The sequence below is a fragment of the Schistocerca nitens genome, chromosome 9 (genome assembly GCF_023898315.1).
Source record: "Schistocerca nitens isolate TAMUIC-IGC-003100 chromosome 9, iqSchNite1.1, whole genome shotgun sequence".
In the NCBI taxonomy this organism is placed as follows: domain Eukaryota; kingdom Metazoa; phylum Arthropoda; class Insecta; order Orthoptera; family Acrididae; genus Schistocerca; species Schistocerca nitens.
This window is the reverse complement of record NC_064622.1, coordinates 80,299,796-80,443,974: the sequence shown is the minus strand read 5'-3', so window position 1 is coordinate 80,443,974 and position 144,179 is coordinate 80,299,796. Positions and strand designations below refer to the sequence as shown.

Here is a 144,179-nt window from a genome sequence, read left to right as displayed (position 1 = left end):
TACGTGTATGCAAAACAACACGTAATAACACTGCATAGTATGGTAAATTTTAGAACCAGAAAATCTGCTGAACTAATAATTTCACTTTCTGTACTAATATGAACAAGCCATAAATACACAACAATATAGTATAATGTTTACTACAAACTTCGTACAGTCTATTGATCTGATTGAAGTCGGGCATAGATTACCCTAGAAATAGCACTTTCGAAACACACATACAATGTCAATTTTGAAAAAGGTAAAACACTAATAACTTTTGGTTTTATCTCGACTTTAACTTTGCTGGTCAAATCAGTTCAGTACATTTCAGAATTTACATGAATAGAAAAGAAAAGGGGGGGGGGGGAAGACCCTGAAACTGTTATGATCACTGTACTGAAATTTTTGATTATCGAAATCGTTAAGCACTCAAGATTTCCAATATATGAGTTACTACTCTTTTTGTCTTATTTCTTGCTCATTTAACTACCATTATTTTTGTCTCAAATTAATTAGCCTTCATTACTAAACCAATTTCAACATTATCTTCCAACTTCGTCAGATCTATATTATTTACCTATATATTCATTAACAACAAAGTTCTTTAAACATCATTCTAACATAGATAGGTCTGCAGGTAAGTATTATTAACATAAACTTTAAATCTTCATTTCGGGACACTCGGATTGCACAACATGTGGAAAGGACCCTGTCTAGGTTATTGATAAGGATAATTAAATGATAGGACAGTTCTGATAAAAGTTAAGTTGTTATTGAACAGTCAGGAACAAAAGTAACACTGGTCCACACGAATACAGTACTAAAAGTTTCAACCTGTTCGTGTCGATGCGGCGGTTGGCGGGCGGCGAGATGGCGAGGCGCAAAGCATACATACAATCACAGCTATGGTTCTTGATGTATCGGCACCTTACTTCTTCATAGCGTCGCAATATTTTTCCATTTAGTGTCTATGGAATTTTGCCATGCTGTATAGGCGTCGGAAACGGCACATCCGAGGCTCAACGAAATCACGATTTCCAGGAGAGCCTCCTCGATCCAGAACGTGTTTCTCAGACCGATGCCCGACTCCGACTACTACTACTGCTGAGCCCGTTATGCCGTGCAGTGCCCGTGTGCATTTTCCCGCGCTCGCCTGCCATCCACTTTTTACCGCTCCCCTACAGACAGGGTATTCACCAAAGGTTTTGCATTCTACATATCCTAATACATTGCCTACGTATGGACCAGGCGCACAATTACAACTTTAACATCTTACAACAGTTTCAACATTTCTTACATTTCCATTTTGTTATAATATTGCTTGCAATTTGACATAAACATTTATATTCACATCGAAATTTGTTTACAGTTTCTTTAACATAATAACATGAAAAGAAAAAAGAAATGAAATCAGAACATCGCTTACACTAATTTATCGAAAATCAGAAGAAAAAATTATTATATGTACAGTTGTTGTTGTTACTCATGCCCCTGTTTCCAGTAAATTTCACTAAGTGCAAATTTGATGGGAACACTAATTTTTATATTTATACAGTGGTTCTGAATCTTTGTGTGAATGTCCCAAAAAAATTTATACCACAAACTTCCTTTCACTCACATTATATAGGTCTACACTTTTTAACATATCAAGAACATTTACTTATCATTTACTTAAGTGCCTTTGGCACAGTCCAACCTCTTATCACAACATTATTTAAATAGCAAATTACTCATTTTTACTAAATTTCTCAAAGAAATAATTTCAAATTCTGGAACACAAACATTTAACTACAAAAGCAAATGCAAATATCTATATACACTATAAGACAATTTGTTGCTACTTACATTGAATGGCAGTCCATTTCCTTACTTACTAAAAAAACACACAATAATATTTAGAAAAATCACTACATATATTTGCTGCCTATTATTCAGATGTGGGCAGTCCATTTCGCATCATTTTACCACATCACCTGTACCACACTTACAATTCTCCATTGACTATTTATCTGCCCTCATTGGTGTATGGCAGTCCCTTATATTATGACTCATATACTGCCTACTTTGGTTTTTGACAGTCCCATCTTTTATCTGGCTTATAGCATTTGCTATTTCTTTTCAGTCCTTTTCTCCATACATCTTTACATTTACAGTACATTTAGTAATCTGAAACTCACATAAGTACATTAGCACACTGACATTGATATACATATATTTACAAAGATTAGTTACATTTGGAATAAATTAGTTTCAGCATAAGATACAGCAAATTTACTGCAAATTGCTCTCTGAGTGTACTTAGGTTACTCACTCCTAGGAACATTCAGTTTCAGGTCCACAACATTTCTTACACCTAAAGGTCTTTTGGACTTTGGATAGATCAGGTAGTAAGCATTATCGTGTGGAATGTTCTGTATTATATACGGTCCATTATAAATATATTTAAATTTGGAAATTTCATGGTTCAGGTCACTAGACTTTTCGTGGGTTTTTAAAAGAACATAATCCCCAATTTTAAATTTTGAAACTTGCAGATTTTTATCATATCTTTTAGATCTACATTCAGCTTTTTGCTTTGCCCTTTTTCTGACTAATTCTTTCTTTTGACTCAACCCCAAGCTTATACAAGGTGGAAACTCTAGTTTTTCTTCAATTAAACTTTTACTTCTGCTGCCTAACAAAATTTCTTCCGGTGGGAATCCAGTAGATTCATGATGTAAGGTGTTCATGACATTCTCAAAATCCGATATAAATCTACCCCAGACGCTAAATCATGCCCCTTCCTGTTTTTTCCACAACGCACCTTTGTCGACTGTGACATCGTCCCAAGATACGTTCCTGACCTGTGAACCATTTATATCTGGTGGCTTTTTCGGTTTCTGGAGTTCAAAGTCTTTGCTTACTTGAACTCTTTGCAAAATGAACACTGAGTCATCAGGTGGCTCTTTTTTTCTGTGTTCAGTCTCAATATCTGGGTTTTGTTTTGAAACTTCATCATCGGTAGGTACAATATCGCAATTAGCTGTATTCCCATTATTTTCACTAGTACCGAAATACTCGTCATATGAACTATCGTCCGAATCCGACCATTCTGGATCGCTTTCAGGTTCTAACATAAAAGATTTTCTGAGACAGGCACTAAGTTCTTCCTCTGCATTTTCATCAGGCTTTGATTTTAATTCAATATCCTCTTTTGGCGAAACGGCCCCATTCTCCACTTTACTCACATCCACCGTTACTTCATATTTAGTGTAATCCTCGTGGACTTCAATTACTTTAAGGTAATTATCTGCCCCTTCTCCACGGTGCCTTTCGGTAGCAGCTTGTACTGTTAACGGATCATTAACAGAAGTTACTTTCCTTGTCAATGTTTAGGATTTCATCCTCCAATTCCTTCCTATCTTCGTCCTATCGGCAGCACGCGTACTCTGCGCGGCGCTATTTACTCTCTCCTCTTCAAATTCGGGCCACGTCACCTTATCGACGTCCCTACTATCTTCTTTTCCACTAATTAACCTCCTTGCCTCATACTCCTTCTTAAAATCCTCCCACTCACATTGCTTTAGGCCCTTGTACAGATCGTCGATCTGCACACGCCAATCAGTTACTTCTGCTAATTCATTCTCGCCATTTACTTCATTGCTAACCCTGCTAACCGCACCTCTCTGTGTATCCAAAGTTTCATCTACACTCCTGGAAATTGAAATAAGAACACCGTGAATTCATTGTCCCAGGAAGGGGAAACTTTATTGACACATTCCTGGGCTCAGATACATCACATGATCACACTGACAGAACCACAGGCACTTAGACACAGGCAACAGAGCATGCACAATGTCGGCATTAGTACAGTTTATATCAACCTTTCGCAGCAATGCAGGCTGCTATTCTCCCATGGAGACGATCGTAGAGATGCTGGATGTAGTCCTGTGGAACGGCTTGCCATGCCATTTCCACCTGGCGCCTCAGTTGGACCAGCGTTCGTGCTGGACGTGCAGACCGCGTGAGACGACGCTTCATCCAGTCCCAAACATGCTCAATGGGGGACAGATCCGGAGATCTTGCTGGCCAGGGTAGTTGACTTACACCTTCTAGAGCACGTTGGGTGGCACGGGATACATGCGGACGTGCATTGTCCTGTTGGAACAGCAAGTTCCCTTGCCGGTCTAGGAATGGTAGAACGATGGGTTCGATGACGGTTTGGATGTACCGTGCACTATTCAGTGTCCCCTCGACGATCACCAGTGGTGTACGGCCAGTGTAGGAGATCGCTCCCCACAGCATGATGCCGGGTGTTGGCCCTGTGTGCCTCGGTCGTATGCAGTCCTGATTGTGGCGCTCACCTGCACGGCGCCAAACACGCATACGACCATCATTGGCACCAAGGCAGAAGCGACTCTCATCGCTGAAGACGACACGTCTCCATTCGTCCCTCCATTCACGCCTGTCGCGACACCACTGGAGGCGGGCTGCACGATGTTGAGCGGAAGACGACCTAACGGTGTGCGGGACCGTAGCCCAGCTTCATGGAGACGGTTGCGAAAGGTCCTCGCCGATACCCCAGGAGCAACAGTGTCCCTAATTTGCAGGGAAGTGGCGGTGCGGTCCCCTACGGCACTGCGTAGGATCCTACGGTCTTGGCGTGCATCCGTGCGTCGCTGCGGTCCGGTCCCAGGTCGACGGGCACGTGCACCTTCCGCCGACCACTGGCGACAACATCGATGTACTGTGGAGACCTCACGCCCCACGTGTTGAGCCATTCGGCGGTACGTCCACCCGGCCTCCCGCATGCCCACTATACGCCCTCGCTCAAAGTCCGTCAACTGCACATACGGTTCACGTCCACGCTGTCGCGGCATGCTACCAGTGTTAAAGACTGCGATGGAGCTCCGTATGCCACGGCAAACTGGCTGACACTGACGGCGGCGGTGCACAAATGCTGCGCAGCTAGCGCCATTCGACGGCCAACACTGCGGTTCCTGGTGTGTCCGCTGTGCCGTGCGTGTGATCATTGCTTGTACAGCCCTCTCGCAGTGTCCGGAGCAAGTATGGTGGGTCTGACACACCGGTGTCAATGTGTTCTTTTTTTCCATTTCCAGGAGTGTATTATTTCCTTCGCCACGGAATTACCACTCGTAATGTATTCACCAGTTCTTACGGCAATGTTCGTACCTAATGCTGCCGTATTGCTAGCGGCTTCTCTCGGAACAGCTGCTCCGCTAGGCTGGGCCGTTGCCCTCTGATGCTCCACTCGCCTGTTAACCAGTATCGCTCTGTGCGACGAAGATGACTCATTCGCGCTCGCACCTGACGCTTGTTTTGCAACGACACGTTGCGTCGTTCCACGCCTGTCTCTAACCTGTCTGATAACTTTACTGTCAGTTCGGTAACATTTCTTAAATTGGGGCCGGTGTACACCGTCCGCTTCCGTTTGGCCCGCAACGTTCGCGGAAATCAGTTTCCCGCGTCGTTATTATTTTGCGCGGTGTACCCTCTACCGCGACCTGAATAACTCCCTCTTCCTCTTCCTCTGCCTCTACCTCTCTGTATCATATTGACGCGAAACCCACCGCCGTCATTTCTCTCGTCATTATTACGATTATTTCTATTACCAAAATTCTGATGATTGGCACGACTTTCGCGCCAATGGTCTTCGTCTTCGACCCTTTCGAGAAACGCTTGGAAGCTGCGATGATTGCTTCCCACGTATCTCTTCGAATCTTCTGGAAGCTTTTTATATAGCTCCCATATGATTTCCCTCTTAAATGCGTCAACTTCCGGTACCAATATTCGCAGAAATCTTTCAAAGAATTCCTGCCCCTGTTATCATGAAGCTTGGCCATGATAAACTCGCGCCATAAATGATCCTGCTTTTGTTCGGACCAATATTCTTCCGTAAACTTTTGCTTAAATTCTTCGAACGTCATTCGTTCGGTATTCAAATTAATTCCCCAGCGCTTAGCATCACCTGCTAAGGCGCTAATTACTACGTTTATCTTTTCATGATCAGACAAGTGTTCAGGAAATATCCTCTCGAATTTTTTGATGAAATCTAACGGATGCCATCCGTTATGTTTCTTGGCGGGATCGAAGCGTTCCTCACCTTCTAACAGCTTCCTAAGTGGTGTGCCACTACAGACAACACCAGGTCTATCTTTAATTTTACTCTCAAGATCGAAAATTTTGCCTTGAATTTTCGAAGTATTTTGTTCACATTTTTGTACACATCCGGTAACTTTCTCACCTAAATCTCTTTCAGTCTCTGAAACTGCCTTTTTCAATTGTGAGATTCCGTGTTGACATTCGTTTACGATCTCAGTTTTAAGACCGAAAACTTTTTCGTCTACTTCTGTTTCAACCAGAGGCTCTACTTTCTCTTGGATTTTGAGGATTTCAACATCAAATCTACTGTTAATGTTGTCAATTTCCCCCTGCATAGTATCCATATTCTTGTTAACTGTGTATTATATGTACAGTTGTTGTTGTTACAAAGGCTCTTCTTTTAAAGCGCCAACAAGTAAATTTGCAATGTAATAGCCACAAGTGTCTGTAGTTCCGTCAACTGAAATCCTGATAACGCTGACCTTCAGTTCATTGCGTATTTCTTCCAGAAAATCTAGGTAAACTGTCGGTATGTTGTTTTTACGCAAAGTTGATTCATGTGGTATATTTTGATTTAAGCAATATTTGCGCAGGACGGCTTTGAGGACAGGGTTTGTAAGTTTGTGAAGCGAAATATTGCTTCCAATGAATGGTTCACAAAAATCCATGTTAATCTGACTTTTTTTGTTACCTTTGGACAAATCCCTGCTACTGCAACTTGCTGTCGTCAGAAGTTGTTACCGTAGTCCTTTCTTCTGCATTCCTGCGATATGAAGACCAGTATTGACATGTTTGTCTATCTGAAACTTTTTTTGCACGAAACTTTTTTCCTCGCAAACTCGACTTATAAAACAATTCCGGCATGTGTAAATCTTCCAGGTCGTAAACACACTCAGCTGTGTACAAGTAAACAGAATGCTAAACTGAAAGAATGGACGCTAGTAAAAGGTTGCGTAGTTTCATTTAATTGTTGCCGACGAGTACGGTATGGCAGCGGAGGGGATTAACCGGGGGAGCGCGCGCAGGAGCATTGACTCTTGGCTGCGTGTTCCTGTTCCTCTTCTGTAATAATTTGGCTAGGCAGCGGTCTCTCGCTTGGCGACTGCACGCAGTTCTAGGTTACGGTCAATCTGTGAGACATCAAAACTAGATCGATCTAGACACCGCCCACCTAAATTTCTAAAATACTTTAAACATAGAGCGAAAGTATGCATCGTCACTAGTTTTTAGTTAAAGTATGCAAAGGAGGATATAAGATGAACATCAACAAAAGCAAAACGAGGATAATGGAATGCAGTCAAATTAAATCGGGTGATGCTGAGGGGATTAGATTAGGAAATGAGACACTTAAAGTAGTAAAGGAGTTTTGCTATTTAGGGAGTAAAATAACTGATGATGGTCGAAGTAGAGAGGATATAAAATGTAGACTGGGAGTGGCAAGGAAATCGTTTCTGAAGAAGAGAAATTTGTCAACATCGAGTATAGATTTAAGGGTCAGGAAGTCGTTTCTGAAAGTATTTGTATGGAGTGTAGCCATGTATGGAAGTGAAACATGGACGATAACCTGTTTGGACAAGAAGAGAATAGAAGCTTTCGAAATGTGGTGCTACAGAAGAATGCTGAAGATAAGGTGGGTAGATCACGTAACTAATGAGGAGGTATTGAATAGGATTGGGGAGAAGAGAAGTTTGTGGCACAACTTGACTAGAAGAAGGGATCGGTTGGTAGGACATGTTTTGAGGCATCAAGGGATCACAAATTTAGCATTGGAGGGCAGCGTGGAGGGTAAAAATCGTAGAGGGAGACGAAGAGATGAATACACTAAGCAGATTCAGAAGGATGTAGGTTGCAGTAGGTACTGGGAGATGAAGAAGCTTGCACAGGATAGAGTAGCATGGAGAGCTGCATCAAACCAGTCTCAGGACTGAAGACCACAGCAACATGCAATAACCGGTGAAAAGGAGCCAAATATGCAAACGCATATGCAACATGGAAATGCATATAATCTGGTCTCTAGTCATAATACACGAGCATAAAGCATGTACCAAATTCTACAATAGACTGACGTCACAGGTCCGGACATACAGTTTCATGTGACTGTTCAACGACCCTTATTGAAAACGGGAATGACCTGTGGTTTTTTCCAATCGCAAAGAATACTTCGCTAATGCAATTACTTACAGTAAAATGCTCATAGTACATGAGCAGGTTCCTTCGGATTCGCTTTGTGCAATCGTATTGGTATACCACAGGGTCCAATGGCTTTTCGTCTATTGAATGACTTCAGTTGATTTTCTATACTACGGTCACACGTTTCAAAATGTGTCATTGCCGTTCATGCAACGAATTGAATCACGGCCACAGCACAATCTTCGTCAGTGTAACTTATGGCATGACTGCGACATCTCGCACTGCAAAAAATGGTTCAAATGGCTCTGAGCACTATGGGACTCAACTGCTGAGGTCATAAGTCCCCTAGAACTTAGAACTACTTAAACCTAACTAACCTAAGGACAACACACACATCCATGCCCGAGGCAGGATTCGAACCAGCGACCGTAGCGGTCGCGCGGTTCCAGACTGTAGCGCCAGAACCGCTCGGCCACCAGCGGCCGGCTCTCGCACTGCATTTTTGTTTCAGCCCCGTCACTAGTACTCAATAATTAACTGTATGCACTTGGTACATTTCGTTGGGAGCGACGAGTTTTCAGTTTGTCGCCAGAAGAGGGAGGTCTGCCCTGCAGATCCACGAGGATGGTAGACTACTTCGAAAGTCTTCTACCAACCTTGTGGAACTGCGGATCAGGCACACTGTCTTCTGGCGAGAAAGTGAAAACTCGCCCAACGAAATGTACCAGGTTCATACAGTTAATTAGTGTGTACTAGTGACGGATCTGAAAAAAACGCAATATGATATGTCACAGTCATGCCATAGGTTTTACTGATGAGGGAAAGATCGTCTCCTTGGTGGCAGCCAGGTTTAGATGAAATGGTCTCGTTTCTCAAAATGCTTATTGTGGGCAGTTCCTGGCATAGTGCCACAGGTCACCGCAGTTGTGGAAAGAACTTGGATGTTAAAATACTATTCGCGCCAGCTATCAACTGGCGATGATAGACACTCTCTCACTGTATTTCAAGAAAGTAAGTTCCGTTCAGACAGTAGAGGAATCAAGTTTCTGAGCAGTCCGCATTTAACTCATTCAGTTACGTATATCGAATGCTCAGTTATCTACATTAAATATTTGTCTCATTTATCATGCTGTTGCAAATTGTCATGTTGTGAAAGTATTATTCATTTTTGCTTTCTGCAGTCTTCCAGTTACATGTGTGTCTCATAGCCTAATATCCAATCTATTTTAGTTTGCTACAGTTTTCAGAACGTTGCTCTATATTACTTACTGGCAGTTATCCACTTTATTGCATTAAATATACAGGGTGTTTCAAAATGACCATACCGCTTTTAAGGTGTTGTACCATTTATTACGTTCAACTTAGAGTTGTGAATAATACACACAATGAAAGAGCAACTCAAACAGTTTTGTTTGTATACCTGTGAGTAATGGAAAGAATATAGAACGACAAAGAGTGAGTGAAAAAGGTGTTGAACGAGTGCGAGTCTTTCACTCTCAGCCCCAAGAAATATCCCCGCGGACAGTTTATGGGCCTTTCTTTTTCGGCGAATCAACTGTAACTGATCTTTCTTATCTTGATGTGCTACAGCTACGGCCTGCGTCTCAGTGGGTAGAAGCTGAACAACCCACGTTTATTTTGGAGCAAGATGGTGCGCCGCCTCACTGGCATAACTCAGTACGCGACTGGTTAAACGACGTTGTATCCGACCGGTGGATTGGGGGCAAGGGGCCGGTTGACACAGAATTTTATGCATGACATTCACGTTCACACACGATCTGACGCGATCATGCGTATGTGCCTCCTATACCAGCTGATGTATCCGACTTTAGAAACTGTCTTATTGCATCAGGTACTCCTGACACATTGATCAAGGTTTCGGGACAACTCGCCTACCGACTCGATGTGTGATCGGTGTTCACACTGAACAATTGCAAGAAAAACTGTTTGTGTTTGTCTTTCATTTGGTGTATTATTTATAACTGTAAGGTGAACGTAATATGTGCTACGAAGCCTTAAAACCCGCACTTTTATTTTGAAACACCCTGTATAACTTGTGTTTTCAGTCTGGCTTACATTTTGAGATCCCTGATGTTCCATAATTTCCCTATTGTTAGAGGACCCTTAAATAACAGACATAATCAGCTGCATTTCTATTCATTCCTATTACATTTACTTCATTGAGTAAAGTTTACTAGCACGCAGTGGCGTGGCACATTCTTAAAGATAAAAAGTGCAGAATTGGTAATGAGTGTCAAACATCACTTGTTTTTACAGCACATATAGCTGGTGCACAAGGTAATGAGCTTTATTCTGGGCTCTTCCAGTTCTGTTAATTGTGTCACTCTTAATGTTACTTGCCCCTTGCGTCCTGCGTAGGAATATTTTCCGTAGTTTGCACCTAATTTCTGCAGGCTCTAAATCAGCTAATCACACTTCCTCTTTACTACGAAACGGCGGGTGATTTTCACAGCGACCTCTGTCCAGGATACTTTCCTTTGGTTTTCTCTGCGACCCGCAGAACGTCAGAGTGAAACCCATCTCCGATTGCAGAGGTTCATTTCTTTTTCCATGCGCAGGACTAATCGCGGAACAAAGTGAACTACTACAGTTCACGAAACTGGAACTTCCATGGCCATCTTTTGGGAGAATATTTTATCTTTGTAAGGCAATAAGATAGCATATTAATTTCTCTTGTTTGTGAAGTTGTGTGCAGGTGGCTCAGAACATGATGCTCCTAGCAAAAACATAAGAAGACGTGTGTGTCAGAGCACTCAGATCTTTTTTGTTTTTAATTTTTTTTATTTACCTCTCACCGCCTATGCATGTATCGGTAATGTTGTTGAACAACGGTCAGTAAGAAATATCGTTGAGACCTTCAATGCATGTTTATTGCTTCAGCGACATCGGATTACGACAAAAAGGGTAACAAGGTATTATGTATCGTTTCTCTTCATATTTTCTGTTGACGGCGTCTCATCCCGTTCGAGGCGTGTCGGCGTACGGCCTGTTTATCGTTTCGTTGAGGTGGCTAATTTTCTTTTTGTGGAGACGTTAGTTTCTCCACTTCTACTGAGTTTTGAAGGCTGAGACAGACTTTACTGATGTATCGGATTTATGTATATGGCACGTGGAATATATGTAGATTTTTATGTTTTGAGTGGTCAAAGGATGCACTGGACCTATGCTTTCAAATATACGACCTAGCACCAGAGGTGAATAAATGCTGTCGGGCAATGATGAGATGTAAAGATTTATTTTTGTCAGAAGCCAGTTTTATGTAAAAAGGGCATTGAGTGATATTGTTCTCATGTGTGTTAGGGACTATTGTTTCCCTCTGTGCCACTTGTGAATGGTTACTAGTTTTGATGGCTAGAATGTGTTTCAAGATAATGTTCACCACCCTTTATATTGTGTGTCTAGCGCACGTCTTACCAATATCTGTCGCTTTGTCTTACAAATGGGAGGGCACTGGAAAATTTATGTTTAATATTTTTGGGGGTAAATTTTTTAGTTTGATTTAGATTTGAAAGACTAAAGTTGAAAGGCCATGTCCTTTGATTTCTGTGGGAATCGTGTTTTTGAATTTCAATTACCTGTCATTTAAGTCAATGGCACTATGGGATTAAACGTTAAATTTTTCTAAATTTGACACTTTTACACAGATTAACATTCCTTAAAAAGTCGTACATGGCAAGAATATACATCTTAGGAGTCCCATATGGTGATATAACACAGCCACATGTGAACATTACATCTCCGACAAGAGAAAACACAAGCGCTTATGATTTAAAAAATTCTGTTGTTACTGAGCACACGATCAGATGAAGAAATATATGTTCCATTTGTTGTAATATGCACACAAGGGCCATTCTTCATTTTGCTGTAACATTGTTTGCAGACATGGGTTAATTTAAAAAGAACAAAACCACAAGCAGAATGTAGTTGAATGTGATTGATTGTCTTGTGAACTGAAAATGTGGCAAAAGCCACGATAATAAGAGGAGAAACTCGTGCTCAGATCTGCTATGGTAAGGGATCTTTGAATACAATGTATGGACCATATAAAGATCCATGGGATGGTATTTTGAAAAATAATTTCCGTTTTTTGTCTTTTGCCACAACGTCAGCATGGTATTTTTTTTTCGTATCCAAACACATTTAATTTTACATAACAGTTTGTTACTTATTATTCACTCACGGGAATGTAAAGCCTTTTTGCTATTAGATGAACTACTCTGTTCAAACTATATTTTTGTCAAAAATTAAACTGTATGTAGGTGTCAGTCTTTTTCAGATTTATGTGAATGCATTTTGCTGTAAAGTCATTACATCGCAATAAATGAGGACAAAAATATTTATGCAGACTGCTACACTCTCAAAAATGAGAAATCGTGGTTTTAACCTTAATTTTATCTTGTATTTTCAAAGAAAATTTGTATTTAAATGTTTTAAAATGTTATAATACTCATGGCAGCATCAATTTGACGAAGGTGGACACTGATATACTCGACTTACATATTATATTTAGATTCTTATACAGTCAATCATAAAAAATTCAAAAGTTTTTGAGTCCTTAACGAAGCGTCTTTGAAATCCAGCTTGCACAGTGAGTCCAGGCTGAGAAGTTAATCAGTTTCAACTACAGTCTATACATGGGACCAAAATTATACAGTGAACATGCAGTTTTGTTGTACACCATTTTGACTAAGTGCAAACGCCGAGTTACTGTAATTACCCTCATATTTTTCTAATTTTCATTCTTAGTTGTGGAAGTCATGCAGGCAACCAGATGTCTTGATAGACCAAATATCCTTGTTGGAAAACTGGTAGGGGTCCATATCTTTACTACTGCTTGGTTATAAGGGTCAGTTTGTTTCAGGAGTGCCTAAACCAAGTGGTAAACCAACGTCGCAATATGAGATACGGATTTTATTCCTTTTTGAAGAGGGACAAAGGGTGAAGCGACATGACTATCACATATCACATAGCACTTTTATCTCACCACTGTCGCGATTACGCGATAATTAACTGTGTGAGCTTGGTACATTTTGCTGGGATTGAAAAGTATCTCACCAGAAGGGAGTGGGTCTGGAAAGCTAGGCAGCCCTGTAAGATAAGCAGAATGCTTTTCACACTGTCTCAATAGTAGGGAAAGAGTGACTCCAGGGCGACAGCCAGTTTTAGCTGAAATGGTCCTGTTTTCCGAAATGCTTATTGAGGGCAGTTACCAGCACTAATCCACCTGCCAAAGGCACTGTGCGGCAGGTTGCCACAGTTTTCTCCTGTGGGTGGTCTAGGGTGAGATATACCCTTCTGTCGATACTTCAAAGAAGAGGCTGCCTACTGATGTTTCCCTGGTGTGAGAAAAATCGTTGGTGGCATCCAGAATTACGAACTGTCTAATCAGAAATAATGTCCCCTCCTCCAGACGCAGTGCGGTCGGTGCTGACCAAAGGAGAAAGACTGTTGGAAAGAAGTACCAACCTCATTAACTGTAATGATGCTTCTGGCAAGGTTTGAGTGGGAAATATCTGCTGTTATCTCTTGTTTTTACATAGAAAAGGGAACATATTCGTTCATCAGATTGACAACAGCAGTCAGCCTCCATTCCAAGTGGAGCTTGGAACTTGCTGGGATTCTGGGAACATCTTAGTTTTTAAAATGAAAATTACTTACCAGTTTACTACCGGCATCGACAGCCGCCTTTTAGTGGTGTTTGAAGAGGGTAAGCTGCGCTCAGGCAGTTACGTAATCCACTTGCTGAGCAGCTTAGATTTATCTCATTTCATTACGCATCTCGAATACTTAATTATCTGTACCAAATATCAGTCTCATGTCTCTTGCTTTTCCGAGCTGTCTAGATGTGCGAGTTTTATTCATTTTTGCTTCCTGTAGTGTTCTAACTAAACACGAGACCCAAAGGGTTTAGAGACCTTTTGTTTCAGTTTCCTACAATTTTCAGAATAAAGGTCTGTATTCAGAATGGTCCAAATGGCTCTGAGCACTATGGGACTTAATTTCTGAGGTCATCAGTCCCATAGAACTTAGAACTACTTGAACCTAAGTAACCTAAGGACATCACACACATCCATGCCCGAGACAGGATCCGAACCTGCGACCGCAGCGGTCGCTCGGTTCCAGACTGTAGCGCCTAGAACCTCTCGGCCACCCCGGCCGGCATAGGTCTGTATTATTCGTTGTCAATTGTTCACTTGATAAGATTGAATAAACTCTAGTATTCTCAGGCTGGTCTACTTTTGAAACCCCTAATATCCGAAAACTTCTCTGTGTTTAGGCAACCCTTAAATATAAAAACGATCAGAGCATTTCTAGAATGTTTACTTCACTGTGAAGAGACTACGTTAACTTCAGTGGACGGGCACTATGTAAGAGATGCAGAAGTGACTTACAAGGCACTTGTCTGACCGACTCTTGAGGTTGGTTAGGTTAGTGGTGTTTAACGTCCCGTCGACAATGAGGTCATTAGAGACGGAGCGCAAGCTCGGGTTAGGGAAGGATGGGGAAGGAAATCGGCCGTGCCCTTTCAAAGGAACCATCCCGGCATTTGCCTGAAACGATTTAGGGAAATCACGGAAAACCTAAATCAGGATGGCCGGAGACGGGATTGAACCGTCGTCCTCCCGAATGCGAGTCCAGTGTGCTAACCACTGCGCCACCTCGCTCGGCGACTCTTGAGTACCGTTCTACAGTCTGGGACTCTTACTAAGTGGGATTGACAGGGAAAAGCGACAAGTTCCAACGAAGATCAGTTTGTTTCGTCACGGGATCACTTAGTTGGGCCGGCCGGAGTGGCCGAGCGGTTCTAGGCGGTTCAGTCTGGAACCGCGCGACCGCTACGGTCGCAGGTTCGAATCCTGCCTTGGGAATGGATGTGTGTGATGTCCTTAGGTTAGTTAGGTTTAAGTAGTTCTAAGTTCTAGGGGACTGATGACCTCAGATGTTAAGTCCCATCGTGCTCAGAGCCATTTGAACCATTTTCACTTAGTTGGTGCGAGAGTGTTACAGAGATGCTCGACAAACTCCAGTGGCAGCTGCTACTAGAGACGTGTTGTGCGTCGCGGAGAGTTTTCCTAGTGAGGCAGAGTCGGATAACATATTAATTCCACGTACATCTACTGAACTGAGTACTAGGAGAAAATCGAGAGTGCTAAAAACGAGGCTTATCGACAATCATTATTCCAACACACTATTAGCGAGTAGAACAGGGTAGGGGGGATCTGTCAGTGGTACCAGAAGTACACTACGCTACACTCCGCCATGTGTGGCTTGCGGAGTACTGATGCAGATTTAGGAAACGAGTGTCAAACGTACACAGGTTTTTACAGTAGGAGTAGTTGGTGCACAACCGATTGAGCCTTATTTCCACCTCTTCCAAGACGGTTAATTGTGTCATCATTCGCGTTATTGCGTCCTGCGTCCGGTGTGGGAACATTCTGCATACTTTGCATCTAATTTCCGCAATTATTAAATCAGCTACGAGGTTTGATAAAGAAGTAAACGAGAATTTTTTACTTTTGCAGGTTTAATTCATCCGATTCTCAAACTTTTTGATTATCTTGTTGGTATACATGTTCCTGAAGTGAGTTTGCGTTTTCAGTTGTTTGGAATAATTAGTTACTGTTGAAAGTGAAAGTCGAAAAGGTATGTCCTAGAGAAAGCGAATTTTTATTTTCGAAAAGGATGGACTGAAGAATTTGCATGACATTTGCTTGATAAATGTAATAGACTACAGCTTCACATTCTAAATGTTGACTGCGGATTTGGCGAACCTACTGTGTGTAACACAAGAGTTCATGAGTGGTATAAACGTTTCAAAGACGGTCAAGAAGACGCCTTGGACGCCCAAGCACATCAATTACTGACGACAATGTGGAAGAAGTAAAGAAAATTGATCTGGGAAATGGTAGAATCACCATAAGAGAGATTGCTGAAGATGTCGGCTTATTCTTCGGCTCATCAAAGCAATTTTTGCCGATGTTTTGGGCAAAGTTTGTTCCGAAACTGTTGAATTTCGACCAAAAACGACGTCTTCCAGACGTCACTGAGGAATTGCTGCATGAAGTCGACAACGACTCAGAACTTCTAAAGATGGTTATAATAGGTGACAATAATGGGTATACGAGTATGACGTCGAAACCAAGGCCCGATTGCCCCAAACAAATTGCCTAAAAAGCCAAGTTCTAGAAAATTTCGACAAGTTCGATCACATATTAAGGTTCTTCTCACTGTTTTCTTTTAGATTTGCACCCCTTATCACAACAAGTCGTTTTCTCTCCTGTTCCACTTGCAGATAAAGCGAGGGAAAACAACTATCTGTATGCCCCCGAATGAGCCCTAATTTCTAGCATCTTATCTTCGTGGTCCCTACGCGAAATGTATGTTAGTGGCAGTCTACATCTACATCTACACTCTTACTCTGCTCTTCACAATAAAGTGCTTGGCAGAGGGTTCAGTGAACCACCATAAAGCTGTCTCTCTACCGTCCCACCTTTACTCTTACTCTGCTCTTCACAATAAAGTGCTTGGCAGAGCGTTCAATGGACCACCATCAAGCTGTCTCTCTACCGTTCCACCCTCCAATGACGGGCAGGAAAAACGAGTACTTAAATTTGTCTGTGCCAGCCCTTATTTCTCTTATTTTATCGTGATGATCATTTCTCCCATTGTAGGTGGGTGCCAACAGAATGTTTTCGCAATCGGAGGAGAAAACTGGTGATTGAAACTTCATGAGAAGAGACTGTCGCAACGAAAAACGCCTTTGTTTTAATGATTTCCACTCCACATATCATGTCTCTGACACTATCTCCCCTATTTCACGATAATACAAAACGAGCCACCCATCTTTGTACTTTTTCGATGTCACCCGTCAGTCCCATCTGATACGGATCCCACACCGCACAGCAATACTCTAGAATAGAACGGACATGCGTGGAGTAAGCAGTGTCTTTAGTAGACCTGTAGCACCTTCAAAGTGTTCTGCCATTGAATCGCAGTATTTGGTTTGCTCTACCCACAACATTATCTATCTGATCGTTCCAATTTAGGTTATTTGTAATTGTAATCACTAAGTATTTAGTTGAAATTACAACCCTCACATTTGTGTGACTTATCGCGTAATCGAGATTTAGTGGATTTCTTTTAGTATTCATGTGAATAGCTTCACACTTTTCTTTACTCAGGGTCAATTGCCACTTTTCGCACCATACAGATATCTTATTTAAATCATTTTGCAGTTCGTTTTGGTCATCTGATGACTTTACAAGGCGGTAAATGACAGCATCATCTGCAAACAGTCTAAGACGGCTGATAAGATTGACTCCCGTATCGTTAATATAGATCAGGAACAATAGAGGGTCTATAACACTTCCCTGGGTAACGCCGGATATTACTTCCCTTTTACTCGATTACTTTCCATCTATTACTACGAACTGTGACCTTTCTGACAGGAAATCACGAATCCAGTCGCACAACTGACGCGATATTCGATAGGCACGCAGTTTGGTTAGAAGACGTTTGTGAGGAACGGTGTCGAAAGCGTTCTGGAAATCTAAAAATATGGAATCAATTTGACATCCCTGTCGATAATACTCATTACTTCATCGGTATGAAGAGCTAGCTGTGTGTCGCAAGAACGATATTTTCTGAATCCGTGCTGACTATGTGTCAATAAATCGTTTTCTTCGAAGTACTTCACAATGTTCGAAAACAGTATATGTTCCAAAACCCTACTGCAAATCGAAGTTAGTGATATGGGCCTGTAATTCAACGGATTACTCCTAGTTCCCTTTTTGGGTATTGATGCGACTTGAGCAAGTTTCCAGTCCTTAGGTACAGATATTTCTGTGAGCGAGCGCTTGTATATAATTGCTAAATATGGAGCTATTGTATCAGCATACTCTGAGAGGAACCTGACAGGTATACAATCTGGACCAGAAGCCTTGCCTTTCTTAAGTGATTTAAGCTGCTTTGCGTCACCGAGGATATCTACTTCTATGTTTCTCATCTTGGCAGTGGTTATTAAAAGCATCTCGCATTGAAATACGCTCTATATATTGGACTTCTGCAAAACTTTGCCAGTCTTAGGGATTTTACGTTCTTTTAAATTTACATGCTTTTTTTGTTGCTTCTGCAACAGCGATCTGACCCGTTTTGTGTACCATAGGGGATACGTACCATCACTTATTAATTTATGTGGTATATATCACTCTATTGTTGTCGATACTGTCTCTTTGAAATCATTTCACAACTTTTCTACGCTTACATGATCAGATCGGAAGGAGTGTAGAGCGTTAAGAGCATTTTTATCGCTTGTTTAAATAGATATACTTGGTGTTTCTATTTGATGGTTGTAGATGTTACGGCATTCTGCCTGGCAGCAACTGCCTTGTGGTCGCTAAACCCTGTATTCGTCACGATACTCATTATTTGTGAAGGATTATTTGTTACTAAGAGGTCAAGTATGCTTTCGCAATCATTTACTCTTCGAGTGGGCTCATGAACTAATTGTTCAAAATAATTTTATGAGAATCAATTCAGTATGATTTCGGAGTTTTGCTATTTGGGGAGCAAAATAACTGATGATGGTCGAAGTAGAGAGGATTTAAAATGGAGACTGGCAATGGCAAGGAAAGCGTTTCTGAAGAAGAGAAAATTGTTAACATCGAGTATAGATTTAAGGGTCAGGAAGTCGTTTCTGAAAGTATTTGTATAGAGTGTAGCCATGTATGGAAGTGAAATGTGGACGATAAATATTTTAGAAAAGAAGAGAATAGAAGCTTTCAAAATGTGGTCCTACAGAAGAATGCTGAAGATTAGATGGGTAGATCACATAATTAATGAGGAGGTATTGAATAGAATTGGGGAGAAGAGGAGCTTGTGGCACAACTTGACTAGAAGAAGGGATCGGTTGGTAGGAAATGTTCTGAGACATCGAGGGATCACCAATATAGTATTGGAGGGCAGCGTGGAAGGTAAAAATCGTAGAGGGAGACCAAGAGCTGAATACACTAAGCAGATTCAGAAGGATGTAGGTTGCAGTAGGTACTGGGAGACGAAGAAGCTTGCACAGGATAGTAGTAGACCACAACAACAACAACAACAACATGATTTCGGATGACATTGTATGCCTGCCGCCGGCTTTAAACGTATAATTTTTCCAGTATATCGAGGATAGATTGAAGTCACCACCGACTATAAAGGTATGAGAAGGATACCTATTTGAAATGAGACTCAGGTTTTCTTTGAACTGTTCAGCAACTATATCCTCTTAGCCAGGGGTCGGTAAAACGATCCAATTCACAGTTGGTCCGATTTTCAAGTACACTCCTGGAAATTGAAATAAGAACACCGTGAATTCATTGTCCCAGGAAGGGGAAACTTTATTGACACATTCCTGGGGTCAGATACATCACATGATCACACTGACAGAACCACAGGCACATAGACACAGGCAACAGAGCATGCACAATGTCGGCACTAGTACAGTGTATATCCACCTTTCGCAGCAATGCAGGCTGCTATTCTCCCATGGACATGATCGTAGAGATGCTGGATGTAGTCCTGTGGAACGGCTTGCCATGCCATTTCCACCTGGCGCCTCAGTTGGACCAGCGTTCGTGCTGGACGTGCAGACAGCGTGAGACGACGCTTCATCGAGTCCCAAACATGCTCAATGAGGGACAGATACGGACATCTTGCTGGCCAAGGTAGTTGACTTACACCTTCTAGAGCACGTTGGGTGGCACGGGATACATGCGGACGTGCATTGTCCTGTTGGAACAGCAAGTTCCCTTGCCGGTCTAGGAATGGTAGAACGATGGGTTCGATGACGGTTTGGATGTACCGTGCACTATTCAGTGTCCCCTCGACGATCACCAGTGGTGTACGGCCAGTGTAGGAGATCGCTCCCCACACCATGATGCCGGGTGTTGGCCCTGTGTGCCTCGGTCGTATGCAGTCCTGATTGTGGCGCTCACCTGCACGGCGCCAAACACGCATACGACCATCATTGGCACCAAGGCAGAAGCGACTCTCATCGCTGTAGACGACACGTCTCCATTCGTCCCTCCATTCACGCCTGTCGCGACACCACTGGAGGCGGGCTGCACGATGTTGGGGCGTGAGCGGAAGACGGCCTAACGGTGTGCGGGACCGTAGCCCAGCTTCATGGAGACGGTTGCGAATGGTCCTCGCCGATACCCCAGGAGCAACAGTGTCCCTAATTTGCTGGGAAGTGGCGGTGCGGTCCCCTACGGCACTGCGTAGGATCCTACGGTCTTGGCGTGCATCCGTGCGTCGCTGCGGTCCGGTCCCAGGTCGACGGGCACGTGCACCTTCCGCCGACCACTGGCGACAACATCGATGTACTGTGGAGACCTCACGCCCCACGTGTTGAGCAATTCGGCGGTACGTCCACCCGGCCTCCCGCATGCCCACTATACGCCCTCGCCCAAAGTCCGTCAACTGCACATACGGTTCACGTCCACGCTGTCGCGGCATGCTACCAGTGTTAAAGACTGCGATGGAGCTCCGTATGCCACGGCAAACTGGCTGACACTGACGGCGGCGGTGCACAAATGCTGCGCAGCTAGCGCCATTCGACGGCCAACACCGCGGTTCCTGGTGTGTCCGCTGTGCCGTGCGTGTGATCATTGCTTGTACAGCCCTCTCGCAGTGTCCGGAGCAAATATGGTGGGTCTGACACACCGGTGTCAATGTGTTCTTTTTTCCATTTCCAGGAGTGTATAACCTGTACCCATACCATTTCGCAGGAACTATCTATTTCAATTTCACAACAAGGCAAACTACATGTGACAGCAATAAATACTCCACCACCAACTGTATTTAATCTATCCTTTCTGAACACGGTTAGATCATTTGAAAAATTTCGGTTGAACTTATTTCCGGCTTCAGCCAGCTTTCTGCACCTATAACTGTTTGAGCTTCAGTGCTTTTGGTTAGGGCTTGGAGCTCTAGTTCTTTCCCAACACAGCTACGCCAATTTACAACTACAAATACCGATCGTTTCTACAACTAACGTACTGTGTTTTACCTGTCCCCTTTTAGACTGACTCCTTTTCTGTCGTTCCCTGGGACCCTCTAACCTAAAAAACCGCCCAGTCCTTTCCACACAGCCCCTGTTACCCGTGTAGCCGCTTCCTGCGTGTAGTGGACTGCTGACCTATTAAGCGGAACACGGAAACCCACCGCCCGATGACGCAAGTCAAGGAATCTGCAGCCTACACAACCATTTCCGCTAGCCACCCGAAACCAGAGAGGATGGTTCTGCAGTCAGCTTCAAATCCGTCCTCTAAACTTTCTCAGTAGTGTTCTTCGAAACGAATCTCTTTATCCCTCCAGGGATTCCCTCTTGAGATCTCGAAGCATATCCGTGACACTTGCTTGCTGTTGGAACTTACCTGTAACAAACCTAGCAGCCCGGCTCTGAATTGCTTCGTCTTGGTGCGCAACCGAAAGACTCAAGAACAGATGGCACTAGCGTCCTGTTTGCGGTCTGCTTTCAGATAAACCACACTTTTCCAATAAACCGAAATCAACCATTCTCCTTACCGACCGCAATATCCACATGCTCGATCCATTTCATATCGCTTCGCAGCGTTATGCACAGATATTTAAACGACGTGACTGTGCCAAGCAGGACACTAATAAAGCTGTATCCGAATATTGCGGTTTGTTTTTCCTACTCATCCGCTTTAACTACGTTTTTCTACATTAAGAGACGTCTGCCGTTCCTCCCATCAGCAACAAATTTTGTCTATGTCATCTTGTATCAAGCTACAGTCACTTATCTTCGACATCTTCCTGTACACCGCGGCAACATCAGTGAACAACCGCACGCTGCTGCCCACCACTTCTACCAGGTCATTTCCGTATATAGAAAATAGCAACGGTCGTGTCTAACTGCCATGGGGCACTCCTGATGTGACCCCTGTCTCTGATGAACGCTCGCCGTCGAAGACGACATACTGGGTTCTATTACTTCCGTTACAATGGGATAGTGCTTCATGAGTACCTGCGTTATGGTCATACGGTCAATAACCCTACAAGGAAGTTATGAGCAATTTGCGTGAAACAATCGGAAGAACCCGACCAGAATTGTGGCAAAATCGCTCGTGGAATTTGCATCATCATAATGCTTCCTCTCACACCTCAACACTTGTTCGTGATTTTTTGGCAAGGAACAAATCCGTTATGTTGCCTCACCCTCCGTATTCGCTGGACATGGCCTCCTGCGACTTCTTTCTTCTTCCGAGGCTGCAGAGAACCATGAAAGAACGTAATTTTGTCAACACTGATGATATAAAAGCAGGATCGTTGAAGGAGCTGAATACCATGAACAAAAGTGATTTCCAGCAGTGATTCCAAGATTGGAAAAAGCACTGGCTCAAGTGCGTTATATTTGAGTGGGATTACTTTGACGGGGACAAAGTTCATGTTGATGAATAAATAAATATTATTTAAGAAAAATAAAAACTTCCGTTACCTTTTGATCACACCTCGTACTTACACGTGCTCTTTATTACTAAGTGGTGGATAATTTTCAGACTGTGTTCCAAAAGGTGTTTAATATTTCGTCATCTGTATTTCATCCTCCGCTTCTACATTATTATGGTCCCTATCTGTCGATTCCTTACTCTAACATTGGTTTCGTTCACTTTTAGTATGAGAGACTTCGGCTAGCTATAAAAACTGCAGTGAAGTTCTCTCTGATTTCGTGGCAGCTCTGTCACACTGCTATCGAAACACGCTGGATCTTTCCTGTCCCTCAAAATTTTGCTTAGAACATACATATCATGACACCTTGAAAGCCATACGTCAAGGCAGTCAGGTATAGGCAGTATTTCTTCACTTTCGAAAAGCATTTGACTCAGTACGTCTTGTCTTGTTATCGAGGGTTATCGAGAGGATTTCTCGGTATGGAGGACCTTTGGTGTTCTTTCTGTACATTAATGACCTTTCAGAATATATTAACTGTAGCCTCAGACTTTTCGCGGATGCCTCGGTTACTTACTGTACACTGAAGTACAGTCTGAAAAAGATGCACAAACATTGTCAGATCTTGATAAACACGACTGTTCTTCTTATTACAGAAGTTTGTTCGCCCAGATCGCATTGTAACACACAATGATTAAGTGTTTCAGCGAAATTAAATCGCCATCTTCACATGATTTGTGCATTGTTTACACAGCTATTCTCTTACCATATGAGGAGAGATGGTATTATGGAATATCGTCTCTGTGTGTTCAGTTAATTTGGCCCCGTAAAAATTATTTAGATACAAATGATCGGAAAGTGGCGATTTAATTTCACTGTAACCAGTAATAGTTTTGCATTTTTATGCGATCAAGACGATTAAGTTTCTGCATTAAGAACAACCGTATTTAGATACGCAGGCTGCGTCCAATACAGTTGACAATGTCAGTTAATCATCGTAAGATACTGATAAGATTTCAGAGTGGTACAAAGGTTGGCAACTATGTTCAGAAATGTAAAATGTGATACTTTAAACTTAGTATTCTATGATCAGAATGTCAGTGAGTCATAATTGGAATCAATCACCCCATTCAAATGGCTGCGTTTAATAGTTTTGAATATGGCTAGATCGTAGGTAATTCTGGTTCAGTGGTAGAGTATTAGCAAAATTCAATAGTCTACATATGAGGTAGCTTAGAAACCACTCGTGCTTTGCATAGTACAATATTACTCAAGAGTTTGGGACCTGTAGCTACTAGCGCTGACAGACGATATTCAACATGTACGAAGGAGAGTAGCAAAAATAGTCAAAGGTTTGTTTTATCCACGAGAGAGCATCTCAGATTCACATATGAATGAAGATAGACACAAACTATTTCGTGAAAACCTGCTTACAGAGTGTAAAGCACCTAATTTAAGCAATGAAGAATGGGATATAGTACAACATCCTACGTACCGCTGCCGCAGGAATGTCAAAGAAAAGATTATACGAATTATAATACACAGAGGCGTTTCGGCAATCATTCTTCCCACGCTCCATACTTAAATGTAGCGGCAGGAAGCCCTAATAACTGATCGAGCGAAGTAGCTCAGTTGTTAGCACACTGGACTCGCATTCATGAGGATGACGGCTGAAACACGCATCAGGCCGTCCAGATTTAGGTTTTTCCGTGATATCCCTAGATGGGTCCTTTGGAAAAACGGGGCCCATTTTCTTTCCCATCCTTCCCTAATGAGAGCTTGTGCTCCGTCTCTAATGGTCTCCATGACGACGGGACGTTAAACACTAACCTCTTCATCCTGCTCTCCCTAATATCTGGTGCAATGACTTATCCTCGCCCATGCATTTTACATTAGTTTGCAGAGTACTTCTGAATCAATGAATGATAAATTATTGACATTGGAAATCCTTTTGTGACGTGGGTAAAGAGTTTGAATTTGAGGAGTATGGTATTCTCATTCCAGGGTTAAGGAATTGTAGCGTATCAGATACAACGCGCTCAGCGTTTTTATTTTCTCTGCAGGAAGGAAACCACACAGCGTCAGATCTATAATCTGCCACACCGCAATGTGCATTTCGAGTTTGGAGCAATCAGACGCGGTATATTTGTCATTCTCTTTTCCTTTTCATATATGTCAGAAGCTGCAAATTTTGTCCTTTTGCGGATGATAAAAGTATGGGAATGAAAATTAGTACCGACCTTCTTAGTGAAACGGCTGCTACAAATCCTACCCTACATCCAACGTCTCCTACATAGAATATTTAGAAATTAGTTTCCCCAGGAGGAATATTTTGAAATTACGTAGTTCCTTAACTTCCTTTCTGATCACTGATATTGAGCCTCATTTTTTACGCCTTATTTTCTGTCTTCTGTCTCTTTCTTCACAATTTCCTCCTGATGTAATCTAAAAGAATTAGTATAATCTGGATTTTGTAACATTTCTTACTATTTTCGCCTTCCGTCGTGAATCGTGATTTTATAGTAGTTTTCTTATAAAATATTAAGTTGTAATTTAATGATTAACCACGAGCTGAAGTTATCTAAAGACTATTCTGAGACAACTATTTATACGTTTACTAGGTACACGATATAATATTTATGTGATCAAGCATCACGTATTAAGCTGTGAGTTATGGAAGACATTAGACTGTGTCATCCTAATAATCTATTACACAAGATCCGATTTTCTGGAGGTTGTAGTTGAGGACGTGCCTGTTAAGAAGCAGCCCACAAAAATTTGGCCTAGAGTGTTCGAGTTACACAGAGACGATACGTCTCCTGCATGGGATGATCTTACGAGTAGAATGGGAGTCTCGCGGGATTCGTTCATTGGCCCAACACTGTTCTTCCTTTGTACGAATTATCTAACATTGTATTTGTATTAAGAGACAAAATGAGAGTCGTTTGCAAATGAAAATAATTTTGCTGTTAAGCCACGAAAATTAGCATTACTCTTCCGTATAGTAATGGTTTAATGCTCCGTGTTAGCTAACACTGTGCAAAAATGCACGCGCGCTAGCTTGAACGAAAAAGCCACTCAGGACAAGATGCGTTTAAGGTAATTAGCTGTGCATCACTGGAATACTTTGTAAGTAATAAAACTCGATGCCTACTACCTACTAGCGTTACGTGATACGAGATGTAGTGCATAACATCGCAGACTGTAGTGCTGTCTGTTGTCCGGTATTGTGAAGCAGAAACCCGTGACTGATCACTGTTTTATACTAAATAGTACTTGAGAAAAACTCGTAATAGTTTCATTAAATAACTACAAGTATTTTTGCTACATCGCTCTTACGAAAACCAAAACACATCACATATTTGCAAACATAGTAAAAATTGAATCTTCACTTTACTTTTCCAGTAATATGAGGTTACTTTTAGTTTGCACAGTTATTACTTAGTTTGTGTTAGGTTGCAGCATGAGTACAATAACGCCCGATGAACTTTAGTTAATTATTACTGCACCTGGTTTTATGAACTGAGTGAATTTAAGTTAACTTACAAGTGCAATTAAATTTCTCTCAAATGAAATAATGTTATGTCTTTCACTTGGACTCACTTGGTAATATCGGTGGAAAGATAGGATCCTATTGATGATTAGTGGAGTGGAAATCAGTACCACTCAAGTCCATTATAGTTTAACTCAAAACACTGTAATATTCAAAATGTTGCATCTCACCCATTGCTGACAAGTCCTATACATAGCTAACTAAACAGCTAAATGGCTCGATCTTTTTTTAGGCGAGTTGCTGATGGTGCGACGTAATGCGTTCGGTTGCAATGGTAGTGGCAACATGCTCTTCCTCCGCAATAGGCAAATTTTAAAAACTTTGGGCACACTAAACTCTTCTTCCAGTCCTTCAGCTACCTATGTTTCTCGCGTGTTTTGTGCTCTGACCAGATATAAACTCGCTCAACTATTTACGACGTCTTGCCATATTTAAAATACCATTTCGACAATACACACTCTGTTACGTCTACACTGCGTCCATACTTCACCACCGATAACTTTCAGCTAATCTGTTCTTTCCGTCTCTTTGTCTGCGCGCATTTGCGTCCAACTATATTATTACCATATCTGAAACACCTTCTTAGGATTTTATACGATACCAATTTCAACGACTTTGGCAGCGTTCCTACCACAAAGTTTCACGATATATTTTTCCAATGGTTTTTCGTAAATACATTCCGGTTTTTTAGGTGCTGAAATCGACAAAATTAACAAAGTGCATACAGAATTAATTAATTAATTGGCAATTCAAAGGCACTGTGTTGTAGTATTATACGATCTTGTAAGGAACCCACACCGCGCATTAGTTCTCCAGAAGACGATGGAAAAGTGCAGTGTAGGCCGTTCCTTTAATGGATTTTTGCATCGTTTAAGTACTCCGCCAACGAAACGCAGTCTTTGATTCGCATTGCCCACAACATTTTCTGTGTGTTGATTCCAATTTAAATTGTTCGTACTTGTAACACCTAGGCATTTCTTTGAGTAGACAACCCTCAAATGAGCAAGTATTCGACTGGAAGAAAAGCTACTGAGTAGAAAATTGAACGAGCAAATGAAAAAAAGACTGGTTCATTTCTATGTTTGAACGTGGTGTAGTATGTAGCAGAAACGTCAATGGTAAGGAAGGAAGATGAAAGAAAGATTCGAGGCGTTTCAGATGTGGTATGTAGGATGATGGCAAAGATATTGTGGACAGAAGGGGTGCAGGACGAAAAGGTATTCAGAAGGAATGATGGGAAAAGACAAACAACTTGGAGATTTTATAAATAAAATGTAATTGGTTAGAAGAGGAGAAGACACTACTTTAGAAGGGGTGGCTAAAGTAAAAAGAAGAAGAGGGAGGAAATGATACCAGTTAACACAACAGGTTAAAGTACAAAAGATATATGAAATGAACGACAGAAGACAAAGACAGATGATACTACCTTGCTAAAGATCAGCATAAAATTTACGAAAAAAAACAAAAGAAAAATCAGTGCTCAAAATACATACATAAACAAACAAAAAAGGCCATGTGGGGCACGAATATCCAGAAAAAGCACACAGGACCTCGTTCATACCATATCATGACTTCTGGAACTACTGATACATTTGATTTATTGACCCAATAGCTAATTGTGCAATTCAGAGGTAATACTGTTATATGATTCTTATCATTACTGTGCTGCAGTGTATTATTACTTGGTACCTACTTCGGTGAAACACATACTTCTTGGTTGCGCTGAGTCCGTACACTACCTCAAGCGATTGGGAGTTCTCAGTAGATGTGTCGTGGTCAGTCTCAACATTCACACCTTATTGCAAGAGGCCTCTTTCAATTTTTGCACCCGATCACCTAGGGATATAGCGCGGCGCGCATTTGTAACACCAATATCGATATTGTCTAGACATATATAACTTCAGTGTCTTTTTTTACTTAATGTGGTATCTTTGTAAATAAATGTTTTATTCGCTAGTTATGTCACTGTAATTAATCTATGGATGTAATTTTAAAAATGTAATTTTAAAAATGTTGTTGTGTAAACAAACTGGAATGTTATAACTTTACTTGTAATACTTGTTCGTACATGTGGAAAGCAGATTTGTAATCATCTGAAACATGGAGGGAAGTTCTTCTGCAACGAAACTGAAATACAGGAACAGGAAAGGTGGATGCGAACGAGCAAGGAAGGGCAGCGAGATTGTATAATGTAGTCTCGGATGCGGAAGCAGTTTGGCATGTTATTCATGGCATACACTGGTTGCCTCTGTACTACGAAAATCCGCCGCCATGAATTTTCAGACCATGATATACGGCTAGAGCCATGAACACCTTTGGTATCTTTCTGATTAGCCACAGAAAATCGTCAAAGCCGCCACCTTCGTCTCCAATTATTGACTGAGTACTGTAAACTTGCAAGGATCAGGCATTTGTTTTCTTATTCAAATAATAATCCCATTTTCTTTAAGCTTTATGTCCAAAACCCACACTTAATCTCTTCATTTACTGATGCAGGCCCCTCTTCTGAAAAATAATTGCTTTCTTTAACTACATTTTGTGGAATATTGAACTTGATAAATTATTCAGTGCGCCCTGTTTCTGAAGTATTCCAAGATGTTTTATTAAAAGGATGGTTAAAGTTCCACCAAAGTACAATTACAAGGAAATGATCTTAACTGTTTTGTTTAAACGTTACTCTAATTGAAATGTCAGTACAGCACTTAAATTATTAGCATAAAACTGGGATTATTCAGAATAGTTACTGGCTTATGGAATTTGTAGGGCCAGCATTAGCATTAACTGCTGTGTGAACTCTCCTTGAGGAAATAAACAATACTCAAAATATAGAACATTTCAATGACAGTATTTTCCAGTAAGTAAACTGATAAAATTATCTCTTGTCCAAGTTAGTATTCCAGAACAATTAGTAATCATTTATGTGTAATGTTCATTAGCTTTCTACTATAATGTACAGATAGTAAGTGTTATTGAGAGCTAGTTGTTGCCAAAACGAATAACATTACTTCCGTGTTCTTCAAGCCAAATTGTTGTCACATTGCTTGCTAAACTGCACTCCTGCTTTGTATCTTACTTGCAAAACAGAATTTCAGTGTTAAGTAAATTAAATACCAATATTTAATTTTATTTGTGAACAGTGCTAGTACTTGGTACCAATCTGCCTAATTAGGCTGGGCACCGTTCCCTTTTACGTAGTTACTGCTACTAATGCAAATTTTATTTGATTCCCCTGTGTTCCGCTATTGCTTTCTTTCAATAGAAATGTTTCGAGAAATGGAAAACAGTCCGATACATTTTCACTACACACGTTCACGATCATTCCAAATCCTTCCACAGGAGTCACATTATGGGTGAATTGCTAATTTAATAGTAAGCGGTCGTGTTACAAAAAATGGTTCAAATGGCTCTGAGCACTATGGGACTCAACTGCTGTGGTTATCAGTCCCCTAGAACTTAGAACTACTTAAACGTAACTAACCTAAGGGCATCACACAACACCCAGCCATCACGAGGCAGAGAAAATCCCTGACCCCGCCGGGAATCGAACCCGGGAACCCGGGTGTGGGAAGCGAGAACGCTACCGCACGACCACGAGATGCGGGCAGGTCGTGTTACAACTGCGGCTCCTCAATACATATGCGATGGTCAATTTCAATATTCGCAAATTGTTGCGCGAGTCCTATTTCAGTCTTTGCAGCCAGTCAGTGAGCGAGATGGCTCATTGGTTACCTACTTGGCTCGCACTATTCACATTCGATTTTCGGTGTTGCTGTAGATCCAGTTCCAGATTGGTTCCTTCGAACAGGCCGTGTTCGATCTTTCCCTTCCTTGTCCAACGAAGCTAGTGTTCTGTCACTATTGAGTTCGATTTACACGAGACTTTACATTCTACACGTTGTTTTCTTTTGGCATTCCTACTGAGAATTGTTCCAATCACGTACGCGACCACGCCGCGTAACGTCCGATAGGCACGTCCCAGGTCCTAGGCGTTTGGAGGGGATCACGTAGCACCGGAGTTAGCTATCGCGAGCGTGACGTTGAAAATTCCAGGCGAGATAGCATTTCCGCATCAGCGGCATCCTGCGAACTCTGTTCTGGCTGTTCCAGAACTTACCAGCCAGGTGCGCCCGCTCGGAAAGCCTGTTTACCACAAGAATACCTTTCCTGTGGAGAGCACATGATGAATATAATCTACTGGACGTCTCTTCAAGTAGAGGAAGATCTGCAGGAACGAATTACACGCACAAAGACATATACACGATGCAGAGCCGTTGTTTTTTTTTTTTTCCGGAGCATGCTACAATTGGCCGCTTTCTTCGGCCCTGTAGGAAAAATTGTAGACATGAACGCATTTTGTGCGGTATTTTTGTCTTCCTCCTCATAAGCTTTCTTGGAAAGATTCGCTGTCCTCACCTGGTGAAAGTCTAAAATTAAACCTAGGATAGTTAAGGTAGCACTAAACCCGAAAGGTTACCCGAGAGTGCTAATGCGCTGCTTCCTGGACTCGGGTAGGCGCGCCGGCCCCGGATCTAATCCGCCCGCCGGATTAACGACGAGCCTGGATGTGGTTTTTAGGCGGTTTTCCACATCCCTCTCGGTGAATACTGGACTGGTCCCCACGTCCCGCCTCAGTTACACGACTCACAGACATTTGACACACATCCGCACTTTTCCATGATTTACACTAGACACAGACAGATGGGGTACTTTGATTTCGTCCCGTGGGGTACGGGGTGGCGGCATTAAGGGCATCCGGCGACCCCCTCCAATTAACATGCCAAATCCGATTTAACCACGCCATCCCCGCGCACAATGCGGGACACAGGCGCAAGCAATAGATACATTGATAGATAGATAGTTACGGTAGCACTAAGTAGGAAGGGCTAATTAAAGGGCGATAAGCGGCAATTTCGGGATAGCTGGATCGGACCGAGAAACAGTTTTTTGTGTAATCAGTGCAGAATACCATTTCCCTTAAAGTTTTTGTAGCCATCTCAGAGGAATATAGCGTAAGGAGATAACAAGGAAGTCTGTTTACTGCATTTTCTGTATGTGGTGCTGCTCTCTCGCTCTCTCTCCCTTTCTCTTCTGTGAGTCAGCTACGAAGTCACAGAGAAGGGTCTGCGGCCGCTATACCAGCAAGTCTGTACACCCCTGCATTAGGGTAACAGAATCAAAGTCGTACATGAGAATCAACATCCACATTGTTGAGATTCCGACAAACTTTCGATCACCTTGGTAACTCGTACTGACGGCGTCTCAGGATTGGATCGTACGATTTGGCACATGTCTCATCTAACATGACGCAGTTTTTCTCATTCCGATGTGTTACTTCAGAATTTGAAGCGCAGTCGTATGAGCTAATCCTGCCTCTAGGGCCAGCTCACGAAATATTTGGTGTACATCATTGATCTGTATACTGAACAGAGGATTATGCGACCCGTAATGTTAAAGCTGTCCCACGAGCGGCTTTCGTATTCTCTGGCTCGATAAGCGCAAACTGATACTCCTACAGAAAAAATAAGCTGAAAATTTAATGTAGGTAAATTTTCACCCTGGATACGCCGGAGGCCACGTTTTTCGATTTAGTCCACAAAAATGTACAAAAGTGACCTTCAAACTCACCTCCAGCCCCACACCCATTTCTCACCAGCCATTATTTATAGTATGTCGTTCGTGGTACCCCCTCCTACCAACGTACAAAAATTTCCGAATCTACAAGTATTCCCGATATTCAGCCTTCTTTGGTCTCTATTGATCGGGCTATTACGCCACCAGAATAGTGGACTATTTCGTTAACGTTAATTTAAACGTACCGTGAATGTCATGAAAGAAAAACAATTTTTGTAAACACCACTCTACAATCAATTACGTTGACATCTCGATTCAAACTTAACCGTTACAAGCACAGTATTTTCGTAGGCCTGACGAATACAGCGACGAAATCTTTTAGTTTATGCTGTTAAAATTCACAACAATTTTAGGTAAAATTTATATAATGGTCAATTTTACAATTTGTAAGTGCTCGACGAATCCGGCAGCGTAATAAGGCCAGTCAATGAAGACTAAAACAAGGTCGAATGTGGGAAATAATTCGTGCAGTCACATATATATGTACAGTGGTATGAGGGAGCGCTATGAACGTTCTTGAATAACCCCAAAACCGTGGCCTCCAGCGCATCAAAGTATAAAATTTAATTACATTAAGTTTCCTACAAAAAGGAAGATTTGTTACTCCAAATTAGGAAAATTTCTTGCACCCCTAAACCCGAACAGCATCCACATTAGTTTCCCTCTTCAGCAAAGACCTTCGGATCACTTAGATAAAACACGTGTTTTCAAATTTTGATTTCGTTGTTCTTCAACACACTACAGTATACATGCTTTACACTTAAAAGTAATATTGTACATAATTCTGAGAATATTCGATGATTATTCTGAGAGGAATTGTGCTTAAGAGCTCTGGCTAGTTGTAATTGGTGTTCGCTAGTTTTGTGTGCAATACTTCTGCAAGTATGTCTTTTAGAATACGTCCCAGCGTCATATTTTAATATGAGCGGCCAAATGTAAAGGCTACCACACATTTTACTTTCCTACTGTCTGCTATTCTTGTTCATCTCTAATTAAAATACTTCTCTGTGAAGAGTACAGAGAAAAAATCGTTTTGATGAAAGCGCAATCTTCTCTGTGTCGTTCGATAACACTTCCTCGAAATCTTTTACTTCAACCTTATACGTACTGTCTTTCCAACCTTCTTCTCTGCCGTGATTACTTTTATTCAGACGAAACTAACTTGCCGCCAAAAGTACTATACATTTGCTATTACGAATATCGGCCGCTACCATACGTTTTCGTATTTTTATTCTGATTTTAATAATGTTATTGTTATTCAGATTATATCTTTAACTTCGGCGTAAGTGTTTCTCCGACTTAGAAGCTTGAGGAAATATATTTTGTATGTGACTGGTATGTAGATCCCCTGCTTCAATGTAAATGATTCCAAAAACTACGTAGCGGTCTCGCTTCCCGCGCCCGGGTTCCCGGGTTCGATTCCCGGCGGGGTCAGGGATTTTCTCTGCCTCGTGATGGCTGGGTGTTGTGTGTTGTCCTTAGGTTAGTTAGGTTTAAGTGGTTCTAAGTTCTAGGGGACTGATGACCATAGATGTTAAGTCCCATAGTGCTCAGAGCCGTTTGAACCATTTTGAACCAAAAACTACCTGAACACAATAAATGAATAATCAGTCTTAATACATCTCTCATACATAATACCAGATTCTTTTTCCTTTCTTAGTGTGATCCTGAAGTACTGCTTTGTTTCCACTGCTCCTTCTCCTCATTCGCCTTGTCATTCTTTCTCACACCCTACCCGTTACATTCTTTTTCTTTTCCTCTTCTCTGCTTCATTCCTTCTCTCGCTCACTATTTCTACCCGTTCTAGTTCCATCCTCTCGTCTCTCTCTTTCTCTCTCTCCCTTTCCTCCCTGCCTCTTCCCATCCTCTCTCCCCTCACACACCGTGGTTTAAAGAGTGATACGGAAGAAAGTGAAGCACACACACCGAATTCAAAAACGAGACAGAGGGAAAAGAGAGAGAAAGGAGGGAAACGGAGACAAGGCAAGCAATCATTAAGACTTTTTAAATAAAAACTGTTTTATCACGTCTAGCAGATATGCACTTGAACTCATAAAATGTTTGCATAGAACGTAAATTTATTTGGCTGCTTAAATGAGAAAATTGGCACAAAGAAGGAAAACACAAAATTTAACGGTTTTGGCGATAAATATAATTCTGTCATCTTTCTGTCAAATTGTTCTACTTACTTCTTATAATATTTTAGACATATACTGCGAGGAAACTTCTTATATGTTGTAAACTGTAAGTAATGTATCTTTTCAGAATTTTTGACAAATAATTGGCAAGGAAAAACTTGTTAATTTCCATAAAGGGTTCGTTAATCTGTTCTTCTAAAACAGTACTTTATTCGCTATGTATCGGAAAGTATATAGCAACTGCAAACTAAATAAGGTTTTCATCTCCTAATGTTACTGCAAAAAGGAGATTAATAGGCAAAAGAAACAGGAAGGGCCTCTTGATGGAATCATGTGGTACATCAAATGCAATCAGTTTCTAGTGCGTAATGATAGCCCAGTAAAAGACTGTTTACCATTACAGTCTTTGTTTCCTGCCAATGACATAAAATTTCATCCAGTCTGCAGCATTCCACCACAATACACAGATTTACTTGAAAGGAGACTGCGATTAATAGTCAAGTGCCTTTGATAAGTCACAGGATATACTAGTAACCCGTAATTTATCGTGTAACTATTTAAGTACATTCTCGCTATACGTGTAAACAGTCTTCTCGATATCACAACCCTTTAGGGATTTAAACCACGGTTTTGAAAATATACGTGGTATTTCAGAAGGAATAGTAAATATTTTAGGACAGTTTAGCAATGATTATCTCGAATTACACATTCCTCATTACATTTGACCATTTTAATTGATTCCAGAGACAGTTGTTAGACTGTAACCCCAAACAAATACACAAAGAGGATATTAAATGAAAGCGAACGAATGAATGTGTTCAAAGTTGATTTTCAGAGATTCTGTTCAAATGGTTCAAATGGCTCTGAGCACTATGGGACTCAACTGCTGTGGTCATAAGTCCCCTAGAACTTAGAACTACTTAAACCTAACTAACCTAAGGACAGCACACAACACCCAGCCATCACGAGGCAGAGAAAATCCCTGACCCCGCCGGGAATCGAACCCGGGAACCCGGGCGTGGGAAGCGAGAACGCTACCGCACGACCACGAGATGCGGGCCCAGAGATTCTGTCTCCGACTTCACTGCAGTCTCGAATTCTTTTGATAACACCAAACATCTATGCAAAAGTGTAGTGTGATACGATAGACGATCATTTGATTGGGCTTGTTGTGTTGCAGCATCGTCTTAAAGGGCCCCTTTACCGAAGACTTTCTCGAAAAGGAGCTTCCAGCATGACGGGGCACCTGCACATACTAGTCGTCAGGCGACGCGTCATGTAGTGCTAACAGTGCAAGGAAGATGGATCGGCAGAAATGGGCACTTTTCGTGGTCAAGAAAATCACCGGACTTTGCCTATATGTATTTTTGCGTGTTGGTGTGGTTGAAAGATAAAGTTCAAACAGAAAAAGTAAACAGAACAAATAAGTTTGTCGTTCGGATTATGAGTAGTACTGCCTTCGTAAGAGAGCGCAGAGACAACTGCAGAAGAGCCACACGTGGTATTGTCAAGAGAATTCAAAATTCAAAATGGTTCAAATGGTTCAAATGGCTCTGAGCACTATGGGACTTAACATCTGATGTCATCGGTCCCCTAGAACTTCGAACTACTTAAACCTAACTAACCTAAGGACATCACACACATCCATGCCCGAGGCTGGATTCGATCCTGCGATCGTAGCAGCAGCGCGGTTCCCGACTGAAGCGCCTAGAACCGCTCGGTCACACCGGCCGGCAGAATTCGAAAGTGCATTGATATCAGAGGTTGCATTTTTGAATATCGACTTCGAATTTAATCATTTTCCTTTGCTTCAGATCTCCTGTAAGTATTTGTTTGGGTTTCACTATAATGACTGTATGCATGTAGTCAATAAAAATTACTCACATTTTGATTGAAGTGTTTTATTAGAATCAGTCCATGCTACCACCTCCTAAAATATTTACTATTCCTCAAGAAGCACCTTGGAATATTTGTAAACAGATGATTAAGAAGCCACTTCTGTTTGATGTTTTCTACAATTTGCGAAAACGGCGGGGAAAGTAATATTGGACAGATGTTATATGGTGTTCGTTCACCTCCTTTTTTATACAGTATTTGACTTCAGCGTATTTCATCGTGTTCGTGTTGTTGTAAAAATAACTTAATATGTTACTAAATGCAGAAAAATCTCGAAGAAGGATGCAAAGTTGTTCTAGCTGCCCAAAAATACTACAATGTCATGTGAACGAGAGAACGAATGGAAGTCTTGTAGAGAGAAAAAAAGCGATGAAACACGTTCCAGCCCCGAAGGGTTGCTAACACTATTATTACGGGAATAATAATTTAAAAATGTGGAATACTCATCTTGACACCTGCAGAGACACCGCAGTACACCAGCAGATACCTGCGCTATCGTCTCCCGATCCTCAAGTGACGGTCTGGAGCAGACTCATTGACCGGTGGTGGGGGCAGCTGCAGGCGGACAACGGGGGCGTATAAAAGGCCCTTCCAGTGGTCCGCCGGGCAGACGACGTCAGCAGACATGGCGACCTCACCGGTGCTGGCATTCGCCCTCCTCCTAGGTGCCGCCATGGCAACCATGGCGTACGCTTCGGATGGTAAGTTGGACTCGAGATGAAGACCAGCAACAGTCGGCCAGAAATACTAAATTTTGACGCTACACTTACTGACAGATCAAGACACAAAAGAGGATTTTTGCCTTTATTATTGCAAACACTTACTTGGAGATGACTGTTGAGCCAAATATGTGTCTCTGTATGTATGTCAGCAATATAGTCCTACTTCAACCACATACCCAAAAGACCCGCAGTGGAGCTGCTAGTGCAAACCCTAATCAAAATTTAGTGAATGCATATAAGAGTTTCTACTGTTGCATTAGCATAAAACCCTTATTGCCAATGGTGAAAATTTTACGTGATAGGGACAGGTTACTTTTCTATTTAGAAATTGGAAAATTTAACGTGTTACGGAGGATTACTTTTCCATTTACCTTTAATGCTGAACGTGTTTATACATGGAAAACGTCAGGAGAATGAATCCAGACAGTCTTCTCCCAACGTAGTAGATGATCGTCGTTTTTTACGTAGCATATGATTGCACTGAATCCAAAGGTAGATGGTAACGTCTGTCAAATAAGACTATAAATTTTTCTACGAAACAATTTTCCATATTCATTGAGTGGTACCGGCCAGGGTGGCCGAGCGGTTCTAGGCGCTACAGTCTGGAGCCGCGCGACCGCTACGGTCGCAGGTTCGAATCCTGCCTCGGGCATGGAGTTGTGTGATGTCCTTGGGTTAGTTAGGTTTAAGTAGTTCTAAGTTCTAGGGGACTGATGACCTTAGAAGTTAAGTCCCACAGTGCTCAGAGCCATAGAGTGGTGCAAACAATCTCCTCAGCAAGGAACTGAATCTTTCAAAAATATAATCACACCACTAGTACAACTATAAACGTCCAGCATTCGTTTTATGAGTGTAAGGGTAAGTAATATCTTTTCTTTGGCTCCTACAATCACTAACTGTGATCAGTGTCGCTTGAAAATGCAATGGCTTCTTAACGTTTCCCGGTATTTAGCGTAACATTGGAACCATTTCTTTGAAATGACATCATCATCCAGCGGTTTTGGTACTTAAATCCCAGCTGTGTTGGAGCCTACATTATGGGAATTGTGTTCTGCCTGCTTAGTTTGCTGCCCTGGTAGCAACACTCATTGACTACGTTTAGTGTGTCGTTTCTCCATCCAAGCGATATTTCCTGTTTGGTTCTCATCAAAACTACAACATCTGGTCTGTTTTAGATATCAACCAGATCACAATTACACCGGAGCCTCCATTCCCTAGTGATCTCAACCTGTACCGGAAAACGGGTCTTCCTCAATACTTTCCAGTCGAAAACAAGAAGGTTATTTAAGGTTTTTTTTTCCGGACACTACACGTTTCGCAACCACATAGCCCATTGTGGTGGATCAGTGTTTTGTAAAGCTGGAGTTTGAAATTCCTCGAGAGGCTGCGTCATTTAAAAAGCTGATTCAGACTGAAATTCGATCACTTTACGGCTTGAGTCGTCACTTTGATTTCTGCCTTACACGATTCGTTCTCTATGAAGATTACTGCCAGATATTTAAAATTATTGACCCTTTTAAAATCGGGTTCCGACTACCAGTGCTAGGAATAGGTCTCGTCTCTTGAATAGATATGAGTCCTGGTCATCATCAGATACTCGGTCTTCGATCCATTCATAAGGAGACCCGTGCTGCTTGCTGCCACCTCTTCACTGTCGCTCATTCGCAATAATTCTCCCTTAGCTCTGGACAACAAATCACTGTGCATAACAGTGAGACGCAGAGTTTGGTTCTTTCCATTTGTTAAACGTTTTGACAAAGAGGCACGTGCATCAATCTACCTCGTGAAGAAAATACAAAATTGGTGCACCTTGTGGGAATTAGGCTGCAACAGGGACTGAAGGCTGACTCTATAGCGAAAACCATTCACGAGACCTATTCAGTTTGAAGATAACATCTGAAGATTACGCAGCACCAACTATAATTTGAAATAGTGATATTAAGTGGGTAATGGTAGGTGGAATGGTCCTTGCGTCAAATCGTAAAAGTAATTAGAAACACCGGCTGAATGTCAATACCCAACAGTCTTCCCGTAGCTAAAATGTTGAGTCAAATTACCTAAAAATTCTACCAATCGGTTAAATCGGTTGAAAAATTATTGAGTAGCCTCTGGACGGGATAAATCTCACCTTTTGTATTTCTAAAACTAGAAAAGTCGTTGATCAGTCCGGAACCGCGCGGATACTACGGTCGCAGGTTCGAATGCTGCCTCGGACATGGATGTGTGCGATGTCCTTAGGTTAGTCAGGTTTAAGTAGTTCTAAGTCTAGGGGACTGATAACCTCAGATGTTAAGTCCCATAGTGCTTGTATCCATTTGAACTATTTTAAACGTCGTTGAAGTATTTACTATTTCCTGTCAAAGAAAATCTCCTAGAGGCACGATATGAGGAAAATGTCCATTTGACAGAGGTCCTGGTGAAAAATATTTTGGTAAGAAGAAATGTTTTGAGTGTTGTTGGTATTATCTTCAAACACTGTGTAAATGGAACTGCACTTTCAAATTACCCTGTGTTTCTTAACTTCTTCTGACCGGTTTTTTAGCGAAAACTACTGTATCTCATTATTTTCCCTTCAATTCTCTAGAAAGAATGATGCGTTGTTTTCCATAACAATACATTTCAGCTTGGAATTGTGAAACTCTTTCAATTTGTGTCTTTAGTACAGGTTAATATGTCTAGAAAAGGAATCAATTATTGCAAGGTAACAACCTAAAAGACATGCTGCGACTCTAAGAACTTTTAATTACATTTGTACACTTCAGTCTGTGTTTGACGGTGTGCGTTGTGATCTTCAATTGTCCTGGTGCCTAGGCTATCGCTCTGCTTTGTTCCGTTTGCTGTTGGAGGGGGCTGGGGGGGGGCGGGGTAGGGAGGGGGTGAGGGCTGCCGCTATTGGTGTTTTGGAATGAAATTCCGATGACCGATGACCTCGATGTTTTTTAGTGTAATTGTAATAACTGTAACCCGCTGTTTTTAAATATTATGGTTGAATGCTGATCTATTTCGATTTAAACCGCTTTCCGACAGTCGTGTTACAGCTGGTTTGGAGTGCTACAGCTATGGCCTTATTGGTACAGACTTTGATATCATTTCTCTTATCTGTAGAATCTAAATAATTTTTGAAGTTTCTAACAAATGTATCTCACAGAACGATTATTCCTGATGTTATAGATGTTACTGTCACTATAGCCGTCTACTGGTGAAACTGTCTTCGTTGAACAGTGCCGAATTGCCTACATCAGTTGGGCACTGGTGTCATTATGGAATATTAAATGACATGATACTTTGCTCTGATTGTAATAGATATGTTTCTCCGCTTTTACTGTGTTACTATCATGCATTCATTTTAACATTTTATCTTTAAGTCCTACATTTCATGCTCTAGATCTGTGATCAAGTTCCGCGCCGAAACGCGTCATGATAAACATAGTTATTTCGGCAATTAATATGTTTCTCATCATTTAGAGAGAGAGCCTGTGGCTGTAAAATGAAATCTGTTTCTATAATGTCGGTACCAACCACCAAACGGGTGCTACATTTTGCTATAAGTATCTTGATGTGTAAAACCTAAGGACTAAATTAACTTTCGTTAGGTGTGTCGCTACCAAATAAAGTAGTTCGATGAAACTTGGAGCATATATAAAAAGAACAGCTGCAGTACAGTACAGAAGGTCACAGAAAGAAACACGCAGTGAGGCAAACAGTAATGTTTCTGCGTGCATAACGTACCTTCATATGGTGAGAGATAGGAACACGTAATACAGCCAGGAACATTATTGAAGGCGATCGTTTGATGGTTCGATTGTTACAATGTGTGGGTGGGGTGCGGGGGGCACAACGTTACCTTGGAACGAGCGGACATTCGACGAATGGACCGGCCTGCTCGTTAATCCGCCTGAAATCCCATCGAGCAAGCGGGCGATGTGTCGAAGCACTCCACATGCACCAAAAGCCACCCAGCAGTTGTCGATCGCTCTGGTGGAGGAATGGAAGGCCCTATCACAGGAATCTTTTACTACCCATTTGCCGCCATGAGAGCACATTTACGGAGCGTGCACTGTCTACCGTGGTGATCAAACTAAGTTCCGCCTTTTCTAATGTCCAGGGGGCCATCGTAAATTGCATTTTTTCAGAGAAATTTTTCTCTCTGAAAAAAAAAATCAATTTTCTTCGTCTGGTTTCGTATTTCTCTCAACTACCTTCTGTACTATACTGCAGCAGTTCTTCCTATGTATGATTCAAACTGCGCCAAGCTATCTACGTCGTGAAACAGCAGTGACACACTATGCGAAAGTTACTTCCGACCTTAAGCTTTGCGTACCAGTGTATTTTACAATTATGTTAATCACTATGTGTTCTGAACCTTAGTACATCGACAGGCAGCCTTTGAGAATATAGTAACTATTCTGAATGGTCGCCGGACGCTTTACTGTAGCCAGAATCGCTTAGCGACATCTATTGCTAAGTAACAAATTGAACATCGTATAGAGTGGCGCTCATGTTGGGCCCGGAATTGACAAGATAAATACTGAATTATCACCATAAGAACGTTTTAGTTATTAGATTGTTCGCTTTTCTGCGACTATTTAAATCGTTGAAATAACTCTTTTACTAGCTCAAACGAAGTAAGACATTGCATTTCACACGCTTCGATCTGCTGCAAAGTTTGTACGTAGTCTGGACACTGACTTCTCGAAAATACGTACATAAACGAACATTGAAACACCTAATTAGCAAACCACTTCAATATTAAGTCAGTTTGTCAGATATTTATTAGTTAGCTACATAATTCATTGATACTTTGAAGATTCCTTTTATCGAAATGATGTGTAACGAATCGATTTACAGGATATGCATATGCGACTAGTGCTGGTGAACATATAATTTTTTAGTTTCCATCATACAAATATACTTAAAAACTAGGTTTTCTTCTGTTTTTGCAGACCAGCAGTTTTTAAATAAAAGTTCGTCCATACAGTCAGGAGAAACAATATTAGGTTACATTTAAAACCAGCCCCGATCCCTGTTAGACATTTCATGATACTAGCCAAGTTATCGAAACTTTTTGTTGCTACACGCTGAACTCCCTCCTGAGACACTGACGGCTGATGGAGTAATTTTAGTCCATTAATCTTGTAGTGCGGTGGGTATGAACATCGCCTGTAATCTCAGATTTTGATGGACTGTTTATGACGAACCTCATTAGCAGCTACATGGATTATGATGATGAGCAGATGCCTGCATTACCACCGAGGGTGAAAACATATATTACAATTCCTGCTCGCTTTCTAGCAGTCAGTACTTTGTAACTGACGAGTTACCCCAGAAAATTATTCTATGATACATTATTAGCGAAAACTCGGTTCAAGAAGCACAAGAAGAGTAGGTATACTGAAAAAAGACCGGAAGCTACGGGAAGATTTCAGTTAGATTACATCATGGTCAGACAGAGATACCGAAATCAGATAGCTCATATAGACAGTAGCTGATATAGACTCAGATCACAATTTAGTAGTGATGAAAAGTAGGCTGAGGCTTAAGAAACTAGTCGGGAAGAATAAATGCGCAAAGAAGTGAGAAGCGGAAGTACAAAGGTATGAAGAGATGCGCTCGAAGAACTCAGCTGCTATGCTAAGAAATACCTCAAGTAGGCAGTTCGGCTGATGAATAATGGACATCTCTAAAACAGCAATCACAGCAATCGAAAAGGACAACATAGGTACAAAGAAGGTAACTGCGAAGAAAACATTGGTACGTATGAAATACTGCAGTTGATAGATGAAAGAAGGAAGCACAAAAATTATCAGGGAAATTTAGGAATTCAGTAATACAAGTCACTTACGAATGAAATAAACAGTGCAGGGAAACTAAGGCGAAATGGCTATGTGGAAATTATGAATAAATCGAAATAGATATGATTGTCGGAAGGACTAACTCAGCATATAAACAAGTCAAAACAACATTCCGTGAAATTAAAAGCAAAGCTGGTAACATTAAGAGTGCAACGAGAATTCCATTGTTAAATGCACAGCAGAGAGGGGATACGTGGAAAGAGTACATTGACGGTCTCTATGAGGGGAAATACTTGTCTGACGACGTGATAGAAGAACAAACAGGAGTCGATATAGAAGAGACAGGGTATCCAGTACTAGAATCTGTATTTAAAAGAGCTTTGGAAGACTTAAGATCAAATAAGACGGAAGGAATGGATTACATTCCATTGGTATTTCTGAAATCTCTGGAGGAAGTGGCACTGGTGTGTAGAATATATGAGTCTTGCTACATACCATCTGGCTATCGGAAAAACATCGTCCGTACAATTCAGAAGACTGCAAGAACTGACAAGTGGAAGAATTATCGCACACTCAGCTTAACAGCTTATGGATCCAAGTTGCTAAGAAGTATAATGAACAGAAGAATGGAGAAGAAAACTGGGGATTTGTCAGATGGCGATCAGTTTGGCTGTACGAAAGGGAAAGGCACCAGAGAGGCACTTCTGACTTTGCGGTTGATAGTAGAGGCAAGAGTTAAGAAAAATCAAGACACTTTCATAGGATTTGTCAACCTGCGAAAGGTGTCCAGTAATGTAAAACGGTGCAAGATGTTCGAAATTGCGAGAAAAATAGGGTTAAGCTCTAGGAGAGACGGGTAATATACAGTACGTACAAGAACCACGAGGGAACAATAATAGTACTCGGATTAAAAGGGTTATAAGAAAGGGGTGCAGTCTTTTCTCCCTATTGTTTAGTCTATACATCGAACAAGCAATGATGGAAATAAAAGAAAGCTTCAAGAATGGAATTAAAACTCAAAGTAAAACAATATCAATGATAAGATTCGCTGATGACATTGCTGTCCTCAGTGGATGTGACGAAGAATTGCAGTATCTGCTGAATGGAATGAACAGTCTAATGGGTACAGAATATGCACTGAGAGCAAATCGAAGAAAGACTTAAGTAATGAGAAGTACCAGAAATGAGAACGGCGACAAACGTATCATCAGGAATGGTGATCACGAAGTAGATGAAGTTAAGGAATTCTGCGACCTAGGTGAAAAGAATAACCAGTGACGGGCGGAGCTAGGAGGACCTAAAAACCAGTCAAGCACTTGCAAAAAGGACATCCTGGCCAAGAGAAGTCTACTAATATCAAACAGAGGTCTTAATCTGAGGAAAAAGCTTCTGTACGTTTGGAGCACAGCGCTGTTGTTGTTGTTGTGGTCTTCAGTCCTGAGACTGGTTTAATGTAACTCTCCATGCTACTCTATCCTGTGCAAGCTTCTTCATCTCCCAGTACCTACTGCAACCTACATCCTTCTGAATCTGCTTAGTGTATTCATCTCTTGGTCTCCCTCTACGATTTTTACCCTCCACGCTGCCCTCCAATGCTAAATTTGTGATCCCTTGATGCCTCAAAACATGTCCTACCAACCGATCCTTTCTTCTAGTCAAGTTGTGCCACAAACTTCTCTTCTCCCCAATCCTATTCAATACCTCCTCATTAGTTACGTGATCTACCCACCTTATCTTCAGCATTCTTCTGTAGCACCACATTTCGAAAGCTTCTATTCTCTTCTTGTCCAAACTGCTTATCGTCCATGTTTCACTTCCATACATGGCTACACTCCATACAAATACTTTCAGAAACGACTTCCTGACACTTAAATCTATACTCGATGTTAACAAATTTCTCTTCTTCAGTAACGCTTTCCTTGCCATTGCCAGTCTACATTTTATATCCTCTCTACTTCGACCATCATCAGTTATTTTACTCCCTAAATAGCAAAACTCCTTTACTACTTTAAGTGTCTCATTTCCTAATCTAATCCCCTCAGCATCACCCGATTTAATTTGACTACATTCCATTATCCTCGTTTTGCTTTTGTTGATGTTCATTTTATATCCTCCTTTCAAGACACTGTCCATTTCGTTCAACTGCTCTTCCAAGTCCTTTGCTGTCTCTGACAGAATTATAATGTCATCGGCGAACCTCAAAGTTTTTACTTCTTCTCCATGAATTTTAATACCTACTCCGAAGTTTTCTTTTGTTTCCTTTACTGCTTGCTCAATATACAGATTGAATAAAATCGGGGAGAGGCTACAACCCTGTCTCACTCCTTTCCCAACCACTGCTTCCCTTTCATGCCCCTCGAATCTTATAACTACCATCTGGTTTCTGTACAAATTGTAAATAGCCTTTCGTTCCCTGTATTTTACCCCTGCCACCTTCAGAATTTGAAAGAGAGTATTCCAGTTAACGTTGTCAAAAGCTTTCTCTAAGTCTACAAATGCTAGAAATGTAGGTTTGCCTTTTCTTAATCTTTCTTCTAAGATAAGTCGTAAGGTTAGTATTGCCTCACGTGTTCCAACATTTCTACGGAATCCAAACTGATCTTCCTCGAGGTGGGCTTCTACCAGTTTTTCATTCGTCTGTAAAGAATTCGCGTTAGTATTTTGCAGCTGTGACTTATTAAACTGATAGTTCGGTAATTTTCACATCTGTCAACACCTGCTTTCTTTGGGATTGGAATTATTATATTCTTCTTGAAGTCTGAGGGTATTTCGCCTGTCTCATACATCTTGCTCACCAGATGGTAGAGTTTTGTCATGACTGGCTCTCCCAAGGCCATCAGTAGTTCTAATGGAATGTTGTCTACTCCCGGGGCCTTGTTTCGACTCAGGTCTTTCAGTGCTCTGTCAAACTCTTCACGCAGTATCTTATCTCCCATTTCATCTTCATCTACATCCTCTTCCATTTCCATAATATTGTCCTCAAGTACATCGCCCTTGTATAAACCCTGTATATACTCCTTCCACCTTTCTGCCTTCCCTACTTTGCTTAGAACTGGGTTGCCATCTGAGCTCTTGATATTCATACAAGTGGTTCTCTTCTCTCCAAAGGTCTCTTTAATTTTCCTGTAGGCAGTATCTATCTTACCCCTAGTGAGACAAGCCTCTACATCCTTACATTTGTCCTCTAGCCATCCCTGCTTAGCCATTTTGCACTTCCTGTCGATCTCATTTTTGAGACGTTTGTATTCCTTTTTGCCTGCTTCATTTACTGCATTTTTATATTTTCTCCTTTCATCAATTAAATTCAATATTTCTTCCGTTACCCAAGGATTTCTATTAGCCCTCGTCTTTTTACCTACTTGATCCTCTGCTGCCTTCACTACTTCATCCCTCAGAGCTACCGATTCTTCTTCTACTGTATTTCTTTCCCCCATTCCTGTCAATTGTTCCCTTATGCTCTCCCTGAATCTCTCTACAACCTCTGGTTCTTTCAGTTTATCCAGGTCCCATCTCCTTAAATTCCCATCTTTTTGCAGTTTCTTCAGTATCAATCTACAGTTCATAACCAATAGATTGTGGTCAGAATCCACATCTGCTCCTGGAAATGTCTTACAATTTAAAACCTGGTTCCTAAATCTCTGTCTTACCATTATATAATCTATCTGATACCTTTTGGTATCTCCAGGATTCTTCCAGGTATACAACCTTCTTTTATGATTCTTGAACCAAGTGTTAGCTATGATTAAGTTATGCTGTGTGGTAAGGTATGCAAAGAGGAGTTTCTCCGCATCGGAGAGGAGAGAAATACTTGTCCATTGATCGTGACCGGGCCAAAAATCTCTCGAAATAGGCGTCAAACTACAGAGAACGAAACTTGTCTGGCTTGAAGGGGGAATCCAGATGGCGCTATGTTTGGCCCGCTAGATGGCGCTGCCATAGGTCAAACGGATATAAACTGCGTCTTGTTTTTAAATAGGAATCCCCATTTTTATTACATATTTGTGTAGTACGTAAAGAAATATGAATGTTTTAGTTGGACCACTTTTTTCGCTTTGTGACAGATGGCGCTGTAATAGACACAGACATATGGCTCACAATTTTAGACGAACAGTTGGTAACAGGTATGTTTTTTTAATTAAAATACAGAACATAGGTACGTCTGAACATTTTATTATGGTGATACATGTACCTTTGTGAACTTATCATTTCTGAGAACGCATGCTGTTACTGCGTGATTACCTGTAAATACCACATTAATGCAATAAATGCTCAAAATGATGTCCGTCAACCTCAATGCATTTGGCAATACGTGTAACGACATTCCTCTCAACAGCGAGTAGTTCGCCTTCCGTAATGTTCGCACATGCATTGACAATGCGCTGACGCATGTCGTCAGGCGCTGTCGGTGGAGGCGTTGTCGGTGGATCACGATAGCAAATATCCTTCAACTTTCCCCACAGAAAGAAATTCGGGGACGTCATATCCGGTGAACGTGAGGGCCATGGTATGGTGCTTCGACGACCAATCCACCTGTCACGAAATATGCTATTCAATACCGCTTCAACCGCACGCGAGCTATATGCCGGACATCCATCATGTTGGAAGTACATCGCCACTCTGTAATGCAGTGAAACATCTTGTAGAAACATCGGTAGAACATTACGTAGGAAATCAGCATACATTGCACCATTTAGATTGCCAACGATAAAATTGGGGCCAATTATCCTTCCTCCCATAATGCCGCACAATGCATTAACCCGCCATGGTCGCTGATGTTCCACTTGTCGCAGCCTTCGTGGATTTTCCGTTGCCCAATAGTGCATATAATGCCGGTTTACGTTACCGCTGTTGGTGAATGACGCTTCGTCGCTAAATAGAACGCGTGCAAAAAAGTGTCATCGTCCCGTAATTTCTCTTGTGCCCAGTAGCAGAACTGTACACGACGTTCAAAGTCGTGGCCATGGAATTCCTGGTGCATGGAAATATGGTACGGGTGCAATCGATGTTGATGTAGCATTCTCAACACCGACGTTTTTGAGATTCCATTTCTCGCTCAATTTGTTCTGCTACTGCTGTGCGGATTAGCCGCGACAGCAGCTAAAACACCTACATGGGCATCATCATTTGTTGGAGGTCGCTTTTGACGTTTCACATGTGGTTGAACATTTCCTGTTTCCTTAAATAACGTAAGTATCCGACGAACGGTCCGGACACTTGGATGATGTCGTCCAGGACACCGAGCAGCATTCACAGCACACGCCCTTTGGGCATTTTGATCACAATAGCCATACATCAACACGATATCGACCTTTTCCGCAATTGGTAAACGGTCCATTTTAACACGGGTAATGTATCACGAAGCAAATACAGTCCACACTGGCGGAATGTTACGTGATACCATGTACTTATACGTTTGTGGCAATTACAGCGTCATCTGTCACAAAGTGAAAAACGTGGTCCAACTAAAAAATTCATATTTCGTACGTTCTACAGGAATATGTAATAAAAAATGTGGGTTCCTATTTTTAAAAAAAAGCAGTTGAAATCCGTTTGACCTATGGCAGCACCATCTAGCGGGCCAACCATAGCGTCATCTGGTTTCCCCCTTCAAGCTAGACGAGTTTCGTTCTTTGTATGTTTTTCGTTTACGCTTATTTCGTGAGATATTTGGCCAGGTCACTATCAATGGACCACCCTGTGTATAGAAAACACTGACAAGACGAAGGGAGCTGTAGAGGGTGTAAAATGTAGAGGAAGACAGAGATTGAAATACATCCAGCAAATGCTTGAGGACACAGGTAGCAGGTTGCAGTGGTACTCTGAGATGAAGAGGTTTTCACAGTAGAGGAAATCGTAGCGGGGCACATCAAATCAGTCAGAAGACTGATGACTCAAAAAAAGAAAAAGTCATAATGGATTGGAAATGTGGAAACTATGCCTGAAGCTTGATTCATTTGTTTCCCACACTATCAATTATACGAAGAGCATAAGTAGCTGAACTTAATTGTTTGAGCAACTCATTAATATGCTTCTTCCAGTTCAAATTTTCACAAGTATGTACACCCAAAAATTTTGCGACTGTGCCGTGTTTACTGACTCCTATTCATGCGCTGCAGTAGTTGTTAGTCTGACTGTGCCTCTTGTATAGATCTGAATACAATATTTTCTCAAAATTAAAGGGGAGCTCATTTATTTATTTATTTCCGCACTAGTATCGTCTGCAAAAAGTGCCATTCTGCTTTATGAATCTTAACTGGGAAGCCATTCACATGTATGAAGAATAGGGATGGTCCAAAAAGTGAGCCTCGTGGGAATCCCTTCGTTATTTCTCAGCAGCTAGTAACATATTTTTCCTTTCAACATTCTTTGAAATATTCAAAAAAGCCTTTTTGTTTTCTGTTTGTTAAAAGTGATTCAAACCAGTTATGTGTAAAGCCATCAGTTCCATAGAACGCAAGTTTTTCTAAGAGAGTAACATGATCTAACCAATCAGACTGCTTGGAAAGAGGACATAAAATACCAACTAGAAATATATCATTATTTTTAATGCATGTAATATTTGTTGACTTGACGTATCGATACCATTCTCAGTCGAGCAATATTTCTGGAATCCAAACTGTGACGTGCCAAGTAAACTGTCTCTACTTACTTGTGAGACTACTCTTGAGCTCATTACTTTTCCTAATATTTTGGAAAAGGCATCAGTAAGGAAATTCGATAATAATTATTTCTTTCGTGTCGCCTTTCGTATATAGAGTTTTATCAATGGCACACTTTAATCTTTCTGGAAAAAAGCTCTGTGCCAATAATGCATTACACATATCACTAAGGACATTACTTATTTAGTTCGACTTTTCAAAATTCTGTTTGCACTTTCATCAACACCATATGACCTTTTGCGTATTAGCATTTCTACACATCATTTAATTTCAGTGAACGATGTTTTTATTGCTTCTAGTTGCTTATAGCTTTGTGGAATGACATTTTTAATATTTTCACTTGTTTTTTCAACTGAAGCACTTAATCATATTTTTACTGCTACGTTTATAAAGTGACTACTATATACAGATGCAGCTCGAAGAATATCAAACACAACATTATTCTACAGTAACAGCCCACAAGCACATGATTCTAAGATTTTGGCTTTGTGTCCAACTTTTACATATGTTGTAACTCCTCCTTTCTCTATGTTCACTCTACACGCAAATATACATCTACATCTACATTTATACTCCGCAAGCCACCCAACGGTGTGTGGCGGAGGGCACTTCACGTACCACTGTCATTATCTCCCTTTTGTGTTCCAGTCGCGTATGGTTCGCGGGAAGAAAGACTGTCTGAAAGCCTCCGTGCGCGCTCGAATCTCTCTAATTTTACATTCGTGATCTCCTCGGGAGGTATAAGTAGGGGGAAGCAATATATTCGATGCCTCATCCAGAAACGCACCCTCTCGAAACCTGGCGAGCAAGCTACACCGCGATGCAGAGCGCCTCTCTTGCAGAGTCTGCCACTTGAGTTTGCTAAACATCTCCGTAACGCTATCACGGTTACCAAATAACAGTGTGACGAAACGTGCCGCTCTTCTTTGGATCTTCTCTATCTCCTCCGTCAACCCGATCTGGTACGGATGCCACACTGACGAGCAATACTCAAGTATAGGTCGAACGAGTGTTTTGTAAGCCACTTCCTTTCTTGATGGACTACATTTTTAAAGGACTCTCCCAATGAATCTCAACCTGGCACCCGCCTTACCAACAATTAATTTTTTATGATTATTCCAATTCAAATCGTTCCGCACGCATACTCCCAGATATTTTACAGAAGTAACTGCTACCAGTGTTTGTTCCGCTATCATATAATCATACAATAAAGGATCCTTCTTTCTATGTATTCGCAATACATTACATTTGTCTGTGTTAAGGGTCAGTTGCCACTCCCTGCACCAAGTGCGTATCCGCTGCAGATCTTCCTGCATTTCGCTACAATTTTCTAATGCTGCAACTTCTCTGTATACTACAGCATCATCCGCGAAAAGCCGCATGGAACTTCCGACACTATCTACTAGGTCATTTATATATATTGTGAAAAGCAATGGTCCCATAACACTCCCCTGTGGCACGCCAGAGGTTACTTTAACGTCTGTAGACGTCTCTCCATTGATAACAACATGCTGTGTTCTGTTTGCTAAAAACTCTTCAATCCAGCCACACAGCTGGTCTGATATTCCGTAGGCTCTTACTTTGCTTATCAGGCGACAGTGCGGAACTGTATTGAACGCCTTCCGGAAGTCAAGGAAAATGACATCTACCTGGGAGCCTGTATCGAATATTTTCTGGGTCTCATGAACAAATAAAGCGAGTTGGGTCTCACACGATCGCTGTTTCCGGAATCCATGTTGATTCCTACATAGTAGATTCTGGGTTTCCAAAAACGACATGATACTCGAGCAAAAAACATGTTCTAAAATTCTACAACAGATCGACGTCAGAGATATACGTCTATAGTTTTGCGCATCTGCTCGACGACCCTTCTTGAAGACTGGGACTACCTGTGCTCTTTTCCAATCATTTGGAACCCTCCGTTCCTCTAGAGACTTGCGGTACACGGCTGTTAGAAGGGGGGCAAGTTCTTTCGCGTACTCTGTGTAGAATCGAATTGGTATCCCGTCAGGTCCAGTGGACTTTCCTCTGTTGAGTGATTCCAGTTGCTTTTCTATTCCTTGGACACTTATTTCGATATCAGCCATTTTTTCGTTTGTGCGAGGATTTGGAGAAGGAACTGCAGTGCGGTCTTCCTCTGTGAAACAGCTTTGGAAAAAGGTGTTTAGTATTTCAGCTTTACGCGTGTCATCCTCTGTTTCAATGCCATCATCATCCCGGAGTGTCTGGATATGCTGTTTCGAGCCACTTACTGATTTAACGTAAGACCAGAACTTCCTAGGATTTTATGTCAAGTCGGTACATAGAATTTTACTTTCGAATTCACTGAACGCTTCACGCATAGCCCTCCTTACGCTAACTTTGACATCGTTTAGCTTCTGTTTGTCTGAGAGGTTTTGGTTGCGTTTAAACTTGGAGTGAAGCTCTCTTTGCTTTCGCAGTAGTTTCCTAACTTTGTTGTTGAACCACGGTGGGTTTTTCCCGTCCCTCACAGTTTTACTCGGCACGTGCCTGTCTAAAACGCATTTTACGATTTCCTTAAATTTTTTCCATGTACACTCAACATTGTCAGTGTCGGAACAGAAATTTTCGTTTTGATCTGTTAGGTAGTCTGAAATCTGCCTTCTATTACTCTTGCTAAACAGATAAACCTTCGTCCCTTTTTTTATATTCCTATTAACTTCCATATTAAGGGATGCTGCAACGGCCTTATGATCACTGATTCCCTGTTCTGCTCTTACAGAGTCGAGAAGTTCGGGTCTGTTTGTTATCAGCAGGTCCAAGATGTTATGTCCACGAGTCGGTTCTCTGTTTAATTGCTCGAGGTAATTTTCGGATAGTGCACTCAGTATAATGTCACTCGATGCTCTGTCCCTACCACCCGTCCTAAATATCTGAGTGTCCCAGTCTATATCTGGTAAAATGAAATCTCCACCTAAGACTATAACATGCTGAGAAAATTTATGTGAAATGTATTCCAAATTTTCTCTCAGTTGTCCTGCCACTAATGCTGCTGAGTCGGGAGGTCGCTAAAAGGAGCCAATTATGAACCTAGCTCGGTTGTTGAGTGTAACCTCCGCCCATAATATTTCACAGGAACTATCCACTTCTACTACACTACAGGATAAACTACTACTAACAGCGACAAACACGCCACCACCGGTTGCATGCAGTCTATCCTTTCTAAACACCGTCTGTGCCTTTGTAAAAATTTCGGCAGAATTTATCTCTGGCTTCAGCCAGCTTTCTGTACCTATAACGATTTCAGCTTCGGTGCTTTCTATCAGCGCTTGAAGTTCCGGTACTTTACCAATGCAGCTTCGACAGTTTACAATTACAATACCGATTGCTGCTTGGTCCCCGCGTGTCCTGACTTTGCCCCGCACCCTTTGAGGCTGTAGCCCTTTCTGTACTTGCCCGAGGCCATCTAACCTAAAAAACCGCCCAGTCCACGCCACACAACCCCTGCTACCCGTGTAGCCGCTTCCTGCGTGTAGTGGACTCCTGACCTGATGCTATAAACCCTATATGTTTAGCTTCTCCGTCTCTATGGATGCATGACGCTCAAGAGGCACAGAAAATGTTTCACTTAAGAATTTTCCACATTTCCTAGGTATAGAAGAAGCTCATTATCTACTTTTTCAGCTCCATAAAGTTCTGATGAAACAAATAACTTTACTTTTCTGGAAATTGTTACATAAATTATAGTCCTGTATTTCTTCCGTAGTCTGTAAACTGACTTTAACCAAACAAATGTGCCCCTCAGATTACAGAAAACTCCGGGATTTTGCCTTGTGTGCTTGTGGCCCCCTTAAATTGTCCTTCCGCCTCCCATTAGGGTGGAGGTCACAATTTGTACATGATTATCTCCCAATTGCAGCAACAGGCGCGTCGCAAATATTGGACTTAGTTTCAATCAAAAGCAATACACTCGACTCTTTGTTTACACGGCTGACTGTGTTAACCCAGGGCCGCTTATGTCGCTGCAAAACAACTGTTTCACTCCCTTCTAAACTACTGCTTTCTATTTATTTCCTTCGATTCTCGTAAGTGCACTCAGTTTTCGGTACAAAATGTAGATGATATCTCGCTCGCTGTGTTATATCCTTACTACTTTCAGAACTTCAAAAAGCAAATCTTAGTACACATTGTAATAAGCTTTCTCCAAATACACAAATGCTATGAATGTTGGTGTGCCTTTTCCCATTTTAACACAAGGCATAGGATCAACATTTTCTTTCTCAGGAATCCTATATTTTAACCTGAAGTATATATAAGTGCATTTTATTTGTTGTGGCAGTTCACAATAAACTGCATTAGTTTCATGTCTGGGACTGTACAGGTTGGCCGGTGCCTGAGTGTAAACCCGGCGAACATAAACAGGTAGACTGTAACTGCTGCAACTGTAGCCTGAACGGAAGATGGGTCTGCACCAACAGGACTTGCCCTGATAAGGTGGAAGGTGAGTAGCTCTGAGTATCTTCTAAACTATCAACTACACTACCCTTACACCTACGTAACAGACAGAATAAGGTTTAACACACCATTCGTCAGTAAGAGTCTATAAAATCAAATTGGTCGTACCTAAATGTTTATTCCTTGTGTGGTATCCTCATTTATAATTTGTAGTCCAGGCAAGTAATTCATTATTTAAGCCATCCTTGGTGAATGGCAACTGGTAAGCAAATCACAAAGGAATTCCTGCTTTACATTTCGTGTTTACTTTTTTAATACGCCCTACATCTGGGCAAGTTCCATAGAACGTTGGTTCTGGTAAAGATAGATCTTGGATTATGTCTCAGTACTTTTGGCAGTCCTTTTAGCGGCATATCGGGGCTTTAGTCCAAAATCATATGTAATGTGCAGCTCCGCTGTCTAGCTCACTTGCGTACTGCCGAGGGGCAACTTCAATGTCACAAGCAACTTTTTATTAGTTGGTAACTGCAACTACATCCACGTAATTTCCGAAATAGCTGATATCGGTTTCGTTTCGACAGAGTGCTGTCGTTGAATTCTTTGTTGAAGAGGTAAGCATCTGATACTGTTATTAGACGCAGACTTCACAGTACAAACGGAAAAATGTGAATGAGAGTCAAGTTTCGAAAAGTTAGTGAAACACTTGAAAGATGGCAAAACGACATCCAAGATGAGCCTCGTATGTGGGCTGCTTCGAACGTCTTCCACAGTACTCAACAATGAAAGAACTACCGAGTTCATTGGAGACAACAGATGTTTCAATGTAAGGAAATCACAACAAAGCATGCGATAAGATATCATGATACGGAAACATGTCAGAGTTAGTATTGCGGAAACGTTTGTTACCACCTGCGTGCACGATAGAAGACCACATCTTACAAAAAACCCCAAACCTTCTTCAGAAATAATGAAGGTGCCCCGACAAGGTGGAAGGGGTGTAGCTCTCAGTGCCCCTTACGGTAACATCACGTTGAGCATACTCCTCTGTAAACGGATCGTATTATGTTTCCACGTCCGTTATTTGAGGAAGTTTACGGAGTCAAGTAGATCATATCTAAATATTTTAACTCTTGTCTGGTATCCACATTTGTAATTTCTGCTTATATTACGGAATTTGTTGTTTAAATCATACTTGGTTAAAGGAAAAGGATAAGGAAATCGCAAAGAGGTTCCTGCTATGCGCTTCCAGTTTCTCATTTTCAATACGTGCTAGATCTCACGAAGTTGTATGGACGTTTTCAATACGTACAAGGTCTAGTGGAGTTGCGTGGATGGTGGGTCCTTTTAAAGGTACATTTCATTTCATTTTGCGTTTATTTTAATAGCATGTGAGTGCTTAGTCCCCTTATGAATTTTCAAATATTAATATACAGTTGAGACATCTACTTCATTTGCTTATTGCCATGTATGATATCTACGCTAAATGTCGACAGAGACATTTTTTAATCGGTACGAGCAGTTACAACAATACGAGGAAAAAGCCACTTCATTATATCGCAGTATAGAAACTACATATTGTATGTCACCTGATCACGAGCTATATTTCCAAAATGGCGAACAGCGGTTTTGTTTCTTCAGCCTGCTGTCGTTGAAATCTTTGTTGAAAAGAGCTACTCAAATCTGTCATAGAACGTAGGATATAATGTGCTATTCAGGAACTGTTGCAAAGCTCGGCCCGTCGAAAAATTTGAGGCAGTCTTAGCAGTTTTATGTACGTTTGTAGACCGAAGAACACATTATAAAAATGGCAAAAACCTTAATTTAGAAATGAAATAGTCGATTTATTGGAGTATCGCGACAAGCAACTGACGCAGGTTCTGTTATTCTGACAGTGAAACAAAATGCAGTATGCAATTTTATCATTTGAATTCTCCGTAAGAAAAGATAAGAAGGACAGTGTGGTCTTTCAGTAAGTTATGAGCAACGTCTTTTAGGGTGAATAGGTTTGCTGTCTCTGTGATATCGTTCAACCTAGACAGGCATAAATGCTGTCCACTTCACACACTGATTTTTAGAACTCCCTGATTCTTTGCACAATTAACACCCTCGGAAGAAGATCCTCGTGCAGTAGGATGATGCATGATCTAACATTTCTCATGAGACTATGACGTAAAACAATCCTTTTGGTAAGAAAGTCTGCCAGAACCTCCCTACTGGCTTGAACTGACACCGTACGACTATTGTCCTTTCGATGCCAACGCTACGAGATGCTTGAGGATATCCAGAACGAGACCCTTAAGTATTTCTAGGCATCCGGAAAAGACTTTGGGCTGCAAGTGAATTTTCAGATATCCATCTGTGTATGTTTTCCTGTCATACTGTCTCACTGTTTCTTCCCAAGCAACCAGCTGCTCCTGAATCTCATCCTTCCTGTTTTCCCATATCATCAAGTAATCGCCGAACACCATTGCTTTCATTCTGTCTTCTGCAAATTTTTCTGCCACCTTAGTCATTAGCTCATACAAGACCACAATAAAGATGCTGGATGCTTGGGAATAAACTGTGAGACAGTATGCAATGAAATGTAATGTCTACAAATCTGAGATCCTAGTTACAATGAAGATGCTGGATGCTTGGGAAGAAACTGTAGGACAGTATGGAATGAAGATTAACTTCAACAAATGTGAGATTCTGCTTATGACTCGAAAGAAAGGTAGATAAACTAGCGGAATGAGGATCTGAGTTGAACAATTGAAGAAAGTGGAAAGCAACAAGTACTTGGGAAGTGTGATAGAGGAAAATCTAAAAAATTGGAAAGAGATCAGTGAAAGTGGCAGACAGGCAGCCAGTGTTAGGAGCCTGGTTTGGAACAAAGACGTCCCAGAAAATAGCAAAGAAGTAATATACAGAAGTTACTGTATCCCAGAACTGATCAATGCATTTGAAACATGGGTAATGAAGAAAACAAGTACCAGGTGTAGAAGTATGAAACCGGAATTTCTCAATAGATGGCACTAGCCGTCAGTGCAGTGCCCGCGAGACCGCCTCTGCAGCGCCATCTGCTTCCTATGACGGCTGACGACTAATGTCAACACATAGTAACCCGAGTTCCACAAATTGGTGTCTATTTCAAATCCGTAAACGTGTCGAATTTTGTGCCTACGAACTACGATTTGTGGACAGTATTGGTTTTCTGTTATCATTTGAAGAAAACTGCTGCAGAATAGCATCTAATGCTTGTCGAAGCTTTCGGCGAACATGCTCTTGGTAAAACAGAGCGTTTCAAGTGATCCAAAAAATTCAAAAGTGGTGAATTTGATGTGGGCAGCTACGAGCTTGGGAAACCACCGAAGAAGTTCGACGGCAACGACCTACAGGACCTATTGGATAAAAATGATACTCAAACTCAACAGGAACTCGCTGAACAATTGAATGTGACGCAGAAGGCCGTTTCTCGTCGGTTGAAAGCTATGGGAAAGGTGCAGAAAGTGGGCACATGGGTTCCACATAAACTGAGTGAAGGACAGCAAGCAATTCGAAAGACCACTTGTGAAATGCTGCTCGCCAGATACAAAAGAAAGTCGTGTCTCCATCGATTAGTGACAGGTGATGGAAAATGGAGACTTTTTGAGAATCCTGAGCGTCATAAACCGTAGGGGAACTCAGGCCAACCATCGACATCCACTGCAAGACCAAATCGCTTTGGAAAGAAGCCAATGCTCTGCGTTTGGTGGTATCAGAAGTGTGTCATTTATTATGAACGGCTAAATCCTCGTGAAATCGTTAACAATGATCGAAACCATCAGCTAATTATCCATTTAAATCGAGCATTACATAAAAAACGACCGTAATATGGAAAAAGGCAACACCATTACACACAGCAAATATGTTCAGCAAAACGATCGAGGCGTTCAGTTGGGAAATACTAGGGCATGTGGCTTGTCCTCCAGACTTGGTTCCTTCCGTTTATCATCTGATTGCGTCACTGGGGCACGTTCTTACTGAACAACGTTTCAGTTCGCATAAAAATTTACAAAAATGGCTCGCTGACCGGTTCGTTTCAAAAGAAGAACTGCTTTTTATGACGTGGCATTCATAGCCTGCTGGAGAGGTGAGAGAAATGTATAAATAGCAATGTAGATTATTTTCCATAAAATATTGTTTATCACTTTCAAACAACAGACGTATATTTATTGCAATCAAATTCCCGTTTCATACTTCTACACCTGGTATAAGCAGAATACAGGTGTGTCAAATGAACTTCCTCGGACGTAGGGTAGGAATAGAAAGAAGAGAATTAAGAATGAACGGGTACGGAACCCTTGCAGAGCAGGATAGAAACATCAAGGTTAAGATGGTCCGGGAATTTAAAGAGAATTAAAAACAAAAGGATTCCCAAAAACTTAAAGGAAATGGAGATGCGAAGAAAATGACAAAGAAGAAGACCAAGCGATGGATGGCTGAAAGTTGTGGAGTGTGTAGAGAAAAGACGTGAGGACTGCACCAGAGTGAACACAGAAAGATGGTTGGAAGACAGAACTAGCTGGAGCGGCTTGTGGTCCAAATAGAACCTAGTTGGAGATGGAAATTGTTCAAGATGATGCTGAGATGTGTATGTTTTAATGAAGAAATATTAATTAATTTTACAACAGTATGTCCCTCGTGCAGATTGTGCACTGTGACGTACTTTTTCGTTTTTTATTGTTATTTGTGCTGGAATTTTTTCGATTATGGCAAACGTTTATGTGTACCATCAGTACTAAGTGCTACGTATTGGTTTCGTTTTGTGACGTATCGATGCTTTAGTCGTAAATTTTCGTCTCTAGTTTGTCTGGATTCAATCTACGTTTATCCCCGGAAAAATTTTGTGACAATACAAAATGTATATTTATTATTTGATTAAAATGTCCACAGTGGAAATAAAATGCACGCCCAACAAAGCCTTCAAGAAGAACTGCAACAACTGCACCTGTAACTCTACAGGCAACAAGGCTACCTGCACAAACTATAACTGCTCCCTGCCATATCCTTGGCCCCCAGGTCAGTATTCACTAATCTACTCATACATTATATACATAGCACAGTCTGACAATATCAAGAGAAGAGTTCCTGCAAAAAAAATATTTTAACATGAATAATATATTTGTGGGGGTTTCTGTACTGTTTATCATCTGCACTTCACTTAGTATCAGGCTGCATTTTAAAAAAAGTTGGGGAAAGAGTTCCATAAATTTATATTTGATGGTAAAAAATGTATCTTTTCAGCAATGTTCTTTTTATTGTTTTTGTAAATCCCAGTCCTAACTTTCTCTGTCTCGGCCATCAGCAGTTAATCTTTTGCCCAAATGACAAAACACATCTTTTACTATTAGTGTCTAATTCCTCCAAAAATAGCCTGGTTTTATTAGAATAAATTCCATTATCCTTGACATGCTTTTGTTGATATTCATTTTGTAACCTTTGTTCAAACACACAATCCACTTCGTTAAACTTATTTTCTAAGTTGTTTGCTGCCTCTTACAGAACTGTTTGTGTCAATGAGAAACTTTAAAGAGTTTCTATCTTCTTACTGAATTTTAATTTCAACTTCAATTTTCTCTTAGCTTTCCCTTACTGTCTTCTCAAAGAACGGATCGAATAACAACGGCGGTTGGATAGAGCTCTATCTTAATCCCTTCTTAACTACTTCCTTCTTATCAGATCCCTCGACTCTTAAAAATGCTGTCTGCTTTACGTAAAAACTGTGTATAACATCTCGCTCCTTGTATTATATCTCTACTATGTACACAATTTCAGAGAGTCTGTTACGGTCATCATTGTCAAAAGCTTTCTCCAAATCTGCTAATGCTGTGAAAGCAAGGTTTCATTTCTCTAATTTCAAATACAAGGTAGGACCAGTAATGTCTCGAATGAAACTATTTTCCCCGGGAGCTCTCTATTGTGCATTTCATCTTCTTGTCATTGCTAAAAAAAATTGCATCAGTTTTACGTATGTGTTCTACAGGGTGCCCCGTATGTAAACCTGGCGAAAAGAAGCAGATAGACTGTTGCAACAACTGCACATGCACGAGTACAGGAGTATGGATGTGCACGTTGATGGCTTGCCCCGATATAAAAGAAGGTGAGTCGCTCTCAGTTTCCATTGCCTTATGCATATGGCGGATCGAAATAAGTTTCCACGTCCTCCGTCTTAAGAAGTCTACAGAGTGATACTAGCCACAGCTGAATGTTTTATTTAACCACTGTATGGTAACATCATTTATAATTTTTACGCCAGGAAACGAATTATTTTTTAAATCATCCTTCATGAATGGCAACCGAAAAGTAAGATTGAAAATAGGATTCTGCTTTACTCTGCCAGCCTAAAAAAAAAAAAAAAAACAATTGGGTTCTGCCTTATGGCAGGTCCTGTCATGTGGCAAGCCTCGTCAGAGAGGTCAATCACAGAAGCGTCTATGGAAGTGATTCCAGTGGTGGCTTCCCGTTGCTTTCTACTGATGATGATATGATAATGAGAACAGCACAACAGCCAGTCCCTGAGCGGAGAAAAATCTCCAACCCCTCCGGGAATCGAACCTGGGTCCCTTTGTGTGACAGGCCGCTGCGCTTACCACTTTTTTTTTTTTTAATCTCATTTTGTTCGCTTTTGCTCATTGCATCTGCTCGGGGCGGACGTCGTAAGACATCCGTTTAAGTTCGTTGTTGATCGATTAGCTCAGTTTTTTTAATACAGAGGGCTGCTAACCCTCTGACCGAACACGCTGATCTACCGTGCCGGCAAGACCACTCAGCTATCGGGGCGCACTCCAGCCTAAAACACTTCGAATATATAGAAGGGCTGGTGGAGTTGCACAGCAGGTGAATGCTATCGCTTGGATTCTGTCTCACTAAGTTTATCGGTTCCTTTAGCAATACGTCGAGATTTTGCTCATTTGAATACTGACACGTACGAGGGCAGTTTCTGTCTAAAACCAGTTGCAGAGTAAATGAAATAACAAAAAGCTTGCAACAGGGCACATTAATGTGCAAGAAACTTTTCGAACCTCGAGTTATCGAAATCTTTGTGCCATCTGTATTCATGAGTACAAACGCAAGACAACATCGTAAAATAACCCAAAACTTTCGTCAGAGGTCTCGAAATGAAGGAGACACTTTTTCCATGAGTATTGTGAAAAGCGGTTGATATTGGTTTTATCACTATGAACCAGAAACAAACGGAAGTATGAAATGGTTATAACCTACCCGCACTCATCTCTAATTATACGATTCAGTGACTCGTATTACCTTATGTTCTGCATTTTGAAGAAAATTCGTCGATTCCAATGAATAATGCTAACCATTAGAATGCAATAAGGACTGTATCTTGATTGCTATCGCACAGATACATATCGATAGAGATACAGATACGTATCGATTCAGTGACTCGTATTACCTAATGTTCCGCAATTTGAAGAAAATTCGTCAATTACGATGAATAATGCTAACCATTAGAATCCAATAAGGACTGTATCTTGACCGCTATCGCACAGATACATATCGAATGTGACAAAGATCAAAAATAAGTTTCGTGTGGAAATAAACATAGCACTGTAGTTAGCTGTAATTTTGAGTATGTCACTGAAACTATATGAAATTTGGTTACAGGAAATAACTCACAGTTATCAGCACATAACTGAGCAAAAGTTAGTAATAGTTGGATATTATACTGATCCTAAAATGACGTAATAATCACAGTTGTGTAGGTAGACAGTAGCAGAACAGTAGGCACATGCTCGAGCTTGAATGGTAAATCCAAGTATTATAAAATCCATTTAACTTAATTAGTAGTGCACTGGATTACTCTGTAATTAATAAAGCCAAATAACGATTAACTACTAGCAGCACATGTAACAGATACACTAAGCGACATCAATCACTGTAGTGCTATTTGTCGTCAGGTTTTGTGAAGGAAGTACTCACGACTAATCTCCATTTTAGAATAGATATTACTTCAGAAAAGGCCGGCCGAAGTGGCCGTGCGGTTAAACGCGCTGCAGTCTGGAACCGCAAGACCGCTACGGTCGCAGGTTCGAATCCTGCCTCGAGCATGGATGTTTGTGATATCCTTAGGTTAGTTCGGTTTAACTAGTTCTAAGTTCTAGGGGACTAATGCCCTCAGCAGTTGAGTCACATAGTGCTCAGAGCCATTTTTTTACTTCAGAAAAACTCGTATAACTTCAGTAACCATACACACTTTGACAACACCACCGTTACGAAAATCGGAACACATGTAATATCTGCAAACACACAACTGATTGTATAACAATTGATTTTGTCAGAACTGAATACTCACTTTAATTCACCGGTTATTTTAAGTCACTTTTACTTTGCATTCTTTATAATTAGTTTTTTTTAGTTAATCATTACTGCACTAGTTTCATGAACTGACTGAATTTATGTTAACTGACATGTGCAATTAAATTTCTCTCAGATGAAATGACATTACCTCTTTCACTTAATTTACTCGCCGATAATGGTGAAATGATTGGACCGTACTGATGGTTAGTTACACCAGTGAGGCTCCAGCTCTCGGCTCATACAGATCCACAGAGCGGCAAGTTATACGTTTATCTTATCTTGGGTTTTCCTCGTCTTATATTTATTAAATTTCATGCGTGTTTTTCCGTTTAAGAGGTTCAAGCTCCGGTTTTTGTTAGTGTAAATTGATTCAGCGCAGTATTTGCTCATTTGTTTGTTTTGAAAACAAGCGCCTGTTCGTTTAGTAAGACAGTCAGTGAAGCTGCAGCTCTCGGCTGATACAGATCTATAGAGCGGCAAATTAATTGTTTACCTTTGTTGTTGTGGTCTTCAGTCCTGAGACTGGTTTGATGCAGCTCTCCATGCTACCCTATCCTGTGGAAACTTCTTCACCTCCAAGTACTTACTGCAACCCACATCCTTCTGAATCTGCTTAGTGTATTCATCTCTTGGTCTCCCTCTACGATTTTTACTCTCCACGCTGCCCTCCAATGCTAAATTTGTGATCCCTTGATGCCTCAGAACATGTCCTACAAACCGGTCCCTTCTTTGTGTCAAGTAGCGCCACATACTCCTCTTCTCCCCAATTCCATTCAGTACTTCATCATTAGTTATGCGGTCTACCCATCTAATCTTCAGCATTCTTCTGTAGCACCACATTTCGAAAGCTTCTATTCTCTTCTTGTTCAAACTATTTATCGTCCATATTTCACTTCCATACATGGCTACACTCCATACAAATACTTTCAGAAACGACTTCCTGGCCACTTAAATCTATACTCGATGTTAACAAATTTCTCTTCTTCAGAAACGCTTTCCTTGCCATTGCCAGTCTACATTTTTATCCTCTCTACTTCGACCATCATCAGTTATTTTGCTCCCCAAATAGCAAACCTCCTTTATTACTTTCTCTCATTTCCTAATCAAATTCCCTCAGCATCACCCGACTTAATTCGACTACATTCCATTATCCTCGTTTTGCTTTTGTTGATGTTCATCTTATATCCTCCTTTCAAGACACTGGCCATTCCGTTCAACTGCTCTTCCAAGTCCTTTGCTATCTCTGACAGAATTACAATGTCATCGGCGAACCTCAAAGTTTTTATTTCTTCTCCATCGATTTTATTACCTACTCCTAATTTTTTCTTTTGTTTCCTTTACTGCTTGCTCAATATACAGACTGAATAACATCGGGGAGAGGCTACAACCCTGTCTCAATCCCTTCCCAACCACTGCTTCCCTTTCATGCCACTCGACTCTTATAACTGCCATCTGGTTTCTGTACAAATTGTAAATAGCCTTTCGCTCCCTGTATTTTACCCCTGCCACCTTTAGAATTTGAAAGAGAGTATTCCAGTCAACATTGTCAAAAGCTTTATCTAAGTCTACAAATGCTAGAAACGTAGGTTTGCCTTTCCTTAATCTTTCTTCTAAGATAAGTCGTAGGGTCATTATTGCCTCACGTGTTCCACCATTTCTACGGAATCCAAACTGATCTTCCCCGAGGTCGGCTTCTACCAGTCTGTATACAACCTTCTTTCATGATTCTTGAACCAAGTGTTAGCTATGATTAGTTATGCTCTGTGAAAAACTCTACCAGGCGGCTTCCTCTTTCATTTCTTAGCCCCAATCCATATTCCCCTACTATGTTTCCTTCTCTCCCTTTTCCTACTCTCGAATTCCAGTCAGCCATGACTATCAAAGTTTCGTCTCCCTTCACTACCTGAATAATTTCTTTTATCTCATCATACATTCTTCAATTTCTTCATCATCTGCAGAGCTAGTTGGCATATAAACTTGTACTGCTGTTGTAGTCGTGGGCTTCGTGTCTATCTTTGCCACAATAATGCGTTCACTATGCTGTTTGTAGTAGCTTACCCGCACTCCTATTTTTATTAAACCTACTCCTGCATTACGCCTATTTGATTTTGTGTTTATAACCCTGTATTCACCTGACCAAAAGTCTTGTTCCTCCTGCCACCGAACTTCACTAATTCCCACTATATCTAACTTTAACCTATCCATTTCCCTTTTTAAATTTTGTAATCTACCTGCCCGATTAAGGGATCTGGCATTCCACGCTCCGATCCGTAGAACGCCAGTTTTCTTTTTCCTGATAACGACGTCCTCCTTAGTAGTCCCCACCCGGAGATCCGAATGGGGGACTATTTTACCTCCGGAATATATTACCCAAGAGGACGCCATCATCATTTACCCATACAGTAAAGCTGCATGCCCTCGGGAAAAATTACGGCCGTAGTTTCCCCTTGCTTTCAGCCGTTTGCAGTACCAGCACAGCAAGGGCGTTTTGGTTAATGTTGCAAGGCCAGGTCAGTCAATCATCCAGACTGTTGCCCCTGCAACTACTGAAAAGGCTGCTGCCCCTCTTCAGGAACCACACGTTTGTCTGGCCTCTCAACAGATACCCCTCCGTTGTGGTTGCACCTACGGTACGGCCATCTGTATCGCTGAGGCACGCAAGCCTCCCCACGAACGGCAAGGTCCATGATTCATGGGGAAGGCTTTTCCTCATAGTAGATTTATTAAATTTCGTGGGTGTAAGCTCTCATTTTATAAGTGTAAATTCGGGCAGTCTGTAGCTCAGTTTCCGTTTCTACTGGACAGCTAGCCACATAGCTCACAGAATCAACAGTGTCTGTTGGTGACATATTGGGCAGCAGCAAGTTGCATATCTAGGATTCTATCTGCTTCTATAGTTTACTTCTTCATTTAGTCTTTCTAGGATGGCAAGGATGTGTGCATGCTGTGTGCGGACGCAGGGCGAGCTGGCCGCAGTCCGCGAATGGCTGAATGCGCTTTTGGCTACGGTTAGTCACCTTCAGGCTGCTGCCTCGGGGTGTAGCGGTGACGGAGAATCCGGCGCGTCGCATGGGACACCTCAGGTGCCCCTTGTCTCGCCCACGGGTTTTGCTGCCGAGACACCTCCTAAAACACGACGCAGTGTATCCGCACTCACAGCAGGGTGAGTGGCGGGTGGTAAAGCGTTCGTGTCAATCGAGGCGGAGGGCCAATGTGGGCAGTGATCGTCTGGCTTCGTCAATCACCCTGCGACAGCCGCTCCTTCAGCAGTGTGAGAGCACGCACCCGGGAGAGGGGTTTACTACTCTCATGCTCACAATTTAAGGATAATTGCAGAATGTGGTGCCACACAACGTGTCACTACACAAAACTGGCGCTTATAGCTTAGGCACATAGGGAACACAAACGACACAGATCTGTAAGTCCACGGTATTGGTGATAAGTTGAGAAAACCGTCCAGAAAACCAAGTGCTACAAAACGCCACTGTTTCCTGAGCATGTACCCCGACATCAGTATGGGATATGATCACCATGCACACGTACACAGGCCCCATAACGGATTGACATAATCTGGATCAGATGGTCGAGCAGCTGCCCATTCTTGCACCAGTGCCTGTCGGAGCTCCTGAAGTGTCGTAGGGGTTTGAAAACGTGCAGCGATACGTCGACCGAGAGCATCGCAGACGTCCTCGATGGGGTATATGTCTGGAGAACAGGCAGGCCGCTCCATTCGCCTGATATCTTCTGTTCCAAGGTACTCCTCCACGGTGGCAGCTCGATGGGGCCGTGCGTTATCATCCATCAGGAGGAAGTTGGGACCCACTGCAGCCCTGAAAAGGCGGACATACTGGTGCAAAATGACGTCTCGATACACCTGACCTGTTACAGTTCCTCTGTCAAAGACATGTAGGGGTGTACGTACACCAATCATAATCTCACCCCACACCATGTACTGTGTTCTTGACACCAGGCTTTATGGGCTCTCATGTGACCAGGGGTCAGTGGAATGCACCTTGTGGGTCTCCAGGCGAATAAACCATGTCTGTTCAGTCGTCTGTGACTGTATGGCTGGAGACAACTGTTCCAGTGGATGCGGTAAGGTTCCGAGCAAGGCTAGCTACAGTACTCCGTGGCCGCCTGCGGGCACTGATGGTGAGATATCGGTCTTCTTGTGGTGTTGTACACTGCGGACGTCCCGTACTGGACACGTTTCCTGTCTTGAGCACACGGAGAGTCCGTGCTACGACCTGCTGTGTTTGACCAGCCTCCAGTCGCCCTATCCCTCATAACCTCATCAATATGTGTTTTCAACACACTGTCACCATTAGCATGTCTGAAATCGTCTGCTCACTCGCTGCACCGTAGTCTGACATGCACCAACACACCTCTGCGCATGTGGACTGCTGCCAGCGCCACCGTGCGACGACCGCCGGTCAAGTGCACCGCATGGTCATAACCCGAGGTGATTTAAACCAGAAAACCGCCCACCAGAACGTTGTTTCACCATGTATCAGCATTATCCTTAATTTATGAGCATGATTGTAGTTATTGGGAGCTCCAATGGTAGGCGCGCTATAGAGCCGCTTAGGTAACTTGCGTTCGGGGCTACAAAAAAAAGCCAATGTGCACTCGGTAGGGATGCTGTGTGGCCTCATCCGGGGTGTGGAGCAGCCTTGCTTGCGGCTATCGTGTGTGCAAGGTGCAATCGTCTGCAAGTTGTGGCTCTCGTCGATACAACGACAGGCCATCCTCAATTCATACAGGCGGCTAGTGAAGATGGTGAAGATTGCTGCCGGCCGCTGTGGCCGAGCGGTTCTACGCTATCGAGTCCAGAACCGCTCGGCTGCTACGGTCGCAAGTTCGAATCCTCCCTCGGGCATGGACGTGTGTGATGTCCTTAGGTTAGTTAGGTTTAAGTAGTTCTACGTCTATGGGACCTCAGATGTTAGGTCCCATAGTGGTTTGAGCCATGTCGACCATTTGAAGATTACTGATCTCACACGTGGGTGCAAGAAGAGTTCGCAGTTTGCAGCATTGTTCCCAGAGTTGATCGACTTCCTTTGGTTTGGAGCCGAGTGTATGGTCTCAACCAAAGGATCCGTCAGCTCTGTCTTAGATCACATTTCTAGACCTGCTTTATCGGTTGGGAATTTTTAGGACTCGCCTTGATAAGTCTGGGGTGCACTACACAAAGGAAGCAGCTACTCAGGTAGCAGTGTACTTGTGGAGTGCACTTGAGGGTTTTTTTTTAGGCTATACTGTAGACTGAGGTACTCTGATGAATACTCAATATTAGTCGATGCAGAAATGGAAATCAAACTCCGTTCGGATTAAAGACACTTCTACTGTCAAAATTTTGTTAGTCACTGTCGAATTATTCGTAGCAAAATTCCCGAATCTACTGCCCTCCAGGTAAGTTCTCGCGCTCAGATTGTTCTCGGGACAGAGAACTCGCTGGAAACTGAAATGGAAAGCTCTGAGGTATTTAGTGAGTCATGGAACGTATGTCGGAACGGCAGATTAGAGGCCGTATGAGGGGGAGTGTTCATTGCTGTTTACAAAAATATTGTCTCCACTGAGGTTGAAGTTGAGTGTGACACTGAAGTTATGTGGTCGCGTATAACAGGTCTAGTGAAATAAAGTTAACTGTTGGATGTTTCTACCGGCCACCCGATTCTGATGTGGCAGTTCTAGAGTCAGTCAAAGAATGCCTATTGTCAGCAGCGCATCAATACCAGATCACGCGACACTCGTTGTAGGTGATTTTAGCCTATCGAGTACAGATTGGAATGTCTTCGGATTCATTGCAGGGGGCACAGAGAGTCAGTCATGGTTAATACTTTTGAACACGTTTTGTGAAGCCTGTCTTGAGCAGCTAGTTCGACAGACCACACGCAATGGAAATACCTTAGACCTTGTAGCTACAAACAGATCGGACCTTATCGAAATGGTACAAGCGGTCACCATTTCATTGTAGAAACTATGACTACGAAGTTATTACATCATTTAAGAAGGCTAGGAGAGTGTTTCTTCTACAAAGAGCAGATAGACAGTTATTAGCACCTCAATTAGACAGTGAACTGACATCAGTTAGTTCCAGTAAGATGGACGTAGAGGAATTATGGACAACGTTCAAGCAAACTGTAAATAGTGGTCTGGAGAATTATGTGCCTAGTAAGTCGATTATGGTCGGAAAATACCCACCGTGGTTTAATAACGTGGCATGGGTTACCCTCCGTCACACGCCTTTAAGGGGGTTTCGAAGCAACGATGTAGATTAGGTATAGATAATGAACAACAATCAAGTCAATTACAGTTAAACTACAAACACTACAATGTTCAGAACAGTGAAATTATGATGCTGACTAGCGGTATACATAACTAAACCATTAAATGCCTCGACTTTGCTTTCAGGTGGGTTGAAACTGGTGCATCATAATGCGTACTGTGGTAATAATTAATAGCTACCGTCCCTTCTTCAACAACAAGCTACCTTTTAATAATTTCCGCCGCTCAGTACTCTTCTTCCAACACTTTAATTACGACATCTCCTTGATTTCTTTTTATTGTTACAAGATATGTGCTCGCTCGTCCACATACAATACCTCGCCATACTTCGGGTAATATACTCTTCATTATGCCTCTGAGCATCGTTTCACTGCACACACATTTCACCACAGATAACGTGAGGCTAGAAACTGAACGCTCTCGCCCAGCAATATTATTGTAATAGTTGAAACATATTCTTTTGTTTTTATACAATACTGGTTTCCCTGACTTTTCCAGCGTTTCTACCATAATGTTGACAATACAGTTTTCTAATACTTTGAATTTTCTCATTTTGAGAAGGGGCTATATGTTTTACTAGCTAAACACATTCATATGTCTAGTTCACATTAATATTTATTTATTTGAAACAACCAGAGTTTTCTATCATCTTCTGGTCATAAAAAATAGAATATGTCCACCTTATGTAAACAAATGTGCAGATGTGCTATTGTGTACTGTGTTTTGTGACGTTACAATCACCTGTAAGTCGTATATATGGACGTGACACCATTTGCACAAGTTGCTTTATGTTTTTCAATATTTTAGTTGTGACAAATCTTTTATAATGTGCTGTTTTTATCCACATGACAACTTGGCTTGAGGTACAAATTAAAATGAACATGTTTCATTCAATTCTAACTGAAAATGAACATCTTTCATAACAAAACGACTTTTTAAGGTTTGGAGATGATAGCAAAGTCTGTCGAAACTGGTTCCTTTAAATAAAGAAATATTTTCCAGTAGTTCCTCATAAATACATTAAGCTTTTTTAACTTATGTTTTTCAATATTTTAGTTGTGACAAATCTTTTATAATGTGCTGTTTTTATCCACATGACAACTTGGCTTGAGGTACAAATTAAAATGAACATGTTTCATTCAATTCTAACTGAAAATGAACATCTTTCATAACAAAACGACTTTTTAAGGTTTGGAGATGATAGCAAAGTCTGTCGAAACTGGTTCCTTTAAATAAAGAAATATTTTTCCAGTAGTTCCTCATAAATACATTAAGCTTTTTTAACAAAGTAGCGAACATTGAGAAAATTAAAAAGTTACCTACAAAGACATTTTGGTTGGAAGGACGTCCAGCATGCCTGATTTGTCAACCTCGACTGATGGTGCTGAGAATCCAGTGCAGTGAGATGCTAGAGTACATCGAGAAACTTGCAGGTTATTGTTTCTGGTCAGCCTGCATTGACAAGCTGTAGGGGAACTTTCGTTGAGAAGGTGTACATGGATTGTTATATAAAACATTATATTTTAATAAACGTCGTATTTTATAACAATGTAATGGCCAGGCCTTCCACTATGACCCTCGTTCAAAAAGTTTCAGTTCTGGCACATGTTTCACAGTTCTGCCAAATGTTTATAGATACCATCAATAGTACGAACTCCGTATTGCAATTATGTATTGATGTATCTTCACAAAAGTTAGAAATTTTATTCTTCGGATTTTTCACATTCCAAGACAGTGTGTTGCATGAAACATTATTTCGACGTATGAGAGTTTGTTTTCTGCTTAAAATGTCCACAGTGGAGATGAAATGCAAGCCCAATACCGTACTCAAGAGGGGCTGTAACAACTGCACCTGTAACTCGGCGGGTACCAGGGCGTGTTGCACTACCTGCAACTGCTCCCAGCCGTGGCCTGGGAAACCAGGTCAGTATGCATTTGTATACACATGTAATTATACGTACATATATACAAGAGAGACATGAAGCCCATGCCTACTACAGTAGTACAAGTTTATATGCCAACTAGCTCTGCAGATGACGAAGAAATTGAAGAAATATATGATGAGATGAAAGAAATTATTCAGTTAGAGAAGGGAGACGAAAATTTAATACTCATGGGTGACTGGAACTCGACAGTAGGAAAAGGGAGAGAAGGAAACATAGTAGGTGAATATGGATTGGGGCTAAGAAATGAAATAGGATGCCGCCTGGTAGAATTTTGCACAGAGCATAACTTAATCATAGCTAACTCTTGGTTCAAGAATCATGAAAGAAGGTTGTATACATGGAAGAATCCTGGAGATAGTAGAAGGTATCAGATAGATTATATAATGGTAAGACAGAGATTTAGGAACCAGGTTTTAAATTGTAGGACATTTCCAGGGGAAGATGTGGACTCTGACCACAATCTATTGGTTATGAACTGTAGATTAAAACTGAAGAAATTGCAAAAAGGTGGGAATTTAAGGAGATGGGACTTGGATAAACTGACTAAACCAGAGGTTGTACAGAGTTTCAGGGACAGCATAAGGGAACAATTGACAGGAATGGGGGAAAGAAATACAGTAGAAGACGAATGGGTAGCTCTGAGGGATGAAGTAGTGAAGGCAGCTGAGGATCAAGTAGGTAAAAGGACGAGGGCTAGCAGAAATCCTTGGGTAACAGAAGAAATATTGAATTTGAGACCTGAGTTTCTCCTGGCGTATACAACTTTCAAATAACTTCCGGGAATTCAGCCAGGTAACACTTTCAGCGACCGCCGATATTTCGGCGGGAGAACACCCCGCCATTTTCAAGGCAAACTGCAACGGACAGGCGGCGTGCATGCAAATTTAATACCTCGGTTCTGCGACAGAAGCAGGAAAGATAACACACACACTGAACACTAGTGCCACCAAAGATGACCAAAGTCAGAGCTATCGATAGTGAGACTATGAATTCACAGGTGAGGCAGCATTGACTCTGTTCCTCTGTTTTTTGACAAGGGAGAGAGCCGGATTCCAAACAGAGTTTAAACAGAAACCTCCATCCCTGTTAACGAGGTTGCTCGCTAGTTTAATCTCAACTGCCTCCTTAATGACACTGTCCCAATAGCTGGACGTGCATGCCAATATCTCGGTGTTATTATATAACATGGGGTGACCAGTATCCAAGCAATGTTCGGCAATAGCAGATCTATTTGGCTGCTGTAATCGTGTGTGCCGTTTATGCTCAGTACATCTGTCCTCCACGGTCCTGATAGTTTGACCAATATATGCCATACCGCAGCTACAGGGAATACGATACACACCTGCCTTACGCAATCCAAGATCATCCTTAACGGAACTCAAAAGTGCTCTAATTTTAGATGGAGGTCGGAAAACACATTTCACATCGTATTTCCGTAAAATACGACCGATCTTGTTGGACGTGTTTCCTACGTAAGGCAAAAAAGCAGTAGACTTAGGTGTTGACTCAGAATTATCATCAATCACCCGATGTACAGTTGGTCGATAGCGCAACGCACGTTCAATCTGTCTATCACTATAACCATTTCGACGAAATGTAACTTCAAGATGGGACAGCTCAGCTGGCAAAGTCTCAGCGTCAGAAACGACATGTGCCCTGTGTACCAAGGTACGAAGTACCCCTTCACGCTGAGCCGAATGGTGACAACTATTAGCCTGTAAGTACAAATCGGTGTGAGTACGTTTCCTGTAGACTGCATGTCCCAATGATCCATCATCCTTCCTCCTAACCAACACGTCGAGAAAGGGAAGGCAACCATCCTCTTCCACCTCCATCGTAAAACGAATGTTCGGGTGGATCGAGTTCAGATGTTCTAGAAAGACATTCAAATTTTCCCTACCGTGAGGCCAAACAACGAAGGTATCGTCAACGTATCTAAAGAAACAGGCGGGTTTTAAAGGCGCCGACTCCAATGCACGTTCCTCGAAGTCTTCCATAAATAAATTTGCGATCACAGGAGACAACGGACTACCCATCGCAACTCCATCTGTCTGCTCGTAATACTGGTCATTAAATAAAAAGTAAGTGGATGTCAACACATGCCTAAAGAGATTAGTTAAATCAGCACCAAACCTGGCTTCAATTAACCGCAACGAATCAGACAGAGGAACACGAGTGAAGAGAGAGACCACATCGAAACTCACTAAAATATCAGAGTCATTCAGCCTCAGTCCCTCCAAACGACGTAAAAAATCAGCTGAGTTCCTGATATGATGTTCACACTGTCCTACTTGTGGACTCAACAGAGAAGCAAGATGCTTGGATACACGATATGTCGGAGCGCCGATGTTACTCACTATAGGACGGAAAGGAACCCCTTCCTTATCAACCTTTGGAAGGCCATATAACCTAGGGGGAACGGCACTATAGGTGTTAAGCCTCTTGATTGTGTCCTGCGAAAAACCACTTTTCTTCAGGAGGCTGTTGGTCTTTCTCTCAACACTTTTCGTGGGGTCAGCATCGATTCTGCGATACGCTGAATCAGATAGTAAACGTATGTTGCAGTTTGCCTTGAAAATGGCGGGGTGTTCTCCCGCCGAAATATCGGCGGTCGCTGAAAGTGTTACCTGGCTGAATTCCCGGAAGTTATTTGAAATATTGAATTTATTTGACGAAAGGAGAAAATATAAAAATGCAGTAAATGACGGAGGCAAAAAGGAATACAAACGTCTCAAAAATGAGATCGACAGGAAGTGCAAAATGGCTAAGCAGGGATGGCTAGAGGACAAATGTAAGGATGTAGAGGCTTATCTCACTAGGGGTAAGATAGATACAGCCTACAGGAAAATTAAAGAGACCTTTGGAGAAAACAGAGCCACTTGTATGAATATCAAGAGCTCAGATGAAAACTCAGTTCTAAGCAAAGAGGGGAAAGCAGAAAGGTGGAAGGAGTATATAGAGGGTCTATACAAGGGCGATTTACTTGAGGTCAATATTATAGTATTATGGAAATGGAAGAGGATGTACATGAAAATTAAATGGGAGATATGATACTGCGTGAAGAGTTTGACAGAGCACTGAAAGACCTGAGTCGAAACAAGACCCCGGGAGTAGACAACATTCCATTAGAACTACTGACGGCCTTGGGAGAGCCAGTCCTGACAAAACTCTACCATCTGGTGAGCAAGATGTACGAGACAGGCGAAATACCCTCAGACTTCAAGAAGAATATCATAATTCCAATCCCAAAGAAAGCAGGTGTTGACAGATGTGAAAATAACCGAACTATCAGTTTAATAAGCCACAGCTGCAAAATACTAACGCGAATTATTTACAGACGAATGGAAAAACTGGTAGAAGCCGACCTCGGGGAAGATCAGTTTTGATTCCGTAGAAATGCTGGAACACGTGAGGCAATACTGACCTTACGACTTATCTTAGAAGCTAGATTAAGGAAAGGCAAACCTACGTTTCTAGCATTTGTAGACTTAGAGAAAGCTTTTGACAATGTTGACTGGAATACTCTCTTTCAAATTCTAAAGGTGACAGGAGTAAAATACAGGGAGCGAAAGGCTGTTGACAATTTGTACAGAAACCAAATGGCAGTTACAACAGTCGAGGGGCATGAAAGGGAAGCAGTGGTTGGGAAGGGAGTGAGACAGGGTTGTAGCCTCTCCCCGATGTTATTCAGTCTGTATATTGAGCAAGCAGTAAAGGAAACAAAAGAAAAATTTGCAGTAAGTATTAAAATCCAGGGAGAAGAAATGAAAACTTTGAGGTTCGCCGATGACATTATAATTCTGTCAGAGACAGCAAAGGACTTGGAAGAGTAGTTGAACGGAATGGACAGTGTCTTGAAAGGAGGATATAAGATGAACATCAACAAAAGTAAAACGAAGATAATGGAATGTAGTCGAATTAAGTTGGGTGATGCTGAGGGAATCAGATTAAGAAATGGGTTATTTAAAGTAGTAAGGGAGTTTTGCTATTTGGGGAGCAAAATAACTGATGATGGTCGAAGTAGAGAGGATTTAAAATGTAGACTGGCAATGGCAAGGAAAGCGTTTCTGAAGAAGAGAAATTTGTTAACATCGAGTATAGATTTAAGTGTCAGGAAGTCGTTTCTGAAAGTATTTGTATGGATTGTAGCCATGTATGGAAGTGAAACATGGACGATAAATAGTTTGGACAAGAAGAGAATAGAAGCTTTCGAAATGTGGTGCTACAGAAGAATGTTGAAGATAAGGTGGGTAGATAACGTAACTAATGGGGAGGTATTGAATAGGATTGGGGAGAAGAGAAGTTTGTGGTACAACTTGACTAGAAGAAGGAATCGGTTGGTAGGACATGTCCTGAGGCATCAAGGGATCACAAATTTAGCATTGGACAGCAGCGTGGTGGGTAAAAATCGTAGAGGGAGACCAAGAGATGAATACACTAAGCAGATTCAGAACGATGTAGGTTGCAGTAGGTACTGGGAGATGAAGGAGCTTGCACAGGATAGATAAGCATGGAGAGCTGCATCAAACCAGTCTCAGGACTGAAGACCACAATAACAACAACATGTACAAATAAAGCACAACGACACCAGCAAAAAAAACTTTTTGTAAAAATCAGAAACGTTTTCCGTCAGCATCTTTATTTCTCACGACTTCGCACATCGTCATTAATTTTTCTTCCCAATATACCATAACTCACCCATTACCACAACTCGTGTCCTAATATGATGCCCTCACCATCGCCTGATTTAATTTCTGCCCATTACATTACCGCTGATTTGCTTTTGTTGATACTCGTTTCACAAACTCTTTTCAAGTCACTATCCACTTCATTCAGGTGATCTTCCAATGTCTTTTAAAGTCTCTGACAAAATTCAATGTCATCGGGAAACAAAGTAGTCATAACTTCCTACTGAATTTTAATTTCCTTTTTTAAATCTCTCATTTGTTATCCCTGTTCGATCAACATATTCATCAAGTGACATTGGAGACGGGCCGTATCTCTGTCTCATACTCTTCTCAACTACCGCTTCCATTTGAGGTCCTTTAACTCTTATAACTACAGTCTAGTAGATGTACAATCTGTGGATATCCTGCCACTCTGTGTATTCTATCCATATCATTCTTCAGAACTTCAAAGCGTGTATTTCGCGCATTATTGTCAAAAGCTTTCTCCAACTGTTCAAATTCTATAAATGTATAAGTGCCTTTCTTCAATTTAAAATAAGTTGTACAGTCAAAAGTGCCTCGCATATAGCTGTATTTCTCAGGAGATTTTTATTTTGTGCCTGAAAACTACAAAGTGTGCGTTTTATATCGTTGTGATTGTTCACAAGAAACTGCATTAATTTAAGTGTGGGTTTTACAGGCTGCCCTGTCTGCAAACCTGGCGAGAAGAAGCAGATAGACTGCTGCAACACATGCACGTGCGTCGGCCCAGGAGTGTGGGCGTGCACCTTGATGGCTTGCCCCCATATAAAAGAAGGTGAGCAGTTCTAAGAGTCCACTGCATTATAGTGTGTTTACACGTGTGCGCCCTCCGGCTAGTAGCCGTGCGACTGTACTTGCCCCACATAAAAGTAGAGGCGCGCGTCACACGGGGCACATCTAGTCTGTACTTCAGCGAGGGGCAAGCTACAGTCGCACGGCGACTAGTCGCAAGGTGCACACACTGCGTACACCCATTTGGCAATCGAAAGAAGTTTCCACGTCCCTCACGTGAAGAAGTCTACGTAAAGGGACTGGCTGCAGCTCAATATTTTAACCGCTCCTATGGTATCTTCACTTGTAATTTCTACACCTGGAGAGGAATAACTACTTACATCATACATCAAGAACGGCAACGGATAAGCAAAACCACTCAGGGATTCCTGCTTTACAGTCTAACATTTTCAGTGTACAGCATGTCTGGTGGTGATGCATGAATGAAAATCCCACCTCTGAGATTCTGTCTGATGCTGCTCGTACCTCGGCCTGCTAGTTCTTCCATTCCCTCCGACGATCTCTGTGTTTCTGGGATGTCAGTAGGTGGTGTCACTTTCCATCGGCACTGCTGCTCCTTTCATAGGAATAAACTCCGGGCTATTAAGTCCCTTCCAGCGGCTTCGACGACCACCTCTCGACCCTCTCGTCGTGAAGAGATCATTCTGGCTAGGTTGCATATCGGGTGCTCCCGCACCACTTTGAAATCATCGCGCTATACCTTTGACGGTCTGCTATTTCCTGATGGAAAGCCCTTTTTAAACCATTTTCGTTCTCGTTTGTGTTTGCCGCCTGAGTTATCGGCCTTCCCAGCGAACGACGCGCGGGATGTCGACGACGTTGTACTCTGTCGTACCAATATGGCGAAAGCCATTTAATTTTTAGTTCATGATATCCGTTTATCTATGTTTATAGCCATTCTTTGTCTTCGTGTTCTACAGTTCTGATGAGGGAGCGTATGACCCTAGCTGTTTTTGTCCCCTAAAAAGAAAGTTCTACCACCTTGCTCATTTGAATATTGCCGAGGGAGCGGAGCTAGTATTCGCAGCTGACTTTTGTTAGTCGGTAAGTGCAACTACAACAATGCAATAAAAACGACATTATCGTAATCCATTGACTTTATACGGTGTGTTGCCAAACTGTGTCGTTGAATTCCACACGTACGCTAAGTGAACTGCCACTTCTTCAGCAGACGTCTGCTTGTTGAAGGACCAGACGTTTGCTGCTGAAATTGCAGCTCACTCAGCGTACATATGATAAAGTTAGCATGGAAGTCAACAAGGAAAGAGTTGTAGATTTCATTAGACACTACGTCCTTTTCAGTGTAAATGACATACCAAATATCTTGGGACAGCATACGGTGATACGCAAGACATGTTTCGCAATTTCGGTTGTCGAAACGTTTGTGCCGGTTGTATGCACCTTTGAAGTCCCACGACCACATCATAGAACAACCAAAAAAAAAAAATTCTTCACATGTCTCGGAATGAAGGACACGGCTTTTCTATGAGTATTGGACAAGAAATTTATGACGTTTCCATCTGAAACAAAATGTGACTAAGGAGTGTTATCATTTGGGTTTGACATAAAAATCGTTTGAAATAATAGTGTTATCTGTTGAGTAAGAAATGAGCAACGTCTTCTGGAGTGCTCAGGATTGCATTCTGATTAATTTTCCTCAGGTTATACAAACATAACTGCTGTCAACTACATTTAGACAGTTCTAGAATTCCCTCGCACATGGCACAATAAAATCCGTGGGACAAGAACATTATGTACCGGGATAACACGTGATCTAACACTGATCCAGAGACTGCAAAGAAAGCCGAGACACTGTAGCAGAAAAGTATTCCACACTAACCTGCATGCCTGACCTGTCAACCTCCTACTGCTGCCGTTTAGAAGGCATTGCAAAGAGATGCTAAAGTATATACAGTAATGTGCGCTTGCTTCTAGGCAGCCTGAACAGATTTAAGTTGTAAGGGAATTTCAAACTTAGAGAACTATCTACAGGGATTATATAAGAAATAAACTTTATCACTTATAACAGTGGAATTGCGATGACTTTCAGTATGGCATTCGTTCATAATTTGGGGCGTGAAGTCCCTTTCAGTTTCATTTATCAATCCTTCTGCTGCAATTTTCTGAATTTTCTCGAACGTTTATGCATGCCATTAGTTGTAAGAGCAGAGTATTGGATTTATGTGCGGACGTGTCTTCACAAATGTTCGAAATGTTACTGCAGATGCTTCACAAGGCACCGCATGGTGCGTGGCGGAGAGTTCGCTGCACTGCTCTTAGTCACTTCCTTTCCTGTACCACTCGCAATAAGAACGAGGAGAAAATGACTATATTTCCCCACGAGCCCCAATTTCTCTCATCTTCGTGGTCCTTACGCAAAATGTACGTTAGCGACAGGTGAATCACCCTTCATACGCCGGTTCTCTGAATTTTCTCAATTGTTTTCCGCGAAAGGAACATCTTGCCTCCAGTGATTCCCACATGAGTTCACGAAGCTTCTCAACAATACTCACTTGTTGATCAAACCCACCAGTAAGAATACTAGCAGCTTGCCTCTGAATTGCTTCGATGCGACTCCGCACTAATGCTGCAATGTTTTTCAGAAACATTATCATGACTAATTCACATCTTGGTAATGTTTACTCTTTCTTTCCAACGCGATTTGGCTGTCTTTAAATTACAATTATGTCTAAGAAATATTCGAAAAATGGACTGTGCGAGAGGCTGTGGCACATTGACAGTTGCCAAAATGGTCAAAATAGAACTTGTCTTTCAGAAATATGCATCTACTGATCTACTGGCAAAATGCACTGGTGGAAAGACTCTAAATACTAATGAAAGTTTGCACTGTGTCATTTTGTTCTGAAAGGTGCACAACCATTTATTCTGACATGGCGAGATATAACATGCTTGGAGATTGCATCAATATGCATGTGCAGACCTTATAAAGTCTAATCAACTCTCACAGTTATGTCTCCTAAATTTAGAACAAATTTTGATTCGTCTTAGAGCTTGCTAACTAAGCATATGTACACATCACATCTCAGTTCCCGCTGACTTCCCTCGCATGCAGTATCCATCCCATCCACCCCCCCCCCCCTCCCTCCTCACGTGTATGATGTCACGGGGGACTGTGCAAAGATATGTATCTATGCTTAGTTAGGAAGCTGTTAGATGAGATGAGACTTTAACTAGTTGCATAAATCTCATAATTATTAAACTTGATGACTTCTGTGTGTGAACATTGTCATGATCTCCAAGCATATCATACTTTGCCAAGTCGACATTAATATACATGGACTCTCTCAGACAAGTCGAGTTAATGTCTGCACACTGGCATTCAAGGTGTTACAATTTAGTTGCGGTTATATATTTTGTTATAATACAGACCATCTCTGATTTCATTAAGTCAGGTTATGATGGATACACTGTCAGCTGCTGGTGCTACAATACAGTTTTAACTTCTGGGAGCTGACACCCTCTGCCACGTTGTGGCACATAGACTGTCAACTTGTGGTGTTGCCACACTATTTGGGATCCAGTAGTTCACACATTATTTTTTCACTTGTTGAGTAAAAGCTTGCATTTGGTGAAATGATAGTCACCATCACTGGGGTGATGGCAGTCTTCATTTCAGCTGACCATCATTCTCCCCAGTAGTTTACACCACACATTCAGGGTAATGGTAGTCACCATGATCAGGGGTGATGGCAGTTACCATGCCAACTAACCACCATTGCCCCTTATAGTACCCAGAGCATTGGTATTCGCCATGTCAATTGATCATTACAGCCACTTAATAATATCCAACAAATGTTTGGGGTGAAGGTAATCACCAGCTTTTGACTAATAGCAGCCACCAAGTCGTCACTGTTTCAACATCATTCAAGGTTATGGCAGCCACCATGTCACGTACTCATCATTGCTCCCCCACCCCTGCAGTGTCTGGGGTAAAGGTAGTCACCATGTCACCTCAGCAACATTGCCCCAATGGTATCTGTTGTAATGGCACTCACTTTATCAACTGACTGTCGTTGACCTGCTGATAATCACCATATTACGTGACAATCACTGCTACACCCAAAAGTACTGGGGTATAGTAGTCACCATGCCAAATGACCATCATTGCTCCACCAATAAGTATCTGGGGTGATAGTAATCACCATGCTCAGCGTACTGGCAGTCACCTTGTCAGCTGACCATCATTACCCCCTCCTCAAAACATTATCCATTTTTATATTGTTAGAGACTTTGTGTGGTACCATAGAAATAAATTTAAGAAACACAGGGTTTGAAAATGAAGAAAAAACGATTCGAATGTGCACGTGTGCAGTGGTTATATGTCAACTTGATAGATTTTGGTTTCTTGTTTATCTGTATCTGTTGATGTATGGAGCAGTTTGTTACAATTTCGTTGTGACTGGTTGTTAAGTTGTAACAGCCTGCTCTGTGTCATTAAACATATATTAAATTCAGATGTTAAAACTACTAATCAGTATTTCTTCAAAGTGTTATGTAATTGTCACTTTATGAAAGTATAAGTTGGCGATGTTGGCTGTAAGTGACAAACATTTTATACTGAAAGATAATTTTTCTTCCTCGCATGGAGTCGATTTTGGACACTTTGAACAGTCATTAATTCAGGGTAGCTGAAATCATAGGAACTCTCGTTTATTACTTATACAAATGTGTAATATTACTTTTGAGAATGGCATTTCATCAAAGTATCATGTAGTTTCAATCGTGTGACAGTATACGTCATCCTCCACAAGTACACTTTAGCTTGTCAGTTAAATTGCTAGTACCAACAATAGAACACATGTGTTTTGATAAATAACACGACTTTTCTTTCTTTTAAGTATGGTACAACGATTGAACTATGCTTGTTACCAATTGCACATTAAACTATGAGTTAAATCAGCATTAGTGCCATAGATGTTTTTTTAATATCATGGCAATTCTTTAACTAATTTGATAAATAATACTGACAACTTTCAGTTTCTTTAAGGGGGGTAGGACGTCAAACGGGCCGACTTGGAGCAGGAGAGGCACCACAGGACATTTCAATTTCCACTGTCTATACTTTTACATATAAATTCATAAAACTTTGTCAGCATGACAAGGAAGGATTCAGAATTTACATTCATAGCAGTGGAAGTTCTAAAACATAACGAAGTAATTTTTTACATGTGAAATTCATCATTTTTTCCTCTTACTAATGGCAGCATTTGTTGCTATAGGTACACATTTCTTCATAAGTAAGAGAGATTCATCTATGAATTTTGCACAGCGTACAAAACAAACCATACTTAAAGTTGTTTGAAACTCTAGAATTTTCCAAACTTATTAAAAACTGTGGTAAAATTGAGGTAATTACCTATAAAATTTGTGTTTTTTGTAAACATGAGGTTTAAAATAGAACAGTTCATTCGTTTTTTCATAAATTAAATAAATTCTAGAGTTTGAGACACCTGTGAGTATGGTATGTACGCTGTGCAAAATTCACCGAAGAATCTAACTTATGAAGAAAAGTACACCTATAGAAACAAATGCAGCCATTTGTAAGTGAAAAAATGATGAAATTTCGCACGTAAAAAAAATTATTTTGTCATGTTTTCGAACTTCCACTGCAATGAGTGTGAATCCTGAATCTTCCTGGTGATGCTGACAACGTTTTATGAATACATTTGTAAAAGTATAGACACTGGAAATTAAAATGTCCTGAGATGCCTCTCCTGTTCCAAGTCGGCCTGTTTGACGTCCTGCCCCCCTTAAAGTATGGTAGAATCAGTAATCAAACTATGCTCACTGCCAAGTGCACTTTAACCTGTAAGTTATATCAATAGTGCCAACAGGAGATACATGATTTTTTTCACTGTTACAGAACAGTTAAGTAATGACAATACATTAGATGTATTTTGTACTTGAAAATTTTAAGTACTTTGATAAATAATACATATAATGATCAAACTTCCTTTCCTCAGCGAATCTGTAGTTACACTTATTTATTATAAGTCACCCATATGTGTTCTGTAGTCAAAATCTTTGCATTGTTTGATAAATAATTTTATTTTGATACAAAGGTTGATTTTTACACAGATCGAACTTTCCTCTCTGTATGGAACTGTGTCCCACATTGTCTTTTACCATGTTGTATGTATATATCTTATCTGAAACATTTCGAAGTTATAGTTGCATCTTATGACAATATGCAGTTTAAATGATAAAATGCAGATTTTAAATGTGGTTTGTTGGGATAAATCGTCGGAAAATCGAGGGTTAGTGGATAAAAACACTACCACAAGTAGGTCCTAGGTCAAACGCAGTAAGAAGAAAAATATGGTAACCAGTCAATAATATTAATTACAGTTTTATTGGTGCATTATCTTCTTACTTCTTAAAACAGTGCCAGCCAATTTCTTTTTGCAGTAGCAGTAACATAGCCTCATTTACACCTAAATTGAAGTGACATTTATTATTGAAGTGTGTCATTTTGGCAAAGCATTGTTATAGAACAACTGACACTTGGAATAACACTGTGGCCTTTAATCTGAGTTTGTTTTATCAGTCATGAGTAAATTAAGCAATAATTGCACTCATACAGTAGATAAAAGATTATTTTAGCTAACAAATGTTTAATACAACAATACTACAGACAATTTAGACATGGATATACCACTGTGGCACTTAATTTTGGGGTCTACAATCATGTTCTAAGGTTAAGTTATAAATAACACAATAATTGCATTCTTCCAGTAGGTGGAACACTATGTTTTTGGTTAACAGTGTTTTATAGGGAAATAATAAAATTTAGATGTGTTTGTAACATTAACATAACCGTTTGTGTGTTTGTCATGTGTATGTGCGTGTGTGTTTGTGTGTGTGTGTATGTGTGTGTGTGTGTGTGTGTGTGTGTGCGTGTATGTGTGTGTGTGTGTTTGTTTTTGTGAGTGTGAAAGGGAGCTCTTTGATAAATAATACAGATGCGGAAATTCTGTAAGTTGCACCCTTTATGTATTTTGATAGGTAATCAGGTCATTTTGGTGTCTTTGAACATGTAATTTGGATTGTGATGTTAGAGGGACTACAACGGGTAACTGGGCTATTTACATCATCTTGCATTTTCATTTTAGTTTCCCAACAGCATAACTGGGTTAGTTCCCCCATCTTGCATTTTTCAAGCCCACACTACTCCCATCTTGCATTATCAATTTCTTGCCACTGCCCCCTTGAATTCTACGACTGCAGCACTGCCTAGCAAAGGCTGCTTGGACTTGTGTTAGTTGTGAGTGACTACAGAGCCACCGAGTTTTATGACAATGGACTGCTCATGACTTTCCATTGATTTTTCGTGCATAGTGTGTGATGTGTAATCTTTAATGTTTCATTTATCATTGTAAGTTCCATGTATTGGATTATGTAGTGATGTATCTCCGCATCAGTTCAAAATTTTACTCTCCACTTTGCTTCGTTTCGAATTACGTGTACTGCATGAAAGATTACGTTGCTTGAGAAGAGTTAATTGTTTGCTTATAATGTCCACAGTGAAAACAAACTGTAAGCCTAATATAACATTCAAGAACGACTGTAACAACTGCACCTGTAATGCTGAAGGAACCAAGGCGTGTTGCACCACTCGTAACTGCTCCCTGCCATGGCCGGGACACCCAGGTGAGTATGCATTTATATATACTTCTATATATGTATGTGTAAAAAGAGAACTACTTGAGATCAAATTTAAATTTAAGTGTTACAAAGTCTTGTGCTCCTTCTATATTTTTTATCACCCACCTTGAAATACTCTAAATACCTTGAGAAAATACTTCCTATTAAATTTACATTCCATGTTGACAACTCTTTTCAGAAAAGTTTTTATTGTTAATTTCACGGTGTATTTCATTTTCTCTCTACTTCAGTAATTGTCAGTTATTTTTCGGGCCAAATAGGAAACCTCATCCGTAAATATTATCACTTATCCTAATGTAATTCCCTCATAATTGGCATCCCCTGATTTGAGGGGAACTTGTAAGCAAAAGTCGGAAATTTTTAGTATTTTTCAAAACATGTTCTATAATGTTCACTTTTTCCGACATATATTGTATATAATTTATCTGTATGACCATTGGAAACATTTTATTTTTAATTCTATTGCATTACTTGCGTATCTGTGAAGCTACCTAATTTTGAATATCGATTTCTTTATATAAAGCTATGACTGAAACTACACCACATAAATGGCTGGGTTTACACTACTGAGAGGATATATACAGTGCTCAATGTTGATTACCCTGCTGCTTTCAATTTGTCTGTCGCTTCGCTACGATTCATTTGAAAATAGGTGACTTTTAGCGCAGAATTGTGTGTTTGAAAGTGCTTCGGTGTAGTTCGACACATTATAAACATGCCTAGAGCTGCCACCTTGTTTGAGAAGCGTACATTTGGTGCTAACCAGCACTATAGGAAAGCAAAATTATGTGGTTACCATTAGGAAGAATCCACCATCAGTGTAGATACAGATGATCAGAATGTGACATCAGAGAACAAGAGACTCGACCACCATCCTTACTAGTGAATCCAAATTAAGTCCTCTGTTTGAGGAACTGGGATCATTCGAGGAAATTTTATGAAATAACATTTGTGGTTTAGGCTGTGTGTTAGTTGATATGATAATTTTAATGTTAACTCTTTATGTTGCAATATTTGTAGTGGGCAAATAATTATAGATGAAGATCCTTCAGTAAGAAATGTGGCATGTCCATTAAGGTAACGAAAAAGGTATAGAAGCTATGAAAGAAGCAGCACATGAGCCACAAATTCTCAAACTACATAAAATCAATTCACTTACTGTTTCAACCTCGATCTGAGACATGGTTCAAATTCCGATAGTCTGAAGTTACAACGGTGTGTTTCGAACACAAGAATTCCTTTCCTGAAGCTGAAAAGCAAGCCATCAAGCTAGTTTATAGGGACCTAGCTCACCCAGACCTCCCCCAAAAGTGTCTGCGTGAGCACACTCAAAATCCCAATGGGTCATTCGGTAATATGTTTCGAACATGAGTGCCCAAGCATATATTTGCGAGGTAAACTCTGAAATGGGTAGTCAGTGATGCTTTGTGATCATTTAATGGCGAAAACATGGGAAGAATAAGAGTGTTAAGGCATATCATCAACCCTGGCTGTAAAGGGAGTGTAACTTTCAGACCAACAAGAGTTGCCAATTCATATTGAGCAGCTGAGTTCAACTCCAAAGAAGCAAGATCAGAACAAAGGAAGATGCTTTTAGAGAGAGGAGGACGAGGGAGAAGATCTTAACTACGCTTCTTGGTGCTTTTGAGACTCATTTAAAACATTAGTGAGTTTTTATCAGACAAAATATAATCACAGGCAGGGTTTCATATATGGGTTGTAACAGCTGTAAGTGCAGGTATTTCTGTTGGTGGCTGAGGACGGTTTACTAAACTTTACATCAGTATTTGAGTAATTTTCAGAGTAATAATTATAGTCATTACAAGCCATATGTTTTTAAGTTGGTTAGTACCTCTAAGTGCATGTGGCAAGAGCGAGCCATTAATGTTTATTTTCCCCTGGGCAGCAGGTCGGATGTTGAAGTGTGGACGCGTAGATGCAAAACAGGTAGTCCATACTAACAGGCATAGTCCAGTTAGTGGTGCAGTAGGTCTCTGCAGAAAACGTCAGCTTGTGATCTGGTTGTCGGAAGACTGTTCACAGCAGAGAAAAAAACAACCAGCAAACTGATGTGTGTACGCATTAAGACACCGCATATAAAAATACCGCCACTCACACCTGTTACGGAGCTCAGACTTCGAGAAGAATACAATTACTCTAATCTCGAAGAAGGCAGATGTTGACAGGTGTGAAAATTACGGAACTATCAGTTTAATAATTCACAGCTGCAAATTACTAACGCGAATACCTTACAGACGAATGGAGAAACTGGTAGGAGCCGACCTCGGGGAAGACCAGTTTGGATTCCCTACAAATGTAGGAAAACGCAATGCAGTGCTGACCCTACCACTTATTTCAGAAGATAAATTAAGGAAAGGCAAACCTACGTGGAGAAAGCTGTTGACAATGTTGACTGGAATACTCTTTAAAATTCTGAGGGTGGCAGGGGTCAAATATGGGGAGCGAAAGGCTATTTACAATATGTACAGAAACTATCTGGCAGTTATAAGAGTCGAGGGGTACGAAAGGGAAGCAGTGGTAGGGAAAAGAGTGATACAGGGTTGTAGCCTATTTTCGATGTTATTCGATCTGAATATTGTGCAAGCAGTAAAGGAAACAAAAGAAAAATTTTGAGTAAGAATTAAAATGTATGGAGAAGAAAGAGAGCGAAGGACTTGGAAGAGAAGTTGAATGGAATGGACAGCTTCTTGAATTGAGGGTATAAGATGAACATCAACAAAAGCAAAACGAGGATAAAGGAATGTAGTCGAATTAAATCAGGTGATGCTGAGGGAATTGGATTAGGAAATGAGAGACCTAAAGTAGTAGATGAGTGTTGCTGTTTAGGGAGCAAAATAACTCATGATGGTCGAAGTGGAGAGGACATAAAATGTAGACTGGCTATGCCAAGGAAAGCGTTTCTGAAGAAGAGAAATTCGTTAACATCGAGTATAGATTTAAGCGTCAGAAAATCCTTTCTGAAAGTATTTGTATGGAGTGTAGCCATGTATGGAAGTGAAACATGGACAATAAAAGCTTTCGAAATGTGGTTCCAGAGAAGAATGATGAAGATTAGATGGGCAGATCACGTAACTAGTGAGGAGGGACTGAACAGAATTTGGGAGAAGAAAATTTGTGGTAAAACTCGACTAGAAGAAGGGATCGGTTGGTACGACAGCTTCTGAAGCATCAAGAGATCACCAGTTTAGAATTGGAGGGAAGCGTGGAGGGAAAATATCGTAGAGGGAAAGCTAGAGATGAATACACTACGCAGATTCAGACGGATGTGGGTTGCAGTAGGTACTCAAGAGATGAAGAGGCTTGCGCAGGAGAGCTGAATCAAGCCAGTCTCTAGACTGAAGTCCACAACAACAACAACACCCGGTACATTAACCGTTAGGATAGTTCTGATGCCGCCTTACCGCCCCGACCCACAAGATTCTGCTCGACTATTAAATTTCCATAGTCGCGACCAGAAGGCCATCGGCGATTATCTACCACAGTACCACAACATGAGCACTGTTCATCTGATATGACGACGTCTAAACCTGCAGTCGTTGTCACGGTTCTAAACGTAGCTTTGGAGCAGCGCACAAAGTCACTTCCTACGCGACTATACAAGATTGTACTTTGCAAACATCAACTTAAACGACAAAGGTCATTGTACCACCGAGGCTGAACTGCCTTTCGCTGCATGGTCAGCTCTCAGCCAACACCAGTCTCGATCTGCCGAGAACAAGGTGACGCTACGCCTATTTGTAACTGTTGCTCAGCATATGACTGAGTCACGTCACTTCTCCTGGCATTTATATGTACAGCGCGAACAAGTTGTTCCCCAGCAAAATTTCGGGCTCTATTTTGAAAACTGCTCGAGTGTTTGAGATCCCTACCAGTTCGGATCAAAGGAAGACATTGTAGCAGTTCAAAGGTGACCTGCTAGATTTCGTACTCTTACGTTCGATCAACACATGAGTATTATGGAATTACATCGTAAACTCAAATGGGAATCCCTGGAGAGAAGATGACATTCTTTTCCAGAAACATTCTTTTTAAGAAATTAGATGAAGATGACCGAAAAGATATTCTGCTGCTGTCAACATACAATACGCGCACGGACCGCAAAGGTGAGGCAAGTTAGGGTTCGTGCGGAAGCATATAGACAGTCGATTTCCTGCCCTCTGTTTGCGTGTGGAACACGTAAGGATATGACTAGTAGTGGTACAATGTACCTTCCGCCGTAAACCATACAGTGGCTTGAAGAGGACATGTGGAAATGTGCATGTTGCCAACATCAAGTACCGTGAGTGAGTGGAACAAGTTTGGTTTCAAATAAGACGAACAGCGAATAAGACATTTGCATTGTAGTATGGTCCCTTCACTCCCACAAACCAACCAACTGACACGAGGGTGAAATCGAAACAAACGTATTTACTCTGCAAGGATCCATCAGAGACCAAGGATCGCTCATACCAAAAGACGCAGCAAGTCTCGATAATTTGTCGGAGGTGTTCCAGTCCACGCTGAGTATGCTTTTGTGGCAGCATAATGGCCGCACAGTCTTCGAATACAGCCTCTAGTAATTTACAGGAGCAGGTTTGGTGAGTATCGACGTTGTGATTCTCCCATTTATTCCCTTTTCAGCTCCCTGGAAATTTCTGTCACACTTTCATGTAGCCTGTGCCGACCTGTGCGATACTAGAACCGCATCGCTGAAATCATCCGATGTCTGTTGCCTTGCCTACTTGACAAGAACTTAAAGAATTGCAGTAATACTATAGTATTGGTCACGTTAGCATCTTGTAAGGGAGTTTCATTACACATGCATCGTATTTTCTTAGAATCATTCCAACAAGTCCAAGTCTTCCATCCATCTTCTCTAATATTGATTTGACTTTGTTATCTCATTTCTTGTAACATCTCGCTGTTACCTCTAAACACCAACTACCTCACCTTGTTGGGTACACTGTTTTCTATCGAAGTTAAGCAACGTTGGACGTAGCCAATGGTTGGATGGGTAACCGCTCGGTTACACGGCACTTTGCCTTTACAGCAAAGGAAAGGAAGGCTGGCCGCGTAATGTCCCTGATGATCAGTTTTTAAGTCCCGGATTAAATTCCAAACCTCTACACAATATCTCACGAATTGAGAGTATGTGACACACTTAATGCTGACCCGTCCGACAGATGGGGTCCTTACGTTCAGCTTCTCTTTTGGAGCTATTCGAGAGAAGAAGGCTACGTACCTGCACTGGGATTCATCCTGTCCCGCCTCTCATCATCATCCAAAACAAACATGTCACCATACTACGGACACTTGCAGCCAGCTGCAGGCATTTGACCGCGAACAGCACCTGTCTAATATCCTCAATACTTTGCGTCAGTCAAGGCGTATTCCGATTAGTTGTGAGTGCATCAGCTCGGAGCAAAGTGATTTCGAAAGTTGGGAAATTGCTGGTGTTCGTATGGTGGCTGCTTTTGTCACCAGGGAGCCGAAGTATCGAAGATTTATACTGTATCAAAGGAAAGCGGAGAAACATCACTAAGTCACAAGGCGGAAGGAAGGGTGTTGAATGAGAGGTTTGTGACGAAAAAAGAATATTTATTAAAAAAACCTATTATTGGTTGATTTACGTAATGTTGTTGTTGTTGTGGTCTTCAGTCCTGAGACTGGTTTGTTGCAGCTCTCCATGCTACTCTATCCTGTGCAAGCTTCTTCATCTCCCAGTACCTACTGCAGCCTACATCCTTCTGAATCTGCTTAGTGTATTCATCTCTTGGTCCCCCTCTACGATTTTTACCCTCCACTCTGCCCTCCAGTACTAAATTGGTGATCCCTTGATGCCTCAGAAAATGTCCTACCAATCGATCCCTTCTTCTAGTCAAGTTGTACCACAAACTCCTCTGCTCCCCAATTCTATTCAATACCTCCTCATTAGTTATATGATCTACCCATCTAATCTTCAGCATTCTTCTCTAGCACCACATTCTCTTCTTGTCTCAACTATTTATCGTCCATGTTTCACTTCCATACATGGCTACACTCCATACAAATACTTTCAGAAACGACTTCCTGGCACTTAAATCAATACACGATGTTAACAAATTTCTCTTCTTCAGAAACGCTTTCCTTGCCATTGCCAGTCTACATTTTATATCCTCTCTACTTCGGCCATTATCAGTTAATTTGCTCCCCAAATAGCAAAACTCCTTTACTACTTTAAGCGTCTCATTTCCTAATTCCCTCAGCATCACCCGACTTAATTCGACTACATTCCATTATCCTCGTTTTGATTTTGTTGATGTTCATCTTATACCCTCCTTTCAAGACACTGTCCATTCCGTTCAACTGGTCTTTCAAGTCCTTTGCTGTCTCTGACAGAATTACAATGTCATCGGCGAACCTCAAAGTTTTTATTTCTTCTCCATGGATTTTAATACCTACTCCTAATTTTTCTTTTGTTTCCTTTACTGCTTGCTCAATATACAGACTGAATAACATCAGGGATAGGCTACAGACCTGTCTCACTCCCTTCCCATCCACTGCTTCCCTTTCATGCCCCTCGACTCTTATAACTGCCATCTGGTTTCTGTACAAATTGTAAATGGCCTTTCGTTCCCTGTATTTTACTCCTGCCACCTTTAGAATTTGAAAGAGAGTATTCCAGTCAACATTGTCAAAAGCTTTCTCTAAGTCTACAAATGCTAGAAACGTAGGTTTGCCTTTCCTTATTCTTTCTTCTAAGATAAGTCGTAAGGTCAGTATTGCCTCACGTGTTCCAGTGTTTCTACGGAATCCAAACTGATCTTCCCCGAGGTCGGCTTCTACTAGTTTTTCCATTCGTCTGTAAAGAATTCGTGTTAGTATTTTGCAGCTGTGGCTTATTAAACTGATAGTTCGGTAATTTTCACATCTGTCAACACCTGCTTTCTTTGGGATTGGAATTATTATATTCTTCTTGAAGTCTGAGGGTATTTCGCCTGTCTCATACATCTTGCTCACCAGATGGTAGAGTTTTGTCATGACTGGCTCTCCCAAGGCTGCCAGTAGTTCTAATGGAATGTTGTCTACTCCCGGGGCCTTGTTTCGACTTAGGTCTTACAGTGCTCTCTCAAACTCTTCACGCAGTATCATATCTCCCATTTCATCTTTCATTTCCAGAATATTGTCCTCAAGAACATCGCCGCTGTATAGGCCCTCTATATACTCCTTCCACCTTTCTGCTTTCCCTTCTTTGCTTAGAACTGTTTACGTAATAAATCTTCTTATTTTGCGTCACAGTCCTCCAGTTGGTGTTTCCAGCAACTTTCATCAATAGTGTAGTTTTACAGTAGTGGACTTTTCTTTTCTTTTTTTTTCTTTTTTTTTTTTTTTGCTACGTATGCGCAGTATGTCATTTATTTAGGTTCAGGGTCAGCCGCCAGAACCTGCGCCTTTCATCGACCCACTCCAGGTCGTTCTCCAAATTGTTACTTTCTTCTAGCCTTGCTACCTACTTATAAACAACTGAATCTTCAGCGCAGAGCCGTGAAGAGCATCCCAGGCACTCAGTTAGGTCATTTACGCACAGTGTAAACAGTAACGGTCCTGTCATATCTCACTGAGATATTCCATAAATTTCCTTTACACCTGTAGATGTTATTCTATTAGGAGCGACATGTTGAATTTCCAAGAAAGCTTTGAAACCAGACGCAAATCTGGTCTGATACTCGGTAAGCTTGTAATTTTTTTTCTCGCTAAACGTCCAAGCGGGAAGGTGTCACAAGCCTTACTGAAGTAAAGGAAGACATCATCAGCCTGAGTGCCGGCCTCTGCAGTGCTGTGTATCTTACTAGCTGAGTTTCCAAAGCTTTCTGTTTGCGGGATCCTTGTTGATTTTTACAGAGAAGATTGTCATTCTCCTAAAACTTTATAATACATGAGAATTATACATGTTCCTTAACAACCTGACGTCAGCGACGTTGGTCTATACTTACATGCATCTGTCCTGCGACCCTTCTTGAAATCTGGGATTACCTGCACTTTTTCCGGTCACTAGGTACCCTTAGTTGCTCCAGCGACCTGCGATAGAATGTAGCTGGAAGGGAAGCAAGTTATTTTCCATAACCTCTGTACAATGTTACAGGTATCGATTCGGTGATAAGTTATCTCAGAATCTACAATATCGAATTTCGTACAATTATCGGGAGGAGGGACCGTGTTATGATCGTCCGAGGTGAAACATTTTAGGAAGACCGAATTCAGTATTTCGGCCTTCTCTCTGTCAATTTCAGTTTCAGTGTCAATATTGGCTCTGACCGAATATGTGATTTCGAACCAATCACTGATTTTATGTAAAACCAAAGTCTCTTACGGTTTTTAGTCAGAACGGTTTTCCTTCCAGAGTCATTGAACGCTTCTCTCATTACTCTCCTTACGCTTCGTTCAGCTTTTATTTGCCGGCTAGGTTTCCACTGCTCTTGACTCTGCGATGAAACTCTCTGTTTAAGTAGCAGTTTACTAACGTGGCAATTAATACAAGAGAGTCTATCTCATTCCCTAATTTCGCGTAAGGACATGAAGACGATGAAAGAGAAACTAGTGCTCGTCGGAGGCATATCGAAAGTCGTTTTTCCCTGGCTCCTTTTGCGAATGGACCAAGAAAGGGAATGATCAGTAATGGTGCAACGCACCCTCCGCCACGTACCACATGTTGGCTTGTGGAGTGTGTATGTAAATATAGGTGTAGACGACAACCAATTGTTTTTTGGCACTAGAGGTGTTCAGTATGATTGATACTGTTTGTTACATATCCCTCCTTCCTGATTACCAAAGGATCACGAATTTATGCGAACACATTTGGCTACTTTCAACTTTCAGCCCGTGGGACACGCACTCTTGTAACACAGACACGTTTTTTGGGAATGTGAAAAACAGCAGTGGCTTTCAATGTCCCCATAACAAGAAATTTAAGCGATTGAGGCAAAAGGGAAGTTCATGTTAACTGACCGCGATCAAGCCACCGTCCATTGAACGGTAATGCCACTCGCTGCGCTAAGGGTCGTAGAATACGTTGCGGCCCCTTATATTCAGTGAAACAATCTGTTCTTTTTCTGCCTGTAATTTGACGAGCATGAAATGCTGATAAACAGACCCTGTTAATATGTCTGGTAAAGTGTGTAGCCCGGCGAGTCTGTTACCCACATTTCCCGTCCACATACGGGATCTACAGCGAATATGATGCCCTGCTTCTATAATTACTCGAGGGTTTACGTTTACTGTCACGTGCCTGTTATGGTATTTAATTGAGAGCCCATTATCAGCCGTAAAGAAAATACTAGTTGTTAGCTGCGGATCTTCAGCATTCCGTAATCCGACATGGTGGTGCTGTACCAAATAGTTTTCACACGCTCTAAGTGAAATGGATAAAATAATTGCTCATGCAGAACTGATTAAGGAAGGGTGTTGCTTTTGCCTTCGCCTGTTGCAGTAATTGACACACTAGTTTAGAGATAGTCTTCTAGTCGTTGTACCAGCAGTCACTCTATATTATGCCGTCGGTTTCGGGACTACAGCTGCCTCTTGTCCTTCTTGCGAATGATGGTGGCCTCCAAAGCGCTGGAAAATCCTGCTGAACATTTTTTTCGGGTTGTGAATGCGGCACTGAGACAGCCGTTCAGCGCACATGACACTTACTTGTCGATTACCCATAATAGGTACCATGTATGAAACTTCCCGCGTGGACTAACGAGACTTGTTTCACTGTTTACTTTGTTCATATGGAAACGCTAAACTCGTTTCGATAGCAGTACAACCTCAAAACTACACGTAATATATGACTGGCTGTATTGTCCTTTATCCTTTTGCTGTACTACATACCCGCTCATTTCACTTTCTCGTTTTACGGGCGCGATGTCCTAACTGCCTATCGCAAGGATGGCTACGAAGGTTTTCACGACTGTGGCAAGACCTATTTTAAAATGTAAGTGAAAATCATTTAAAATGTGCGAGGGAGGGAGTGACAGTGCAGAAATTGAGCCACATACACACTACTGCCCGACAGTGTCATAACAATGCTGAATGGATCTTCAGGAAAGCAGCCACATGGCGGTACAAACGTATCCCAATAAAAAGGTCAAACCACAAGCAGTGGAAAGACCGGAGCTGTTATGAACTGTAATAGCATGTATTTTTCTTCTCCAGTGTGCATTCCAGGTGAGAAGAAGTGGCAGGACTGCAACGAGTGTCACTGTGTGGGCGGAAAGCGTTGGTTGTGCACCGAGCGGCTGTGTCCCAAGGAAAACGGAGGTGAGAAGCATAACGAGACATTTAAACTGTGCACGACAGTAATTAGGTATCTTCATGACGGAACAGTGCGCTCATACGATAGTTTGTGTGTGTGAGGGGGGGGGGGGGGGCGGGAGGAGGGGGGAGGAAGGGATGGATAGGGGGATGTGGTGAATTTTCAATATTTTGGAAGACGAATGGCGACTCGTAAATAGATTTGTGATGAGATGGAGTCTTACAGCTGTCAAATAATTATCTGCTGTTGGATGACGTCATAGCCTGTAATATATCATATGAACCTACCAGCCGGCCGCTATGGCCGAACGGTTCTAGGCGCTTCAGGGTGGAACCACACTGTTGCTACGGGCGAAGGTTCGAATCCTGCCTCGGGCATGGATGTGTGCGATGTCCTTAGGTTAGTTAGTTTAAGTAGTTCTAAGTCTAGGGGACTGATGACCTCAGATGTTAAGTTCAAATGGTTCAAATGGCTCTGAGCACTATGGGACTTAATATCTGAGGTCAACAGTCCCCTACTTAAACCTAACTAACCTAACGGCATCACACACATCCATGCCCGAGGCAAGATTCGAACCTGCGACCGTAGCGGTAGCGCGGTTCCAGACTGAAGCGCCTAGAACCGGCCGGTTCAGATGTAATGTCCCATAGTGCTCAGAACCATTTGAACCTACCACAATGTTTCCATCGGTATCGGTGTTGTGAAGAGCTTCGGTCGGCAGTTGGTATACCTTCCTGATCTATTTTACAATGCCATAAACTTCTCGGGAATTTTTTTCTTTTTGGTTTTGTTTCTTTCCTTCTGTTTCTTCTGCAGCCCTGCTCTAGTTCCTCGTCTTTCCTCTCCTGTAGCCACGCCTTCTTTGCCGTGATGGTAGCTTCTATCGCCGTTTTGCGTATGTCGTTGAACCACTACCGCTTCTTTTGTACTAATTTTGATAAAGTGTTTTTGGTTGACGCTTGAAACACATTGTTGAAGTCCGTCCAAAATCCATTTATGTCTTTACTATCACCTTCATTTTCTGTGTATCTTTGATTAGTACTAAAAACTTCCTGCTAATTTCCACTTCATACCGACAAGTATTACGATTGTTCCTGAATGGTTGGACTTAGTACTGCACTGTGTGCCCTTGGTGTTTCCCGAGATTTGTTTTCGGTCTGACTGCCATATGTGCAACCACAAAGTTACGATAAGAGCCGGCACCACGGTGCGTACGAATATCAGTGACACTCCTATGTGTGTTTCAGATTAATAGATGGTCGATGTCGTTTGCTGTCTTTCTATCTCCCGAATGCCAGGTGTCTTCGATTACCTTTGTGTGGAAATGATGTCGGCTTTCCTTGGTTTCCTCGTGTCTGCTTTCATTGCCCATCGTCGGTTACAAGTGTCTATCTTTTTTCTACCTTGAAATTTAAGTCTCCCAGTACGATTTTGCGGTAGGCTGTCATACAGGAGTACATTTATAGCATCTTCTTTGTCGTTTGTAGGCGCATTGAACTTTCCCTTGTGTGTAGTACATTCTTTCATTAACTGTCTCAAACCTGGTGGCTGTTCCAAACAACTCCTTTCAATTCAGAAATCCTGTTCCAAATCCGCGCTTTTGAGTTTTTACACCGCAATTAAACATAGTTTATTCTCCGAATTCATGTAAGACTTCTCCAGCAAAATTTTGTATCTTATATTGCAGAAATTTTTACTTTGTATTTCTCCTACGCGTCTTGCAAACTTCTTTGCCTACGGCTGTTGATATACTTTCCGGGATGTGAGGTCGTGGTCCAAGAACTTTTCTGCTCCTTACGTTTCGTCCAGGACTGCGCTGGACTTCCTCAGAGGCGCTGCTCCGCTGACAAGGTGGTAATCGATAGTCAACCTTATCTTTGCTATTGATTATCACTGCTCATCACGTGTCACCTGAACCACGCCCCCCTTTCTCACAATATATAAGTCGCTCTCAGACACCCGACAAGTCAGTCGGCAACGACTCAGCGGAGCAGCGCCTCTGAGGAAGTCCAGCGCAGTCCTGGATGAAACGTAAGGAGCAGAAAAGTTCTTGGACCACGACCTCACATCTCGGAAAGTATATCAACAGCCATGTCACCCGGTCGTGAAAGCCTTCATTCTTTGCATACGCCCGGGTTTCTACAGATTCTTTACATCCTATGTACCGATTCGTAAGTCCATTTTTCGTTTGCCACGTCGTCGTACAATGTTGTTCCTTAAATCATTCCGAGGGGTAAGTGAGAGATTCGCAACAATTTCTTTTTGCTTCAGAGGTTTGTTAGTTCTAAGCACAACTTCCAACATGGGTGGGTAGGGACTCTTCTGACGGTGGTTACCATATGTTAGGCAGGAAAAAATGGAGTATCTCAGGATAGCATGAGACACAGAGTTACCTCGTTCCCCTCATTGGCTCTTACCGATAGGGAAAACAGAGGGAATGACAGATCGTCGAAGGACCAACTTGGCCTGGCTCCTCAGTCAGGGCCTTATCGGCAAGGGTGACCCTACCTGCAGCTACGCAGGTAGGGAAAGCTTTTGACACCGTTCCTCACAAGCGACTTCTAATCAAGCTGCGGGCCTATGGGGTATCGTCTCAGTTGTGCGACTGGATTCGTGATTTCCTGTCAGGAAGGTCGCAGTTCGTAGTAATAGACGGCAAATCATCGAGTAAAACTGAAGTGATATCAGGTGTTCCCCAGAGAAGCGTCCTGGGACCTCTGCTGTTCCTGATCTATATAAATAACCTGGGTGACAATCTGAGCAGTTCTCTTAGATTGTTCACAGATGATTCTGTAATTTACCGTCTAGTAAGGTCATCCGAAGACCAGTATCAGTTGCAAAGCGATTTAGAAAAGATTGCTGTATGGTGTGGCGGGTGGCAGTTGACGCTAAATAACGAAAAGTGTGAGGTGATCCACATGAGTTCCAAAAGAAATGCGTTGGAATTCGATTACTGGATAAATAGTACAATTCTCAAGGCTGTCAATTCAACTAAGTACCTGGGTGTTAAAATTACGAACAACTTCAGTTGGAAAGACCACATAGATAATATTGTGGGGAAGACGAGCCAAAGGTTGAGTTTCATTGGCAGGACACTTAGAAGATGCAACAAGTCCACTAAAGAGACAGCTTACACTACACTCGTTCGTCCTCTGTTAGAATATTGCTGTGCGGTTTGGGATCCTTACCAGGTGGGATTGACGGAGGACATCGAAAGGATGCAAAAAAGGGCAGCTCGTTTTGTATTATCACGTAATAGGGGAGAGAGTGTGGCAGATATGATACGCGAATTGGGATGGAAGTCATTAAAGCAAAGACGTTTTTCGCCGCGGCGAGATCTATTTACGAAATTTCAGTCACCAACTTTCTCTTCCAAATGCGAAAATATTTTGTTGAGCCCAACCTACATAGGTAGGAATTATCATCAAAATATAATAAGAGAAATCAGAGGTCTAACAGAAAGGTTTAGGTGTTCGTTTTTCCCGCGCGCTCTTCGGGAGTTGAATGGTAGAGAGGTAGTATGATTGTGGTTCGATGAACCCTCTGCCAAGCACTTAAATGTGAATTGCAGAGTAGTCATGTAGATGTAGATGTAGATGTACGCTGCCGCCGACGTAGCCCGTAGCCTCTTCAAAGTCCACAAACCTCTCCGCCTGCTGGGATACTTCTTCTTTAAGACGGTGTCCACCAAATAATCAAATTCAATTAATATCCTGCAAACCAGACCGGAGTTAGAGAAAGTTTTGCGTTGACCACTGTGTCCATAAGACTATGAAAGCTCTGAAGTCAACACGAGAAGAAATAAAAACCAGAAAAAATACACTGTGCTGCATACCTGTCAGTGGGGTCCACTGATGAATATTCACTTCAATGGCTGACCATAAATGTGCCAAATACTTGAACAAATGTAGTTGATGTGGAAGTTCCTTGCTCCAATATTGGCTGAAGCGTAGGTGTCTAGTCACAATACTCGCTGTGCCAATCTTGTGATGGGCTCTCTGTTTCTATTGAGCTAAGTTCCTATTACCGACTCCGCTCGCGTAGCTTTCTGAACTATTAGTCAAACAAATTAGTCCAATTAAAACAACTCTTATTTATTAGGACTCACAAAATATCTTGTTATGACTGCACAAATATTTCGTACAACAGGAAATTGGTCCGTGAGAAAATTATTATCAACAACATGGTAGAGCCTGGTAAAGTGGTCAGGCTACGGTATCCCTATTTTTCAAGTCGAATAGCAATAGACACAGATACATAGAAATGGGTGATTGTAATCTGCAACTACTGAAGGGTAATATCGAATTATTTAATTACCTGACGATAAAATTAAGTACTTCAAAGAATTCGATTTTCATAAAGTGACCACTTAGTTTTAAACTCAAAAATAAGGTATAAAAAGCAGTTCTAACAAAAAACTAAGTACCTTTCATTGTAAAACGTGATTCGAATTAAATTATGTATACCGTGTTCCAGAGATCGTGGAGCCACAGGGAGCATAACTGGCACTAAATCCACTGCTCTTCTGGTCTTGAATTGGAAATTTTTTTTTTCGTAGTACAAACATTCTCTCTCTTCATCGTTGTCGTCGATAAGAACTTTTCTAGGGTTGGATTTTGTGTCCTTCGCACTTTTTTCTTTTTACTGCCTTTCTTTTCTCCGGCGCATTCCGTTTTTCCATCTATTTGCTTTTTCTTCTATTTCTTTATTTGCCGCTTCTGAATGAATCTTATAATAACTTGCTGCAAATATCGCAGTGGAGCCCTTCTTTCGGCCGCTGCTTTTTACGTTTCCCGCTACACAAAGTTGTCAGAAGCCACCTTGCCCACATTGACGCCATTACACAAAAGCGGTGTACCCTCTAATAGCATGACCGAACTTTCAGTTACTAAAGTAGCATTATGGAGTTAAGGTATAGCGGTTTCAACGCAATTTTGTTAAAAAGACGTAAGTCACAATCCCTCTCCACAAGAAATACACAAACTGACCACTTACCGTAAGTCAAGATTACTAAAAATAAACGTTATTGTAACTAGGAAGAGCGACGCAGTAGATTTGACCTCATGGGGTGACCAGGCCTTCCAAGGAGAATTGGTTCATGCATTTCCCGCGCCATGCCAGCACTTGTGGCACCCAGGACTCCTGCGGCCACTTTGCCCATAATGGTCAATTTGCCCGGCTTTCCCCTGCCACTGTCCAGAGACTAAGTCCTTAATGGCATTGCAGCACTGGGTCTGTATCGTTTCCAGTAACTACTTTCTTTACTAAAACAGAAAATTCTGATATTCTAAACATTCATTTTTACATATTTGCATAATCCACACTTTCTGTGTAACTGATAATAATAACACATATCCTACTATCTTACTACGTACAAAATTCAATGAAAAATTCTTTTTCTTCTAAATTTGGTGACAGACACATTGACTGAAAACCAATCAATATTTTACATCTTATTTTATTTCTTACCTCTGGGGTCTGATTATGAACCTCGCCTGTATCATCAGCGAAGAGTAGTTTTTCTAACAGCTGCCTCTGGACAGTTCCAGGAAAACCCTGCAAACCTGGAACATCATACAAGCATGACTGCAACACGTGTTGGTGCGGTGAGGACGGAAAGCCTGGGAGGTGTACGAAAATGCTCTGCCCCAAGAAGCCTGGTGAGTTACTGAGCGAGAACGCCATTCACGTTTCTACTTGGCATGCTAACACACCGGTTCTAAAGGCTGGTAACAATAATGATATGGAAGGAGGATTTTTGGCAGTACTTAATATAGAGAGGGGGGTGGGGGTGGATTCCACAATTCGTAGAAATTGCAAGGGAGGATTTTGTAAGCACGTTGGAGCTGGAAAAGGAAAGACTGAATGTGCTATCACGTCGGCTAAACCTGTGAGTGAAGTTGGGGATGTGCCTTGTAGGCAAGTGGCTTTTTGGAATAATAACGCTCCATTGTCCACACACTGTGTCTTAACGATACACGTGTATTCTCCATACATTGTAATTCACATTGCAATCAAGTTTTGTAGAAAGATTACACATTAGTTTGGTAAGATTTTTCGTATAATCTCACATCAAGCCACAAGGTTCTGACTGCAGGGTTCACACGTAACACTAACCATTCTTCATCTATATCCATATTTCCAGAATGAGATTTTCACTCTGCAGCGGAGTGTGCGCTGATATGAAACTTCCTGGCAGATTAAAACTCTGTGCCGGACCGAGACTCGAACTCGGAAGTGCTAGTTCTGCAATGTTCACAGGAGAGCTTCTGTAAAGTTTGGAAGGTAAGAGACGAGGTACTGGCAGAAGTAAAGCTGTGAGGACGGGTCGTGAGTCGTGCTTGGGTAGCTCAGATGGTAGAGCACTTGCCCGCGAAAGACAAAGGTCCCGAGTTCGAGTCTCGGTCCGGCACACGGTTTTAATTTGCCAGGAAGTTTTATATCCATATTCTGTGGAGGGACGCAGTTGTTCTTTGGTGGAGGTGGGGCAGGATAAGTCACAGGCCGCCTGAAGACAATTCTAAATTTTATTGAATGCTGAACGCGAAGTGCTGAGAGTCGCAGGTTGTGATAATGTCGTTAGTCGTCGTCTGAACATGAGTGCTGCGGTGCCTGCGCAGGTGGTGTGGCGTCACGCTGCGCCAGCAGGTTGTGGCAAGTAGTACGCTTTCAGCAACGAGCCCTTGCCTTACGGCTCTCGAAGTTGCACACTCCTCCTCTTAAAAGAAATCAACCCCCCGAATTCTTTCTTGTGGTTGAATCCGAAACTCGCCGGATTTTATACTCCATTTCTGGAACATCCCATTTAGTACTTGTCCCACACTATTTTCAAGAGTTTATTCAAGATTTTCAAAGAGTTAAACTGCTTTCTCACTAGAACCGGAACTGTGATATACGACTGCAGATGGGAGATCAGTGGGGGTGGGGTCTGTGCAACTCTACACTTGGTATAGAAATACACGGCTTCTGATGCCATGAAAATAAAGAGAGTGGATAACATTGAGGGTCCTTACACAATGAACTTATGCTGATGTTCTTTATGGTACTGCTTTATATGCCCAAATACATTTTCCATCGAAATCTCCCGAATCTGGGTGGTTAATATTTGGAGAGGCATTCAGGTAGGTTAGGCTATCTTCAGGAACGAATTCAAAAGGAATGTCAGGAAATCAGAGTTGGGAATAAGTTGTATGTAAATATGTTGTTCTGGTAATGGTGGCAGGTAACTGAGAAGTGGGACCATAGATATACAACAGGTTCCATTGGTTGTTAAACCTGATTTTGTATCTCTAACGATTGTGTGGTACTTAAATGACCTTGATCGCTCAAGTGAAGTGATAATGACCAGCTCTGTCACTGACAACAACAGATGTGAGGCTACCCTTTGGAAGTATTCGATTTTATTCATAAGGAGTTCCTAAGGACTCCCACTTGACGCCTTCTCCATATGTAATAGGTTGGTTTCACAATGCCCTGGTACCATGTTATCAACTTCCATGGGTATACTGTAATTCGCTTAGTCGAACGTTGTAACAACTCAGAGGCGTGAATTAATGTATAGGAATGCCACTGGGCGCGATTAGTATGTTACGAACCACACTTCACAAGAACTTTTTGAGAGCACCACAAGCTACTGGGTAGAAGACACTGGCAATTTCGCCATAGCACTCAAACCTACACTCTTCGCATGAACTGAAAAATATTATCTACTTTTTACTCTGAGATCAGGAGGAATTGTTAAGATTTTGTTATTATAGGTCTTTGGAGAAACTTACTCATCTCTATATCCACTAACTGTTCATTAACATGTACAGTATCATTATCTTCAAATTCTGCAACAACAAGAATAAGTATAAACCCAATATACGTACTTAGGTTACTACTGCCTTTAGCTTACACAATAACAACTTGTTTTCTGTGAAGCAACACACTGTCACTTCGATGGCTCTTATTCTATCACTGTGCCTACTTGTGGCATCAAAATCTTCCTTCAACTACATGTGCAGATGCACATCCTCAAGGATCAAATACTGCTGTAGGAACACCTCCCATATTATCCCACATAAACAGTACAATGGGTGCTCTAGCACTTCTCCCTCTAAATAAAATGGACAAATTAAACACATTAAATTTCTAGTACTATCACTATACATCACACATCTGCAAACTAAATAAGGCAACAAAGTGTTAATCACAGAAAAGGAGATGTTTAGGCTGCTTTATGGTATTATATACTTCCAATATTACTTAGAGACTTCAAAGTTTTAATGAATCATGTAGCATCATGGCTGACTAGCCTTAAGGCACCTACTAACCACTTGACCTGATTAGCTTTACAGCTGTGTGACTCTGTTTCCAAGTAATACAACTCTCAAGGAAAACAAACAGGTACCTCAATGAACAGAATCATAAGGAACAAATGGTAGAATCTCATGACATTTCTGCAAATATATGGCAAAATCCTCAGGCCATTAGCCAAGACTGTCAGCAGATTGTGACTCAAGCACAGTTCTGCGCTGATAATGGAGTAATACATAAACAAACAATGTGCTGACGATGTATAGTTGTGGTGCCAAATTTCTAAGACATGCCCACGACTTTATCTTAGCCGTGCAAGAAAGTTATTGAGTCACAGAACACATTGTGGAAAATTACTGTTAAAACATACAAACAGGCGAGCAAAATTATCTAAAAATCTGCAAACCCTGTGAATATAGTGCTCAGTGCAGTAATCAGCAAATTTTGTTCCACAAATATAAGAGGCCAACAAATTTTTTCAAATGATTCGTGTGGATACTTCTGGACCATTCACACAGGCTCTGGTGCAATTCAGCACAACAGTTAGAGCTACAAAAGCGAAGTTCAGTAATCGATGGCACTAGCTGAAACATATCTCGTTCCTCCTTTGGGCTGCCTGCAAATATTAATGGAACCACATCTCTAAGTAACCCAAGTCCACTACTCTGTCTACTCTATGTTCCTTTCAAACTTCTTCTTAGAGAAGACCTGATCCCAACACTTACTGGCTGTCTGGACAAAATGCTAACCACCCAGAATGGTCGGATTTCGATGGAGCAACTTTTTAGACATATACTGCAGTACCGTAGGGAGCGTTGGCACTGACTCCTTGTGGCTCTGAGCACTATGGGACTTAACATCTGTGGTCATCAGTCCCCTAGACTTAGAACTACTTAAACCTAACTAACCTAAGGACAGTACACAACAGCCAGTCATCACGAGGCAGAGAAAATCCCTGACCCCGCCGGGAATCGAACCCGGGAAACCGGGCGTGGGAGGGACTGATGACTTCAGAAGTTTGGTCCCATAGAACTTACCACAAAATCCAAATATTTTCGATGTACTTTCCATGGCTCCTGTCTTGGAAACGTTACTCGCGTTCATATACAGTTTTTTGAGTGTATGCATGACGTTAATATTTCTTCCTCAGTGAACTTCGTAAAGGGGAGGGTGTGGCGTTGTCCCTCCGACCTGTTGTGAAGAGTCAGGTATTTACTTGTGTTGTTATGGAAAGGCTTAGTATGGAAACCAGAGTTGGGCCCTAGCCTATTCTTCTCCAACATGGTCAGTCTCCTTCGTTACTTGATGGGTGCACAACTCAGCTTTTCCTCACTCATAATAGAGTCCCCTGACAAAATAATGCAAAGGAACACTCCACATTAGTACCGATCACAGTTTCCCCCATGCTCTCATACCTCCTTGAGAAGTTCCGCTTCCATGGCGAGCATCGATTTCAATCCCTGAAAATGGTTATACAGCTTTGCCTCATGATTAGAGGGAATCACTCCCCATGGAAAAATTCATAGTCCGTATATCTTGTTCTTATGTGTTGTGAAATATTCTAAAAGCTCTCATTTTCCATACTGCATAAGCTATATACCTATAGGCTTCCATTACAACTTATTCTTGCTACTCTTATAAGATTTATATTACTGTGTGTTTATTTTACTTTCCTCAGACTTTTGAAGTAATTATTGGTGTGGTATTATGCATCGCTGAATACTCACTTGCTGAGGCATTTTCTTGAAACTGAGGAGACAGTTTAGACTGTTTCTCAAGAGTTGTTGCGACCTTTTTTTTTTTGCTTATTTTATTTTCTCTCTTGTTTTCTAGTGTCCGCTGAATATTGGGTCGATTTCTGATGATCAAACGCGGCACATGAAGAAGATATGTCGAAATAAATTGCTAATATCAAAGTTGTGTAAAAAGAATTAAACTAATTTCACAACTACAGATGTTCTTTTCATTTTGCATCTTCGTGACAGCTGTGGGTGAACATTATACACATAAGTTGTCTATGTACGCTGAAGTTTGTGACACCATTTTTCGAGTTGTCACCCCCGCCCCATCCGGATATCCGGGCTCGTTAACACGCCACTTCTGGGAGTTGGGGAGCCGCCCCTGGCCTGAATCATATCAGCCTCAATAACTTCTAGGGACTGTGAACCAGACAGACTGAATATGGTTTGTAGTCAGTTCTACAGGCTGCAATAGATAAATAGCAGATTGGTTCCCACGTTCCATCTCAGATACACACTAGGCACTTAGAGAATGCTCCCACACTTGTACACAGGGTTTCCTCTAGACGCTGGCAGTGTGGTATGCAGAGTCCATTCTGAGTGGTTTCTCGGAGCCTGATGACCTCCGATCCTCAGTCTCTTCAAAGCGTTAATCAGCAGCAGTAGCAATTGTCCAGCAAAACCTGCTTTCAGTTTGTCTTCAAACTTTCATTATCTATCACCAGCTTCAGTTCACAAGGAAAGTAATAAAATAATACAATGCCTGCATACTCTGCTACTTTCTCTGTATGAGTTAGGAGTATGGACTTTGAAGGGTATTACTGTTCATAGTGAACGTAACTACTAATTTCATTTTGCAACTGGTTCTTTACAGAAAGTTTCATAAGAGAACAGATGTATTGTTGTGCCTTTTAGCATGCCTTGTTGCATGAGGTTGTAAATTCTCAGTTAAAAATTCTAACTGGATCACTGTGTTTCTAATGTTTGACGATAAAACCATGAGGCGATACAGCAGACCACGACCGTCAGGAAAGATAAACTGTCACGATAATCGTTTGTGACGTGTGTGTTATTAATGCCACATAAAATTAATCACGAATGATGACAAGGATACTTTCCAATGAAAGACGATCTCCATTTACCCGGTTTATTGACTTCAAACAATAAAACACGCGTAAATATTTCCCACAATTTCACCCTGAAGTAATTTACAGAGCGTGGTCCCTGATTCCAAAGAACTACAGTCTATTTACGTTATCACAGCACGAATCTCATTTTAAGTCGAATAATAGTGTCTACAAGATGTTCGGAAATTCCCGTTACAAACAAGGGCAGTATGCAGATAATATTCTGAATTGGAACCCGTGTCTGGCAACCTATCGTTTCTGTGATAACAACCATTGGAAAATATATTGGTAACACGATCACTTTTACAACTGACTGATTAGGCGTGACGCATTACACCATTTGTTTCACAGTTACACTCGTTAATAGTGAAATAAATTGCTCATGTACTCGTTGGCAGGTTCTCTTTAACATGATGCAGTACAGCCTCCTCCAGTCTGGCTTCCGGCATCTCCTTGGAGCACCACGGTCACGCCTGCCGACGGTGAAGGTACCCTTTCTCGAAGCCGTTCTTAACTGTGGCGAAAACGGTGTGCGACGGGGTCGGACGTTGTGGAGTACTGTCTTGATAAAGGCGATGAGGAGGTCTTCCGGGACCGATTCAGAAGGATCATGTCAGTGTATCCTGCAAACATGTACTTAACCGTATTTCACTAACGCTCACACATACATAAATGAGGCACGAACTGCGTCGGAGAGGTAGGATAGACATCGAATGACATCAGTCGTCCACGTAACCACCACCCACCATGACTACCCTGTTGCATACCTACCTAGCAAAATATATTATCAAATGGCTGTAGCAGAGAAACGGTAAGTTTCCGGACATGGGTTTCTAATCGAAGTACTCATCCTCTCTACAAGTCCTAGAAGTTTGCAACAGGAGTTTCCGAACACCCTGTAAAACGTATTACCCATGAATCGCCTAAGTTCACATCTGTTCCACAAATTCATTCCTGCTCGACCCGATCCACTCTCAAATTTGCACCTCCTCACCAATCTGTATACAGCAGCCAGGGATGCTGCTTGCTACGACTTCTAAATATTTCACCAATTTCACTTAGTCATCTCCTGTGACTCTTGCATCAGATGGTAAGTACACCCAAAACATTGGGTTCGCCTGCTTATTACTAAAAGCATTATCAGCGCGACAGGACAACGTCCCATAATGAGGACATACTAGAAGATAAGGCACACTGGCTAGTGAATGATGCTAACTAGGTCGTTGATAAAGATACTGGTGTATGTACCATTACAAAGGATGAACATTGGACATTGCCCTAACAAGATGTTTCTGATCGATTAATACTTTCAACCCAACTGTGGAATTGTTGTAGTTAATTATTCTCTACGACGTTAATGGATGGAAGTAAGCAAGAGAGCCAATTTTATTATGCTTTTACAAAAATCAGCAATTACACATGGAATTAATATTGTTGAAATTTTTGACATTCAACTTCATCTGTTTCATTTCTCCTAAGCGCTCCTGTACAGGAGTAAATCAACTATCCTTTTGTCTTAGTGATAAGCTATGTATTGAGAGCCAATTTTCTAAATATTTCATTTATTTTTCTGTTACTTCACCTATGTTTGGTTTGATCATATGCAAGAATCAATATTTCTTCTTGATCATTGTCTGTAACAAGAAAATGTAACGTAACGTGTATGCTGGCGATCTATCAGCCGACTGAACTCTTTTAAATCACTGGGATTTAAAGTATTCGCCTAGATGAGGGAAGCGGCTGGGCCGAAGCCGGTAGCTGCGAGATGCCGCCCGAGGTCAGAGCGGCCGCCTTGGCTAGCGAACACGAATTAAGGCATCGGAAGAGGGTTTCTCCACTGAGGGGAAAACGTTTGGCTTCGGTACCAGCATTTGGATGGAGCTCTGTGAAAAGACGTCTGGGTTCGCAATGAGACTTCGAAATTTAGTAGTAGTTCGATGTTTCACTGAGCACAAAACCAGTCATATCAGTATACTCACTATACTAATGTGCATCTACAGAGACAGTAATATTATAAAACTACAGAAGTGAGGAGGTCAGAGTAAATGAATAATCTTACAAACACCATTAAAAATTAAGAAAAGCTCAACACTTAGCACTTAAGTTATTATTCCTGAGAGTCACAGATTTATAAACATTTTATTTATTGAGTTATTAGATTTTTATATCGTTTCAATTATGTAAATTTGTCGCATCATAGTATTCTCCACGGTTACACTGCAGATGAAAGGAGTATGGCATTCCTTATACAAAGAAGCGCCAAAGAAACTGGTATAGGCATGCGTATTCAAAACCTAGAGATATGTAAACAGGTAGAATACGGCGCTGCAGTGGGCAACGCCGATATGAGACAACAGGTGTCTGGCGCAGTTGTTTGACCGTTTACTGCTGCTACAATGGCAGGTTATAAAGATTTAAGTGGCTTTGAACGTGGTGTTATAGTCGGCGCATGGGCGATGGGGCACAGGATCTCTTAGGTAGCAAAGAAGTGGGGATTTTCCCGTACGACCATTTCAAGAGTGTACCATGAATATCAGAAACCCGGTAAAACATCAAATCACCCACATCGCTCTGGCCGGAAAAAGATCCTGCAAGAACGGGACCAACCACGACTGAAGAGAATCATTCAACGTGAGAGAAGTGTAGCCCTTCCGCAAATTGCTGCAGATTTCAATGCTGGGCCATCAACAAGTCGCTACGGTCGCAGGTGCGAATCCTGCCTCTGGCATGGAAGTGTGTGATGCCCTTAGGTTAGTTAAGTTTGAGTAGTTCTAAGTTCTAGGGGACTGATGACCATAGCTGTTAAGTCCCAATAGTGCTCAGAGCCATTTGAACCATTTGGACTGATGACCTCAGATGTTAAGTCCCATAGTGCTCAGAGCCATTTGAACCATCAACAAGTGTCAGTGTGCGAACCGTTCAACCAAACATCATCGAAGCTGGTGGATGCTCTGTAGTGGTGTGAGGTGTGTGCAGTTGGAGTAATATGCGACCCCTGATACGTCTAGATACGATTCTGACAGGTGACACGTACATAAGCATCGTGTTTGATTACTTGCATGCACTCATGTCCATTGTGCATTCCGATGGACTAGGGCAAGTCCAGCAGGACAATGCGACACCCCACACGTCCAGAATTGGTACAGAAAGGCTCCAGGAGCACTTTTCTGAGTGTAAACGCCTCAGCTGTCCACCAAAGTCCCCAGACGTGGACATTATTGAATATATCTAGGATGCCTTGCAACGTGCTGTTCAGAAAATACCTCCGCACCTTCGTACTATTACGGATTTATGGACAGCCCTGCAGGATTCATGGTGCCATTCCCTCCAGCACTACTTCAGACATTAGTAGAGCCCATGCCACGTCTTGTTGCGGCACTTTTACGTGCTCGCGAGGGCCCTACACTATATTAGGCAGATGTACCAGTTTCTTTGGTTCTTCCGTGTATACCTCCCTACTTAACCTTGTGACATACGTCTAAGTTATTACATGATTTCTAACTTATTTAATTAAAAGTTACTTCGGCCAGTATTAAAAACACTCTCGATTTAAAAGTGGTAAACTGTTTGTAAGATGTGACACGCCCATCAGATAGAGAGCAAAAAAGACTTGTAATTAAATCATATGCCAAATTCTTAACTTATTTATTTTTCGACTGGGAGTCAATTTCGTGTGTTTTAAGTACGTTTCCCATTTTGGTGGGAGGTAAGCGAGGGCTTAAAAGCGAGCTAGCACTCACTGCTGTGGGGCTTAAAAGCGAACTAGCACTTCCTGCTGGAAATTCTGCGGCTGATTAGCCTGTAGGGATCGATCCTGAGGTAATATGTTGGTAAGGTGATAGTGCAGTTTCACACTTGTAGAAGTTATGGAGAGTAATCAGAGCGTAGTATTAAAAATAGGTGCATGTATATGGTAAAAAATTACGCAACCCTCAGATTAAAGTGAAATATATTCATTATTTCCAAAGGTCATTAAAAGAGAGTCAAATTACATTATATACACACGCGTATATATCTCTGAAGTCAGTAATTGAAATGGCTAAAAGCTCAAAGATATTCATTACGTTCATAACATGAAGAACACTCTGCTCCGTGTTCCAACTCTCTCTCTTCTCCTCTAGTCAGAAACTAGAACTAAAATGCAAGAGCCAGTTTCAATGTAGCCTCATCTGGGCCGTGTGTTCAAAAGTATCCAAACGACCCGAATTACTTATAAAAGAATATCACACCTATCTCTCTCTCTCAACAATTACAGCCTAGTTTACCATTACTAGGTAGTTCCCTCTGGACTTCCTGAAATATAGCCAAAATATTTTTCAACAAAAAAATGCTTTAAAGTATCTGAATTGACTAAAATACCGAAAATTTTGTCAAATATGTCTGCATTTCTGACATCCAAAAATTCGTTTTTGGACCGGCTTAGCTATCACATTTGTAAATTCCATTAGAACCTATGTATCATTCACAGTGCATCATTGGAAAAAAGTAATACACATATTTCTCTATAAATAATTAAACTGCAATATTTCTTATAAAGCATAAATAACGAATTAGAAACGTGTAGTTGTTGAACAAGCGTTTTATAGTAAATACTATTCCGTAAACCTTGAAAACATGAAATAAAACCAAAGTTTTGTTTCCCATCACAGTTACATAATGTCATCAACATATGGCTCCACTTTTAAAAAGTGACAAAAAGTTTGTTCTCTTTGCCATGAGTTCTTCTCACTGTCACCAACAGGTTTCTGTGAATGGGTAGAAGCGTTCAGAGTTCGATCTGTAAAGCACACATGGTTTGAGACAACAGAGCTATAAACTAATTATTTTCCATATCTATGATCTCACAATGTTCTAAAATGTCTCCAAAATACGTCGGGAATGTAAAACGTGCAATGATTACATCCATTATCTGGGAACCTACTTGAAGGTACGTACAAGAAAAAACTCTATGAGGCTCATATTAATTGTTTTACCTCACCTATGATCTTACAGTACACGACAGAAAATGTAATGTTTACGTTGCAACAGTATCTAAACACGTGAAGTGTGTTAAATTTGTGCAAAAAGTGTGATGTTCATGCTTGGATTGTCACAATCTGTTTACATCAAAATTATTGTCAGGGGTAAGGGTAGAGTGAAGATAATGTATCACTAGAAAAGTATAATCGATACCAATCACTGCAAAAATCATTGGGCACTTAGTTGAGGTCTCGTACAAGAAAAATATTGTAAGGCTCAAATTAATCACCATACCAAAGCTATGATGTCACAATATATTCTAAAATGAATGAAAAATGTAATGAATATGTTGTAACAGTATCTAAATATGTAAAGTGCGTTCAGTTCGATGAATTATGTGTATTATCATCGTCTAATATCTCTTTCTTTCATCAACATTTTACGAGGAGGGAGCGAAGATAATGCAGCATAATGAAATATACAGTAGACGTTAGGTATTACCGAAAGCAAACTTCTGTGGCATTTCAGGAAACTATGGATCGCTAAAATAAAACCTGTAATCAACTGTTACAACGTGTAGTAAAAGATATCACAACATGCACAACACGATTTTTTTTTTTTAGGAAAGGAAGGAATAAGGAGTTCGATTTTGGGAAAGAATAAGGCCTTTTCTTACGACATATCACTTCAACTGCAAAACGACGTCGACCGTTTACAAACACATTCAGAAGAGACACAGTCAAAGACGATAACATTGAGAGATGTGGCATTTTCAAAGACATTATTAGAGTCGATATCTTGACAATAAATAAAATTTTCATTTTTTGTGAGATTTCTCACACTTTGAGAACACACTGATGCTTCAGACATTAAATATTTCAGCACTTTTGGCATCCTTACCGTAAGACATGCCGGTCCTCCAAGAAAATTCTAATAAAACAAAATTTTGATCATTATATGTAAGATTTCTCGAACATTGCATGCAGAATGAATATTGCCGCATCTAAATCGTCTCTATTACTTACTAAAATACTCACAGATTGCTTATTGTCATTATTGATAAGAATTTTTAGTTTCAGCAGCACTGGTTTACAACGAGGTGGTCACCATTTGTCTATTAGGTGGTTACCATTTCCCTAGGTGCCCTCCATTCGACCTAAGTGTTCACAAATCCCCCTACTATGTGGCAACCATTCCCTCAGAAGGCCAATATTCCTCCGTTTTATGGCCACCATTCAGACTACGGTGGTTACCACCAAATGACAAACGCTTATCACTAAAAAGTAATGCTAAAGTCTTATGCATAATGCCTATTGATTACTGAGAGATGGGGCCCCTCTACGCCCGCACCAACGTGGTGACCAAACCAAAAGTTCTACTGTCACCTCCGTAAACATGTTAGTTATCTAGTAAGTGGATCACAGGATGCTGGGCTGTGATGTTGTCCGTGCGTCTGGGTAAGGCTACGCATTAACACGGTCCATCAGGTGATAGATAGTGGACGAAACGCGAGTGAGGGTAGCGATTTGAAGAGCAGAGGGAAAAAAGTGCCATGGCTCGTGCCGTGGGAAATACTGACCATCACCGATTGCTAACCATCAGTGATTGCTGATTATCACTGTTCAATGGCCATCAGTCATCACTGACCATAACTGATCATTGATCACTGCAGGTGTGATAATTGATCTCTATTAAAATTTATGATGGTATCAAGGTAAATTATTTCTGTGGAAGTCAAAGATTAATCTGAACATAAGCTTACCCTGGCATAATATTATTAAAGGTATGATTCCAAAGTCAAAAAGGTAACCATCATTTATGCCCACATATATCTCTGTATTTATTACAAATAGCTACTGTACACACCTAAGTTGTCTAGTAATCATTTCTTAACTCACAGGCAACTGTTTCAAAATTAACATATTACTTTAATACGTTACTGAGGAATAAGATGGAAAAACAATATATGATAATTTTATTTTATGCAAATTTTCACAGGGAACTATTACATTTTATGCTGTCACACACAGTGGAAATGTAGAACTTTAGTGTATTTTCTACATCATCCTACACAGTTTTTCAGCATCGTCCATAGCTACTAGCTGTTAGCTGTTACACATTAGTTGATAAGCATTAAAAGTTTGATGTTAGGTATTAGGAATTACACTATATCATTAGGTATTAAGTCTTCAGTGACAACCATTAGCCATTGGCCAAAGGCGTTAGGTAATATGCATTAGTCATTTACCATTAGGTATTATCTGCTACATACAAGCAGTTAGCTAATAGCAGTTAGGTATTGGGTATTAGGCAACAGGTGTTAGACTTTAGGCATCATGTGTTATGTGTTAGTGGTTAACCCTCAGCCATTATCTGTTAGTCATTAGCTGTTAGCCGTTAGCCATTAGGATTTAGGCATTAGGAATTAGGTGTTATGTATAGGTGATAATCAGCACTCAGTAACCATTAGCCATTAGGGCTTACATATCAGGCATGAAGCATTAGCAGTTTGTCATTAAGTATTAGCAGTTAGCTGTTAGCTATTAGCCATTAGGCGTTAGGAACGAGGTGTTACGTGTATTTAAAACCTCATTGTGCATGCAACGTATGTGAAATGTTACATACACTCCAACACAATAAAACGACGCACCACAAACGAATTGTCGGAATAGGCTGGAGATCAGTACATGTGATGTACATGTACAAACAAAAGATTACGATTTCAGAAAAATTGGATGATTTTCTTCAGAGAAAGAGCATAAACTGAGCAAGTCAAAAACATGTTGGTCGATCTTTGGCCCTTATGCAAGCAGTTATTTGGCTTAGCTAGTTTGTTTGTTAGTTAGTTAGTCAGTTAGTTACATGTTCCATGGATTATTTTGCATGATAGATCATAATGATGTGGAATGAGTCATGTTACATTCACATCACAAATTAATTTCTACATATTTTAAGGTCTTTTTTTAATTACAAAAAGAAAAAAGTATACATGTGAGTTAGTAATTCCTACCTATCAACTTTTACATATTACAGTGATAGGAGTTCTTCTACAAATAGAAGGAGGTGTCAAGCAGAAACTTTGTCAGTTTGTTTTCAAAAAATGTTCAAATGTGTGTGAAATCTTATGGGACTTAACTGCTAAGGTTATCAGTCCCTAAGCTTACACACTACTTAACCTAAAGTATCCTAAGGACAAACACACACACCTATGCCCGAGGGAGGACTCGAACCTCCACCGGGACCAGCCGCACTGTCCATGACTGCACCGCCTTAGACCGCTCGGCTAATCCAGCGTGGCAGTTTGTTTTCAAATTTTACTTCATTTTCTATCAGACATTTTATATGACTGGGTAAGTGATCAAAAGTTTTTGTGCAGCATTCTGCACCCCTCCTTGTGCTAAATACAGCCTTAACGAGGAGTAATGAACAGCATTTTTCCTCATGATATTGTTATTACATACATGATTGTTTCTTTTGAAATGTAGTAAATTATTTACAACAAACTTCACGAAGGAATTAATATACTACCCGACTCTTTAAACAAATGTCTACAAGATGATTGTGGGTGAGCACCACATATTATTCTTACAGAACGTTGTAGCTCAATGAAGAATTTTTTTCTTAAAGATGAGTTACCCCAGAACATTATTCATATGAAATTATTGATTGAAAATATGCTCAATATGTGAACTTACTGAAATGATTCTAAGGACTAATGTGGACTAGCTAAGTTGTTTTAGGAGTTCCAAAATTTTTTTTCCAATTTACATTCTTATCAGTATGGTTCCCTGAGAACCTTGAAACGGTCACCCTATTTATTATTTCCTTCCCATTTGTAACACTCATCATTGGTGTAATACCACTAGAGTGCAGAACTGAATATATTGTTTCTTTTTAAAATTAGAGGTGGGATCATTCACAAAAAACCACTCACTGATATTTTTAATAAATTTGTTTACCATTTCTTCTGTTTCTGTACATGTGTTTGGACTTATTACAATGTTAGTGGCATCTGAAAAAATAACTACTTCTGCTTGTTGTACTAGAGACTGAAATTCGTTTACATGTATGAGGAACAGAAGCGGACATAAGACTGAACCTTGGTGAATCCCATACGTGACTTTTCCCCAGTCAGCACAAAATTTTTGCATTCTTTTGGTTAGATATGACATTATCCATTGGTTGACTATACCATCAATCCCATAGAACGTCAATTCATCTAGGAGAGTCCTGTGATTCACACAGTTGAATGCCTTAGAAAGGTCGGAGAAAATACTAACCAGCGCTGTTTTATTATTTCATGCTTGTAGAATCTGTTGAGGGAACATGTAAATGGCATTCTCAGTAGAGCAACCCTTCTGTAACCCAACATGTGACTTGCTTAAATATACTGTTGTCGCTAAGGAAAGGTAGTGTCATTGAATGTAGTACTTACTCAAACATTTTGGAGATTGATGTCAGCATTGATTGATAGCTGTTGGATGTCTCATGAGGGATATCACGCCACATTCTGTTCAACTGGAGCCTTCGATAGTCAAAATCCATAGTTGTTTGGAGGGTCCTGCCCATAATGCTGCAAACGGTTTCAAGTGGCGAAAAATCACTGATGTTGCTGGCCGAGGTACAGCTTGACAAGCACGAAGATAAGCAATAGAAACTCTCTCTGTGTGCAGGTAGGCGTTATCTTGCTGAAGTTTAAGCCCAGGAGGACTTGCCATGAAGGATAAGAAAACAGGGTGTAGAATACAGTCGATACACCAGCTGTGCTGTTATGTTGCAGTAGATTACAACCAGAACAGGGTTCTAGTATGATAATAAATGCCTCTTCAGACCATTGCTCCTGGTTCCTGAGCCATATGGCGGACGACAGTCAAGCTGGTATCCAACCACTGACCACAGTGTATCCAGACGCATCTTCTGCCACGAATGATATTGACCGGAGCAGAATTGTTTTCAGTGCTGAGTCCTGTTTCGAAGTGAGCCCCAATTACTAGCGAAGAGTACACATTCCTAATTCGTTATTTATAATTTATAAGGAACATTGGATTTCAATTATGTTGCATACTCGTTCCATTATTACATAGTGGATGGTACATAGCTTTGAATGAACTTCAGCAATTCATTTGGTGAGCTAGTCTAAAAACTTTCGTTTGGAAGTCAGTAACGCAAACATACTTGACATAATCTTCAATATTTTATTCAGTTTAGATACTTCAAAAAGTATTTTGATAAAATGTTTTGGATGCATTTGAGAACACTCCACATGGGCGGAGCTGACCTGTAATAGTAATACTAAGCTCTGAATGGGTGGGAGAGACGAGACATATGTTACTTTTTTAATATGAATTATTCATCCCCTTGGAATACTTTTGAGCACACAACCCAGACGAAACTACATTGTAATTGGCTCTTGTATTTTAATACTGGGCTGTGACTGGAGGGCCGGTCAGTGTGGCCAAGCGGTTCTAGGCGCTTCAGTCTGGAACCGCGCGACCGCTACGGTCGCAGTTTCGAATCCTGCCTCGGGCAGTAGTTCTAAGGTCTAGATGTTAAGTCCCATAGTGCTCAGAGCCATTTGAACCATTTTTTTGTGACTGGAGGAAGGAAGGGAGATGGAACACTATGCAATGTGTAGGCTACTTTTTGCATATTTAATGCATATCTTTGAGCTAGCAGTTGTGTTAATTAGTTACTCCATAGGCATATATGCGCATGCAAATAATATAATTTGTTCCCGTTTTCACGTCTTTCGGAAGTAATGAACATCGTTGACTTTAATTCCTGGGTTACGTAATTTTGTACCACATGCTTGTTGCTATTTTTTGAATACTACATTGTGATTGATTTTAGATAGCGAAGTGTCCGTTGGAAATAATTTAATTTGGCTCCATACTAAATAGTGATGGTTTGGAGTGAAGAGGTGGTGTGGGCTAGAAACCACATAGTTGGTCTGTTTCCACTAAGGGAGGGAGCGTTTTATATTTTCCATTAACACAACTAGCATACTTCCACCATCTTGGACTTCTTTAATAATGTGCTGTCACTGGGTGGAGATAAGGAGGAGTACTGCACAGGGTGATCGGTTGTAGATATGGGGGGCGGGGGGGGGGGCGTTCGGGGATGGCTTTTAAATTTTCTTTTTCACAGTTGGGCTATTTCAGCCATTTTGGATTTTAATAGTGCGCTATGGTTGGCTGGAAATAGGGAGATGGCGAGGGGAAAAGGGGGAGGGAGACAAAGATTGTGCTTTTCATTTCTAATTATTGGTTTATTTCTTGATTAAGGTCAGAGTGGATCAAAGTTGATACTGCCCTACTATTATAGTAGTTTCTTCGAACGAGATTTGGTGTCCTTTTAACAGAGCGTGCTCACTGATTTCTGAGAATATCCTTTGGGGAAACACATCTCATATTCTATACAGTGGTGTTCAGTAGTAAGCATAGTCTGTGTAACCTAAATCTGTCCACCGCCACAGTATTCTGTACATTCCTGGAGTTCTCAGGCCTATGTCATTTTTCACATGTAAACTTTGTTCTCTGGATTATGATATGTTACCTCTTTGTACATTTTATCCTCTGAGGCGGTATCTGTAGACCAGCCCAAAGTTTGCCTAAACGAGCGTGGGACATCTAAAATCCACTCTCAGAATGAACATTGAACCAGGATCTGGTCGTTAATCCGTTGTGAAGATTCCTCCCAGAACTAGCGCGTCTCCCTGTTGAGGCGTAGCGCCGTATACCAATCCTGCCTTGGAGGCGGTTAAGTGGGAGATGTGTCTCAGAGCTGGATAGTGACAGATGGTGACGCGAGACTGGACGCGCACATAGTTTATCAGACGGTAGAGGAAAATATTGGATAGGGGGACTATGATTTTAGTTTCGATTGTGCCCAGTAGAGTGCACTAAAGTAATAGAATGTTTTTCATAAAATGTTCTAGTATTTTCATAAAGTATTATTATATATTTTTGTGTATGTAAAATGTTATAAATGTGTCTTAGCGGTATGAATGATGCGTGAGTGTGGTTTAAGGTTAATATGAAGATAATTGTTTAACGAGTTATGTTGTAGGATTTAGTGTGGGAACATTTCGAAGAAGTATGGATACGGACAAAGGGGATTTTTGTAGAATAGATTGTAATTAGGCTGTTTAGGTTTTTTTATTGGTAACGCCACCTCTGTATGAAAATCACTGGCTGTGCTGTGTGCAGTCTGTGGCTGCTTTGCATTGTTGTAATACTCGCCATTGTAGTGTTAGGCAGCTGGCTGTGAACAGCGCGTAGCGTTGCGCAGTTGGAGGTGAGCCGCCAGCAGTGGTGGATGTGGGGAGAGAGATGGCGGAGTTTTGTAATTTGTCGTGAACTGCTATATACACTGCTGGCCACCGTAAATGCAACACCCTGAAGTAAGCATCCGAATCAAGTGAAATTTACACCATGGGTTTGCAGCGATGAGATATGCAACTGATTAGAATTTCAGCGCAGACGCACATCACGCGCGCCTGTGGCGCTACCTCATAGCGCCATTTAAGGCTTGGCGATTTCGACGAGTGTACGTTCGGCACGTGTGTTTACCTTGTGGTTATTTCACACGACGATCAGTTATGCCTCGTAGACAACAGCGAACATCTTTTGATCAAGTATCCGAGTTCGACAGAGGAAGGACAGTGGCTTACCGAGATTGTGGATTATCATACAGAGAAATCGCTAGTCGTGTTGGACGAAACCAAACAACTGTAATGCGGATATGTGACCGTTGCATGCAGGAGGGTACGACGGACCGACGTGGTCGATCGCATTCACCTCGGTGCACCACTGCAAATTGTGCGCATGGCAGTGACGGATCGCTCAGTGACATCCCGAACCATAGCACAGCACATTGCGTCTGTAACGCATCATCCAGTGTCTGCGCGTACCATTCGACGCCGTTAACAGCAGAGTGGTCTGTCCGCAAGACGTCCATTGCTTCGTCTACCACTGACGCAGAACCACAGACGTCTCCGTCGCCAATGGTGTGATGACAGACGGATGTGGACGGCAGAATGGAATGACGTTGTCTTTACTGACGAGGCACGCTTCTGTCTGCAGCACCACGATGGTCGGATTCGAGTGTGGAGACACCGTGGAGAGAGGATGCTGGACAGCTGCATTATGCACCGCCACACTGGTCTTGCACTGGGTATTATGGTATGGGGCGGTATTGGATATTACTCTCGCACGCCTCTAGTACGCATTGCCGGTACTTTAAATAGCCGGCGCTACATATCCGAGGTGCTGGAGCCAGTTGTCCTTCCTTACCTTCAGGGCTCGGCCACAGTCATATTTCAACAGGATAATGCGCGACCACACGAGGCACGCATTGTCCAAAGGTTCTTCGTCAATAACCAGATTGAATTGCTTCCCTGGCCGGCTCGCTCTCCGGATCTTTCGCCGATAGAAAACATGTGGTCCATGGTTGCTCAACGAGTGACCCAGATTACATCCCCAGCTGCCACACCAGATGATCTTTGGTAACGTGTGGAAGCTGCTTGGGCTGCTGTACCCCAGGACCACATCCAACGTCTCTTTGACTCAATGCCGAGACGTGTGGCAGCGGTGATCTCCAACAATGGCGGCTGCTCTGGCTACTGATTCTGGCAGGAACCTCATGTCACAGACGTCTGTAAACGTAATCATTTGATACTTGGTCAACATGTTATCTACAAAATAAATCATGTTGTGCTACCGCTTGTCTTTGTTGGTGTTGCATTTACGGTGGCCAGCAGTGTATATTATGACTATTAAGGTAAATACATTGTTTGTTCTCTATTAATATCTTTCATTTGCTAACTATCCCTATCAGTAGTTAGTGCCTTCCGTAGTTTGAATCTTTTATTTAGCTGGCAGTAGTGGCGCTCACTGTATTGCAGTAGTTCGAGTAACCAAGATTTTTGTGAGGTAAGCGATTTGTGAAATGCATAGGTTAATGTTAGTCAGGGCCCATTCTTTTGTAGGGATTATTGAAAGTCAGATTGCGTTGCGCTAACAGAATATTGTGTGTCAGTTAAAGCACAGTCTATGTAGAATTGTTAAAAGGGGACGTTTCATATGTCGACCCTTAGCCGAGGATACCTCACTGGAGTCTTCTGATTTTTTTCTTGTAGTTTGTGTAATAAGTGTAGCTTTTGTTTATTGCTAGCGCGTAATTGTAGAGAAAACTCCTTTGTAGTTGCAGTCTTTCATTGTTGTACAGTAAAACAGTTGTGGCATGCATGTAGATTTGCACCAAGTATTTCGCAGCCGCAATTAACTAGATATTATTTTCAGTGTTATGTTAATGTGTTCTCTTATTTTGCTGTTCAAATTGTGTTTTTCTGTGTTGTCGTGTGAAATACTGTGACAATAATGGCGTGTGAAAAACGTAATACTAGGCTCCAAAGTAAACTGCGAAATGACAGTGAAAACGAAAGCAGTGTGTTAACGCCACCGAGAAATGAATTAACTGATGTTCAAAGTAGTAATTTGGTAATTGTGCATAGGGAAATGGAGCGGGCGGCAAACAATGGCGTGGACAGTGAAACAATTAGTGAAGAGGGAAGCATTATCGATCGATCGGTCGGTCGGCAACAGCTCGCCTCAGGATTCGGGAATGACAGGACACAATTTTGCAAATATTGTAGACTCAGGTTTTGGGTTCTCACCGTTTTCTCAAATGAGTCAAGACACATTTTCCACTTGTCAAAATGTGAATGTTGCCGGTGCACATTCACTGCCGAAAAGCACTGAGGAACATGTTTCAGACACATCCTCAGGGGGGTACACGCTTACTTTGTGTACCATGTGTTGGCAAGCACAAGGAGCCCTAGCTAATATTGTATTTGCTTATACAACTTTACACTTCGGTACCATATTTCTCTAACACAGAATTACACAGCTATCTGATTATTTGACAGAGAAACAAACATTCTTTTTACTACATCAGTGACAGATGTTTACGCAATTACAGAGTTGGATTACTTCACACTTACGAAATTGTATTTTGTCTGTACTTTGTTAACTGTTCATATTTTCTCGGAACCATTGTGATACTATGAGAGCGCTGAATGATGTGTTTGGTAAGGGAGCATGATTTTAAAGTACGTTTGAGTTAGATGACACTAGTGAAATGAGCAGAGAAGATTTTTTAGGTTTTGACATTATTGCAGAAAGCTACGACGTTTTTGAGATTTGACTAAGGTGTTATGATGTTATTATTACGACGACGATGTGTATTATGCTGCTGAGGTATGTTTATGATTAATAAGCTGATGCTATATGAGTTATTTGAGTATGCTACGTATTTCTTATGATGAAATATTGAAGAAGTGTCGACGAATATGTATATGTGTAATAAGGTAAGGAATAATGAGTAGTGGTTAGGGACTCTGAATTGTGAAAAAGGATGTTGGAAACCAAGAATCGTACTTTAAGAGTTATGAAATGTGTGTATATGCGTGAATGTATCACAATGACGGCGAAAATTTTTTGGACACTGTTATATTTACAGGATTTTGTTTCTACCGATTTGTAACGCAAATTCTTGACCTGAGAAATTTTTTATATGAGACTGCCACTCTAGTGGAAACTGTTGTAAATATTTCAGTAAGAAAGGTAAGTGACCTTGACGTAATGCGTTTTGGGCGCCCAGCTGAGAGGTTGTCGCCTGACAAAAGAAAGCCATTACTTGAAAAAAAAAGAGGCCATTATCCTCGCTATTGACATTTCTTTGTCGAAAGCATCGCAAATACGACACGCCCAAACTTGAAAACATATGATAACACTGTGGCGCTCTTAATTTATTATATTTACTGAAAAGTCTAATGAAATGACGAGAAATATTTTATGTCTGTACACCTGATTATGACTACTGTCTTTCTAGTTGAGAGATTTTCTGTACTACCTTATGAAATGCCATATGGCTAATGAATGATGTTTCATGCCGTCCTTTGTACATATTTGCTCATTTTCTTTAATATCTAGTTTCTAGCTGCACTGCAGCATTGGTTAAAATAAAATTTAATAATTGTACTAATATAGTTATTTTATGCCTACAGATCCAGTCAATAAGAAATTTATGATCGACTTCCAAGAAAACGAGGGCACATAAATAGACATTTCCCTTCACAGGAATTGCATAAATAATTTCTTTGCGATTTGGTAACTTATCTGCTAGTGTAAGTTCTCGTGATGCATCACTCTAGTGTTAATATGTGACATAGGTATTAAACATGGCCATTTTTACCGTAATATTTTTTTTGCTTGAGCTTTGTCATGTTTAGATATAATTTATTGCTTTTGCTTCTGCTGTTTGCCAGGCATAGTGTTATTAAATTTCACTTTGTATTACTCTGTTAATCTAGTTTTACTACTGATTTATTTTTCTTGTTTGCTGCGCTTTGCCTTATATTAGTTGTAATATTCCATTTTCTTTGCTAATTTATGCTGCTTCCTTTGCAATTTTCCATTTTTTTGTCATTGCTGTTTGTGTCAATTGTTTTGTGCTGCTGCATTGCCTCGTCCCTTAGTTTAGCATCTGAGCTCAGTAGATTTAAGTTAGCTTAAGAGGGGGTAGCCTATAAGAGAATGAGTTGCGATGAATTTGATGAAATGCACTGAGAGGCTATACGAGAAAAGTACAGAAAGCAGGTATAGATAGGACTTTTGGAAATAATGAAGAACGAAGGGAGATCTCCGAGAAGTAAAGAAAGTTTTGTTTCCAAAATACTGCAGTAAAACAAACCCTGTCCTTTCCTTGTGTTATCCCACTATGTGTTTGTGTACCCTTGTGTATTTATGTTCTTCATGTCTTTATATGTTTATCTGATAAGACTTACGTTGTAGAATTTTTCTAATACTCAGCTACATGAACGATGATGAGGAATACTGTTATCCTCAAATATAATTTGCATTAATAATATGTTATTTGCTTTGTAAAGATGTTAGACATTATTAATTCTGTTCTGTTTTAATGCTCATGTGTGAAATTAATGTTTCGAAAACTGTTCTCATTATTTTATATATTTACTTATGTCATAATTCCTGTAACACTGATGTATGTGCTTATTTCTATTCTTTTGTAAAGCTCCTATTACTACAAATGTTATCTGTATTTTTATGTTCTTTAATAATGTATTTTGTACCTTTGTAATTGTATTCTTATGTTGTAAATTTATAATTGTATAGACACCAGTTCTTCAAATTAAGTATCATTTCACTGCACACGTTTTTGTTGGTCATAATATATGCACAATATGTGAGCAGTTGGGACTGTTAGTGTTTGCACGTGTGTTAATAATTCAGCAAGGGACTGGATAACAGCATTGCTGGTTCTAAGGACATTTCAAAAAAAAAAAAAATTGTGAGTGCACAAGTGGTGGTTTATGGACTTGCTATATTGTCCGCAAGACTCTTCGATGGTGATTGTGCACCTGCACATTTGCAACAGATGGCTGCTGGCCATCTCTACAAGGACTACAGTGGGTCTAAACCTTTGCTGACTCACCAGCACCATCATCTCTACAAGGACTGCAGTGGGTCTGCACCTCTGGTGGCCCACCAATACCACAATCTCTACCAGGACTACAGTGGGTCTGCACCTCTGGTGGCCCACCAATACCATACTCTCTACCAGGACTACAGTGGGTCTACTCTGTGATGACCTACCTACCAATATTCTTCAAAACGTCGAATGACTCTGCTGTGGGTTTGCTCTGTTGTGGCCCATTATCTGTCAGCATGTCAAGAGTCAGCACTGTCTTTCCGTTGGAAGGACAACACTACTTCTTCAAGACTGCATGGAAATCCACTACTTCTGTGTGCAATTTCTTTTACTAATGAGACTTTGTGAAAAAAAACTGTAATTACTATTATGATGAATGATCAGAACTATCTTTATGGACTGTGAGAAAATTTTAGCTTTTGACCAACATTGTATCAATAAGTGTGTGCATTTGATTTCTTTGTTATTGTAATTGTGAAAAAAAATTTAACAAATATGTATTGGCCAGCGCCCAAAAAAATTTGTAAAATTTTTTGTGGGTAGCATGGGGGCTATGTAAGTAGGCTGTTTAGGTTTTTTTATTGGTAACGCCACCTCTGTATGAAAATCACTGGCTGTGCTGTGTGCAGTCTGTGGCTGCTTTGCATTGTTGTAATACTCGCCATTGTAGTGTTAGGCAGCTGGCTGTGAACAGCGCGTAGCGTTGCGCAGTTGGAGGTGAGCCGCCAGCAGTGGTGGATGTGGGGAGAGAGATGGCGGAGTTTTGTAATTTGTCATGAACTGCTATATATATTATGACTATTAAGGTAAATACATTGTTTGTTCTCTATTAATATCTTTGATTTGCTAACTATCCCTATCAGTAGTTAGTGCCTTCCGTAGTTTGAATCTTTTATTTAGCTGGCAGTAGTGGCGCTCACTGTATTGCAGTAGTTCGAGTAACCAAGATTTTTGTGAGGTAAGCGATTTGTGAAATGCATAGGTTAATGTTAGTCAGGGCCCATTCTTTTGTAGGGATTATTGAAAGTCAGATTGCGTTGCGCTAACAGAATATTGTGTGTCAGTTAAAGCACAGTCTATGTAGAATTGTTAAAAGGGGACGTTTCAAGATTAGTGAAGTAAGTTTATGGTAAAGAGAAAGTTAATTCAGGTATAAATAACAATAGTAAATAACTTTATGCATAAGCAAAACTTCAGCATATTAGATAATTACTTCGGTAAAAAGTGCAGTCGCGAGGTTTACTATTTTGCGAGTGGTTACTGATGAAGAGCGCGGATTGACGCGGGAGAATGTTGTTTTGCTATTGGCTGTTGAGTGAACTGACCAATGGTAAAGCAATACTCTTCGCGCGCCTTTCTCTGCTGGTAGAGAAGACAGAGTATTCTAGAGAAGGGTTGGAGCCTAGCCATGAAACAGTTCGGACGTGTGTAGTAGTAGTTCAGATGGAAATGAGAAGTTGCCGGATCTAGCAGTGTTTCATACATCGAAAGTGTTGTAAAGTGACGGCATAATAGTTCCGATGGGTGTGTAAAAATTTCGGAATTTTTAAGTGAATTTTGTGACAAGAAAAGACATATATTCAGCGTGGCGTATTGAGTAGGTCGGTGGCTAAAAAACTGTGACTGCATTTGGTACCGACAGACGTAATATTTGGTGAGCATTCTCAATCAAAAACAATCCGTATTTTTGTAGCTATTACGTTTCGGGAAATGCAACACCATAAACTTGCTAACGTGAGTGAAAGGGATTGTGAGTGACTGTGTTAAGACTCTTGGCAGTGATACTTGTTCACCTAACTTTCGGGATATATTAATTAAGGACAAAATTTCCAACCATTCATTTCATGTGAAAACTTTCTCCCGAAACGTAGATTAGTGACTTTAATTGCAGCCTGGTTCACGTCGAAGTACAGTAAGTTTCGCTCGGCTTTCCTACTTATGATCTGCTGACACAATGTTCACAGGTAGGTGCAGGTTCGTCGTAAAGGGACGGAAAGAACAGCGCTGCCGCACTGTCTCGCAAGTTAGGTCCCTGCACGTTGTGCTACATGAGCAGGTCACAAATGTCACCTCCCTGTAACTACACTCCTCATAATTCCGACGTTCCGTTCCTGAAACAAAGATTGTATTACGGTCGTGTTGCTGTGGTCTGAGAGATGTTCGGTCAGGGAGCTAGCTGCCCCCTGTAAACAAAGCAGAGTAAAGGAATCAACGATCAAAGTGGACGGATGTAAGGTGATGTCCGCTCAGACCAAATGCAATGAAAAATACCGAACAAAATGAAAAAAGGGCTGTAGCGTCTTTGACCAGTAATCAAAATGTCCTCGGTCCCTGGTTCGAAACCCACCACCGCTTAAATTTTGTTTAACAATCAGTATTGGCTACCGAGAACCTCCGGCATAAGAAGTCACGCTCATTCTGCCAATGGCCTTTCCAAAGAGGGCAGAGAAGCTGAGAAGTTGAGGGCATCTCTTGTCCTTAGGGTGGGAAACTGCCCCTAAAGGCGGAAGAATCAGCAGCAATGATCAACGGCACGCAGAAGGCAATGAAAGCCACTGCATTAAAGACCAGTAACGTGTATCCAGAGGACAGGTGGCCTGTAATTGAAGAAGTGTCATGATCTCTCCAATGGCAAAAGATTCCGGAATAGTCCCCCATTCTAATCTCCGGGAGGGGACCGCCAAGTGGGAGGTTACCATGAAAAAAAAAAAAAAAACGAATAATCAAAGGAAGGATAACGTTCTACGAGTCGGGGTGTAGAATGTCAGAAGCCTGAACGTGGTAGGGAAACTACTAAATCTGAAAAGGGAAATGCAAAGGCTCAGTCTAGATATAGTAGGGGGTCAGCGAAGAGCAATGGAAAGAAGACAAGGATTTATGGTCAGATGAGTATCGGTTAATATCATCAGTAGCAGAAAATGGTGTAACGGGAGTGGGATTCATTATGAACAAAAAGGTAGAGCAAAGAGTATGTTACAGTGCAGTGACAGGGTTGTTCTTATCTGAATCGACAGCAAACCAACACCAACAACGGTAGTTCAGGTACATATGCCTACGTCGCAGACTGAAGATGAAAAGAGAGAGAGAGAAAGTATATGTGAATACTGAAACGGTAAGTACATAAAGGGAGATGAAAACCTAACAGTCACCGGGGACAGGAATCCAATTTTAGAGGAAGGAGTAGAGGAAAAGGTTACAGGAGAATACAGGCTGGGGACAAGAAATGAGAGAGGAAAAAGACTGATTGAGTTCTGTAGTAAATTTCGTCTAGCAATTGTGAATACTCTGTTCAAGAATCAGAAGAGGAGGAGGTTGTTGTTGTTGTGGTCTTCAGTCCTGAGACTGGTTTGATGCAGCTCTCCATGCTACTCTATCCTGTGCAAGCTTCTTCATCTCCCAGTACCTACTGCAACCTACATCCTTCTGAATCTGCTTAGTGTATGCATCTCTTGGTCTCCCCCTACGATTTTTACCCTCCACGCTGCCCTCCAATACTAAATTGGTGATCCCTTGATGCCTCACAACATGTCCTACCAACCGATCCCTTCTTCTGGTCAAGTTGTGCCACAAACTCCTCTTCTCCCCAATCCGATTCAGTACCTCCTCATTAGTTATGTGATCTATCCATCTAATCTTCAGCATTCTTCTGTAGCACCACATTTCGAAAGCTTCTATTCTCTTCTTGTCCAAACTATTTATCGTCCATGTTTCACTTCCATACATGGCTACACTCCATACAAATACTTTCAGAAAAGACTTCCTGACACTTAAATCTATACTCGATGTTAACAAATTTCTCTTCTTCAGAAACGCTTTCCTTGCCATTGCCAGTCTACATTTCATATCCTCTCTACTTCGACCATCATCGGTTATTTTGCTCCCCAAATAGCAAAACTCCTTTACTACTTTAAGTGTCTCATTTCCTAATCTAATACCCTCAACATCACCCGACTTACTTCGACTACATTCCATTATCCTTGTTTTGCTTTTGTTGATGTTCATCTTATATCCTCCCTTCAAGACACCCTCCATTCCGTTCAACTGCTCTTCCAAGTCCTTTGCTGTCTCTGACAGAATTACAATGTCATCGGCGAACCTCAAAGTTTTTATTTCTTCTCCATGGATTTTAATACCTACTCCGAATTTTTCTTTTGTTTCCTTTACTGCTTGCTCAATATACAGATTGAATAACATCGGGGAGAGGCTACAACCCTGTCTTACTCCCTTCCCAACCACTGCTTCCCTTTCGTGTCCCTCGACTCTTATAACTGCCATCTGGTTTCTGTACAAATTGTAAATAGCCTTTCGCTCCCTGTATTTTACCCCTGCCACCTTTAGAATTTGAAAGAGAGTATTCCAGTCAACATTGTCAAAAGCTTTCTCTAAGTCTACAAATGCTAGAAACGTAGGTTTGCCTTTCCTTAATCTTTCTTCTAAGATAAGTCGTAAGGTCAGTATTGCCTCACGTGTTCCAGTATTTCTACGAAATCCAAACTGATCTTCCCCGAGGTCGGCTTCTACCAGTTTTTCCATTCGTCTGTAAAGAATTCGTGTTAGTATTTTGCAGCTGTGGCTTATTAAACTGATTGTTCGGTAATTCTCACATCTGTCAACACCTGCTTTCTTTGGGATTGGAGGTATACTTGGAAAAGACCGGGTGATGCGTGACGATTTCAATTAGATTACATCACTGTCACACACAGATTCCGAATTCAGATACTGGATTGTAAGGCGTATCCAGGCGCAGAAGTACACCCAGATCACAATGTAGTGGTGATGAAGAGTAGGCTGAAGTTCAAGAGATTAGCCTGGAAAAATCAGATCCCAAAGAAGTGGGATACAGAAGTGTTAACGTATAAAGGGACACGATCGAATTTCACCAAGACTATAGATACAGCAATAAGGAATAGCTCAGTAGGCAGTACAGTTGCATAGAAATGGATGTCTCTAAATAGGACTATCACAGAAGTTGGAAAGAAAAACATAGGTAAAAAGAAGGTAACCGCGAAGAAACAGTGGGTAACTGAAGATTGTAGGAAAAACTGACTCAGCGTATGGAAAAGTCAAAATATCTTCAGTGAAATGTAAAGCGAGGATAATAACATTGAGAGTGCAACGGGATTCCACTGTTAAATGCAGAGGAGAGAGCGGAGAGGTGGAAAGACTACATTGAAAGCCTCTATGAGGGAAAATATTTTATGTGATAGAAGAAACAACAGACGATTTAGATAGGGGATCCAGTATTAGAATCAGAATTTAAGAAAGCTTAGGAGGTCTTAAGATCAAATAAGGCAGAAGGGATAGATAATATTCCATCAGAATTTCTTAAATCATTGGGTGATGTGGCAATGAAACGATTATTCGCGTTGGTGTGTAGAATGTAAGAGTCTGGCGACAAACCACCTGACTTCTAGAAAAATGCCATCCACACAATTCCGAAGACTAAAAGAGCTGACAAGTGCGAGAATTACTGCATGATCAGCTTAACAGGTGATGCATCCAAATTGATGACAAGAATATACACAAGAAAGGAAAAGAAAATTAAGGATCTGCTAGATGATGATCAGTTTGGCTTTAGAAAAGGTAAAGACATAAGAGAGGCAATTCTAACTTTTCGGTTGATAATGGAAGCAAGACTAAAGAAAAATTAAGACACGTTTATTGGATTTGTCGACATGGAATAAGTGCTCGACAATATAAATTGGTGCCAGATATTCGAAATTCTGTGAAAAATAGGAGTAAGGTATAGGAACAGACGAGTAATATAATATGCATAAAAGCCAAAGGGGAATAATAAGAGTGAACGACCAAGAACGAAGCGCTCTGATTAAAAAGGGTGTAAGACAGGGAAGTAGTCTTTCCCTCCTACTGTTCAGTCTGTACATCGATGAGGCAATGATGAAAATAAAAGAAAGGTTCAGGAGTGAAATTAAAATTCAAGGTGAAAGGATATGAGTGATACGATTCGCTGATGATATTGCTATCCCGAGTGAAAGTGAAGAAGAATTACAAGATATGCTGAGTGGAACGAACAATATAATGAGTACAGAATATGGATTGAGTGGAAATCGAAGAAAGACTAATGTATGAGAAGTATCAATAATGAGAACGGAGAGAATCTTAAGAACAGAATTGATGGTCACGAAGTAGATGAAGTTAAGGAATTCTGCTACCTAGACAGCAAAATAAGCAATGACAGACGGAGTAAGGAGGACATCAAAAGCAGACTAGCGTTGGCAAAAAGGGCATTCCTGGCCAAGATAAGTCTACTAATTTTTGAAAATATACATTAGGAGCACAGCATTATATGGCAGTGAAACATGGGCTGTGGGAAAACCTGAACAGAAGATAATCGAAGCATTTGAGATGATGTGGTACAGGCGAATAATGAAACTTAGGTGGATGATGAGGTAGGGAATGAGGAGGTTCTGCGCAGAATCGGAGAGGAAAGGAATATGTGGAAAACACTGACAACAAGATGGGAAAGGACGATAGGACATCGGGTTACGACATCTGGGAACGACTTCCATGGTACTAGAGTGAGCTGTAGAGGGCAAAAGCTGCAGAGGAGGACTGAGATTGGAATACATCGAGCAAATTATTGAGGACGTAGGTTGCAAGTCGTACTTTGAAATGAAGAGGTTGGCACAGGAGAGGAATTGGTGGCGGACCACATCACCACATCAACCATTCACAAGACTGAAGACCACCCCCCCCCCCCCCCCAAAAAAAAAAAAAAAAAAGTATTGCGTACTGGGTCTAACAGGCCTTACACGAACCTAAGGCACAACGTCGGATTGCATTACTTTTGAACGTTATGATCTTTTGTTATACATATCTCGATCACTGTGGATATTATAAAAAAGAGAAATGCTACCTGTACATAATGATATTAGATTCATTCCTACGCCAGGAATTAGTAATGTTAGACAAGAATTTACTGCGTATTTCAAATATTAGACGTGTGATCGACTTGATTACAGTATGCGTTTTGCCTATTTCAGGAAAATATAACTGTTCTAAATTAATGAAATAAATATGGCTTAAGAACCTGTTCTTTTAATACGCATTTGGGTATTTTACTTTGTGAAAAAGTGTTTCACAGTTTTCTATCTAGGTTCTTTCCCTTTAATTTCTATGTGAAGCATAGTGAGGTTGATAGAGGTATCATACACTGCATGTCTGTCCTGGTATATACGTACAGTTTCCATCGATGTTTTGCAGTTTTTGAGCTTGACGTGTCGGTTCTTTGCCCCGTATTTAAAGAGTTATTCATTTTTTGTGTTTCATAAAGCAGACCAACTTCCACAGGTTAAGCTGCGCACTACACTGGTCTGTTTTGGAGGTAATGAGTGTTGTCAAAATTTGTAGAGTAGGTTTCAATGTGTCTGCCTGTATACACTTGTGCTGATCCTAGTACTTCTGCAGTGACTGTTAATGTTGAAATTTATTCTATTTTGTGAATTCTGCGACAAATTTTGCTGAGTACACATTCCTGTTCACAATTATCTCACAGATTTCCCTTGTGGGTTCCTCCTGCTTTAATGGTGATACGTGGATCGCGTCTAAAATCAACAAAAATTGAGATGTGGATCGCTTCTAAAATCAACAAAAAATGAGTATTTTATACATGTTTCTATCTTATGATGGGTAGCGTACAAAGGCATTGATGTAAGCTGGGTTCCTGTATATGTAGAAGCTGTGTTCCCGCTGTTCATTAAACAACGGTGAGAAGTAACAATTCCATCAACGGATATGTTTCACATTCTGTTACGAAACTAATTCTAGAGTTTCAAAAAAAAAAAAATAAATAAATAAATAAATAAAAACGGAAAACCTGTACAAAAACCTCTGCTATGATCATGCTTGTACATCCATTACAAATTTTATACATCTCAAGACGTAATTACAGTAGGTTACTTGACAAGCTTAGTTTGGTTTATATATTGCTATTATAAAAATTCATATCACAACGTAGACACTCATAGAAAAAGAGATTTCATTTGTTGGCAGTATTCGGTAATAACATTTCAACAAAACAGATTTTTGTTAAAAAATGCTATTAACTTAAAATTTAGTGGATGATTATGTGGGTATTGCACCAGTGTGCAACCAGATGTATCGGAGACAGTTATTCCGTGAAATACACATAGCATGTTGTTGCTTTTTCATGTAAGCATGAGTAAATGATTCCAATCGAAACAAAAGCAGCAGCGTCACTACAACCGGTTCTTCCCTTACACGTGCAGTGCTTGGAAATGACTTGCGATATTTTGTTGGGCTGATGTAGACAAGGAATCGACACATGTTACTTGCCAGTCATAATTTCAGTGAATTACCGCAATGTGGTGTATTTCCAAGAAATGATAGTTGCCAGAAACCAACTAGGCAGTGAAAATTGAGTTGTGATGCTGGTAATGGGCAGCGTGTTTCTTGCCGTGATCAAACGTTTGACGAACAGAGACAGAAATATAATCTGTTTGTCCAATTTTCAGTATAGGATTATTGCTACGAAATTCTGAAGGTAGGTATATAGCACTCAGTACATTGTACACTAAGGAAAAACTATTGCGTGTGGGAAAATTACACCATAATCATATGTCTGTCAGGTACGTTGAACAGTGTCATGACTGCTGCATGACAAATAACAACATGTTTGTTTTTATGTGCAAACTGTCCATAGATTTACTGAATGCTAAAATTCAAGATCGTATACGTCATGCAATAGCAGTTGAACAACTGGATTCAAGAAATGTTGCAGTGGAAGAGGAAAAGTTTTAGAAGATAGTTATGTACTGTAATATGTTAATCAGTGCTTCAAAAAGTGGTCCTCAGTACAAGTACCTTCATCATAGGTCAAAGAATTCAACGATTCCGTACAACAACAACGGGATGAAAGCCAGAGTAATGCTTCGGACTGTCAGAAACTCAAAACCACATCGTTCAGCAAGACAGAGATTTTACATCACCTCATGATTACATTGGTCACTGATGGCCAAGTGAGTTTCCAACAGGATTCTCAGACGAAAAGAAAAAGAAGAAAACGCACCAGAAAGTAGTTATGCAAATTTGTCACAAATTGATATTCATGCAGGTATCTACAGAAAACGGAAAACTGTAAACTTTGGCGGCCGATGGGTGTCTAAGGGGCGCTGCAGCGCAATTTCACCCCACTGGTGGCGAGGGATAAACAACTGCCTTGTCGATACCAAGCGTGTTAATAAAATATCGATAGCCGATAAGTCAATTTTCTTCAAAATATGCAGATAAATATTGTCGACACTACTTTCGCTGCCTTATCGATATATCGAAACGAATAGTAACATCGAGTCACAATATTTTTATGTTATATATTTTTCGCAAATTTTGGTAAATATTTTAAATTCTTCTTTTGAAATTGTAGTAGAACATAATCTATTTGTTGGCAACCGCTTTCGGCCCTTTCCTCGCACCATCTTCAGACTTTTGACCGCCATTATGGCTGCTGGTGGCAGAAGACGGAGCGAGATCCGTAGAAGTGACAACTGTACTACTACCAGTGGGCGAGTAATAAAGAGAAGGAGAAAATGCAAGTGGGTGAGAGAGAATGATAATGACAGCCAGAGTCTATGACAATGACAACGAGGAAGAGAGATATGTTGACAGTGAGAAGAGACAGCAAAAGTGGTAAGGAATGAATGAGATAGTAGTAAGAGAGAGCGAGAGGGAGTGAAGTGCGAGGAGATTAGAGGGGACTATTACTAGGACAGAACGAAGGAGACTATGGCTGTGAGACGAGATACATTGACACACAGGAAATAATGACAATGAGTTGATGTGAATGATTGAATGAAATGAACAGGTGGAAGTGGATGAGTGAGTACGTCTTGACGGGATGGGGTAGCGGGTCTGAGCGAGTTACAGTTAGGGGAGTTGGTGGGAATGAGAAGTAAGCTGCATGTTAAAAAGAGAGCGAATATTGTGGGACAAATTTTTGAAGGTACTGACGGTGACAGAATGAGGCAGCTGGTACGACACTTTTCGAGTCTTGACGATTGACGGTTCAAATGGCTCTGAGCACCATGGGACTTAACACCTGAGGTCATCAGTCCCCTAGAACTTAGAACTACTTAAACCTAACTAACCTAAGGACGTCACACACATCCATGTCCAAGGCAGGATTCGAACCTGCGACCGTAGCAGTCACGCAGTTCCGGACTGAAGCGCCTAGAACCGCTCGGCCACCACGGCCTGCTGACGATTGATGGTCACAAAGTTAATGAACAGGTGGATTTTCACTTTTTTGTGCTCAGATATGAGTTTTTTTCCACTGATGTTGTAATTACTGGGGCAACGCTGCCCTTAGTGTGACCTCGTGGTCGGGCGTTACCAGCGATCTGTGCGACAGCGGCGCTACGTGGGGCGGCTGTCAGGGAGCCCCCGACTGGGATCACTGGAAGAATGATACGAATGCAACATTGTATTAACAGAGTCTCGTACTGTCTTCAGATGTGTACGGTATTGCATGTACTGATTTGTTGGTATTAATTTCAACTGGAATAATACGGATTCATGTTAGTTAGGGAATGACGACGCAACATTATGTAGGAAAAGGAAATCTATGTTACGAGTAATTTGTTGCAGTTTTGGAGTTGATCGGTGGTTCGACTTTATTGACTGGATTACGTAATGTACCGGCTTGATTTGAAGTTAATATTGGTCAGTTACGTTCTTCGTTGTGTGAGAAAATATTTACGTGAAAGTGACAGTTAATTTTATAAAGAGTTGTAGACTATCCCAACACTGATCACGAAGTCTGATAAATATAAAGAACATCCAGGGCTAGTTAACTGAGATAATGGGCAATTTACAAGGGTATGTATATTTTTAGGCCCATTTCTGTTGTGTCTACTTGGGTCGATGACTCTTACTGGCTGCATCCATGTTCTTGGACTGTTGCTGCACTAAGACAGTCGGGTTGATGTCTTCGTTGGTCATTGGGGCTCAGTTCGAAACCGGACTCATCACTGAAGACAATTCTACTCCTGTCAGTCAGATTCCAGGCCGGTATCGTATCTGGAGACAGCAGTGGGGTACCTACCGCACTGTCGCTCACCGAACAGCCCGACAACCACTGAAAGTAGGCTCAGTCAGTGTCACCCGTTCACAGGAATCTGTTGCATAACGATCGGATTTACGATTCCAGTCTTATGGCACATTCGATAAGATTGTTAATACGATAATAGCGTATGGGGCCTGAAGATGGCAATATTGAGTTGCCGAAACTACTAGCATTTGAGATATAAAACAAAATAAACCAAAACATACGGATGTTGGTAAAGTTTTTTTGAATTAAAAAACCACGAGTAATGGTCTCGGGTGCCGTTTCTTTTCATAGCGAGACCCCTTTGGTTATCATCTGCGGCGCCTTTTGGCACAGTGGTAAGTCGACGACATTCTACGCTCCGTTTTGTTGCCCTTCATGGCAAGCCGTTTTTGGCTTATATTTCAACAAGGTAGTGCCCTGACGATTATTACTGCTTGCCTTCGTGCTTGCCAAACGCTGCCTCGGCCAATAAAGTTGCCGGATCTCTCCCCAAAGGAGAACTTTCGGAGCATTAAGGGCAAGGACCTCCAACGAGCGCGGGATTTTGACTATCTAACGTGCCAATTGGAGTTGCACAAGTGGTCTAGGTGTAGCGTCTTTGGTTAGTAATCAAAACGTCCTCGGTCCCGGGTTCAAAACCCACCACCGCTTATATTAGGATCAATAATCATCATTTGCGGCCGAATACTTCCGGATAAGAAGTCAACCTCATTCTGCCAACGCCCTTGTAAAAGAGGGCGGACGAGCGGACAGAAATTCAGGCTCTCTCTTATCCTTGTGGTGCCACTAACGGCAGAAGAATCAGCAACGACAAAGGGATGAGCGTACAGAGGGTAATGGAAACCATAACATTAAAGATACATAACGTGTATCCACAGGAAATGCAGCCTGTAATTGAATAAGAGTCATGATGATTCCTCCTTTGGCAAGATATTTCGGAATAGTCCCCTCCTTCGAATTACCGGAAGGGGACTGACAAATGGGAGGTGACCGTGAGAAAAAGATTGAATAGTTAACGAAACGATAACATTCTACGAGCCGAGACGTGGAATGTCAGAAGCCGGAGTGTGGTAGGAAAGCTAGAAAATCTAAAAAGGGAAATGTAAAGGATCAATCTACACTCCTGGAAATGGAAAAAAGAACACATTGACACCGGTGTGTCAGACCCACCATACTTGCTCCGGACACTGCGAGAGGGCTGTACAAGCAATGATCACACGCACGGCACAGCGGACACACCAGGAACCGCGGTGTTGGCCGTCGAATGGCGCTAGCTGCGCAGCATTTGTGCACCGCCGCCGTCAGTGTCAGCCAGTTTGCGGTGGCATACGGAGCTCCATCGCAGTCTTTAACACTGGTAGCATGCCGCGACAGCGTGGACGTGAACCGTATGTGCAGTTGACGGACTTTGAGCGAGGGCGTATAGTGGCCATGCGGGAGGCCGGGTGGACGTACCGCCGAATTGCTCAACACGTGGGGCGTGAGGTCTCCACAGTACATCGATGTTGTCGCCAGTGGTCGGCGGAAGGTGCACGTGCCCGTCAACCTGGGACCGGACCGCAGCGACGCACGGATGCACGCCAAGACCGTAGGATCCTACGCAGTGCCGTAGGGGACCGCACCGCCACTTCCCAGCAAATTAGGGACACTGTTGCTCCTGGGGTATCGGCGAGGACCATTCGCAACCGTCTCCATGAAGCTGGGCTACGGTCCCGCACACCGTTAGGCCGTCTTCCGCTCACGCCCCAACATCGTGCAGCCCGCCTCCAGTGGTGTCGCGACAGGCGTGAATGGAGGGACGAATGGAGACGTGTCGTCTTCAGCGATGAGAGTCGCTTCTGCCTTGGTGCCAATGATGGTCGTATGCGTGTTTGGCGCCGTGCAGGTGAGCGCCACAATCAGGACTGCATACGACCGAGGCACACAGGGCCAACACCCGGCATCATGGTGTGGGGAGCGATCTCCTACACTGGCCGTACACCACTGGTGATCGTCGAGGGGACACTGAATAGTGCACGGTACATCCAAACCGTCATCGAACCCATCGTTCTACCATTCCTAGACCGGCAAGGGAACTTGTTGTTCCAACAGGACAATGCACGTCCGCATGTATCCCGTGCCACCCAACGTGCTCTAGAAGGTGTACGTCAACTACCCTGGCCAGCAAGATCTCCGGATCTGTCCCCCATTGAGCATGTTTGGGACTGGATGAAGCGTCGTCTCACGCGGTCTGCACGTCCAGCACGAACGCTGGTCCAACTGAGGCGCCAGGTGGAAATGGCATGGCAAGCCGTTCCACAGGTCTACATCCAGCATCTCTACGATCGTCTCCATGGGAGAATAGCAGCCTGCATTGCTGCGAAAGGTGGATATACACTGTACTAGTGCCGACATTGTGCATGCTCTGTTGCCTGTGTCTATGTGCCTGTGGTTCTGTCAGTGTGATCATGTGATGTATCTGACCCCAGGAATGTGTCAATAAAGTTTCCCCTTCCTGAGACAATGAATTCACGGTGTTCTTATTTCAATTTCCAGGAGTGTAGATATAGTTGGGGTCCGTGAAATGAAATGGAAAGAAGACAAGGACTTCTGGTCATATGAGTATAGGGTAATATCAACAGCTGCAGAAAGTGGTATAATGGGAGTAGGATTCGCTATGAATAGGGAGGTAGAGCAAAGGGCATGTTAAAGTCAACAGTTCAGTGATAGGGTTGCTCTTACCAGAATCGACAGCAAACTAACACCGACAACGATATTTCAGATGTACAGTCGTGGACAAAACGAGCGAGACCCCTCGCCTTTTCGTTATGCTGATCCGCACAGCTTTAAAGTCTGCTAGACAGCATAACAGGAAAGGCGACCACCAAGTGCTACCAACATACCATGCACAGGCGTGAAATTGAAAAACTATCCGAAATTTGTCACACTGTTTTCAATCATGTGTAAGACTATATCAATGCTGATTAGTGTGTTAACCACAACATCTAAATAGAAGATATAAATGAAAGAAGAAACGCCAATTAGTATGAGCTGTACTAATGAAAATGAATTTCGGCTTATCGAGATAACTGTTTTAGTAAGACAGAGTACCCCAGATCGTTACGAATTAGCAAAATATTACGCGCATTCGGCCGCGAAATGGTCTGTGTCAACGTTCAGGCCAGCCATACTGGATTACCATTGCTGACCTACCATGAAAGTGTGCAAATTTAGCAATGCGGGAAGATTCATAACGAAATTCAGTTAAAAATCGTTCAGTGCCACACTTAAGTCAATTCAGTTATTGACAGAAGCGGAAAATATAGGCAGTAACAAGTACGAAATTCTACAACAGTTTCATATCGACATCCACAGGGCGCCGGTACAGAATAAAGGTTGCAATAAAACCTATTGACGGCGCGAGAATTTCTGAAAATTACTTTACTGATAGTCTATGTGCCTCCTTCGAGATTAGAACTGAAAACAAACCAGGCCTCCCTTGCAGTAACAAACACCTTTCACTACGCTAGCAGACAACCCTGGCAAACAGCCCTCTATTATTACCCCAGACATGAATAAGCCGGCAATTTCGCGATGAAAATGGTAAAATGATCTGCAGTTTCTGTTGCATAGAGCTTTCTAGACTCAAAAACATGAATTGTCTACCTTTATGTCACCGCTTATGTGACAACCATTCGGGATGTTTATCGAAATAACAAAAAACTGTTATTAGAGGGTAAATTTAGTAGGATACTTCTGCACCACCACAGGAAATAAACGGCGACGTAGCTGCCAAACGTATCTACAATGTTTAGAATTCTCCATTAGACGTGCCCCAGCCACAAAACGTTCATTAGCCGGTGTTCCTTAAGGTAGCTGGCAATGGGAATGCTCGCAGTCAGCCGGTGTGGCCGTGCGGTTCTAGGCGCTTCAGTCTGGAACCGCGTGACCGCTACGGTCGCAGTTTCGAATCCTGCCTCGGGCATGGATATGTGTGGTGTCCTTAGGTTAGTTAGGTTTAAGTAGTTCTAAGTTCTAGGGGACTGATGACCACAGCAGTTGAGTCCCATAGTGCTCAGAGCCATTTGAACCATTTGAACCACAGATGTTTAAGTCCCATAGTGCTCAGAGCCATTAGAATGCTCGCACATCTAAAACGCGGTGGCATTAATAGTGTCATCTGAATTACCACGTCTGTAGGCAAATGGATTTTATTTGCATTCCTATAAACGTGATTTGGATCGAAAGCGTAGCTTCGATTAATATGCTGATGTATCGACTGCATCTGGAACATTTCAAATAAAGAGTAGGGGAAATTAATACGCGGCCCTCATCTTCAGTAACTATAGTAGCTATTTTCGTTGTTAGGATTTCGTCACGTAAAATGGTAAAAATGGAGCCCTACTAGTCTCACTTTCTTGATCGTCTATCTGTCTAGCCAATTCTTAAAACCCGTTTATCTCGAGTACGGGTGAACATAATAAGCGGAAATGTATCGCACTTCCTGTGGTTTACGGTCCCTTGGTGGTGTAAAATAGTGAGCTATGTCAACGCAATCTAAAGACATGGCCGTTTATTTAAAGAAAATTTATGCGAAAGGTAAAAAAATGGCTCTAAGATCTATGCCACCAAACTGCTTAGGTCATTAGTCCCCTAGATCTAGAACTACTTCAACCTACCTAACCTAACACACATCCATGCCCGGGGAAGGATTCGAACTGACGGCGCAAGGAGCCGCGCGGTGCGCGATATGACGCCTTTGAGAGCACGGCTACCCGCGCCAGAAAGCTGTTAATATCATCTGGTGTTACTAAAAAGTTATTCACTTCTGGTGAATGATTTTCTGTGCAGAACATTTAAGAACTAAAATATATTTGATGTTACGGAAGAGAAAGGACGCCTAATTCACTTCCCCTTGTCTTTATCCATGATGTTAGTTTCGCAATCTGAGCATACGTACTATCCATAACCACATTTTAGATCCAAGTCATAGTCACAGATATGTGCACATTGGCTTATACTTGAGGTATTTCGTTTCCCACGAAGTGGTGGCAGACGATGCTGTGGTGTCTTCGAAGCGCAAGTTTCTCCAGGGCTAGCAATCTCAAGACATCAGCTGAGAGAACTTACATAGTATGTTGGTAGCACTTCGTCGCCTTGCGTGTTATGCTGTGTAGCAGACTTGAAAGTTGTGCGGATCAGCATAACGAAAAGGCGAGGGGTCTCGCTCGTTTTGTCCACGACTGTACATGCCGACATCGCAAGTTGAAGATGTAGAGAAAGTGTATGAGAATGCTGAAATGGTAAATAGTACATAATGGGAGATGAAAATCAAACAATCATGGGGGACTGGAATGCAGTTGTAGGGAAAGTGTTAGAAGAAAAGGTAAAGGAAAATGTGGGCTTGAGGAAAGGAGTGAGAGATTAGAAAGACTAACTGAGTTCTGTAATAAGTAACAGCCAGTAATAGCGCATACTCAGCTGAAGAATCACAAGAGGAGGGGGTGTACTTGGAAAAGACAGAGATTCTGAAATCGGAAACTGGATTGTAAGGCGTACCCAGGAGCAGATGTAGACTGAGATCGCAATACAGTAGTGATGAAGAAAAGGCTGAAGTTCAAGAGATTAGCAAAGAAGAATTAATACGCAACGAAGTGGGGAACGGGATGACGAGATTTGAAGTTCTCTATGGCTATAGATACAGCAATAAGGCATAACTCAGTAGGCAGTACAGTCTAATGGACGTCTCTACAAAGGGAAATCACAGAAGTTGTAAAGAAAACATTGGTACAAAGAAGGTAACTCCAAAGAAACCATGGGTAACAGAAGAAAAACCTCAGTCGGTCGATGAAAGAAGGAATTACAAAAATGTTGGACGAAATTCAGGAATAGAGAAATACAAGTCGCTGAGGAATGAAATGAATAGGAAGTGCAGGGAGGATAATACGAAATGGATGCATGAAAAATGTGAAGAAATTGAGAAAGAAGTGATTGTTGGAAGGACTAACTCAGAACACAGGGAAGTCAAAACAACCTTCGGTGACATTAAAGGCAAGGGTAGTAGAATAAAGAGTGCAACCGGACTTCCACTGTTAAATGCAGAAGAGAGGGCAGATAGGTGGAAAGAGTACATAGGAGGCCTCTATGAGGGGGAAGATTTGTCTGATGTGATAGAAGAAGAAACAGGAATCTATTTGGAAGAGACAGGCGATTCAGTATTAGTAGAGATTTTGAGGACTGAGGATCAAAAAAGCAGAAGGGGTAGACAACATTCCATCAGAACTTCTAAAATCATTAGAAGAAGTGGCAACGAAACGACTCTTCACGTTGGTGTGTAGAATGTATGAGTCTGGCGATATACCATCTGACTTTCGGAAAAATTCCGATGACTACAAGAGAATTGTCTCATAATCAGCTTAACAGCTCATGCATCCAAGTTGGTAACAAGGATAATACACAGAAAAATGGAAAAGAAAATTGAGGACGTCCTAAATGACGATAGGTTTTGCTTTAGGAAATGTAATGGCACCAGAGAGGCAATTCTGGCGTTGCGGTTTATTATGGAAGCAAGACAAAACCAAAACCAAGACACGTTCATAGGATCTGTCGACCTGGAAAAAGCGTTCGCCATTGTCAAATGGTGCAAGATGATCGAAATTCTGAAAAAAGTAGGGGTAAGCTATATGGAGAGACGGGTCATGTACAATATGTACAAGAGCCAAGAGGGAATAATAAAAGTGAACGACCAAGAACGAATTGTTCGGATTAAAGAGGATGTAAGAGAGGGATGTAGTCTTTCGGTCCTACTGTTCAATCTTTACATTGAAGAAGCAATGATGGAAAAAAAGAAAAGTTCAGGAGTGGAATTAAAATTCAAGGTGAAAGGATATCAATGATGCGATTCACTGAGTGAAAGTCAAGAAGAATTACATGATTGCTGAATGTAATGAAGTGTCTAATGAGTACAGAGTATGGGTTGCCAGTAAATCGAAGAAAGGCGAAAGTGATGAGAAGTAGCAGAAATTAGAACAGCGAGAAACTTAACATCAGGATTGATGGTCACAAAGTTAATGAAGGTAAGGAGTTCCGTTACCTAGGCAGCAAAATAGCGAATGACGGACGGAGCAAGGAGGACATTAAAAGCAAAAGTGGCATTCCTGGACAAGAGAAGTCTACTAGTATCAAACATAGGCCTTAAAATGAGGATGAAATGTCAAAGAATGTGCCTTTGGGTCACAGCATTGTATGGTAGTGAAATAACCGGGACAGAAGAGAACCGAAGCATTTGAGATGTGGTGGTACAGACGAATGTGGAAAATTAGGTGGACTTCAAAGGTACGGAATGGGAAGGTCCTGCGCAGAATAGGAGAGGAAAGGAATACCTGGAAAACATTGACACGAAGGAGGGACAGTACGATAGGACATCTCTTGTCAGAGAATAAGTTCCATGGTAGCAGAGGGAGCTGTAGAGGTCAAAAATTGTATAGGAAGACAGAGACTGGAATACATTCAATTGTGGACGTAGGTTTCAAGTGCTATTCTTAGATGATGAGATTGTCACAGGAGAGAAATCAAAGGCGGGTCGCATCAAACCAGTCAGAAGACATAACCTACCTTTCCCCCTCCCTCCCCTCCCCCAAACACAAAAAAAACGCACCATTTGGACAGAATTTGGCACAATGGTAGTCTGGAGGACAGCCAACAACTCTATTAATCAATGCCAAGCCGAATTACTGCTTGTATGATGGTCAGAGGTGGACCATAGCGTTACTGACTCGCTCAGTTTGTGAAGTTCAGTATTTATAATAAATCATCCAATTTTTCTGAAATAGTAATCATTTGTATGTACATCACATCTGCTACCGGTTATCGGTAAATTTGGTAATTCCTTCGGGGTGCGTCGTTCTTTTTTTTTTTTTCCACGATTAATTTCGCTACTGCTGTGTACATGGTCGTATGGTAGACAGCAATGTCACTAGACAGCTAGCTAGGCTCAATACCGTTTCTTCCAAATCCACCAGAAACAAACGCAAAATAATTTTATTTAAAAAAGCGGATAAAGTGTCACTAGAAGCCTTCCTAAGAGACAATCTCCATTCCTTCCGAACTGACTATGCAAATGTAGACGAGATGTGGCTCAAATTCAAAGATATAGTAGCAACAGCAATTGAGAGATTCATACCTCATAAATTGGTAAGAGATGGAACTGATCCCCCATGGTACACAAAACAGGTCCGAACGATGTTGCAGAGGCAACGGAAAAAGCATGCGAAGTTCAGAAGAACGCGAAATCCCGAAGATTGGCTAAAATTTACAGACGCGCGAAATTTGGCACGGACTTCAATGCGAGATGCCTTTAATAGGTTCCACAACGAAACATTGTCTCGAAATTTGGTAGAAAATCCGGTCGTATGTAAAGTACACTAGCGGCAAGACGCAGTCAATATCTTCGCTGCGCAGTGCTGATGGTACTGTTACCGACGACTGTGCCGCTAAAGCGGAGTTATTGAACGCAGTTTTCCGAAATTGCTTCACCAGGGAAGACGAATGGAATATTCCAGAATTTGAAACACGAACAGCTGCTAGCATGAGTTTCTTAGAAGTAGGTACCTCAGGGGTTGCGAAGCAAATCAAATCGCTTGATACGGGCAGGTCTTCAGGTCCAGATTGTATACCGATTAGGTTCCTTTCAGATTACGCTGATACAATAGCTTCCTACTTAGCAATCATATACAACAGCTCGCTCACCGATAGATCTGTACCTACAGATTGGAAAATTGCGCAGGTCGCACCAGTGTTTAAGAAGGGTAGCAGGAGTAATCCATCGAACTACAGACCTATATCATTGACGTCGGTTTGCAGTAGGGTTCTGGGGCATATACAGTATTCAAACATTATGAATCACCTCGAAGGGAACGATCTATTGATACTAATCAGCATGGTTTCAGAAAAAAACGTTCTTGTGCAACGCAGCTAGCTCTTTAATCGCACGAAGTAATGGCCGCTATCGACAGGGGATCACAAATTGATTCCGTATTTCTAGATTTCCGGAAAGCTTTTGACACCGTTCCTCACAAGCGACTTCTAATCAAGCTGCGGGCCTATGGGGTATCGTCTCAGTTGTGCGACTGGATTCGTGATTTCCAGTCAGGAAGGTCGCAGTTCGTAGTAATAGACGGCAAATCATCGAGTAAAACTGAAGTGATATCAGGTGTTCCCCAGGGAAGCGTCCTGGGACCTCTACTGTTCCTGATCTATATAAATGACCTGGGTGACAATCTGAGCTGTTCTCTTAGGTTGTTCGCAGATAATGCTGTAATTTACCGTCTAGTAAGGTCATCCGAAGACCAGTACCAGTTGCAAAGCGATTTAGAAAAGATTGCTGTATGGTGTGGCAGGTGGCAGTTGACGCTAAATAACGAAAAGTGTGAGGTGATCCACATGAGTTCCAAAAGAAATCCGTTGGAATTCGATTACTCGATAAATAGTACAATTCTCAAGGCTGTCAATTCAACTAAGTACCTGGGTGTAAAAATTACGAACAACTTCAGTTGGAAAGACCACATAGATAATACTGTGGAGAAGGCGAGCCAAAGGTTGCGTTTCATTGGCAGGACACTTAGAAGATGCAACAAGTCCACTAAAGAGACAGCTTACACTACACTCGTTCGTCCTCTGTTAGAATATCGCTGCGCGGTGTGGGATCCTTACCAGGTGGGATTCACGGAGGACATCGAAAGGGTGCAAAAAAGGGCAGCACGTTTTGTATTATCACGTAATAGGGGAGAGAGTGTGGCAGATATGATACGCGAGTTGGAATGGAAGTCATTAAAGGAAAGACGTTTTTCGTCGCGGCGAGATCTATTTACGAAATTTCAGTCACCAACTTTCTCTTCCAAATGCGAAAATATTTTGTTGAGCCCAACCTACATAGGTAGGAATGATCATCAAAATAAAATAAGAGAAATCAGAGCTCGAACAGAAAGGTTTAGGTGTTCCTTTTTCCCGCGCGCTGTTCGGGAGTGGAATGATAGATAGTATGATTGTGGTTCGATGAACCCTCTGCCAAGCACTTAAACGTGAATTGCAGTGTAATCATGTAGATGTAGATGATGCTACAATTCAGGCACTGTTTGCAGCTGACACCAATCAGTTCCGATCAATCGCCACTCAATTCCACAAAGTAGAGCGCAAATGGAAATCATTCCCCATATAGTGGGTAAATATAGGCAAACCGCCCCCATATTTTCAATTGCAAATCTATTTCATAGCCCGTGCAGTTCCGGTCTACAGTTATCAGCCGACGCAAATCAACAGTGGCTTCCGTAATTTTATTTATTTATTTAGTATGGCATCAAGGATACATTACCGAAATTAAATAACAATGATGTTAATGGTGGTATACCCACGGGAAAGTTACTAAGGTACGGCTAAGTAGTCTACAGATAAAAACTGCTGGATCTCTGGAGATTCATAATTACCTCATTACCTCAGGACATCCCAGATATTAGAGGATACATAGCAATGAGCCACCGTAATAGCAAACGCTATATACGAGTGATGGATAGTTAAACGCCGAGTATCTACCGAAATTCATATTCAAAGACTGTACTTAATAAATGTCACAGACAGCAGACCGAACAAACCCTCTGTAGATTAGATACCATAGTTAACTTCCATTGTGTTAGCTGAGTTAGATAATAGGACTTGCATATAGTGCCACGCACTAGGCTGTCAAATCTGTGTATTATGTACGCAGTCTTTTAATAAATATCTCTTGCATGTTTCACATTGCATTGCCCATATTACTTATGAGTAGATTGGTTGCAAGTGTGCATGCCAGCTATCTTGTACACAAACGCTTATTCTGTGTCAGCGGTTCGCTCAATGCTACATTGTGTGTTTGGCGTTAGACTTGCTTCATTGAGTACAACAAACATGA

General features: G+C 41.4%; 1 protein-coding gene across 1 annotated transcript; it reads left to right on the top strand.

Annotated features, from left to right (window-relative positions):
* Positions 1–36,535: 36,535 nt before the first annotated feature.
* LOC126204017 (serine protease inhibitor I/II-like) lies at positions 36,536–94,788 on the top strand. The gene is made up of 5 exons (XM_049938446.1): positions 36,536–36,611; positions 75,438–75,554; positions 83,117–83,242; positions 93,437–93,541; positions 94,784–94,788. The coding sequence occupies exons 1-5, from the start codon at positions 36,536–36,538 to the stop codon at positions 94,786–94,788; spliced, it is 429 nt and encodes a 142-aa protein (XP_049794403.1).
* Positions 94,789–144,179: the final 49,391 nt, after the last annotated feature.

Coding starts and splice junctions, on each gene's coding strand:
- LOC126204017 (XM_049938446.1), top strand. CDS start 36,536: ATGGCGACCTCACCGGTGCTGGCATTCGCCCTCCTCCTAGGTGCCGCC. Junction 75,555..83,116: donor TTGCCCCCATATAAAAGAAG/GTGAGCAGTTCT, acceptor TAATGTCCACAG/TGAAAACAAACTGTAAGCCT. Junction 83,243..93,436: donor GCCATGGCCGGGACACCCAG/GTGAGTATGCAT, acceptor TTTCTTCTCCAG/TGTGCATTCCAGGTGAGAAG.